Genomic DNA, 103387 nt, shown 5'->3' with positions numbered 1-103387 from the left:
ATTATTATTATTATTATTATTATTATTATTATTATTATTATTATTATTATTTTCCTGTCCTTTCCCCTAAACTGGGACTCAGAGCAGCTTACAAGATTTAAAACAGTACAGTTAAAAACACAGAAAGATATATTAATGCAGATAAGTGGGAGGTGACTATATGGATAATTTTAAATAATGTTTTAAAATTTCATGATTTAAATATTAATAATTTCTTAATTATTAATGTAATGAATTGCTTTTATCAATTTATCTTAACGTTTTTAACATTAACACATTTCTTCTAAAAATTATTTAATGATTGAATGTTAATACACTAGTGGTAACTGACATTTCCAAGCTCTGGTCTCGAAGAACTGTATCCCTGCAATCACTGGGACAAAAGAGCATACGTAGTTTGAATAAATCCTCTCTATAATAGATTAATTTAGCTAATGAACTCTGCATATTCTCTTTCCAGGGTTCTTTGTGCAGATATTTGAGTCTTCATGCTAGTGACTGGGTGAATTCCTGTCGTTTGGCACACTCTATAACTAGAGGCCTAGCGTATCTTCATACAGAATTACCACGAGGAGGTAACGTTAGGAGGCGCAATTTTTCATGAAGATAATTTTGGGTTGCATTTTAGGTTCCAGAGTCATATGATGTTTAGATATTTAAGATGATGCCAATATTTCTGTCAACAGAAGTAAATTGGATCCATTTTTATGTTGCTTGATCTTTGTGTAAATTTATTTAGAGTTATCCTTTAAAATATAACTATTATTATATATCTGATTTTGGTTTGGGTATGCTCTTATACATACAGTGGTCCCTTCTCTTACGCAGGAGATCCGTTCCGGACTCCCCCACGTAAAAGAAATTCCATGTATGCTTGAGCCCCATTAGAAGTAATGGGGCTTGTGCTCATGGCGCGCATGCGCACCACAAGTGTGCACACCATTACTTCTTCCAGTACGATTTTCAGCGTATGTTGAAAGCCACATATAATGCACCTGTGTATGATGCGGGCACACTGTACATGCTGCTAAGAAAACTATGTATGAATGGAAAAGAAGTACATAACATGAAAAACTGATAATAGAAATTAGGGGGGAAATCAAAATTCATATATTCAAAACTCTCTTCAGTAATGTGTTATCACACTGCAGCTCTATGAAATGCTATTAGAAAAAGTTTTAAATAGAAATATAACAGAAATATAAATAAGAAATGCAGCAACAGAACTCCACAGTATTTGTGTGCCAGATATTGAGCATTTTCTGAATAAATGTATGCAGAGTAATGACTTGACTTTCTTGAGTCGGGGTGGGGGGATAGTATGGACCATTCATTTTTATATTTCCCATGTTGTCACATTTTCAAAAACAGTTTTCGTCAGTCTTACAACAACAACAACATAAGAGTAGTAATTGAAGGCTATGCCTGTTGTCAGGAAAACCATTACAACTTAATCATGTATCAGTGAATGAGAATATCCACTATATGAACTTTCTACATTATAGAAAAAAGGAGCACGAGGTAACCTTCTTAAGTTCAACAGAACAGTTGAATCCCCATAGTTATTTGGCTATTAGAGACAGTATTCAGATTAAAACTGCTCCATATGATGAAGACTTTAACTTGCCTTAGTTCTGCTTTCAGTGCATACAGCCCTCCTTGAAACATACATTCTTGCTTCTGTATGTATGAGTATATGTGTTCATGTATGTTTTGTACATTATCCAGATAGAAATAACTAGTGCAGCACTGATTTTAGACCTATAATTAACCAGATGAATTAAATGTTTGAGGATGTTGTGCTGCAGGGGACTTTTTAAACACCTTATTTTAAAAAGTTAGAAGAGGTGTATATTTACATACATGTCCTATAAAGAATGGGTGGATAACCTGTGACCCTCTAGATATTGTTGGACTACAACTCCCATCATCCCTCACCATTAGCTAGGATTGCTATGACTGATGAGAGTTGCAGTTAAACAACATCTTTAGGGCTACAAGCTGCCCACCTGTGCTGTAAATACAAACAAATAACAAAAGATCTCAGTTGGCACGAGGACTGTGCCTTCAGTTTTACGGAGAATAAAAGATCTCTATGGATTTGCTGATGGGGAAATTTGTATTGTTTTCTCCTTTTTAAAAAGTTATCTTGAGCATTCAGGTACTATAGCAAGAAAATATACCCATAGGTCCAAGTGAAGAATGTCTTTGCTGAAATGCCTATGTTTTATTTCATAATATATGGAAAGGAACAATTAGAAATCCTAAAACAATATATTCATGTATTCAAACAGATCACTATAAACCTGCCATCTCCCATCGCGATTTGAACAGCCGCAATGTATTGGTGAAAAATGATGGAACGTGTGTCATCAGTGATTTTGGTCTCTCCATGAAGCTAACAGGAAATAGACTAGTGCGCCCAGGTGAGGAGGACAATGCTGCAATTAGTGAGGTGAGTATAAAATGAGAATCCAAAGAAAGGATGTGGTTAAATAATGCAAAGTGGAAGAAAACATATACAGAAATACCTTCAGAAACCTGAAAAAGAGACAGGGTGAATGTAATAACTGCTTATCTTCTTTGAGAATAAATAATTGGAAATCCATAGCCTGATGGGCTTATTCTCAAGGCAGTAAGTATTCCCTTGCCTAAATAAAAGGAGCAGCACTTAGAAGCACGTCAGACATCCCGGCCCAGGTTCCTGATTCCTTCATTCCTCCCGTGGCCCCATCTTAGTGATGGTCGAGGATCAACAGAGGGATATCAGGGTTTTTAGTTTTTAATTGTTGTTTTTATGCATTGACATTGTGTTTTTAATATGTTATACTGTTTAATATTGTCTTAAGGGGGGGAGGGATAAAGTGTTTTTAATTGTCATATTTTATATTTTACTGTTGTTAACCGCCCGGATTGGTTTGCCAGAGGGCGGTATACAAATAAATATTATTATTATTATTATTGTTGTTGTTGTTGTTGTTGTTGTTGTTGTTAAAATGTTCACAGACATGGTTTTATCATTTCTTGGTTGTTGCTTGAAAATATGAAGGAGGAAGGCCAAGCATGAAATACATTGAGTTCTTCATATCTGGCACAGTGGCCTTGTATAGTCTTAATCAGTTGACATTAGGTCTCTTTGGGTGTGTCTGCCTCCCTTGCCAACCTCATGATGATCTGGCTACTAATAAACTCTGCTGTGAAAGGAAGGAAGCTTTCCTCTCTTTTCCATTATAGCAGAGATTACACTGTTTCTAAATATACTAGATCTTCCTCTATATAATGTGGCATCAAATCCAAGTTTTCATCTGCAGGTATTCTTAAGAGACCTCTATAGATCAATCCTGCATCTGTGTGTGGGCTTGTCTACACCAGCTGGAATAATCCAGGTGCAGTCTGGCGTATTCTGCTTTGGAGCTACCCCAAAGTGATGCAAAGCAAGGGAACTGCTTGGCAGACAAGGCAGCAGCCCCAGGGAGGCTTTCCAGCACTGATCAATGAGTGAGACAGAAAATGCTAACACTTGCTAGCAGCAGTCTGTCCAAGTGGATGTTTGACATGTGGACAACTGGATCACTCCCCATCCAACCTGTTCCAGCTGTCCACACTTCAGAAGCACCATATTAGCACTGGAATTTCCTGGACGCTCCAGTGTAACCTGCGAGTTTTCTTAGTAGAATTAAAGACTAAAAAAAGCAGTTTTGGTGTAGAATTGGTCATACATCATCTGAAGTGATTGCACCAAATTAGAGGTGAATGCAAGTTTTTCCCCTTGTGTAGGCAGCCCTTTGAATGCACCAGTATGATACAGTCTGCTTCCAGATGATTTAATTCCCACACCAGAAGGACATAGTGCATAGATCAGCCTTAGTTTATAGTCCAGTGGACCTTGTATTGAAGAATGGATGGATGGATCTTGTATATAGCACCTTTGAGACTAAGAGAAAGAAATAAATTGGTAGCATAAGCTTTCACAGACTTAAGTCTGCTTCCACAGATGTATAGAGTAGAGTGTATAACTCTACCTATTAAACCTGAGAGGTGGTAAAGCCATGAAGATCTCCTTGGCAGATGGTGCAGTAACTTAAGCTGTAAAGGTAAAATTGAGAGAGGATTAATTTCTGCTTTTTCACTCTGGATAAATTGAAATTCCCTGTTAGCCTCAATGTTTGCCAGATAAATTTGACTTCACTTTCAAGGTGCAGTATAAAATGTGTTCCTTGATGTTAATCTAAAATATGGCAGTTCTCAAAATAGTGATTTTCCAACTAATCTTTTCATAGAGAATGAGGGAATAGTATAAAATGCATTAAAGAGATAGTTTATAATCTTCAAAAAGGTGAGAAAGAGCTCCTGATTTTCTCTCTCTTGTTGAGTAGGAAGAAGAGGATAAATAATCTATTCCCGTCATCTACTCAGTATGAATGAATAAATAAATATATTCTTTTAGGGCTATCTGCCATACATGCAGCTGTCACTCTTCCTGCACCTGTTTGAAACAAGAGAAGCTTTGCTATTGATTCTGAGGCCAAGGAAATACTGAACATTTTAGCCAGGCATTCCTATGTTTATATTTCACTGGTTATTTCATAAAAGTACTGTACTGTTTGAATATTACACTCTGCCACTAAAAACATCTAGTGAGAATGAGGACACTATACTACAGTATTATGTTACTATAAATGTAATGCAGCAGGACCTGGAAAAGGCTATACAGTATATTCTTGGTGATACCATGTTGCAAATGAAAGCAAACCTAATGAAAACATGTTTTCCTACTGAATTAGTTTAATAGGTAGGAGCTATTTGATAAATATTGATCCAGTATAAAGAATGCCACATGTTTTTGCAGGTTGGTACAATCCGCTACATGGCTCCTGAAGTGTTGGAAGGAGCGGTGAATCTGAGAGATTGTGAATCAGCTCTGAAGCAAGTAGATATGTATGCACTAGGTCTAATCTACTGGGAGATTTTTATGAGATGCACAGACCTGTTCCCAGGTAATACACAAACTGTTGAAGTTCTGCTTCAGTTTTATCTGCTGTATTTTTGATAGTTTTGGTGGTGGCTGTTTTTTGCAGTTGAATATAGATCTGTAAGCCTGTCTTAAAGCCCAGTGTTATTGTTTGTTTGTCATAGTGAATCCAGTGCCATCTAGTGCTGCAGACTGGGATTGATTTTTTTATGCTGAAATATGTAGCCTTGGTTACATAATAACTTAATCTTACCCAATAAGCTTTTGGTATTAAGAAAAGCTTACAAGCTTACTGGTAGTGCTGTTGAATGGATACCAAGGATATAGCCACATGAAGGCTTTTTTCTTTTCCTTTCTTTCTTTCTTTTTCTTTTTTTTGGAAGGCTGTGTGTTGTAACAGTTCTTGTATATCCAGACCTCACAAAAATAGCCAGCTTTCCACTACACCCCAGTGATGCTAAACCAGAGACACTGGAAGTCCTATACATGTAGCACAACTCACACTAAGAGAAAATATTATTTTCAAACCATTTGAAATTTGTTTCCAAAAAAGTCATGGAGAATGAGAAGCTTCTGTAGGTATATACTGTATCTCTTAAAATAAAATGTCAGAATTCTGTAGAATATAAGGTAGAATATGTCTTCTTATGAGGGTAAGGCGTTCCAAGTTTGGTTTATAAATCATACTTGTGAATTTAAAATAGAGGTCCAAGTTCATTCATTCCAGTATCATGCTTGGGCAGCCTGGTGCCTACTAGTATGATGCTGAAATTGGACTACCTAATAAGTAGTAGTTCCCACATACAGGAGAACAGGCACCCCAAGCATATGAAAATGCTTAATCAGTCATAAATTAATATGATAATACAGTTTCTAAGTGGGCTACAAGAAACTGTATGTCTTCTGAGACCTTTGGGATTTTGATCATGTTAACTGAGAAAAAAAATGCACTGAGAGGGAAAAGGCCTGGTTGAATCTCTGACAGCTTGTACAGTCGGCCTTCCTTCTCCATGGATTCTGCATTCATGGATTCTACCTTCCAAGGCATGAAAATATGCCTCCCCCTTCCAAAAAGCAAATTGATAGTGCCATTTTTAAAAAAGGGGCCCATTTTACTATGCCATTGTATCTAATAGAACTTGAGCATCTATGGATTTTAGTATCCTTGAGGGGTCCTGGAACCAAACTCCAGCAGATATCAGGGACCCACTGTAGGATCCTGAAGGTAGACATAGAGGGAATGTCACAAGGTCAGGATATTCTGCTCCCTGTTGAAATAGGTATAGTTGCACTCACCCCTGTTTTTCTGTTATGGGACTGAAGGTTTGTTGTCTGTATCCTGACCAGAGTTCCCTGGAGCTTACCTTTCTGGTCACCTAACCTTTCCAGACTGTGAACAGTTTTGTTTGATGGGCAGATTAACATCAATGTACTTCTTAAGAATCTCTCAGGCTTTGGACTTTCAGAATTTTTATAACACAAGACCATAATCATGCAGTTTTATCTCTTTTTTATGTTTATAAACTAAAACAATTACCTTGTGCAGTTTATGCAGTCCTTGTGGAGAAGCACCACCTCACTTAGACATTTCTAGTCTGGGCACATTAGCTTTCTTATCATAGAGGTTACTTGGTCTAGGCACATGTTTTCTATAGACATTTCATCCTTAATAGCATTAAGGATCTAGGTCTGTTATTTTTATCATATAAGGAACACGTTTTAAATTTATGATGAACTAGGTACTTGGTAAAGAAGATTAGCTATGCAATATTGAGATATCATAACTCATCTTTCATCTGTTGAGGTATTCTTATAAAGGCAGTTATAGTGGGCCCTTGATATCTTCTGGGGTTTGGTACCAACACCTCCTGTGGATACCAAAATTCATGGATGCCCAAGTCCCATTGAATACAGAAGACAGTAAAATGGTGTCCCTTATATAAAAATTTTATTTATTTATTTAGGTATTTATATCCCGCCCTTCAGCCCTAATGGCTCTCAGGGCGGCTTACAATATTATTTTTAATCAGACAGTTCCCTGCCCTCAGGCTTACAATCTAAAAGACACGAAACAAAAGGAGAAGGGAATGATGGAGGGAAAGGGGATGAGGTCCAGTGGTTCTTCTCTCCCTCTAAGGCCTGGACCAAGGCAGATGGATTGGAGGGAGGTCTCTTCCTTCTTCCAGGCTAGTCCTGATGGAGCAATGGCAAATCAGTGACCTGTTACAGACTGCCAAAATAAAGCTGCTTCGGGTCTCTTTGGAGGCATGCTATTTAAATGATGCATGGGTCCTAAGAGTCTGGAGGTCGCGCCAAAGCCACACTCTATTCCTAAGCACTGGAGTGCAGCTTTGGTGCAGCTTCCGGATTCTCAGGATGCACGCATCATTTAAATAGCATACCTCCAAAGAGACCCGAAGCAGCTTTATTTTGGCAGTCTGTAACAGGTTTGCTTTTTGGAATTTATATATTAAAAAAATATTTTCAAGCTATGGATGTTTGAATCTGTGGATTAAGAGAGCCAAGTGTATATGCATTGGTGGAATATTTGTTAGCCTTTCAACATTTCCAGTACATCGCAGTACATTTAAAGATATCTAGCAGTTTATACAATAAATTTTAGATTTTTTAAAACTTAATTCATAATTGTATATTTATGGATAACTGTTTATCCAGCATACTTATAATAACCTCTTCAGAGAAGAGTCTTTTTCTCCCTTGTTAAACCAGCATTTCAAAGTATCCTGAACAGTCCACTACATGTGTAGATATACTGACCGTAGGACTGTCACCGCTTGACTGGGTTTTTTTTTTTGTTGTTGTTGTTTTGTTTTGTTACTATGACTGATAGTTGCTTATATGATCTTTGTCCAGTAAGGTTAGTATGTCTCAAAAGTACCACATATGAGAGAGAAGCCCTGGTCTCCTGCTATGATTGAGGCCTCATGATGGAGGTGGTTCAACCTAGATGGGTTGGCTATATTGCCAAATGCTCAAGATGAGTTCTCATTTTTCTTCCTTAAAGACACCATGATGGACTTACCATGTGGCTTCTGCTCTTGCTTACATTGGTACTATCTTAAAATCTTTATTTAGTTGGCTCTCAGCCTGGACAGTTTTAGCAAAACAGTTTCCCCGAAAAGAATGTTTTTTACTTTTTATGTGCACCATACAGATCACAGTGTGCAATCACTTCAGCTTGGATTTAACACATTTTTTTGCTCTGAAGTAGCTACTGCAGGTTGATAGTCAGTGTGGCGCAGTGGAGTGTCAGACTGTGACTCTGGAGACCAGGATTTGATTTCTCTGCTCAGCCATGTAAACCCATTGGGTGACCTTGGGCAAGTCACACACTCTCTCTCAGCCTCAGAGAATGGCAATGACAAACTCCCTCTGAAGAAACCTGCCAAGAAAACCCCATGATAGTTCGCCTTAAGTTCACCATAAGTCAGAAACAACTTAAAGGCACACAGCAACAGCTACTGCAGGGCCTGAAACTGGCACACTGGAATGACTAACCTGGGGCCTGAATATCCTAAAAGCACCAGATCCCATTTGCTCTTGGAAACTATAAACAGCATCAGCCCTGGTTAATGCTTGGATGAGAGACCACCAACAAATATTAGGTGCTGTAGATTATCTTTCCGAGAAAGGAACTGGCAAAACCACTTCTAAGGATCCCTTGCCTAAGAAAACCCTGTGAAATTCATGATGTAGCCATAAGTCAAAAGGAAACTTGAAGCCACATATACACTCAGTGACTAGCTTATTACACTGTGTTAAGAGAGAAAAATTGTGGAAGGAGAAACAAAATCTCCCCAAATTTTGCTATAGAACCCTTAGACTTGGGGTGGCAGCTAGCTTACCATAGTATAGCAGGGAGAAGATTTCAAGATGGTGAGAAACAAACAAAAAACAGACAAAAATATACCTCTCTTTTCTTTGGGTCTCCTGAATTCTCCCTATTCTCTGATCCTCAGACAGTGCTAAAAGGTTTCTGTTCCAGGCTGAATGGGTCCCCAAACAGGAGTCTTCCTGTTAAGGATTGGTGACACACAGTAAGATATTTTTGTGAGACCCACCTGTAACAATCTCATTTCTTTACCTAGTGAAGCCACGTATCCAGGATATGTTTACCTTTTATGCTGGGTGGCTGAAAAGTAATCAACTTTATTTTTGGACTAAATATGAGGGCAGGTGCCATCTGTTAGTACATGATATGAAGCTTTAGTTCATTATTTCTCCATCTGGCTAAGTCAGTCCTCCCTATGTTGATCATTCTGTTCCAATGTTTTATTCTAAGATAGCCATAGTACAGAGGGAGGCTGTATATGTATGCCACTGGGAAACTATTACATCCAGTCAGCCAACAGTGTCGACAAGCCAGTTTTGCTTGGAAAGGGCATATTCTTGCTTTGCTTGCCAATTGATTACACTGTACAATATCACCAGTTGCATTTCCTCCACATCTGCTCTACCTCTTTGGCTATCTAGGATAACAGATAAAATCTTAATACAGATGCAAGAGAATATAATAACACATTCCTGCATTTCAAAGCCTTACTTGTTTTTCTTGCTTCATTGTAATGTACTTTTACATAACTTTCTGTGCAAACAGGAGAATCAGCGCCAGAATTTCAGACAGCTTTCCAAACAGAAGTTGGAAACCACCCTACTTTTGAAGATATGCAAGTCCTTGTTTCAAGGGAAAAGCAACGACCAAAATTCCCAGAGGCCTGGAAAGAGAACAGTTTGGTGAGAGAAGCAATATGGTTGTGTTTTTCCTCTTTTCATTTGACTGTAATTTGTAAACTTTTAGAACATGTAAACAGAGGCACAATGTTTAGTGATCGAAAGGTTGTTGTTATAGAGATTTTCAAATGTTGGAAATACTGGATGAAAAATAGAAAGACTAGTTAATATTTTAGTAATATATGTTATATTAATTTTGGAAATAATTTTAGTAATTATTTGAAAGGTCATCATAGCTTGACCACTATTAAGCAGGAGACAAGAATATGTCTTAACCTATGTTTCTGTTCATAAGTGAATGAGCCCCCTCTGTTGGCTGGAAAAAAAACTCAGCAAATGGGGGATTCATTTTTCATTTTAGCAGCTGTGCAAGTTTTGGTATTTCTGATAACAATAGACCCAAGAGAGTGAGGCAGGTTTTCTATTGAAGCCAGGGAGGGGGGGAATTTGGCAAAATTAATTTTCTAAAGAAGAATATAAGATATACACCCCAACACATGCACACATACTGTATAGCCAGACTGGCAATAGTAGGATTTCAGAAGTTCAGATGATCCATTTTCACACCACTGGTGTCACTAGGGGGGGTGCAGTGGTGTGGACCGTAGCAGGTGACAACCCAGAGGGGGGTGTCACCCAATGGGGTAGTACAACCTGGGTGGTGGGCAGCTGTGTTCCAGGTCCCGCACGGTCATGGCTGCATGGAACCCACAAGTTCCACACCTTCCAAGTCCCATGTGGCTTTGGTTGTGCGAGACCGGAAGGCCAGGGGGCTGTTGTGAGGGTCGAACCCATCCCCATCTCGCTGCTTCAGCGCAATTCTATGTGCCGTGGCAGCAAGGTGGGGGGAGTGGCCTTTTGGCCCCACAGCTAGAGGTTCTGCTCCGGCAGCCCCACTTCCCCGTACCGGGTGAGACCCTGAGCAGAGACACCACTGTTTCATGCCTTCTGTTGTGTCATTTTTTATTGCTTTGCAGTTGTCATTATAGTGTCAGTTCAACACAGTGAAAAACACTGTACATTACTAACACTTGGGCCTTTGATTAAAGTCTTTTTCGTTTGCTCTATTCCTTAATTAGAATTTTAAAAAGAATCAGATGTAAGCATTTTTTTTTCTGAATCATTTGAATGTAACCTTCCAAAGTGTTGTTTTAGTCATTACATATGCAGAATACTTTAACATTTCTTATTACTAAAACAAACCACACACTATTTTTATCAATTATACACACTCTTACCAAATGAACCTTAACAGAGTTGCTTTTGAGGAGAAACTTACTTGTCTCAAATCAAATTTACCAGAATCTTGTTGGTTAGTCCCAACTACAACCATTGAATCAACTGTTGAATGTTGAGTCCACTGGTAGGTAAATCCACTTGATTTAGTAGGTCAGCTATAGTCAAAAAGACAGTAAGCATGTTAATACCACTTGTTTTGTTGTCATCATGTTGACATAGAATCATAGAATAGTAGAGTTGGAAGAGACCACAACCCCCTGCCATGCAGGAAATCCACATCAAAGCATCCCCGACAGATGGCCATCCAGCCTCCATTTGAAGACCTCCAAGGAAGGAGACTCCACTACACTCTGAGGAAGGAGTGTGTTCCACTGTCTAACAGCCCTTACTGTCAGGAAGTTCCTCCTAATGTTGAGGTGGAATCTCTTTTCCTGGCACTTGCATCCATTGTTCTGGGTCTTGTTCTCTGGAGCAGCAGAAAACAAGCTTGCTCCCTCCTCAATATGACATCTCTTCAAATATTTAAACAGGGCTATCATATCACCTCTTAACCTTCTTTTCTCCAGGCTAAACCTCCCCAGCTCCCTAAGTCATTCCTCATAGGACATGGTTTCCAGACCCTTCACCATTTTAGTCGCCCTCCTTTGGACATACCTGTTAAGAGACAAAATTACCAAGTGTTATAGTCAAAATTTCCTAGCACATTTATGTCTGCAGTGCTATATACTTTTACTTGCTGCTAATTCCTGGGTATATGGGATTGTGCTCTTAAAGTATTAGAATCAGGAAAGATATTATGAAGTTGAAAAAGGTCCAGAAAAGGTACTACACAATTTGTCATGTTGCTAGAGCAACACCCCTATGAGGAAAGTTTAGTAGTTATTTAGTTTAGGGAAAAAAGTCTGAGTAATGGGGAGGGAGGGAATAGAACCATATAAAATTATGCATAGTGTAGAGACAGTGGAATGAAAAAAATGCTTCTTCCTCTCTCATAATAGAATCCAGGTTCATCACTGAACATTAATAGTTGGTGATGCAGGATAGACAAAGGCAGATACATGGGCGGCGAGTATAAGGCAAGAAAGTATAAAGACACAGCACATAGATAAAATGGGGAAAAAAATTCCACCAGATATGGTGGTAGCCAGCAGCTTAGATGGCTTTGAAAGAGGGGGTAAACAAATGCATGGATCCCAAGACTATCCATGGCTGCTAGTCACAATGGCTATATATCACTTCAGTGCTGCTTACTGGATCAGAGGCACCATGCTTCTGATTGCTAGTCACAGCAGCAGAAATTAGATGTGCCATTTGTATCCTCTTGTGGCCTTCCGTTGGGAAACTAGTTGATCACTGTGGAAAATAAGATACTGGACTGGGTAGGCTTTTGATCTGATCCAGCACAGTTCTTCTTACTTTAATAATAACAATATCTGAACCTTCAAAACACATGGTGCTTAACTTTAAAAAATCAGTGATCTAATCTCATCTTCTTTGAAGTTATAAATGATGTAATATATTTTTAGTTTTTTAAAAAATTATTATCTTTTGAAATTGTCCTAATTTGATTTTATTGTATTTTACCCTGAAATCTGCAGATACGTGGAGGAATATAAATATTTTAATAAATAGACAAACAAAACAAGTGGTATTAACATGCCTATTGAAGATTAGAGGTTATAAGAAAGGGGAAGAAAACATGGTTTTACTTTACTTTGCAGGCTGTGAGATCACTGAAGGAAACAATTGAAGACTGTTGGGATCAGGATGCTGAAGCTCGGCTGACTGCCCAGTGCGCTGAAGAGAGGATGGCTGAACTTATGATGATTTGGGAGAGGATTAAATCTGTTAGCCCAACAGTTAACCCTATGTCTACAGCTATGCAAAATGAACGGTATGTAGTACTATGTGTGGAGTTCATTCACATCCTCTTCCTAAAACCTGTGTAGTGATATGACCATTTTTAAAGTTTACTGTGTATGCATTAGGCTTCACACTTGTTTTTTGTTTTTGTTTTCTGTCCAAATTCCTTCTCTCAGGGTTATGCTTTGATGATAGGGATATCACATTTTCAGAGCATTGAAGTCACAATAATTTGATACCTGGGAAAAAGTGATGCTTCCCCAGATGATTCAGTTGTCATGAATGCTGTGTGGAATGTGGAATGAAATGTCACGGTCCTTGCTGAATATTTTTGTGATGTACTTAGCCGCAGAACTGCCATAGCACATGCTGCTATATTATAAAAGCCTTTGATGTCCTAACATTGGTGTGATGGAGTTAAAGGCAGTCTATCACTGGGCACTGTACAACTTTGTTTAAATTGTTCTACTGATTTTGAAAATCATGCAAAAATAATGTTTACGTAAGGAGTCTTTAAATTGTACAACAGAAGTTTTTTCAGTTGACTTTAATGTCAGGGAATGTGAGAGAAGACTGCTTAATCCTAATGAAAAATATCTGTTTTCAAAGGGCAATGGCATGAGAAGTGTTTTACTGTCCACATCATACAAGGGGTAAGGATCTAAACATAGGATGATAGTCACAGGTTTACTACATAATAGATGTCACCATCACATGATCATTTCAGGTCTTTCCAGACAAAAAAAACAAAGTAGCACTAGCAATAACCAGCACTAGCTATTTTTAAAGGGTGCAGAAATACAAGTGTTGCTTTTATTTATGAGATAACCATGATCAAAACACTCTAATAAGGCTGCTACAAAAGTGAGCACATTCCTCCTCCTGAAGAAGACAGAAAACAAAATCTAGAGCCCCACACTGAAGCCTGTAACATGGCAATAGAGCCATTCCCACAAAAAAAAAAACCTCACATGATAATTGTGCTTGCTGCTGTAACTACTTATTTTGCATTTCACACTACAGTGGACTCTTGACATTCACTGAGGCTAGGGGCACAGGACCCCCATGAAAATAGAAAAATTGCAAATAAAAAAACGCTACCGGAGAGACAACCATCTCTAGGTCCTCCAGGCCAATTCTCTGGTCAACATTTGCTGGAAGCTGACCATAGAATTGCACTGGAGGACTTACAAATGCATAGAGAAGTGTTCTCTCTTGGAATCTCTAGATCCTCCAGCATCATTTTGGCAAAGGTTGACCATAAAGTTCCACTGGAGGATCTAGAGATTCCTGTAGAGAACATATCAAATCCATGAATAATCAAATCCTCAAAAGTCAAAACCACAGATGTGGAGGTTCAACTGTATGTGATGAAAGAAATTGGTACCTTACATTGTCCTAATAGCTTTCTGTTTTTTTCCTTTTAAGAAACTTGTCACACCATAGGCGTGTGCCAAAGATCAGACCTTATCAAGATTATTCTTCTTCATCTTATATTGAGGATTCAGTTCACCACAACGATAGCATAGTGAAGAATATTTCCTCTGAACTTTCATTATCAAGCACACCACTGACACTTGGGGAGAAGAACAGAAACTCAATTAACTATGAGCGGCAGCAAGCACAAGCCCGTATTCCTAGTCCTGAGACGAGTGTCACAAGCTTGTCAACCAACACAGCCACCACCAACACAACAGGCCTCACTCCAAGCACTGGCATGACCACCATATCCGAGATGCCCTACTCAGGTGAAACAAACATCAGTGCTGCAAATGGTGTCCAGTCACTTGGACCAACTCCTGTTTGTCTACAGCTAACCGAGGAGGACTTGGAGACCAATAAATTGGATCCAAAGGAAGTGGATAAGAATTTAAAAGAAAGCTCTGATGAGAACCTTATGGAGCATTCCCTTAAGCAGTTCAGTGCACCAGATCCACTCAGCAGCACCAGCTCCAGCTTACTATACCCACTGATAAAACTGGCAGTAGAAGCAACAGGGCAACAGGACTTCGCCCAAACTGCAAATGGTCAAGCCTGTCTAATCCCAGATGTACAGCCTGCTCAGGTCTATCCTCTTCCTAAGCAACAGAATCTCCCAAAGAGGCCTACCACCCTACCCTTAAACACCAAAAACTCCACAAAGGAGCCTCGACTGAAATTTGGAGGGAAGCACAAATCAAACTTGAAGCAAGTTGAAACTGGAGTTGCCAAGATGAACACTATCAATGCTGCAGAACCTCATGTGGTAACTGTTACCACAAATGAAGTGGCAGGAAGGAGCCATACAGTTAACTCTCATGCTGTGCCAACCCAGTATGTCAATGGTACAGTGCCATCTGGCCAGTCTACCAGCTCAGGAGCACACAGGGCCCAGGAAATGCTGCAGAACCAATTCAGTGGAGAGGACAGTCGTCTGAATATTAACTCAAGCCCTGATGAGCATGAACCCTTATTAAGAAGGGAGCAGCAAGTGAGCCATGATGAGGGCGTTCTGGAACGTCTGGTTGATAGGAGAGAACGTTCACTGGATAATGGCCGAACAAATGCCAACAACAACAACAACAGCAATCCATGTCCAGAACAAGGTGTCTCTACTCTCAGCCATTTGAGGACGGCACCAAATTCTCAACAAACCCACACTAAAAGAGCACAGAGGCCTAACTCACTGGATCTATCAGCCACAAATATTTTGGACAGCTGTAGTATGCAGTGTGAGTACTGGTGAGATTTAAAAGAATGTGTTGACAAAATGTTCTTAGAAATTAATCATGTTAACTTGGGTGAGAAATAGTCGAATTATCATTTGCCCTAGTTATCCCACTTAAACTACCTCTGTTCTTTCCCACTAAATGCACTCCTTAAACTCCATATTTTTACATATGACCTTCCTGTTACTGTAGTGTCAAAAATAATATATGAAGAGGCATTGAACATTTCTCTGAAGAAGTTCCATTCATACCCGAACAACTCAGAAGTAACTTTTATCGTCTTCTTAGAAATGTACAGCTTTCTTCCTTAAACATGCCAATGACTGGCACTAGTTGACTCTTTTTAAAAAGTGGCATGGTAAATTTCCCTGAGTCAATGTTTTTCTAGTTGAATTTTAAAAAGAGTCTTTTAGTTTTTAACTAAAAGATTTTGTAACTCTATTTAACAGATGATAATAATAATAATAATAATAATAATAATAATAATAAATGTATTTATCTCCCACCTCTCCAAGCAGATCGAAGCAGCTACCAATAATAAAATAACATTAAAATACAGTAAAACATCATAACCCATAAATCCATCCATAATAAAAATACATTTTAATTATAAAAACAAGCAGGAACAATTGAGGGGGCAATTGATGGGAGGCCACTGAGAGGCTGGTTTGGGAAAGCCTGCCAGAAGAGATACGTCTTGACCGCCTTTTTAAAGCAGTCAAGACTGACAATATGTCACATCTCCTCCAGCAGACTATTCCATAAATTAGGAGCGGCAAAAGAGAAGATCCTCTGGGTAACAGCTGCTAGCCTAGTTTTTGCTGGCTGCAGTAGATTTTTACTAGAGGACATCAGTGTGCTGGGCAGATTGTATAGGAGAAGGCGATACCATAAGTAAGTTGGGCCCAAGCCATGAAGAGCTTTAAAGGTTATAACCAACACCTTGTACTCTGCCTCATGACCCTTTTTTTGTCTTCTTCCTTTTTTAGTGAGTGAGTCATCCCTTGATGGCAAACCTGGCTCAGGAGAAAAGATCAAGAAACGTGTGAAAACACCATATTCCCTTAAGCGGTGGCGCCCTTCCACATGGGTCATCTCTACAGAACCACTGGACTGCGAGGTCAACAACAATGGTGGTGATAGGGTGGTTAGTTCTAAATCCAGCACAGCTGTTTACCTTGTCGAAGGAGGTACTGCCACAACTATGGTGTCTAAGGATGCAGGAGTGAACTGTCTGTGAATTGTTTGAAAGCTGACAAAAATGACATTTTTGCATTCTGTTAAGCAAACATGCAGAAGACATTTTTTTAAAATGAAATACATGAAACTGCTTTCTTCTGTCAGCATCCCTTACCAAGGACTTGCTTTAAATAGATTTCAGCTATGCAGACAATTTTTAGCTTATGCTTCCATAATTTTAATTTTGTTCTTATTTTTTTAACATTTTTGCACTTTTTATTTAGTATTGCAAAATTACATCTGTCTGTCCTTGACCACAGAATTATATATGTGTATTAAATGGCTGTGGTCTCAAAATATTTTTTTTAAAAAACAAAAAGAAAAAAATGTATTGCTGATAATCAGTTTGGACCAGTTTTGAAGGTCACTAAACACATAAGCCAGTTGGCAACAGTGGTGTCTGCTGTTCATGTTTTGAGTTCTGTGCACAAGTCCATTTGTATGTTTCTGTATGTCAGAGTGTATTATCTTTTGAACTCCCTATTTTTCACTTGTGTTATGTTGAAATGTGCAATAGTCTGTAGTTCACAGTATGCTTTGTGTTTCCAACCCTACTACACATTCTCCCTTTTAGAATTACTTTTAAAAAATCTTAACAGTTGGGCAACCAATGGTTTCCGACTGTGAATTCTGCACAGCATAATCAGCTTTGAAGCAGCTGCTCGTATCAGTATGTGTGCTTTGAGATCACAGTTGATGCATGCTTTTCCCAGCCTTGAAAAGGCTTAAAACAAAAAGAACAAACCTTTTTCTTTCATCCTTCCAAGTTAATAAATTGTAAAAAAAAAAAAAAAAAAAAAATTCATAGTAAATGTTGCAGGTTTGGAAAACTCTTAAGGAAGAAAATGTTGAACAAAATGTAAGGAGTCAAGTTGTCAATTTATACAACCAGTGGGAGTAATTATCTTCACAGTTAGCTTGATTCTTAATAACCATGCCTCCCATTGAATTGTTATCGGCCAAGAAACCTGTACCTTGGATATATCCTATGGTATATCTTTTACAAAACCAGGATGCCTGAGAGAAGTGAAACTGTTTGTGTGTGGAAACTGACCCGAGCTGCCTATCATTTTCATTTTATCTTTTATACAAATTTGACAATTATAGTTAGTATTTATGTACATGTTTTTCCTTAATGAATGCTTTCAGTGCATATTGAAAAGTACATTTTTACATAATCTTGATATGTTGTGTGAAAAACTTATTGTAGCTAGGTTGCAAAGACAGGTTTTAAATAGAGAAGCAAAAGCATGGACATGATTGTTTGACAGTAATGTGGTAATTTCTATGGCTCTGTTATTTTCACTGCCCAAATGGTTGAGATCAGTCTTGCATCAGATTGCCTATATGTAATTTGCTGTTTTAGAAAATAATGAAATGGATTCAGTTACTTTAGACTCCCCCCATCCCCTTTGCATTATTGCTCCCCTTCAAACACTACTGCTGCTTATCATGACAACATATCAAGTATCCCCCCCCCCCAAGGAAGAGTTCAGAATATATGTAACATTACATATTTGTGCATGGCTATTAAAATGTCTGGCCAATTAAATGCCATTTTAAAAGTCAGTAGGGACATCTGCCTAGACAGAAGATAGTAAATATTTGCTTACTGGCCCTTGTCCCAGCATGAAACTAAGCCCTTTTGTCTCAGTTGTTGTTCAGGCTTTAGTAACATTACCAATATATATCTATATCTATATAAGCTAAATAGCATTTAGTATGATATGGTTCTGAATAAAATATTTAGTTTTGTATTATCATGAACCAGGACTGACCTAACAATTATTTAGTCCACACAATAAAATCGCTGCAGCATATATCCGTCCTACTTTCTGTAAGATTTTCAGCTATGTTTTTCAGATGTCTGCTGGACTGTTTATATTGTTAATTTGTTCTTACCAACATCCTTCTATATTCAGGTCTTGAACCCTGTCCTTGGGGCCATGATAGACATCCAGTTACAGAACACTAAACCAATTTTTTTCTCTTTTATTATGCCTATGTAAGCTGGTTTGTTAGCTAACAAAAGTCATTTAACTTGGTTCAAAAGAGATTAAAATAATCTTCAAGATAAAAAACATAAATTGGGATAACATCTAGAATTCATTATGATATTAATATTTAAGGCTTTCCGTCAAAAAAGATAATCATTTACGTGATATACAGGTTGAGTACCCGTTATCCAAAATGGGTGTTTCGTATTTTGTACTTTTAAGGATTTGTATATACATAATACACAGTACACAACACAATTAGCATAGTATGTAGTGTATGTACAATGCTGGAGAGCGAAACACAGCTGGAGAAAGACGCAGTAGGAGATTGATGCAAAAGATGCAGGCTGAAGAGAGATGTGGCAGGATAGAGACTGAAGATCTGTGAAATGGCAGGAATTTAAGCATAGTGCTCAGCGCAAATCTGTCACTTCACAGATCTTTGCATCTCTCCCCAGCCTCATGCTTGTTCACTACTCGTGTTGTGTATGAGATGTGAGGTTGGAGGGAGACTGAGGCTCTGAGAGATGAACAAGCAGAAATGCCACAGCTACTGCCTCCAAAATGGAAGTGGGTGGCTGGTGGCAAAAGGTTTTGTGTTTTGGAGGTTTTTGCAATTCTAGTTTAGGGTTGCTCGACCAGTATGTGTAAAAAATGCTCCCATCTTCATCACTCTCATAGCCCATTAAAAAAAAATTTTTTTTCCACTTTCCTATTCACATCAGTATCAGTAGCAACATTTAGCTAGTGTCAGTAGTTCACATGACAGATGATCCTCATGTAGTTTTCATCAAACCTTCATCCCACTCTTTTTGGACTGGTTGTTTTTATTTGTCTGTTCACTAGGAGCTAATCCATAATTATTTTACCACAGTGTCTGGTGCATATGGAAACATTGAAATATACACATCAAAAACAATATTATTTCACCGAAAATTTCAAAATGAACAAAAATGTCATATTTTAATTAACACTTTCTTTCTTCATCACAGACATTTTTTTTAAAAAATGAATAAAATCACGTTGAGCCTTCCATATAGTGATAAAAGTTCAGCCTGTCGGTTGCGTAGAACTCCTTGCAACTAATTTCAAATTGTTTCTCACCCTCCTTTTGCTATTCATCAGGACTTTGGTGCAGTTTGAAAGGTAGTGCTGCCTCTGGAAAACCTACATGATTGAACCTCCAGTGCCCACTTCCTTTTTGCTTTGTTTTGATCCCCTCCCCTTTTTTTTTCTTACTTTGATTCAGCGTGAAAGAGAAGTGGGGAAACAAACCTATGGTGAATTTATAAATTTTTGAAATTTTTAGCTGAGTTTGTCACGAAAAATTGATAACCTCTCCCCATTATGGCCTGATAATGAGTATTCAGTGGGCATCAGTTCTCAACGCCCTACAGTTGTTAAGTATCCCTGTGGAGGTGTCTGGCTAAGACTAGGCTGCCAGCTCTTTAAAGACTTTTGGCTTATGTTCTTTCAATGTATGTTTGTTGGGTTTTATGGCCCTTCTACACATTGTTCTGATTTTGTGTTAGGGTAGGTTTGAATGGAATATTTAGCTGTGTAAAACTATTTGGCACCTCCAGTGAACTTTGAACTTCCACAATTGTGCTCTTTTTAATCTGCCAGATATCTTGAGGGAATGGGCTTTACATCAAGGAGACCCAACTTCAGTGACTGGACATTGCCATGGCATAATCTCAAATTGTACTTTGGAGGCCTCCAAGGACCATAGATGAGTCATGGGATGTGCATATATGTTTTAAAGCAGGGATAAGGAAAGTGTGACTTCCAGATATTTTGGACCCTTAACTCCCATTAACCTTAGACAGCCAAGGATTAGAGAAATTGTAGTTCAGCAGTCTCTGACATAGCACAGGGTCCCTACCTGAGATCTAAAGGGACACTTCAGAAAATTCTGCTGAACTACTGCACAGTAAACCAAGCTAGCCCAAAATAACATGACTACCAGCCAGACTTAGCCAGGCCACTTCCCTTTCTATATCCCAAGTATTAAAAAGGATTGGAGAGGTACAGAACATTTACCACTTGAGCTCCATTTTGGGCCAGGAACTTCCTTGAGTTAGATACTTTTATGTTGGCTCAGTCACAGTTCCTGTCAAAAAGCTAGATATCACCTTATTGGGATTTCTACTGGAATTTCTACAACCCCAAAAAAAATTAGCAAAAATGTGGAAAACATTTATTCAAGAAATCAAAAGAATAGGTGTTTGAACAAACAAAACTGTGTGAGAAATTTTGGCTCAGCTGTATTTTAGACTTCTGATATCATTCTGTTCCTCAAGATCTGAAAATAACGGTGTGGTTTAATTGTGATTTCACTAGTGTATTATATCTGCATATTTCAGTGTACAAAGTTTAAATGGTCATGACGACTTAGGTCATCCCTGTATGTGTTGTGGAAACGACACCATATTTCCCTTCAATAATCCTCGCAGAATTGTCAAAAAAAATCTCTGGTGTTTTCCTTAAAAGTACTGATAGTATTGTGTCAATAAAATAGCATTTTTAGAGAGAGGTAACGTTTGGAGTGAGACAGTATTTTGTCAGACCATGTGTCCTTTTACCATTTTGTAAGAACAAAAATCTCTAAAAATGGATGCTAGCTTGGTGTCAGTGTTCCATTACAAAGCAAGTCAAGGAAGATTTATTTTTCTAATAGCAATTTTCCCCTTTAATTCTACACCCATAAACCCCAGAAATAATTTGCTCATACAGAAATTGAGGGGAAGAGAAATAATGCATGCATTAAGCAATTTCACTCCTGTAATTATGCTCAAGTCCTATAAGTAAGCCAAAAAAAAATTTTTTTAAATGACAATATGGTATTCAAGTGTTCATGGAGAACCAGTGTAGAAAATACGGATTTCATGTAAGATTTAACCAAGGCAGCAATTCATATTGTTTTTATCTCATTTGAATATAGAAAAATCTATTCAGCAGTACAACAGTTCAGAATTTCTTTGTGTGAACAACTGGAAAAGTTACTGACCTACATACTTATTCTGATACAGTACCAGCAAGGTTTCTCAAAATGGTGTGTTCATGTCTGTGAATGAAACTGTCCACCACCTATTCTTCACAGCATCATACTAGTTAGTTCTTTCACACTGGCTGTACTGCTATGGGCTGCTCTTTTTATTGTATTTTTCTATATTATTATCCCTGATAAACTACTTTAATATAAATATAACAGCCAAACCTCAACTTTCACAGGTTTAACTTCTGTGGATTTGATCATTTTTGAGTTTGCGTTCAATAATTAAATAGTGTGAGGGGTTTTTTTAAGTTTTGTGGCCTGTTGAGAGAAATTGCAGTCAGTGTGCATAAACTAGAAAATGTAAAGAAAACATTAATATGTTTAGTAAGTCATAAATTCATAAAATGACACTGAGTAACCATTCTTTCCATTCCACCCCGGGAGTCCCACCTAGTGTTGGTTACCCTGCTTCAGGTTCTTTCCTGTTCTCCATCCATATATGGGACTACAAGAACCAGCATGCCCTGTGATGGCGGGATAAAAGCAGCCCTTTTTCATGTTCCTTAGCTATTGAGTTAAGAGTATAGACTGAGTTAAGGTTCAAGAGGCTAGAAATATTCATGCCTTTTCTACTGTTACAGAGGTCCTGTGTCTCTAACCCCCGCGAATGTGGAGGGCCCACTGTATTATAACATTAAAATCCTATTCCATCAGACCATAGAATGAAGAATAGTTTCTTGTGATTAAATTATTTATGTATTTAATGTGTTTTCCCTCAGATAACACATGCCTCTAGACTCTATTGCAATCTTTTGAGACATATTGTATGATAGAATAGTTTCAGTAGGAAATGCAAAGCCTTTACAATTACTGGCTTAGCCATTTTTATTTCTTTCATTAGTGACTTAATGCTTCTGACTTGACCTTCAGGTTAATTCTGAACCATAGCTGACTCAATAATCCATACCAAATAACTTCACTTGCTTTTCTCCTCCCTCCCTTCCTTCCAGGACCCCCCTCCCTTTTTTTCCCTTTTCTTGTTCTGAAAGAAATACTTTAAGGAACCAGTTTTGAGAGAGAAAGTTGCCTTCGCAACAGAGTTATGCATTCCCTGCATATCCTATTATCCTTTGCAACCTTTTTATTGGGGGGAGCACTTTTTTAAAAAGGAAAAGTACCTGGAGTCACTAGACTGGGGAGTCCGTTCCATCTCTAATGCAGCCTGGGCTATTAAAGATCATAGGATGCCATAGGCCTTTTTCCAACAGCTCTTCTCAGCACTCAGTACTGCAGAAAGCTCACTGAATTCCAGTGGCTCTGTGAGCTCGGGGAAAAGAAGTACTTTCTCGTGGAAAATCATCTGGATCTAGCTTTTCCCATTTTTCACAGTGATGCACAAGCATCCTTACTCTTAACCTAAAACAGGCTGAACTTTCTGAGTGTGACTAGCGAAAGCAGCTGCAAATGTAAATCTTTGGCAAGTGTCCAGTTTGCACACTTGCAAAAAGCTTGAGGGCTCATAAGAGTACCTTCTGCATACCCTTTCCTCACCCTGAAGGCCATGAAAAAGATGGTGGAAGCAGTGGACACAGCAGATGCTCCAGAGGGCCAGTCCCATAGCTAGGCTGGGGCAACCAGGGCACCAGCCAAAGGGGGGCCACAAACAGCGGTGCACTAAGATGATGCCCATGGCACGCAGTAGAACTTGGGAGCGTACGAACGCTCCACCCTACTGAGCCCTACTTTCTGCCCCAAGGCTCCTAAAGGCCTAGCTATAGCCCTTCAGAAGGCCCCCAAGAGAAACACCTTTCTCCCCAGTGTCCCCTGGTAATTGCAAACCCACTTCAGGGAAAGCCACTCCACTAGGACTGGCACAGTGCCTACCTCCACCTCCAGTTTTCCCCAGCTTTTAGAGCAAGAAACCGGCTTCCCCAGGGAGGTCAAAGTGACAGCAAGCATTTTCAATGTTAGAACAAACAGGGCTTCTTCTCCAACCTTCTTGCAACATTTGAGCAGAGATGCTCACTTTTCCAAGCAGCCATATTCACCCATGGTTTGGAACATACTTACCTCATATATTTTACTTTAATTGTATACATTTTTGACCAGAAATACTGTACCAAATTAATACAGGTACTAAATAGCCCACATCCCCCTTTTAAAAAAAATCATGCTCACACTGGTTAAAAGTGACTTTTTTAACCAATTTGTCCATACTGATTTGCTCCATAAAATTTGAACTTTGGGGACATAATAGATGGCAGTGATAAATAATATGATATCTATGTAGTCTTGAGTAATACAGTGTACCTTCAAAACATTTGAATATCGAATTTAGACACAGCCTTCAGCACTGTGCTGATCCATATGTTAAAAGAGTGCTTTGACGTTCCATCTACAAAGCTGCTTTATAAATGGTTAAACTGGAGCAAAACAGCAAAGAGTCCTATGATACCTTTAAAGTAACATATATATTTGCATGAAACTCTGGGAGCTTCTGTGCAGTAGAGAAGCTATGAGACTGCAAAAAAGCTAATGAAAAATAAAATAAAATTCATCATATAAAATACTTAATCACATCCAGTAGACTCAAATCTAAGAACAGAGCTGAATACAAGGTCAGAAATGAAGTGTCTAGTTTTCCTTTTTATCTCCCTTTATCTTTGGTGCAACAGTATTTTCTAGATTGTTTAAAAGCACTTGATTCAGATTTGGTAACCTGAAATCTTGGGTCTTTTACAACCACAACGACCTAAGTTTTGTTCCAATGCCCTGTACTATGATACTGTTAATGGTGCATTCTTAACGGTGTTCTTGCAGCTATATTCTTGGTATGCATAGCACTTGGAGTTTGAAAATGGCAGGGAGGATCAAATATAAATTGTAAAAGAAGCTGATAAACAAATTAAGGAAATTAGTATTCCATTCTTCTCTTGGTGTTCTTTTAGTTTGTATTGCTTATACAATATTGGACTGTATTTCATATTTTCTTTTTCAGACCGGAGGGTGTGTGTTGTATTGATGTGCATGTAAGGTTGAAAGCTTTTACTGACAGACATGTAGAGTTGAAACACATCATTTGATGGGGTTGCCTTCATCTCCTCAGAGAGATATAGGGATGGTGGCCAAACACTAGGTAATATTCATAGATATGAAGCTATGTGTATTATTCTCTAACTGGAAAAACACTAAGTTACACTGCAGTCATATCCACAGTAAGATTTGAAAGGGGTTAAAGGAGCCCTCAAATGCTAGTCTTAGCATTATCTTGATAGCTAGTCATTTTGTTATTGTAGCCTCTCTCTCTTTACTGCTGAAATCCTGAATTTATAAGTGATCAGTTTTACTACTTTTGTATAAGCTGCCCAATATCTTGCTATGCTGTTTAAGTTGTGTATTGCAGAACAGAGTGACTATGAATGAAATGTACTGCTTTTTTAAAAATCATCTGTGGATGCCACTATGAAACCTGACATTGTTGAAAGCCACTTCAAGAGTTTTCTATGAATACTTGTAACAAAATGCTTTGTTATAAATGAACATATATAAAAAAGACTGTATTGATACAAAGACGTTGGATCACAACATTGAAAAAATATTCTTTCGGTTTGGGGAGGGGAGGGCAGGGGGGGAAAGGCTTGCTGTAAAATGATGCATTAATCCATTTAATAAAAATCACCTTCATGAAAGTATGCTGTTTGTAAGTAACTGTGTTTTGACCAGTAGATGTCAGTGTCTGGTATTCAATATGTGGAATGAAAATAAGATACAAGTAGATATTTTTGATTATGTGTGTGTATATGTGCCTTCAAGTTGCCTGTCGACTTATGGTGACCCCATGAATTTCATAGGGTTTCCTTGGGCAAGGGATCCTCAGAAATGATTTTGCCAGTTCCTTGCTCTGAAATATAGCCTACGACCCCTGGTATTCCTTAGAGGTTTCCCACCTAAGTACTAACCAGGGTTGACTCTGCTTAGTTTCCAAGATCAAACATGATCTGGCACCTTTGGAGTATTTAGGCCCTATATTATTATTATTATTGCCAGTATAATGTTGGCCAGTACAGGCTGCTATATTGGAAGAGGATGTGGCCACATGCAGGTTTCTATATATCACCCATACTGAACATCTGTCAGTACTTTCAGTTGTGGTTACATGCTATAAATCAGACTTATAAATAGTGCTCACTTGGAGGCTTGTGGTAACTAAGAATTGCCTCTAGACGATCAGGTGAAAAGCTTTTTCTAAATTGAAAGGGAGTGTCTTTCACACAAGCTGTGTCCTATTAGTGACCACCACTACATGTGAGTAGGCAGCTTATTAAATTCTGAGTAGGCTAATAATGGATTTGTTTGCAAGGCTGTTACTGTAAAATTAAATGGTGCAGTACAAAAATTGTTGTTTAGAAGAACAACAGTTTTTACTATTACAGTTGGCATTATTATTATTATTATTATTACTGTATTATTTTGCTGATTGTTCCACCTCTGTTTCATTTTGGGTATCTATGTCAAAAGCGTTCATGTAACTTTAAGGGTGCCACAAAGCTCAGTCTTGGGTCTTCTTCTTTGTTCATTATATACCCTCCCTCTTGGATTTTTTTAAATTTCAGATTTGGGTTTTCAGTATCATATTTATGCAGAAGACACATAGATTTTCCAGAGGCCTTTATGTGGAGGTCTGTGATGCACTGCTTGTTGAGCATTTATTGTTGGGTGAGCACTCACTGTCTTAAGCTGAATATGGAAAAAAAACTGAGATCTTAGTGTTTCAGCCTGACCATCCAGCAGCCCCTCTATGTCATTCACTCCACTGTGTTTACATGTCTACAGCATGGCTCCTTTTCCGGCTTCCAAGTCCTGCTGGATGATGGCTTGTCTCTATACCCCTTATTGAGGCAACAGCAAGGGTGTGTAATTCCCTCTTTTGAACATCCATACAATTCATAGGCTCTTGACCATTCAGACTGCCCCATCTGCTTGTCCAGGCTTTGGTTATATCACACCTGGATTAGTACAGTAGGCTACTAGCAGATTTGCCTTCTTGTTCGCTTATTCCTCTGGCTTTAACTCAAAAAAGAGCCATCTGGGTTGTCTGCAATCTCCCCAAACATTCACATGTTTCTTCACTCCATAGAGTCTTTAATTGGCTGCCAGTTCAGGCCAGGGCCCATTTTAAACTTGTGGGTCTTGTATTTAGGATTCTGTGCTCTAATCTCTCCCAGTACCTGACAGCTCAACGACTATGGGATGCACCGTCTAGGAATTTAAGATCTATTGCAGGAAAAGGGTTATTGTTTGTTCCACTGATGCACAAAGCTCTGTCAAGGCTGCAAGCCTTTCAAGATCTGACTCCACATCTGTAGAACAGTCTTCCTTTGGACATCTGGCTGGAGCAGGATCTCACCCATTTTCTTAAAGGGTTGAAGGCCTTCCTCTTTGATTCGCCAAATTAAGCCCCTGAGTTGTACCTGAGGTTGCTGGGGTGGGTAGTGGCTGGTGGGATGTTGGAGATTCTGTGTATATTTATAGTGTTATGTTTTATTGTCTCTGTCTTTGATTGTATATGTTTGATGTTTTGCCTGTCGGTGGAAAGGGCATTATAAAGAAATGTTTTTGTTGTTGTTATTGTGATCCCTGATATTAAAATGCTTATACTTCTGAAAACATAGTAGATGACTAAAATGATTCTTCGGGAGTAAAAGAAGGTCCAAAACACATTGCAGAAATAATCCAATTTGAGACTTCTTTAACTGCCCTGGCTCAATGCTAGAGAATCCTGAGAACTGTAGTTTATTGTGGCACCAGAGCTCTCCGACAGAGAAGGCTAAATGTCTCACAAAATTACAGTTTCCAGAATTCTCTAGCATTGATGCAAGGCAGTTAATGCAGTCTCAAAGTGGATTATTTCTGCAGTGTGTTTTGGACCTAATTGTTCCTTAGAAATGATGCAGATCTTATTTCAAACTCTCCACTCGTTTTAAATCAGTGATACATTCTAAACTATCCTGGTAATTATACCATTACTTTAGAGTGGGTGCAATGGACAGCTTTTCAGAACCTATGCTGTTTTTTGTTAGAAGAAAGGGAGATCAGGAAATGCTTCCTAGTTTGTGTTTGTTATCAAATAATTCTTTGAACAAGCAAAGTTGGCTTAAACACTGATAACTAAATTAGGAGCTGAAGCTTTCATATTTGAAATAGATGATTATCACAGTTCTGTTGATCCACAGGATACTGAATATTATCTCCAAGGGAAAACCTTCAAAATTTCCCACCGTTGAATATATTTAATGCACTAAGCATGCAAAAAGAGCTTTGTTTAGTTGTCTTTTATCATAAGATGACAAGCCTGTAGCTTCCAGATTTTGTTTGGATATATGAAACGGGAAAGAAAAGGAACAGAAGTGGGATATGGGTGATATATAAACTATGATAAACTAGTATGATTTAATATAGATTTAAATCAAAATTCTTCACACATTTTCTGTTGGATTGTTATCTGTAAATAATGGCAATATTTGTTTGTTTGTTTTTAACATTTGGTACATTAAACAAAGCAGATAGAAAGAAAATCAACTCATTCGAGATGTGGCGCTGGAGAAAAGTGCTGAGGATCCTAAAGACAAACAGATGGATCCTAGAGCAGATCAAGCCAGAGCTCTACATGGAAGCCAAGATGACAAAACTGAGGCTGCCATACTTTGGATACACAGTGCAGAGGAAAGACTCATTAGAAAAATCAATGAAGCTAGGAAAAGTAGAAGGCAACAGAAAGAGAGGAAGACTATGAGTCAGATGGCTATACTCAATCAGGGAGACTACAAGCCTGAGTCTGTAGGACCTGAGCAGACAGGTAGAGGATAAGGGGTCTTGGCAAGGTCTCATCCATGGAGTTGGAAGTCAATTTGAAGATAGCTAACAAGGATAAACATTAAGTAGGATGAGCCCTGGGTAATAGTTGGATGAGAGACCACCAATGACTACCAAGTGCTGTAGGCACTTTGAGAGGAAGGAACTGTCAAAACCACCTCTGAGGAGTCCTTGCGTAAAAAACCTGTATGAAATTCATGGGGTCTCCATAAAATGACAGGTGACTTGGAAGGCACAGATAGACAGACAGTTCAGGTGCTCAGTGTGAGCATACATTTCATCAGATCTCTGAACATGACAACAGAGGCAAATATATAGATTATTGTCATATTTCATATGAGAGACTGAAGAACACAGGGTTAGTTTAAACATCAGATCAAACTAATTAGATGTGCTAATCGTCTTTTATAAAATCAAACCTAGCCTTCTCAATTTGGAGCATTAGAACCATCAGTTAGAAATATTAAAAACATCAGTGTTCAGAACTGAGCTAATGGCTTGCCTGCTTAACCAGCCACTGCACTGTACCAAGTTTCTAAATAGACTTTTGTTTGCCTAAGGATATGGTACATTTGCAAATGCTATCCTGTTTCACATGACTCTTGCGGGCAAGAAAGCTCTTTTTCAAAATGCTAAACAAATGCAGGCACACAATAAAGCACAGATCCTAACCATTCTCATCTGTGTGTGATTAGGACTGAGTATAACTCCAAGGGGAATTCTGGTCTATTTCCTTCTTAGGTTAACAAAGAATATTAAAAGTGTTTAGAAACAAAATTATTCTTGCTCACATTACATCAGTCCACCAGTTTTATATAAGAGATATATAATTTATTTCATTGATGAGCTCATGCCTTAAGATGGAATCAAGAGGAAAACCTTAAATAGGTATTAGTTGCCTGGGCTTGTCATTTTGAAGCACTGTTAGACGTTGTTCTCTTCCCTTGCCCCAGACTGAACTCAAGCTGATAGCAGAATGTAAGCATTCTAACTCAGACATCTGTTTCTAAGGTCTGCCAACCTTTCTCTTTATTACGACTCATGCAGAGAAAGCGAGAATCCAACAGGAATCCAAGACCTAGATCAAAGGTGTTAACTGTGTGGCCCTCCAACATTGGGCTGCTGTTCCCAGCATTTTTCAGCTTGGCTTTGCTAGCTAAGCTTCTGGAAATCATAGTCTGAATTACAAGAAAGAGATAAACCCTGGAGCCCACCTAGAAAACAACAACAAAACCTGTGCTAGGGAGCTCCTAAGTAACTGGTGTAGCAATGTGTGAAACTGGTGTAAATAAATTATTATATTATATAGGTTATTATTATTATTGTTGTTGTTGTTGTTTCCCAATAAAACCTAACCTAAGAACAATCCCTGTACCTATTATATATTTTTGTTCTCACCACTAGAACTTACAAATAATCAACAAGCTTTCATCAGAAAACTCTAGACTGAAAAGGCAATTAATCTGAATTCTTAACTGACAAGCTTGCATGAAAACCCCTAAAATAGGAAACAGCTAATAACTCTATGTATGTAAGCAACTACACTCATTCATCCATATTTGCAGCTTTGATATTTGCAAATTTGATTATTCACGGATGTGATTAATATATTTTCTTTAGGAATATCTAGTGCAACTCTGTGGTCAACTTTAACTAAAAGTCGCCCTGAAAGACCTAGAGAGATTCCTAGAGAGAATACTCTACTAGGCATTTGTAGCTCCTCCAGTGCAGTTCTTTGGTCAGTGTCTGTCGGACATTGACCACAGAGTTGCACTGGAGGACCTAGAGATTCCTAGAGAGGTGTCCTCTCAAGTAAAAACATGATGTTTTTATTTGTGGTTTTTCCATATTCAGGGCGGTCTTGTGCCCCTAACCCATGCAAATATGGAGGGACAAGTGTATGTATAAGAAAGAGGCTGGTGATGTTACTATTCCCATAGTTGGTCTGAATGCACCTGGGAGGCCACACAGTTCCTATAATACTCTGGCCTAAATCAAATTGTTAGTCCCAAGAACAGTGAATCAATGAAATGAATATAAATGATGTATTATCGGCTTCCTATTGGTTCCATCTGCCTGTTCTAGTCAGACTAACAATTGTTATTTCAACCCTACAAGTTACTTTTCTAAGCTCTAGTTCCAATAGGCAATGAGAAACCTCCCTTTTCCTATGAGAAGGGAGTGCTTATGCCCACCTGTTTGCTTTTGGCTCAGTGGCAAAAGAAGCCATTTGCTCCTCTCCAAAGCATTATTGCACCCAAAGTGTAATCTATTTTTCTAGGGCAAAGTGACTGGCCACATGTTGGCTCTTTAGCACATGCTGTTCTTGGATGAAAAAGGGCTGCCAGTGTAAGTAAACAATTGTATCTCTAGTTCTTCCTGTCTGTGACACAACTGGAATCAGGACTGTGCACAGTCAGTTTGTACAGGTCTAGTTGATCTAGTATACAGTGACACAGGAACAGATGGATATCACCTTTCCTTTAATATTCTGAACTGTCCTGGATCAAAGATCAGAAAAATTACTTCGTAGGATAACAGTTCCCAGAATCCCTAGCTGGCATGATTACACAGCCATGCTAGCTGGAGGTTTCTGGAAGCTGTAATCTTAAAAAGGAACGCTTCCAAACTGTGCCCTGGATGCATAAACTATGACACCTAATGCTTTACAGCTGCCCCTTGAAGGAAGGAGTACCTGGAAGAGAGCTTGCAATAGACTTCCAGGTGGGTACCAACCACAATGAATCAAATTCCATAAACCTGTTTCAGTCCAGGGTCAGGGCACATTGTGTGTGTGTGCGCCTTCAAGTTCTGCCAACTCATGAATTTCATAGGGTTTTCTTAGGTAAGGGTAGATGGTTTTGCCAGTTCTTTCCTCTGAAATATAACTTACAGCACCTGGTGTTTCCTTGGTGGTCTCCCATCCAAGTAACCTGACCTGTTTTTAGCTTCATGATTAGATGGGATTTTGTGCCTTTTGAGTATTTAGACCAAGTGACAGGATAGAAACTGCTTTACTTGCTCAGGTGAATGATCTGCCTCGAATACTAGATAAGTGAGAGCTAGTGTGGTATTGTGATTGAAGCCTTTTTCAACCTTTTTACCCCAAAGAACCCTTTAAATAATTATCAGGCTCAATGAAGGCCTGCATAAAAATTATTATATCTACAGATTAAAATAAGTTTGTTTCAATCATAATTTCTCGCTGAACCTCTAATAGCCTCTCACACAACCCTAAGAATGTAAGGAACTCTGATTGAGAAACTCCAGATTGGATTTCCAAGATCTAGTCCCCATGAAGCCATAAAACTTGCCTGTGAGCAGTTACTCTCTTTCAGCCCTACCAACTTGTCAGGATTGATGTCAGGAAAATGTGAAGAGGAAGAAATCCACATGCTCTGCCTGGAGCTCATTAGAGGAAGGACAAGGTATAAAGCAAAGGTGAGGAGGATGTACAGCTTCCTATGATTCTTAAGACTCATGGCTCATGTTTCCCCACCAGTCAGGTCAGTTGTTTGCTTGCCTCCCATCTGTGTGCATCCCAGAGACAGCAAAGAAGCAGGACAGGCTGATTACCTGTAGCTGTGGTTCTTTGAGTGGTTATCAATAGGTTACACAACCTGCCCTATTTCTCTCTTTGTCTAGGGTGACCAGACGTTCTCCTTTTCCAGGACATGACCTACTTTTCAGCCTTTTAGAAGGAATTCCAAAATGGCCTCCATTTTGAACATGACAAAGAAGTATGAGTTTATATTTATATTAGCATTTTTCTCTTTTATTTTGTATTGTCTTCTATTTTACAGTCCCTTGTCTTTCTTTACAGTTAGGACATCTGGTCACCCTATTTTTATCCTGCCTTGCCTCTTCCCTATGTGTCACCCAGCGCATGCAGGGGGGCTGTGATGGCCAAAAGGGCACACTTGCACTTTCTTTTTTGCTGTATTAGCAGAGGCCGCCTCCTGGCTGGCTCTCCCTTAGCATTAGCATTCTGTTAAAGCACATAGATTTATTAAATTTTGGAGTGTGCGTAGAATTCACTTTGACCCCAAGCTGACCTCCTAGGGGCACTGCCATTTCTCCAAAGCAGAGATGTCATGTAGGCAGCTGGCACAGGAGGGGGTAGGAGCCCTAGAGAAAAGGACTGGAAATTCCCCACAGGACGTTTGGGAGCTGCTAGACAAGAAAATCCATCACCTCCAAAACCAACACAATACTGGCTGTTTGTTTTCAGCCATACACTTGATGGCCCAGTGATTAAATCAATGGCCACCCATTCATCTGTTTGCCTTCCTCAATTGTGTTCAAATTCAAGTGCATTGACTAGGCTGTTCTTCATCTTGCTTTACATCCTTTGTCTCAGCTGCAGCTAAGCCATTAAACTCATTGCTAGAGGCTAGAATTTGCCTATACAGTGCGCCCACGTCATACACGGACACATTATACGCTGCTTTCAGCATATGCTGAAAGCAGCGATGGAAGAAATGGTGCCATGCCCAGGAAGAAACAATGGTGTGTGTACCCATGGTGCATGTGCGCCACCGCGCCACGAGCCCCATTACTTCTAATGGGGCTCAAGCATAGGCAGAATTTCTTTTACGCGGGAGGTCCAGAACGGATCCCCCACATAAAAGAAAGGACCACTGTATAACCCTTAGATCAGCTCATTTCAGTGTGCTTTAGTCAGAATACAGCCTGGCTTCACATCAGACTGGACTCTGATTTTAGCTCCCTCAGCCATTTCCCCCCACGTTTCGGCAGCCGTGTCCTTCCATCATCTACATCTACATTTGGTCCCTGGAAAAGCCTTCAGAAGTAAGTATTTTGCATAGATTTGCCTCTCTCAACTCTCTCCCGAATTTCCTCCCTTTGCTTTCATTAAGAATTGTGTGTATGCATGTATCTGTGTGCCCCTTTGCTGTGCACTTGTTTTCCCTTTTTAATAAATATTTAGACTTAACTGGAGCAGTCTGTCTCAGTGTCGTCTCTCAAGGGATTATTGTGGACCTCTGGTATACACCATGAGACATGGTCTCGTGACGGTGTTGTTAGAATCCTCCCTCTCAGCAATTTGACCTAAATTCAGAAATTCCCCTAATTAGATCCTTCCTAACAATTCACATTTCTAAACCACTTCATAGTGAACTCAGTATTCTCTAAGCGGTTTAGAGAGCCAATTGCCCCCAACAAGCTGGGTATTCATTTTACTAACCAACGAAAGGATGGAAGGCTGAGTCAACCTATCCCTGGTATCGAACTCACAACCTTGTGGCTGCAAAACTGGCATTAACCACTGCACCACTAGGGGTCCCTTCCTTTGCTTCTGCCTGGCTTTTGGTGAGGAAGCCTGGTGGAGGCAAAGCCAAGAGGGCCAGGCTTGCTCCTCCTTTGCTACTATATGGTTTTCTTATGAAGAGGGAGCTGGTCAGCAGTGAAGCCAGGAGGGCTGCACCAGGGCCGGCTCTAGGCATTTGGCCACCCTGGGTGAGAAATATTTTGGCACCCCCTGTCGCCCCTCATAATTATTTTCAGCCAGTGATGCCATTGGCCAGTGAAACTGGAATGAGCTTATTTCAGGCTTGGAAGTGTTACAATTCCTGGGAACTTCCTTACAAGCCTAATGGGTGGTTAGAAGAAATAAAAAAAGAGGAGGAAGCAACGTTTCCAAGGCCTGGTCTTAAATGCACTGAGTGTACTGAAAGGTTAATCTGTAGTGTACCCACAAATCCTTCAGAAATATGCAGCAATTTCCTAGCAATTAGATCAACGTGGAAAGGGTTCTCAAGTGATTTAATGTCATGAGAACCACTGGTTTAGAGAACACACTGTCCATGACCATCACCTCTTGACACTTGGTGCTAAGGTATGCAAGCTCTGCCTGTGCTTTATTCTAGGAGCCAGGCTCTGCTAGAGCTGTCGTAGTAGACTGGAAAGACAAGCTTTTACTAACTGTTAATTCATAATCTATTCACACTCCAGGGCACGTCTGGCCTTCACAAGACAGAAAAGCTTCTCTAACAGGCCTTTCTCCAAACAGAGTCAGAAGTCATTTAACACGCACATGCACCAAAGGGTTTAACTAGTTTTCAATGCAGGGCTCAGAACCACTGATCTTGCAGATTAGTGGAATGTGGAACAATTTCCAACAGGAATTAGATGGAATTAATAGGGTGGAGGGTAAGAAACACCCTGATAAAAATGCCAGGTATTTATCCACAAGCTAGCAGCTGAAAAACAAAATGACCCCCTGCCTGGAGAAAGCCACATGAGAGGGCTTTTTTCTTTTAAATTATAGCATAATGTCAAATTATATGTAGTATAACAACCAAGAGGTCTTAAATCTGTATCTATTTAAGCAATGCTTATACTTTGTTAGTGGAATTTAACAGAGAACCATATTTTTCACATTAAATCTAAGCTGGAATTCAAATATTCCCTAACACAGTTTATAAGAAGTCTAGGAGCAGCATTTTTCTTTAAAAACTGGGCATTTAGTAAAAACAAACAAAATTCCATCATTGTTAATTTTATGGGAACGTATGGCTTGCAGGATCAGGGGTTAGACTAATGCAGCCTGCTAGATGTACTGCAATTCCCAGCATTTGTGAACTTTGGCTATGCTTGCTTAAGCCTGCTGGGATCAGTAGCTCAACAGCAGCTGGAGAGCTGCATTGTTCAATCCCTGTTCTGTATGATAGACTACAGCTCCCATCAACTTTACCCAGGACAGTTGATCATGAGAGATGCTGGAATTTGCAATCCAACAATATCTGGAAGGCTACAGATGTCACTCTTGCAACAATTCTGTATATCTAACTCTTTATTTTACTTTCTTTTTAAACACATAAGGTAATGAGAATAGCACTGAGGGCTCTACTCATCTGGCATCAATGAAAAAAACATACTGGCTCCAAACCCCCCCTTTTTTTTGGGGGGGGGGCATCCTCTTTCTCATGTAGATGATCAATTCCCACTAAGGTTATTGAGAAGATGTGGACTCTTCCATACCTTAGACCTGTGTTTTGGTGGATGACCAAAGCCCACTGCCACCATAAAAACTTCCCTACACCAAATTAACAATACCTGGCTTCAAGAACGCCAAATTGTTTCATTTGCACTGCACCTAGCCTCAGCAGGAGAATCTCCACATCCGCTCTCCTTTTTTTAAAAACATTTGAATGCCACATCTCATACTAAAGGGATGGCGACAGTTATCTACAAACATCTCCTGGAACACATGTGTGGGCAAGGCCAATATATGCACTCATTTTGGAAAGCAGAATTGAAAACCGTGATTTCAGACACTGCATGGGCTCATACTTGGCCTTCATCCCCATACAAATCCCATTCAACACCTGCGAGGATGAATACACTGAAAACATCCATAGATGGTATCTCACACCTGTAACACTGTCTAAAATGGTTAAAACGCTTTCTCTGGATTGCTGGCGGGGTTGTACATCTAGAGGCTCTTATATGCATACGTGGATTGAATGTCCTAAAGTGAGAAAATTCTGGGATGCAGTTCTGTATCACATTTCATGTATCACTGATCAAACCGTAAATTTCTCTGCAATTTTGCTTTCGTCTTCTATATTTGTTAAAAGTAACTTGAAACATAGGAAACTGATCACTTTTCTCATTACTGCTGCCAGATTAGAAGTAGCCATATGTTGGAAGTCAAGTGACCTCTCCATTGAAAATTGGTGGGTTAGGGTTTGGGGTATGTGGTAGATGAAGAAACTGTCTGCTATTGATGGATTTTTGCATTGGCCACAAAAGGACGGACACATTTCAGGAAGACTGGATGATCTTTATTGACTATGTTTATCAACACTCCCACCGGATACAACCTCCTGCTTCATAGATGGATCTTTGGATGGACACTATAACTTGACAAGCCAGATTCTCTGGCTCTTGCTGAAAACTAATTCTCTGATTCTGCTGCAGAATAAGTATTTATGATACATACCCTTGGCCCTTGTAGTTAATTGTTTTTGTTGTTTTTGTCATTATCACGCAGACTTTATATGTTTAATTGTAAAAACTCAATTAAAAATGTTAATTAGTGGGGGGAAAGAATAGCACTGAGGATTCTAAAGGAATATGTAACACAGATACATATAATGGCATTATGATAGCTGCCATCTTTGTTTTCAGATGTTAGAGCAGAAGAACCTTATTTTCCCACCAGATCTTCTACAGTGGCTCCAAATAACAATTTCCTAGATGGTTGAGAGCCAGTGTGATGTAATGGTTTGAGCATTAGACTGGCACTCGGGGAGACCAGAGTTTGAATCCTTGATCAGCCATGGAAACCCACTGGGAAACCTTGGGCAAGTCACACTCTTTCAACCTCAGAGCAAGGCAAGGCAACCTTTTGAATAAAGGTTGTTTAGAAAACCTTACAGTGGTTTGAGTGTTGGACTATGACTCTGGAGGCCAGGGTTTGAATCCCTGATGAGCCATGAAACCCATTGGGTGACCTTGGGCAAGTCACACACTCTCAGCCTCACATGATGGCGATGGGAAACCCCCTCTGAATACCCCCCTCCAAAAAAAAAAACAATAGGTTCACCTTAGGGTTGCCATAAGATTAAAATGACTTGAAGGCACACAATGACAACAAGAACAACAACGGGTTGCAGGAAGTCAGAGTCAATGTGAAGGCACATAACAGTGACAAAAATGCCATTGGACCTGAATCTCATCTGCTCTTCTTTTGCCCAGCCAACCCATTTAGACAGACTATTTCTTTCATTACTTGCATACACAAACAATGAGGAAAATATGGTTCTCAAAATACTGTTGGACTGCAACTCTCCTCCTCCTTCACTGCTCTCTATGCTGGTTAAATCTGAATAATATAAAATAATATCTCTCAAAAAGACAATCAAATAGGTCCTAGAGCAGATCAAGCCATGAATCTCCCTGGAAGCCAGATGATAAAACTGAGCCTATCGTACTTCAGATATATCTCATGAGAAGGAAGAACTCATTGGAAAAGACAATAATGCTGGGAAAGGTGGAGGGAAATAGAAAGAGAGGAAGGCCACATGCTAAATGGATGGACTTTGTTAGGAAGGTCTCAGGTATGAGTTTGCAGAAACTAAGCAGAGCCAGTGGAGGACAGAGAGGTTGGAGATGTCTCATCCACAGGGTTGAAATGGGTCAAAATCACCTCAAAGATGGTTAACATCAAAAATCTATCTCTATATATCTTTATCTGTATCTGCATATCTGACTATCTAGTTTTTCATCACTGACTGGGTGATTTATTAATAACAGTGAAGCCCACAATTTATCATCTATCTTTGGCTGCATCCATACTGTAGAAATAATCCAGTTTGACACCACTTTAACTGCCATAGCTCAATGTTCTGGAATTCTGTGAACTGCAGTTTTGTGAGACAGTTAACCTTCTCTGTCAGAGAGCTCTGGTGCCACAAAACTACAGTTCCTAGAATTCCGGAGCACTGAGCTATGGCACTTAAAGTGGTGTCAAACTGGATTATTTTTGCAGTGCGGACGCAGTCTCTGTTACAGAAATCCCTAAAAGTGGCTTCTGTGTGTGCAAGTCTTCTCAGACAGCCGATATGAAGACTGCTTATGCTGCCTGCCCCTCTCTAGGGCAGAAGAAGCAGCACAAAGAATGCTCAGAGCGAGGAATTAAAACCTAAGTGTGCCTGTTGCCACATAGATCTAGAAAAGATATGGGAAAAACTATCAGCCTTTTGACTCTCACACATCCACAGTGACCGGATGTCATAACCCCAAAGGAAGACAAAGCACTGCAAAATGTAGGAATTCAAGAAAAATGTAGGATGTTACAAAATAAAAGCCAAAGCCACTAATATAAATGTAAATTAATGCTTCTTAGTCATGTTCAAAATAGAGGACATTTTGAAATTCCGGTTGGACAGAAAGTTAAAATGTAGGACATGTCTGGGGAAAAGAAGACACCTGGTCATCCAGCACACATCCCATTCCCAGGTTACTTCTTACAACAGCGATGCTTTAATTTCCAACAGTTTTGACCCTCTTACGTTTTAATGGCGGCCAAATGCCATGGGTTTGCAAAATGGGCAACTGCAGCTGCTTCCCATGGGTGAATGAGTCCCGTGACGTACAAACATGGTGCTGTCATGAACTGCATGAAACCTATCCTGGAAGCTAAGCTGTGGTGGGAAATGGCCCTGGAACAACCAAGTGGAATTCACTGCTGACTCAGAAGTGGAACCTGGGACTTCCAGGCCCAGACTGAACATTGTATGTTTTAATTCAGATCCCCACCCGCCCCTCCTCAATTTATCATGCAGTAACAAAACAGTGGAAAACTGGCAGAGCGCCATGAATAATGGTTTGAAGTTCTTCCAATCTTTGTGTCATGAGGAGATTGTTATTGCTCTAGGATACTCACTGAACTGCCCTGGCAGACAGAACTACACTGTAGATAAAATTATCTACAGTAATTGCTTCTCCTACTTTCTTTCCCACGTTCCTTTGTAAATGGAGTCATGCCCAAACTATCTTAGTTGTAAAAATACTGCTTAGGTTAGTTTCACAGCCATTTTCAGTACCCGTTTCCCGTTGAAACAAATCGTCTATCGGTTTAGGCCACAATCGTAAAATCACTTGGTGAGATTTAATACCTTTTGAAGTCTCTGTTTCCTAACACTAAGAGTACTGTACATGGAGTGGGGGGACAAAAACAGTGTTTTTCTGAACTGAACCAGTCAAAATTAACCGCATTAAATATGAACTAAACATTGGTACATAGCAATATTACCTTTAAAAAATTGTTGTTGTTGCATGCCTTCAAGTCTTTCTGACTTATGGTGACCCCTATCATGGGCTTTTCTTGGCAAGATTTGTTCAGAGGAGGTTTGCCATTGCCTTCCCCTGAGGCCGAGAGTATGTGACTTACCCAAGGTCACCCAGTGGATTTCATGGTTGAAAAGCATATCGAACCCTGGTTTCCAGAGTTGCAACAGTCAACCCAACACTCAAACCACTATGCGACACTGGGTCTCTAACTGCATAGATTAAAATTCAAAGATGTGTACAGTCAAATGTGATAACTGACTCAAAAGGAAGTGAAGAAAGTCAACATATTCCATGGTCGTCTGATGAAATAACAGACAAAATATTTTTTTTCTTCCTGTTTGGAAAGGAATTCATGTATTAGAAAACATTCCTAAAGATGGTTTAGGTATTATTTTCCTAGGCAGCTGTCATCCAAGTAAGTTGTCAGTTCAGGGGTTGTGTAAGAAGCTGGCAGAATGTGTATCTGTTAAATCAAACATCTATGCATGTCTGCTTTGTGTGTAAAGAGCACGTGTTGTGATATGTGGAGTGGACACTGGACAGCCATTCTGCAGACACTGGGGAAACGGTGGCACACGTGGTGCTTCCTGCCAATGGAGACATTAGGTGAGGAAAGAGGAGATTTATGGTTGTGATATCGAAAAATGAGTGATTGAAAGGCTGACCCTGAAAACGAGTTTCTAAAGGAGAAGATGTTTGGACTGATGGGGAGGTGGAATATGGTTTGGCCAGGATTAGGTTCAGCCTCTGTTTGGCGACTGCTGTTGTCTCAGTCTTCCCCACCCACACAGGGCTTTGGTGAGGCTCAAGTGTTATTCAGAGCTCCTGGGAGGCAGGGTGGGAAACAGGCTGAAAAGACGGCTGTTACAAGTTGCTGCAGCAGCAGATGGGCAGGTTTTCTCATTTTCATGTTGCGGCAGTGAGGCATCCAGTGGGCCTGAAACGTGGGTGGGAGGCATGGATGGGGTGGCTTCTTGATCAGGTTTCAACCTGCTGCTTTTCTCCCCTCCTCTGTTTCCTAGCTCCACACCCCTTCCTCAGCCTCAGAACTAGTCTGCAGACAAACCTTACGAGTGGGAATGGGTTGTAGATTTTAGCTTTGGATGCCATTAGCGTTTAGCTTAGGGTGCCATAGAGCAGGGCTCAGGAAACAACAGGTTCCTCCAGATGTAGATGAACTAATGCATCCACGGTTCTTCATCAATGGTTAGGCTGACTGGTGCTGATGGGAGCCAGAGTTCAACAATATCTGAAGGAGCATCAATCCTCCAGCCCTGTCAGAAAGCATAAGGGCATCTGTAGTCATAAAAAGAGGAGAACAAGCAGTGAGGTTGCAGGGAACAGAAAGGGAAGTTCTGAAATAACATACACAACAATGGGTAGAAAGTCTTAAACTAAGGTCTTCAAGGCCATGCTTAGCAGGCGAACCTGACTAAGAAACACTGGAATGCACAAACCCTATGCCACAAAATGACTTCCTGGAAATTTCCACTTCTCCTTTGCCTCTGAAGGTGGTTATGGAGTGAGCCAGTAGCAACTCCCAGAAGGCCTGAATTGGTCCACTGGTTGTTGATCTACAGACAACATGCTAAAATCTTTATACAAAATGAACGTGTTTAAAAGGAACTAAGGGTCTGAACAGACAGGCCAAAATAAAGCTGCTTCAGGTCACTTTGGAAGTATACTGTTTAAATGCTGCATGTATTCTAAGAGGCTGGAAGCCACGCCAAAGTCGCGTTCCAGTCCTAAGGACTGGAGCGCAGCTTTGGTGCAGCTTTGGGCCTCTTAAGATGCATGTGTCTTTTAAACAGCATACCTCCAAAGTGACCCGAAGCAGCTTTATCTTGGCCTGTCTATTCGGGCCCTAAGAGTTCAAAGTAGGGTTGCCTGCACCTTTAATAGTTGTGCAGAAGAGGAAATTTCAGCAGGTGTTGCTTGTTACCTGGTTGTGTGCAGTGGTGTCACTAGGAGTATGTGGCCTGCAGTGGGTGACACCCCAGAAGAGGTGAGAAGGGCCAAGCGGTCCCCTTCTGCCTTTGCTTGGCAGTGCTGGTCTCATGAGGAGTCCACCACTGGCACAGCGAAAGAGGGCCAAGCACACCGTCCTCCCATCAGCCCCCATGCCCCCACTCCAGGTGACCCAAGGGGTGGGGTTGCCACTGGTTGTGTGACAAGCAGCACCTGCTGAAATTCTCCCTTCTGCGCTGCCATCAAAGGTGTAGGCACATTCTCCAGATTTCAATCTAGCAACCGCACTTCTAAGACTAAGCTGGTAAATAAATATTTTCCCAGGTCAGCCTGACTTTGATGCCTGACTCCAGGGCAGAGCAGTTGCAAACAAAACAGAACAAAAAACGAAAAGAAAAGAAAAAATTAAGCCATCAAGGACTTATCTTTGCGTGCTCCTCATCATGTAAAGATTGGGATGTGAACAGCTGGTCAAATTTGGAGGAGTGTCTGTAGAAATAGATTTAACAGACGCTTGAGTACAGCATAATCAAGAGTCTACTAGTGACTTGAGCATGAAATCCAGGTTAATTTCCTTGCTCAAGGATTGATTTTGGGATGTCCTTAGATAAGCATTGTCTCACTCTGTTCCATTGGCCATCATTAAAATAACGTTGATCTTGACAAGAGTTTGCAAGGAGAAAGAAATGAGATGTCAGTGAAAAGATTGAGTTAAGGAGGATACATGTTCAAGACTCAATGGATTGCCCCCTTTACACCCTCTTTTCTGTTTGGTGGGAGATTACCTTTTGTGGGAGCCTCCAGAAGTGGCAATCTGCCTTTTAAACAGGTTGCATAATAATCCACTCTGTTTTGTTGGCATTTTGGCAGTTCTAGCAGCCTTCAGATCTAGTGCAATTGCCCATCCCTAAACTGAGCTCACTGTGTAGACATGTACAGACTGAACTGTAAAAGGTCAAAACCAATACAGTCTAGCCCTCTTGTCTTCCACATCAGAGTGCAGGCGAAGGTGGTCTGGACACAGGTGAAAGAGAAAAGGTTGATCTAAACTGTCTTAATTTTATGCATGCAGGGAGGTTGGACATGAAGGGAGTAATCCATCATGGGATTCCTCAGTCTATTCTAAAGTGATACAGGCCTAGAAAGACTGCGGTATGTGATATTTCCAAATCCATGAGTGAGCTCTCTGTGTCTCAGGCCTCCTTTCAAACACTGTCCAGAGACAGTAATCCTGGATTCGTACCTCCTTTGGCCTCAGCCTGCAATCCTATACACTCTTACCTTCCATTCCCCCACCCATATACTGTAATACGAGAGTCCCACCAACAACATGGCAGACAAAAAGCCCTCCCTCCATCTTAACTGCTAGCATCCTGGCCCTGGGAGGAGAGGAGAGGCAGCCACAGCTCCACTATGCCTGGGCTCAGCCTCAGAGGAAGATGAAAGGCCCTCCCTCCATCTTATCTGATACCACCCTGGTCTTGGAGGAAGAAGAGAAGAACTGGGAGTATCTACTGGATTTAGGTCCCAAACACACTGCAGGAATAATCCAGTCTGAGACCGCTTTAACTGCCCTGGTTCAGTGCTAGTGAATCATGGGAATTGTAGTTTATTGTGGCCCCAGAACTCTCTGACAGAAAAGGCTAAATGTCTCATGAAACTACAGTTTCCAGGATCCCCTAGCATTGAGCCAGGGCAGTTAAAGCGGTCTCAAACTGGACCATTTCTGTAATGTGTTTTGGACTTTAGTGTCCTTCCCCACTGCCATTCCTTTCTCCATTTGTGTCATGTCTTTTTAGATTGTAAAACTGAGGGCAGGGAACTGTCTAAGTGACAATCTGTAAATTGCTCTGAGCGCATTTCTGCAGAGGGGTGGTATAAATACAATAAATGATGATGATGATGATGATGATGATGATGATGATGATGGATCTAAAATATGTATGAAATTGAGAGGATGAACTCCACTCCTGTATTAGGCAAAGAGAAGCCACTGGATGAGGACACCAGCCAGCAGATGGAGGGTCAGGAAAGGGTGGCACCTAGGCCTCCATTTCAGCCTTGTGTCCAGGAGGATTGCCAAAACGTCCTCCATTTTGAGCACGAATAAGAAGTATGGATCTCTATTTATATTGGTGTTTTTAGCTTTTGCTTGGTCAGGTCCTCCATTTTGCAGTGCATAGTCCTCCTTTTCTAGTTATATGCCATCTCAGGTCATCTTGTTGGAAGGCACACAACAACAACACCTTAAACCTCCACAGATGGATGGATGGAGAGGGAGAGAGAGAGAGAGAGAGGCCTGCTTTGGGCCTGTTGTTCCCTTTTCTTCCACTGGGGGCGCAATATCCTCTCCTCCCTTCAGGAAGACGTCTCTTACAGTGAGGAAGAGGAGGAGGAGGTGGTGGTGAGAGAGGCCTGCTTTGGACCTGCTGCTCCCTCTTCTCCCGCTGGGGGCGCAATACCCTCTCCTTCTTTCAGAAAGACGTCTTCCGCTGAGAGGAGGAGGAGGAGGAGGAGGGGCGACGCAGCCGCCGTTACTCACTCTCTCTCCTAACGTCCCTTTAACCCTGGCCACGCCCCCTCGCAAGGTAGGCCACGCCCCTCGACCAATCAGGGCGCTGTAGCGGCCGGAGCGGAGTGGAGGCGCCTCCAATGGGAGAGGGCCGGGGAGGGGGGGCAGACACTATTGTTGATGAAGCAGCGGCGGCGGACGGAGGCGCATCGTTCTTTCTCGGTGTGGCGCGAGGAGGAGGATTAAAGGAAGGGGGGCGAGTGTGCCTGAAAAGGGGGCGGGGCCTTGTTTGACCGTTAACGACAATAATCCCTGGTCTCCTCAAGTCAAATAAAATGTCTTCCCACCCGCCGCCGCCGCCGCCGCCGCCTTCGCGCGTGAGGCCGACTGGCTCCCCAACCGCCATCGCAGCAGGAGGAGGAGGAGGGGCGGCACTAGCAGTAGCAGCGGCGGCGGCTACCTCAACGGCGGCGACGGCAGCCACGAGCAGCAGTAGCAGTAGCAGCAGCCGCCTCCAGCCCATGAGGGCGACGGTGCCTTTCCAGCTGAAGCAACACGGAAGCCCTACTAGAAGCGGAGGAGGCATTATTCCTCGGCAACCTCCGCCGCCGCCGCCCTCGCCTCGCTCCGCCAGCCCCACGCGCAACGGCGCCCGAGGAGCACCGCCACCGCCACCGCCCCCGACGAACGGAAGCAGCAGCCCTGCTGTAGCCACCCAGACTCTCATCGCCATCGCCGCCGCAGAGAGCAACAACGCCGGGCCCCTTCCGGCCTCTCCGCCCCCCCCGCAGCAGCCCCCCTCGGCTGCCCTCCTCTCCTTCGGCCCCGTCGCCAGCCTCCCCCCCTCCTCCGGACCCCGAGGGCAGCGCCTGCGCCAACAGCAGCAGCAGCAGCAGCCCCAACGCCGCCGCCGCCGCCAACGGAGGGGGACGGGTCCGGCACCGGCAGCGGAGGCGCTCCCCGGAGCAAAGCAGGGCCTCCCCGGAGAGGAAGAGCCCCGGCTCCCCCGGGAGCAAAGGTGAGAGGGCCATTGCTAGGCCGCTCTTCAGTCCCCTTGAGCTTGACGATGCTACTTGCCCCCATCAGGCTGGCACTCATTATAGGGACCTCAGAAGGATGCCAGGCTGAGTCATATAATCCTAGAGTTGGAAGAGACTGCAAGGGCCCTGATCCAGTCCAAGCCCTTTATTCTGCCATGCAGGAACTCTCCATCAAAGCATCCCCATTGACAGATGGCCATCCAGCCTCTGTTTGAAGATCTCTAAGGAAGGAGACTCCACCACACAGTCCAGCCTGAGCCCTCAGGGTTTGGGAGGGAGGGAGGGGCTGCAGTACAGGCATGTAACCCATGTGCCACCAGGGCACATGACAGAGCTGCTTTTCAGTCACAGGTGGCCCTATGGTGAATCATTGGGGAATGCTTGCCCATAGGAGGGAATCATGGGGGTTTTCTATGGCCTAGTATGGTTTCTCTGTGGGCAAGCGCTGCCATTTGTTTTAGTACATCCCCACAAAGTGGCTTCCCAATCAAAAGCAGCATTACAATCAAAAGCGTACAGAAGTAGGCATTCAAGTGGAGTTACTGTATATTATTGTCCTGTGTGAGTCTAGAAGTTTTGGTCAAAAATGGGCCCTCAGGGGGAAGAGGAAGGCAAATAACAAAGTGGTGTGTGTGTGTGTGTGTGTGTGTGTATATATATATATATATATCTTGCTTTTTAGCCCAAAATTGGGACACAAAGTGGCTTCTGAATGAAAAGTAACAACAATACGATCAAAAATATAGAAAAGTAGGCATTAAAATGGAATTGGTCCTTGGGTGGAGAGAGCTCTTGTAGCACCTTTGGGACTAAGTGAAAGAAAGGAGCTGGGAGCATGGGCTTTCCTAGAGCAAAGTCTGCTTCCTCAGATTCATTTAGATCTAGATGTTAGTCAAAAAATGGACCCCAAAAGCCCCAGGTTGACTTAGCCACAGGTCATTGCAAGAACTGCACAGTAATTCTTATCAAAAAAGGAAACTATGCCCTTCTCTGAGGAGAGTGGCAAAAGGCAAGAATTTAGCCCAGTTGTCCCCAAACTGTGCTCTTTAAGGGATTTTGGACTTCAGCTCCCAGAATCCTAGACTGTTGGGCAACATGGCTGAGGCTTCTGGGAGCTGAAGTCCAAAAAAAAAACACTTAACACAGTTTGAGGACCACTGCCAACCTAAAAGAAGCACCAGTCACCTAGACTCTCCCCACAACAGTGTCGCTTCTGGCCTTTTTGAATGCTTGGGTGGGGAAAGAGTGGCATATTTGGGCAATAGTTTCTTTTGCTTCATCCTTTAGATCCTTTGTTACATGCCCCTAAATTCTATTCTCGCCTTACCGAGAAGTCATATAAAAATCCATAATGTTGGCCCCAAAACCAACCCTCAAGTTATACATTAGTCGAGTTTATACGGGTAACCTAGTCATACAGGATAGAAATGCAACATTAAAAGAATAAAATGCAATGTGAAAGATAAAAGCGCATAGAAACAGTACATGTCCAACAGTTAGGAAGACTAACAGCTATTAAAACAATAAAATATAAAAAGAAGGGGGGGTCCTCCCAGCTGGATGTGGGGAGGCTGAGGGGTGCCTTTTGTAGGTTTGAAGTGCCGGTGGTCCTCCCAACTCTCACTCTCCCCTTGAGCCCTGACCCCATTGTTGGGATGCCAAAGGGGGTCTTTCTGTGTGTGAGGGGGAGAACGCATGTGTTTTCTTCTCCTATCTTCTTATTTCAACCCTGTGATTTGATCTGCTTCTTCCCCCTTGTCTTTTTCCTCTGTAACTGGAGCACTACTTTTTAAAAAAATCTCCCTTCAGGGAGTCTGTGTTTTGAGGGTCTGCAGCTACCTGAGGATGACGTAAAACCTTATGAAGCAGCCCCTGAAAAATTGAAGGGAGGGGAGGAATGAAGGGGGTAAATGAACACGTCTAGACATGTCTGACTCAAATGCAGTTGTACAATGAAGTGGGGTGTAAACGTCACAAATTCTAGCGTTCAATTCAAAGAGAGAAGGCTCTGCTGTAGTACTTCAGGAGGGAGGATAGTAATAACCTTCAATGAGAAGAAAAAACAGATGAAAGGAGGCATAGCACATAAGGAATACCAGAACTCATGTTAGAATTCAGAAACCTGGCCATGTTAGTCTGGAAAATCTGCACCAAGGGATCTTGCAGCACCTTTGAGATCAACTGAAAGAAAGGAGCTGGGAACATGAGCTTTCATAGACTTGAGCCTCCTTCCTCAGAGGCATGAGGTGTAAAGATTATTAGTGCATTCACTCTCAAGAAAGGGAGCTAGAATGCCATTAAACTCTCATTCCTAGGGTCACCAGAGGTCCAAGTCAACTTGACTGCAGTTAACAACAGCAATACTAAGAGATATATTTATGTATTTTAACCAGCAGTTTTTTAGAATAGAACATTCCTAGGTTTATTAATGTTTCTGTATACTGGAAAACCTCCCAACTAATATCTCTTGCCAGATAAATAATTCTTCAGAATTCTTTATATCTAGTACAGTTGGAGCCCTTGGTATCCACTGGGGTTTGGTTCCAGGATCCTCTGTGGATACCAAAGTCTGTGGATGCTCAAGTCCCATTAAATACAGTGGCATAGCAAAATGGTGCCCCTTATATAAAATAGCAAAATCAAGGTTTGCTTCTTGCAATTCAAGATTATTTTTTTTTAAATTTCAAGCCATAGATGTTTGAATCCGTGAATAAAAAATCAATGGATACGAAGGGCTGGCTATATGTTATATGGGACAGGCACATGGATAAAAATACTTAGTGGAGAATGTTGCTTTGAGTTTTTCTGTTCTCATTTCTGTATCTTGTTAGTTCTAGGATGAAAGTTAGTTCTTTTCAAAATAGGAGTGGGCTTTTGCAGGTGCATGGATATGACTTGAATCCGAATTGCAAGGAAGCAATAACATCCCCCCGAAATAAATACTACATAAACTTAACTGAGTAGCCTTTGATGCAGTCAGTCAACAGAAGTGTGAGCAGAATGGTGCTCCAACGTGTTTATTCAATGGAGATACATAATGTAAAGGGGTCAGAGACAACAATAATAGTGCCCCCTGGGAAATGCTGTTGGCCCCTAGATAATGTACAAATGCATATCTAAGCTGTCCACTATTTGAGGAGACCTTTAATGCTAAGAAGAGGCAGCATGTTGTCATAACAGTGATATGGCAAAGTCTTGAATTTTATGTAACTAGTGTTACTGCTTATATCTTACATTATATTATTGTTTTGATTTAACTTCTGGTAAGTATCAAGTACTGCCAGTCAGTTTCTGCAAATTATAGGAGAGTTTGCCGCTTACCCCTGCACTGTGCCATAATTTTTTAAACAGGCAAGCAGGCTGCTGAAATGTTGCAAGACCCTATTACTTTTTGATTTATTTACAAGGCAGTGTAGTCAAACATACCCTACTATGAAAGCACATGAAGGCCCTCCATCCTAACTGCCTTGGCCCTGGAGGGAGAGAGAAGGAGAGGCAGGTACAGCGCCACCATGCCTGAGCCCAGGAGCAGATGAAACCCCCGCAAATGTGGAGGGCCTACTCTGTATACACGCACACACACGTGACTCATATATATAAAAAGGAACCATCCCCTTCTCTTGAGTGAAGTAGTGAAAGGTGAGAGCTTAATCTGACCTCTTCTACTCTCTCTACCATGGGGTGCCATTTCTAGTTTTTTTGAAAAGCCTGGGTGGGAAAATAGCAGTTGCAGTGCTTCCCCTCAAAGGACTTCTGAGAGCATAGAGGGGGTCACTGCTTCCTTTACATTCCTCTGGGGCAGTTTAAGTTCTTGTCTTTGTCTGCTCTACTCAGAGGAGGGGTGGTTCCTTTTTGGATAATACTGTACCTTAACTCTTGCCTTTACAATTTTGACACATGCATGATTTCTTAGCTCCACCCATGCCTGGTTGCCTGCCACCCACGCCACACTGCCACATTTACCATTGTTCCCTCTTCATCCATCCACCCTTTAAGGTGAGCACAAACAGTTATGCCTGTTGGAATGTTGTATGTTCTTTGGCATAATGTTCCTTTGCTGTGTCCCTTACATCATTTGTTACATGCCTGTGAGTTTTACCCTCGTATCAGAATCCATAATTTTGGCCCCCAAACCTGCCCTTGACTTGTCAGTAGCAAAATAATAAAGAGCCTTTTGTCTATAGTTTTTGTGCTATGTGGCCGTGTTCTGGAAGAGCCACATAACCCGAAAAACCCACAAAAAACTGTGGATGCCAGCCGTTAAAGCCTTTGACTTTAACTTTTTGGTCTGTTGTCTGGCTATTTCATTTGAAAGTGGAAACCCAGAAATAGTAACTTTTCTATATCTATACTGACATGTGCAAAGCAGGTTATAGATTTTTATAAAGTTAATTAAAAGGAAGAAAACATCATTTGAAGCAGCAGTTTAAGGTACTACTAGAGGGGAAATAGTTTGAAGATTAAGCAGTTTTTCTGAAGCAATGGGACCTGAATGGGAGAGTAGCTGGAAATATGTGAATTATTCCAAGCTCTTTGAATATAGAGCAGATTACAAATGTAAATAGTTCTTCTATTTAAGTGTGTAATATGAAATATTTTTGCCCTGCTGTGCATTTGTTTGATTAAGTAGTGCTAGCCCATTTCTTCTAGGCTGCTTGTCTGCAGTAGATGTTGCCTGGAAGGTAAAGAAGCAAGACAAACTATTAGTGTAGGCCACTCTGATGGAAAATAATATTTTTACTAATAGCAAGAGGGCATAATAGCAAAAAGGCACAACAGCAAGAACACACTGGTATTTGATGGAAGAAACACAGCCACCATGGTGTAGCGGATTGAGCATTGGAATATGACTCTGGGGAATAGGGATCAAACCTCTGCTCAGCCATTGAAACCCACTACGTGACCTTGTCTCAGAGGAGAGGCACTATCAAAACCTCCTTGAACAAATCTTGCCAAGAATAATAAATAAATTTATAAATAAAAAAATAAGAAAACCCTGTGATAGACTTGCCTTTGAGTCACCATAACAACTACTACTACTGATGGAAGGAACTAGGAAAGGTCTAGTTAGGGAATGCAATACAAAGGATTTCTTCTCTGACCATGAAGTAGGCAAAGAAATTTGGTTTTGTTTGTATGTGGTAACCACCTACTGATTTCAGGGTTCCTCAGTTACTGGTTATTGAATCTGTTAACACCTGTATGTGTGGCTATTGAATTCTGTTTGTGCAGTCTATCAAAGCAAGAGCTTGATTCTGGAAATCTTGCTGTTAATTGGAATGGGGTCATTGGTTACTGAAAAGCAACTCAGGAAGGCTGGAGACCCTTCTGATCTCAGGCAGGTTGTAGAGCTTTTTATTGATGCTCAGTGTTTGGATTCAAGCCAAAAACAGACCATTCATAGTAAAACATGATCTGCCCAAATGAGCTGAAATACAAGACTGCCCATGTTTTCCCACTGTTAAGAAATTAGTCCAGAAGAATATCCCAGTTGGATCTAATTGAAGGCTTACCTAACACAGCATCCTGTTATCCAGTGGCCAAGCAGATTCCTCTGGGAAACCCACAAACAGAATATGGTATAGAGGCAACATCCATCTCGTTGTTTTTCAGCAGCTGCAGTTTGGAAGCATGTTGGGTCTGATCCTGGTAGTAGTACTTTATCATGATTAGTGGTTATACTGCTACTACTACTGTCATTTTATTTATAAAGTACCGTCTTTAAACTGTTAATCAGAATAGGTTTTAAGTCCTTATCTCTAAGGGGCTTACAATCTAAAATATAGAAAAATGTGGTAGAGGGACAGGTAAAAAGTGGAAGAGTATGTGACTATTTCATTTGATTGCACTTTGGTTTAAGACTAGAAAATGTTAGGTTTCTGGAATATCTGAATTTTGAAAAAATTAATGGTGGTTACATGTTGGCATTCTGAGAGGCAGTTCCAAGGACAGCAAAAAAGAAAAGGCAACAGTTGTTTCAGGAAGTAGGAGACCTTTGAACGGCTGACACTGGTAGAGGTGTATAAACAGAAGTGACAGAGAATGATGGGTTGGAACATACATATGAAGGGATTGAATATAGACAAGAAGACTGAAGAATCTGTAGAGAGAGTGCTGTCACATGGACAACATGATGAGAAATATGGATAATGTGTTGGTAGGAGATACCTGGATGGATATGAGTGAACAAAGACCAGATAGAAGATAATGGTAGTTAAAGCAAGAGATGATCAGGACATGGATAATTTTTGGCAAAGGTACAGAGGGGAGGCCAGTATTCATCCATTAATTGTTGAATCCCCCTTAAAACTGTCTAAATTGGTAGCTAATTACACTGTGTGAAGAAGCACTTCCTTATTTTCCAAATCTCCCATCCATCAGCTTTCTAGTTTATCAGTGCCATTCACATTGACTTTTTCTTGTATTTTTCGCTATATGGAACTCCCAGTGCTGTAGACTTTCTTCATTGAAGAATAGCTCCCTCTCCTTTTTTTTTTTTTTTAACTGCCCACTCTTTCCAGCTCTACAATATTCTTTTTGGGATGTCCACATTTTAGAGTCAGAAAAGAACACTGAAAATGTAGTTTGCTGAAGAAATCATTGTTATAATAATCTGTTTTACTGCACTCTGCTATTCCAAAATGTTTTTTGAACCAGGATAATAAACAAAGATTTTTGAAACGAGAAGACAATGTGCTGCCTTAAAGTGAATCATAATGGAAATATAAAATGAGAGAAGAGTTGAACAAATCATTTATGAATGATAGCAAGAACAACATCTACCTAAAATGCAGTTTAGCATTTATTTATTAAAGTATCTTTAGAATATTCAGTCAACTGGTGTTGGCCTAAATATGGGGAATTAGGAAACATGCTTAATTGTTCTTGTTTGTTTTGACTCTGTAGCAGTTTCCTTACTGCATTTTCTGAACTTCCCTCCATATTTGAAAAATATCTTCATAAATGCATATTCATTAAAACAAGATGTTAGGTCATGCAGGCATTTGGCTACACTTATTTCTTGCTAACTAATGGTAAATATTTCATGGTTGTTTTTTTAAAGTGATAATCTTTTGGACAGAAAAGGCAGACATTTAAAGGAAAAGAAACATGACTCATGCTTATCATAGAATTGTAGAGTTCGAAGAGACCACAAGGCCAATCCAGTCCAACCCCATTCTGCCATGCAGGAAATCCCAGTCAAAGCATCCCCGACAGATGGCCATCCAGCCTCTGTTTAAAGACCTCCAGGGAAGGAGACTACACTACACTCCGAGGAAAGAGTGCATTCCACTGTCAAACAGCCCTTACTGTCAGGAAGTTCCTCCTAATGTTGAGGTGGAATCTGTTTTCCTATCACTTGCATCCATTCCTCCGGGTCCTAGTCTCTGGAGAAGCAGAAAACAAGCTTGTTCCCTCCTCAATATGACACCCCTTCAAGTATTTAAACAGCGCTATCATATCACCTCTTAACCTTCTCTTCTCCAAGCTAAACATCCCCAGCTCCCTAAGTTGTTCCTCATAGGGCATGGTTTCCAGACCCTTCACCATTTTAGTCGCCCTCCTTTGGACACGCTTCACTTTGGACACGCTCCAAATGTTAAGAGATTAATGTGTATTGTAGTTCCTCAGTACATATGAATAAGCAGAGAAATGGTTTGTTATCTTACCTGGGCTGACTCTTACACCTTCCTGTGAAAACTTTTTTTGCAATTCTGTCCCATTAGGCATGGGTGTTGCTGAGAGGAAGCATATCAGGGCATGTGTGCTGAAACTTTTGAGCTGTTCCTGGTGGAGTCATTGCAGATAAAAGAACCTATCTATAAACAATGAGGAGTTTGGAGGGAAGTACAGTGGACCATGGGGGTTTGACTCCAGGACCTCCCATGGGTATCACAATCCATGGATACTTAAATCCCATTAAATACAATGGTGTCGTAAAATGGTATGCTTTATATAAAATGGCAAAAGCAAGGTTTGCATTTTGGAATTTATATTCCATGCCATTGTAGTTAATGGGACTTGAGCATCCACAGATTTTGGTATACAGTTGTCCCTCCCTTTTCACAACTTAAGAGTCTGTGGTCTTGCCCTTTGCGGGAGGGACAAAATGGCAGCGTGCACACCATTATTTTCAGTGGGACTCAAATATTTGCAAGTCGCCATGTTTGTGGGGTGGTGGTGTCCAGAATGGATTCCCTGTGAATTGGAAGGGGCTACTGTATATGGGGTGTCCTGGAACCAAATTTCAGTGGATACCAAGGGGCCACAATATCATGCTGGCTCATACCCAGAGGCACTGTTATTTTGACTTAACTTTTATAATTTAAATTCTAGTAATTTTGAATTTACATATATAAATAAGCACATGCAAATGTTAGGCAAACTACTGATCTAGATACATAGTTCCTGATGACTGAAAATATATTGTATGTATTTGCCTAACTAGCTTCTGTTTCCAGACACTAATACATTCTAATTTCTGGTTACCTTCCTATTATGTATTCTAGCGCTAATCTAAATAGATAACTAGTGGGTTTCCTGCCTGTTTCTTCAAGGAATTAAAGTTCTGCCATCCAGATTGCCAGTTGAGGGAAAGGAGGTATTTCTTGCAGATGGAGGACCATAAGTCTGAGACCAGCAAGTTTCTTTTTATTTTTCTTCTTCTAGTGTGTGTTTCTGCATTCAGTGGGGAAAGTTGCCTATTTTTGTTGTTGTTGTTAATTGGAGATATTGGCTATCTGAAAACGTTCTATGGGGTTCTAGAGGTACCTAGAGATTGAGTTGGTAGTGGTAAGAGTGTGTGATAGGATATTGATGGTAAAGTGAGGAAGGAAAGGCATCTTTGGGCCATTCTTTATGCCAGCCATCTCTTTCCTGGCAAGACCATAAATTGCTGTTGATCAACACCAGGCCAGTACAGAGGAGACCAGATGTCTTGGTCTGTTACTAAAACCTGACTACATAAATTGCTGCTTTACGTTAGCCATGAGTCCATCTAGTTCAGCACTGCCTATAGCGGTTGGCTTTCCAGGGTTTCAGACATAAGTCTGCCCTGCTTCTATATGGAAAGCTGAGAGATTAAACATGAGGCCATTTATTTGTTTATTTTTGTCCTTTTCTTCAGCCAAAAAAGGCTCCCATAGTGGCTTTCAAAAGAGGAGTGCTTAGTCGGTCTCTGCCTTTAGGCTTAACAATCTCAGTGGGTAGGAAGAAGAAAAAAAACAGGATGTGGTGATTTCTTTGCCCATATATGTGTACCTATTCTGGAATTGATTATACTCAGGTTTGCATTGTGTTCTCCATGTGGGCTGGGATTTTTTTTCTTGACCTATTCCTATTCTTCAGTTTCAGTTTCTGCTTTCTGCTCATAAATCTTATATCTCCTGCTGCATAATGGCTCAAAGTTCATATAGATATCCAGATCTTTCCTTGCTGCGTATTCTTGGGATTATGCTGCAGCTGCCCAGACTCAATGGGCAGAACAGTGATTTCTGTGATATGTTGGGATTCTTCCTCCCTTACCAAGTACCTATTTACCTATCCTTGCATGTCTGTGTTTATTTGCCACATACCTTCCCTGCCCATTATGTTCTGAGTATTTGTACCTGCCATAAGAAGCCCCAACTCAAGATTACATAGCTTCCATAATAACCTCATAATAGTCCCGTTTGGACCACCACTTTGCAGAAACATGGAGACAGGGACATCAACCCTTCTTCCATAATTTAGCAGGAGAGACCTTGGGTGAGAGTCAGAGTCTTGGAATAACATCAGTCACAGTGAATGTGTGGGTTAAACCTCTTACGAGGCTATTTTGCAATCCCTGGATGAGAGTCATGGGCTACAGAATCATTAGTCTTTGGGAAGTATAGGGAAGCTGGCCTAGCTTACCTTCTCTAATGAGGAGCACTGGTATGTTACCAGTGTTCGTTCATAATTACATGTTTGTGTGAAGAAGGACCTCCCTGAATCCAGAAGTACTGTATATAAGAACTATTGCCTGATTGCAAATATCACATTTTGGGGAAAGGTCTTTGAACATTTGATGGTATTCCTGGAGGAAACAGATTATCTGGGCCTATTTCAGTCTGGTTTCAGGCCACAGTATGACACTGAAATGGTCTTGGTTACTCTGACTGATGACCTATTTTGGGGGAAAGCTAGGGGAGTGCTACCCTGTTGATCTTCCTGGACCTCTCTGCAGCTTTTGATATGGACACCTTGGGGATGCTGTGTGGGCTCAGGCCCTGCCTGCTGGGTTCTCGGTGAAGGACCAGCGCAGGTTAGGTGGGCGGGGGGGGTGTGTGGCCTTGGTACATAGGAACACCGTGTCCCTCACCAGGAACCACATCCAACAGACCTCCTATATCGAGTGTATTTACCTGACCCTAAAGGCTAGGGACAGTCTAGGGATTCTGTTAGTGTATCGGCCACCCCGTGCACTAGCGGACTCCCTTAACGAGCTGACACAGCTGGTCGCTGAGCTGATGTTGGAGACGCCCAGGCTTCTTGTCCTGGGTGACTTCAACATCTCCCTCATGGCCAGCCATGTTCCATCTGGTGCGGCTCGGGAATTCATGAATACCATGACGGCCATGGGCCTGTCCCAGCTGATACAGGGTCCTACGCATTGTGCGGGTAATACTCTCGATTTGGTCTTCTGTTCGGATGCGGAGAATCCGTGGGTGGAAATAGTTAATGTTTCCCCCCTGTCATGGACGGATCATTTCCTGGTAGAGGTGAAAATCAAGGCCTCTACCCAGATCCCCCCTGGGGGGTGGTGGACCTGTTAGGATGGTCCACCCTCGAAGGCTGATGGAACCTGAGAGGTTCCAAGAAGCCTTAGAGGGGCTCACGGTTGGAAATGACGGCGACTCTGTTGATGCCCTCACCGGTATTTGGAATACCGGTCTTTCTAGGGCTATACACAGTATCGCTCCCAAGCGCCCTCTCAGGCCCGCTTCCAAACGTAAGCCCTGGTACACGGAAGATCTCCGGGCGAGGAAGCGGGTTCTGCGACGGCTAGAGTACCATTGGCGGAAACACCTTCGCTTAGACGACAAGGCTCTCCTAGACCAACTGTTAGAGGACTACGGAGAGGCAATACGAGCAACAAAGAATTCGTTCTATGGTGCTCGTATTGCGTCCGCTGAGTCGCGTCCGGCAGAGTTGTTCAGGGTGGTCAGGGAGCTAACTCAGCTCCCTCCCGCCCTGAACCAGATCCTTGAACCTTCTAAGGCCTGCTGTGACTTGTTTAACGACTTTTTTGCGGATAAAACCTCTCGTATAAGCAAAGGTCTGAACGCCGACATTTCAGCAGAACCTAGGGTAGAAGTGTCCAGAGCCTCCGTGGACTATGTTAAACTGGATCAGTTTGAGTTGGTGAGTACCGAGGATGTGGACAAGATCCTCGGAAGTGTTCGGAAAACAACCTGCTCTCTTGATCCCTGTCCCTCGTGGTTAGCGGCCCAGGGGGGGCCGGCAGTAACATCTTTGTTACGCCGGATAATTAACACATCTTTAAGGGATGGGCTATTTCCATCGGATCTTAAATTGGCCATTGTAAGACCGATCCTAAAAAAGCCCTCCCTTGACCCCCTGGTACATAATAATTATCGGCCTGTTTCGCTGCTACCATTTTTGGGAAAGGTGATCGAGAGGGCGGTTGCGGTCCAGCTTCAGGCGGTCTTGGATGAAACGGATTATCTGGACCCATTTCAAACTGGCTTCCGGGCGGGTTACGGGGTTGAGACGGCCATGGTCGCCTTGGTTGATGATCTCCGTCTGGGCATCGACGGGGGAAGCGTGTCCCTGTTGGTGCTCTTGGACATCTCAGCGGCTTTCGATACCATAGACCATGGTATCCTTCTGGGGCGCCTCGCAGAGGTGGGGATCGGGGGCACTGCACTCCAGTGGTTCCGTTCCTACCTCTCGGGGAGGTCCCAGATGGTGCAGCTGGGAGACGTGTGCTCCGATGAGAGGCCCCTTAAAACTGGGGTCCCTCAAGGGGCCATTCTGTCTCCCATGCTATTTAACATTTACATGAAACCGCTGGGAGAGATCATCCGGAGACATGGGGCGCGGGGTTATCAGTACGCTGATGACACCCAAATCATTTTCTCTATGTCTCCGACTGATGCAGTGACTGGGGATGGTGTCTCTCCTCTCGTGGCCTGTCTGGAGTCAGTAATGGGCTGGATGAGGGAAAACTGACTCAAATTGAATCCAGAGAAAACGGAGGTACTAGTGATAGGTTCCCCTGGTCCAGGAATGGCGGTGGTTCCACCTGTCCTGAACGGGGTCACGCTCCCTGTGAAGGACTCCGTGCGCAGTCTGGGGGTTCTTCTTGACTCGTCGCTTCACCTGACCGCTCAGGTGAATGCGACGGTCAAGAGCACTTGCTATCAGCTTCGGCTGATTCGCCAGCTGCGCCCATACCTGGCCCAGAGGGACCTAGAAACTGTTGTACATGCTCTGGTAACTTCGAGACTGGATTTCTGCAATGTACTCTACATGGGGCAACCCTTATACCAAACTCGGAAGCTGCAAATGGTGCAAAATATGGCAGCCTGGCTGGTCACTGGCGCGCCCAGGACCAGCCATATAACACCAGTTTTAAAAGATCTCCATTGGCTGCCCATTCGCTTCCGAGCTCAATATAAGGTGTTGGTAATCACCTATAAAGCCCTAAATGGCTTGGGCCCAGGATACCTAAAGGACCGCCTCTCCCCGTACATTCCGCCTCGCACCCTCAGAACGTCTGGGCAGCAGCTACTGAAGGTGCCTGGGGCTAGATTAGTCTTCACCACTCGGAGGACGTTTTCCATAGCTGCCCCAGCCCTTTGGAATGCGCTGCCCACAGAGCTCCGCTCGTCCACTACCCTGGCCCAATTTAGGAAGGACCTTAAAACCTTCCTATTCCAACAGGCATTCCCCGAGTAAATATCCTGTGGGCCTCCCTCCTCTCCTTCGTGGCCAAGAGGTTGGGCTTTGGGGCTTTACTGTTGGTTTGTTTTTAATGTGTTTTTATTGTAACTGTCTGTATTTTTAATTATGTTGTAAGCCGCCCTGATCGGAGGAAGGGCGGCATATAAATAAAAATTTTATTTATTTTATTTATTATTTAAAATAAAGTGCGTCACAACAAAAAAACAGTCCAACATGTAAAAAACCCCACATATACATACATAGTAACAACCTAACAAAAAAAACCCTGAGACAACTAAACTACCTTGGACATGTTACATTCAACATTGTGATTAAGCCAGTTGATTTTCTTAAAAATCATTTAACATAAAACAGTCCTTCCTATTACTTGGATTCTTCTTGACTCCAGTTGTAAGTGTTTCATCTAATTGTTAATCTAAGCGTTAACTTTGCACTTGTATTGTTTATAATACGATAAGTCATACAAGGATGCAAACTGCACACTATGATATATTTAAGTAAAACTGATCTTAAACAAAGTAAATTGATCATAGCTTTGTTCAAATACATATTCTAGACCTTCTCTTTGCTCAGACTGTGGCCTGTTACAGACTGCCAAAATATAGCTGCTTTGGGTCTCTTTGGAGGTATGCTGTTTAAATGATGCATGCATCCTAAGTATCCGGAAGCTGCACCAAAGCCACACTCCAGTGCTTAGGAATGGAGTGTGGCTTTGGCGTGACCTCCAGACTCTTAGGACCCATGCATCATTTAAATAGCATACCTCCACAGAGACCCAAAGCAGCTTTATTTTGGCAGTCTGTAACAGGCCTGTGTGAGTAAAAAGTACTTGTTTTTTCTCTTTTCCCATATTTTTATACAGTATCTTATGTTATGCTTCTACAAAGTTGTGAAACCTTGCCATCTCATTTTCAACCAATCAAAAACTGGTTTCCACTCTTTTTTGGCACATTCCTCCATTCTTCCTAATTTCCCGCTTGTTATTACATCAAGTTCCGCTGTCTCATAAACTTTATTCAACCACTCGTCCATACTAGGTGTCGTGTTAGTCTTCCACTGTCTGGCATATACAATTCTGGCACAGGAAAGTAAATGAAACACTTAATCTACCATGGTTTCTCCTTGTTTTGTTGTCCAACATTCCTAATATTATTTCTGAGCAGAATGCTAATTGTATCTTTAATTCTTTTGTCATTATGTTATATATTTCTATCCAGAATTTTTTTACTACCTTGCATTCCCACCACATGTGGAAATATGAACCAGGATTATGGGAACATTTCCAGCAGTTTGGTTGAGACTTTTTGTACATAAAGGATAGCTTTTGAGGTGAGAGGTGCCATCTGTAGATCATTTTATAAGTGTTCTCTTTTAGATCTTGGTTAATTGTTTATTTTAGATTTCTTCCCCATATCCCTTCCCATTTTTCATATTCAATATCATGTCCAACATGCTGAGCCCACCTCACCATACTATCCTTTATCGTTTTTTTTTCCATATCCCATTTCAATAGAAGTTTGTAATATTTAGAGATCAGTTTATCTTTTCCTTTTCCTATTATCTTTTCCCATTCCGTCTTTTCTTTGTGGATACCGTCTAACTTTTTATCTATTTGAAATCTTTCCCTTATTTGTCTGTACAGGTACCAGTGACATTCTTCATTTTCTCCTTTGAGTTCTTCCTGTGTTTTGCTCTCTAATTCTCCATGGTTATTTTTAGTAAAAGTTGATGTTGTGTGCTTAGGTTTTAAAGGCGTATTCATTTCAGCAGACAAGTAAAAAGGCTAATCAGTGACTGCTCTGGCTGATACTAAATGTATACTAAAATGCATAATGTATACCGTATTATGTTTTATTTAACAACAACTGTAGTACAGTCAAAGGTCACAGCAAAATTACGCTATACAGTACATAAAATAAGTGTAACAAAATGAAAGCTGAAAATATCATTCCATAGAGTTACTATATTTCTCATCTAAACAAGAATTAATTTCAGCTCTTTGAAAACATACTACTGCAATTGGTTTGCAGCACCAAAAGTGCTGTTTTACTAATTTTTATTTTTACATTCACCATAAACATCTTTTTTGTGTGTCAGATCAGTATACAATAAGATAATTATTACAAAACACTAGCATAAATTTATTTAGAATACCACAAATAAAGTACAGTACTAAATTTATTTAAAGTATGTGATCTGAACTGAGCATGTCCTTTCATGGGAAATTTGACTCTAGGCTGTTCTAAGGTTACTTCATTTCAGATACCTGTTGTCAGTAAGGTTGGAATAGGAATTCTTTGCTGATTTACTGCAAGTGACTCTGATTTATGAGTCAATCCCAAATCACCTGCCAGGCTTTTCTTTGAATGGCTGGAGATTTGTGTCTTGTGGGCTGCCCTAACTCAGGGCCCTCCAGATGTTTGTAATACAAGTTGTATCAGCCACAACTAGCATAGTCATGGTAAGGAACTGTGAGAATTATAACCTGGAACATCTGGAAGGCACCAACTTGGAAAAGTCTGGTCTAGGCTGAAAGGCTGCTTCTGGGGTGTGTGTGTCAGTAATATAGCTTTCTGGCCAGAAGACCTCTGGTGCCATCAATCAAAAGACACTGTGAAACTGTTCTGTCTTTTCCCCTTTGATAAATTTTCTTGTGGAAAGAAAAAAGGGGAAATTAAAGGGGGTTATGAGAGGAAAAGGAAATTCTGTGAATGAAGCAAGCATGATAGAAGATTTACTGGAAGCAAACTGTGTGTTTGAGTAGATAAGCCTGTTTGGGGAGTTCTGATTGAAAAACAACTGGTCCTCACTTCCTAACACACATTTAGAAAGAAATAAGCAAAGATGGCTACCACTGGTGTGACCTGGGAAAGTATTATATGTAAATGCTAATGTGCTGCATTTTTGTCTTGCTTTGTTGCAGTGTGGTGGAAGTGACTCTATCTTTATGGAAGCTATAATCCTTGAAGGTTTTAGTGTAAATAGTATACTTTGGCTACGTGCAACCTCAAGCTTTTATAAAATCAGCCCCTTTCATCAGAGGCATGTGAAAGGTGGTTGTTGGCATCAGTTTTGAAATTAGATTAAATCTAAGTTGGGAAAGTGTACCCAGGAGCTTCTTGTGGCTCAGCTGGGCTTTCCTCAAGTCCTTGTGCCCCAAAATTTGGAGAGGTTGGAGGCTGTCCCTAATCGGCCCAACATGAGCTACAGTTGTCACTGCTGCTGGACATCCATTAGAATCAGGCGTTGGAAACATCCTGCTCCCCGCTCCCATGATGTTGGATTGCAGCTCGCCACAGCCCCTAAGTAATAAAGTCAGTGGTGAGGAATACTGGAAGTTGCAGTCCAGAGGCATCTGAAGGTTCTTGAGCATAAAACCCATTGGGTGACCTTGTTCAAATCACACACTATCAGCATAAGAGGATAGCAATGTCAAACTTCTTTTAAAGAAACTTGCCAAGAAAACCCTATTGCCATAAGTTTAAAAAATGCATTGGAAGCACACAACAACATTAGCAAGCTGCTTTGTCTATTCTGTTTGGACTTCTTGTGTGTTGACACATTAAACCGTCTAACATGTTTTGAGGAAGCTGAAAACTTTTCTAGATTGTTGCCTGCAAAGTGGTGATGGTGGTGGTGGCGCGATGCATGCAAGGAAAGATAACATCTGTTATCTGATTAGGGCTAGCTGAATTCTCTGAATGGCATGGAGAAGCAATCCATGTACTGATTGTGGAGCAGTAGGATTTCAGTTCTGCTTACCAGATGACAAGCATTGTAGCCTAGGCACTATGGAAAAACACCCATTCCTGTTGTGTACATAGTAGTAGAACAAAAGCGTTAGATACTCATGTTAACAGAGACATAGATATGCCAGTGAGTTTGGAATATTTCCACAGAGTAAAACCGATCCTTCATACTCAGTTCTGTAAATTGTGAATTCACAGTTTCAAGTGAGTGCCACAATACTCTTTGCTGTTCTTTAGAATTAGTTAAAAATTGACCAGTCTACTTTCTCTAATGGTTTTTAACTGCCTTGCCTTCCTGATTTTATGTGACTGGCAACTGGAATCATGGCTTTCTCTATGCTGCCATCCTTTCTGCAGAGATTTTCCTTTTGACAAGCTTTTGGAAAAATTGGCTAGTAAGATGCATTAGTGTTTTCAGCCTCTTTGTTTAATTTGTGTTCATTCATAAGTCTTCCTAGTCTGTTTCTGCATTAAACTGTAGGTGTGTTTTTATAGTAACTGTACAAAAATGTGCATGCATCTAATGGAAAAATAATAAATTTTTGTTCATTTTAAGCCAAAAACTGTACCATAGAATTCAGAGAAGGATGGCATTTGAAGGATAACTGTTCTCGTGGCACATTAGTTTAGGACATTTGAATTGTCTTGCCCAAAGGAGACAAAAAGAAATCCTACCCCATTTACACTTGTCAGTATGATCAGTGTTGCTGGTGGGTTTTTATGTGTTTTAGTTTCAGATAGTCTTGAAAACAAGTCCATAGAAATGACCATTCTGTTTGCCTATTGACCCATATATACTTGTCATTTGCAGCTAGAAAGCTCCCTTTTCATGATTCTCACAAACACTGAGCAAAGATCTTTATTAAACCTTATATTTGCTGTGTGTGTGGTTTATGAGCTTTTAAAGAATGTCTTAAGGTGTAGAATGATGGAATATATATATATTTTTAAGTTAAGTCATACTATTTGCTAAGAGTACATATTTCTTCATTCATACAGTAGCTAAATGAAATTTGATGTATTGAACTTTGTGCAGTTTTACTACAAAGAGATTAGTTGAGTTGTAAAATAGCTATTTCAGAATTGAAGATTCTGGAACGCAACATTAGTCACTCTGCTTTATACTGTAATTTTCTAACTAAGTTCTTTTCTACTACACAATACACATACACGCATATTAATCTTTATTGTAGGTGATTACTGTCTCTTGACAATTGCAATTATTAAAATTAAGTACTGTTGTCCTTAATAGAGTACCAACGACTTGATTATTCTATGAGAGGAAGACTTAAAGCTGCAGAATCAACATACTTTTGTAACCACTGCCTTAGTGTAATTGGGTCTAATAAAATACGACATTACTGAAATACCACTATTGTTCATCAGCCCAGCTGTTGTAACTGCTATCTTGAAGCAAGTGCATCTCTTGTTATGTAGGTCACATCATGTGAAGCTAGCAGCTGAGCAGTTGTGGGAAAGGGGGTGGGTGGGCTGACAGGAGGGAAAATGACAATGAAAATACTATGTGATTTGTGTTGTTGGTTTTTTAAATAAAGTATTCACAAATAGCTTAGGAAGCTAGATGAGTAAACATATTGGATGGATTTAGAAATAATAAAATGGTTTAAAATATCATTAAAGTTTATAGTGAGATTAATAGCAGCTGGTGTATGCAGGCTAGTACAGTTAATTGTTTTATGTGCATTTTTTTAGCTTCAACTCAAAAAATGCATGCATTTATCTGCAAATAAGAGAACATAAGTCATATGAAGCATAATTACAATGGCTTATTATTACCTCAGGGTGGTGTATAAAAGATTAATTAAAATGACTTCTACATTTTAAAATAGTGTTAATTGTCAGTTTGATGGCGACATGATACTGCTATGGGACAAGTCTTGTGTCCTTAACAGAGCTGTGTTTTGTGTGTGTGCATGCATGATGTGTGTGATAAATTCAATATTGGCTTCATATAAATAGAGCAATTTGATGAAAGAAAGTAAAGTTAAATCCTGTAGTGTGTATTGACTGAGCTATCTGGACAAAGAGTTTTGTCTGTGGTGGTGTTTTCTTGGTGACCAGCTGACTGCTTCTGTTCATGAATAGATGTGGTGATATTCATGCCATTATAATTGGTACTTTACCAGACAACTGAAATAATACCGATTTTTATTTTAAAATTCTGAAACATTTTCAATAAAAATTCACTGATGTTAAGAAATATAAAAGCAGTATATTAGGAACACTTTCAGTATCTGGATAAATAGCTTCATGGGTTATTAGTGTTCAAGGGCTTAACAGAAATAAGTGGACCTCAGAATTGGGCAGATGGTTTTGTGAGATTGTGAATCAAGGCACTTTAGACCAGTATATAAAGTTTCCAAAAAGACTAATTAAAACAGAAGACCAGTTTGCAGGTTAGTGACGTCTTTTGAAAAGCAGAAATGCATATTTATTATTTGATATAACCATTAAAAATAATGAGTGCAAACAGTCTTTATGCCACATAGCAGGGCATCAGCATAGCATGGTCCCTCTATATTTGCTGGAGTTAGAAGCAAAGGACCTCCGTGAAGGTGGAAATGCCGGAAATAATTTTAAAAAACCACTATTTTTTTACCTAAGAGCACACCTCTCTAGAAATCTCCAGGTCCTTCATTGTAACTCTATGGTCAACCTCTGCTAGAGGTTGATCACAGAATCATGCTAAAGAACGTATAAGAGTCTAGAGAACTGTTTTCTCTAGGAATTTCTAGGTTTTCCAGCACAACTCTGTGGCCAACTTCCCGTGGAATTGCACTGGATAACTTAGATTTCCAGAGAGAACATTAATTGAAAGCACAACTAATCAAATCCGCAAAAGTCAAAACCTCAAATATGGAGGGCCAGCTGTACTTTGCATTGTATTAAAATGCAATAAATTAAAATGGTTGATTGTTTATCATGTATGATAAAAATGAAATAGATTTTTATCACACATCTGTTTAGAAGAAATAAGTTTCAGGACTTGCGGTGAACCAAATGATATGCCACTAAGTGCAAGAAAGCTATTAGGAATGGGTCATTATATGAAAGAGGTTGCATGACTTAATCCTTGGATTTGCATATGACAGAATATATAGAGATGGCATCTGTTGTTCTCATTCTTGTTTAGCAGATGAAACCAAGTTGAACATAATCTCTGTCCCATCTGTGTAATGGCTGATGTTGCCAGTGAGCATATGAAGTATCATTCTCCCTCGAACTGGAAAACTCACCTCTTGATCACAGCACTCCCTGAAAATTGCTGGAAGAGATGTCTTTCCTCTCTTAAACTCAAATCTAGCTCCCCCCCCCACACACAATAGTTCTTAAAATAAATTTTTAAAAAAGCAACAGAAAACAATGTGCAATATATGGAAATGAAATTCTTTATTACAGTCAAAGACCAGCATCTATGCAATATAAGTTGTATGTTATTAATTTAGTATTTGTAATTCAAATACTTGATCTCTAAAAATGTGTTCAATGTTACCTTTCAATACAAGTGTAGAACAATTTTCAATTTTACCTATTACCATTTTTAGATTGTTTTCCACAGTGATGCAGAATTTACAGAAAAAGTAGAACTGCAAAATTTCCCAGAAAATGTAGTAATATGTAAAAGAAAATAATTGTATGAAACTTAAATGATACTGCGCACTGACACTTGAGTGTATTTCCTAAAGAAAATGGAGTGAATTGAGCGTAGGAATTGGGTTTGAGTTGAGAGTGGGCAAAGAGTACTTTGGTGCACCATGGCATGCTTATCTGATCAGGGTGGTGACTCGTGGCAATGGGCTGCAGTCGTAATTTTTTACAGTCCTTCAGTGTGATGCTACATTGGAAGTTTGAGTAGCAACTGAACTTAGCTACCTGATGCTGCTTGAAACACCAAGCTGGGGAAATTGATTAAAGGGTAACACAGTATGGTATCATTTGGATTGTGGTCCTAGAGGCCATGGGTAACAAAAACACAAATAAGTCTTACAACAAATCAAGCCTGAACTCTCACTAGAAGCCAGGATAACTAAACTAAGGCTATCCTACTTTGGACCTGTTATGAGAAGACATGACTCATTGGAAAAGATGATACTGTGGAAAATTGAAGATAGAAGGAAATTTTTAAAAAAATCATTGAAAATGGATTGTATCAATAAAGGAAGCCATAGCCTTAGGTTTGGAAGACATGAGCAGGGTTCTTAATAGTAGGATCTTTGAGATGTCTGTTATTCACAGGATTACCGTAATTTGAAGTTGACTTGATGATACAGGTCCAAAAAGTGCTGAGACCCTGGTAACTGTCAAAGGATAGCAGATCTTGATGTCCGACTAGGATCCAGACTTGTTCTTATGGCCTATCAAAGGAAGTCTTTGTAGTTTTTGGTGCATCTGTTCAAGGCAGATCTCTGCTGTCAAATAATGAATGAACTTTGCTCAAATTAGCATAAGAGACCTACACCTAAAAGTATCTCATATACTGAAATTAGTAACAATGAACAGAATGAAAACCTGAGCATAAAATGTGTTTTAGTCCTACTTACGGAGTGTATTTTTATTTCTTTTTAAGTAGATAAGCCACGACCACCATCATCAAGCCCTTCTAGTATTGCTCGCCGTACCCCTTCCCTAGACCTACTTGCTGCTCCATACCTTGCTGGACAGTGGCCTCGTGAGAATCATGGACAAGCTGCACCTTGCATGAGGGACAAATCCACACAGGTAAGAGAGCTTATTATATACAGCTAAGAAAATATCTGCCAAGTGAAGGCATTGCTCTGACCACTCCTTGCAGCTTCCGTGAGTTCACAGAACTTCAAGCCAAGGGAGTTTTATACAACAAACAGGCATATTTCACATCATGTTCTAACAGTGAAGTAAGGTTCAGATTTTTCATAATTCAGGATTGGGACAATGTGGAGCTTCTTCCTTGGTTCATGGTACTTACTTTATCTTCCCAGTTTTGACTTGTGCCTAAAAGGCCAAGAAAAAGTGAAGCTGAAGGGTGGTAAGTTGTAAGCAAGTGCAGTTTGTGGAAGCACAGTTAGTCTTTGAAGTGTATTATATCTCATCTAGGCTTATTTTTCTGCTAAAGAATCTACTGAGTAAATGGCATAGAAAGAAGTGACAGCTGTAGCCAACATGGCACTAGGGTGCAAAATAAGACTACAAGTCTTTCTTGGAGATGGAAACTGTGATTTCTCCAGCAATTAAGATCAGAATAGCAAAATGATCAGACAGGAGCACAGTCTGCTTTGTACACCAAATTAACAAAACTGGTGAGAAAACTGATAAGTAATGAGAGCATACCTAATGAGATCAGGTTTGCAGAATAAAGTGAGATCCTGGAGCTTTGTACACATTTTTGAATTAGACTCATTTTCCAAGTCTAATTCAAAAATGTGAACAAAGCTCCAGGATCTCACTTTATTCTGGAAACTGAGATCCAAGATCTTGACAATCAGAGCCTAAGAATAAATCTCCACTTCAAAGGCATACCACGAGTGTGTGATGAGAGCAGAGATGTGGTTAACTTACTGGTGTCCTGGCTAGTAGACATCTGATCAGATCTACACCTACTAAAGCACCTCCTTATCACATGAGCAAAATTGGAAGTTTATTCCAGGGTCAATGTGAAGGCAATGTGGGAGCAATCATTGGGGTTTCAAGTTTTTATGCAAAAGAATATCACACGACTCCAAACGCAATGGAGAGGCATCTTAAACCCAACTGGGGGTCATTTGAGGGTTAAGTAAATTTGGGTAAACAGAGGATTTATAAATTCATAGAATCGTAGAGTTGGAAGAGACCACAAGGGCCATCCGGTCCAACCCCCTGCCATGCAGGAAATCCAACAGATGACCATCTCCAACAGATGACCATCCAGCCTCTGCTTAAAGACCTCCAAGGAGAGGGACTCCACCACTCTCTGAGGAAGTGTGTTCCACTGTCAAACAGCCCTTACTGTCAGGAACATACAAAAAGACTGAGAAGGAAAGTCTCTACCAAACAATGGCGTAAAAGTAAAGGCCTGGATAACATCATCTGCTCAACCTCTATTTGAAGAGCAACCTCAGAAAAACATTGTCTTTCAGTACTTCTTCATAGCCTTATTCCACCTGCCAACTGTTCCCCTCCAAATGTGCAGTGAATTCGATTTTGCCTGGTGTGGAATGCACCCTGGGATCTACAGCTGGTGGAGGGGGGTTCTTAGACCCAGTTTTCCAAAATCCTCCAGATGTGATTGTGCTCATTTGCAATAGAAAGCAGACCGGCATGTACTTCTGTGATGAATTCATTCAAATTGACCCTGCTTTCTCCTCTGAATGGATGCTATTTTGTCTTGCATGTGTTGAGATGGTACGTAATTGAGTTTATTTTCAAATTGGTCCCACTTTCCTTTCTTTTGGGATGGCGACATTGTGTGATAAACAGGGACGTAGCCAGGATTTTAGGAAGGGGGGGGTCCAGACTAAGTGCCACCATTATAATGGGGCTTGGGTGTGGCAGGGCAGCAGCACACATCATTCATTTTTCTAATGGAAGGGGGGTCCAGCTATGTCCCTGAACAATGTAATGCTTATGTCAGAGTTATTATTATACAGCGCGCCCGTGCATACGCGGGCGCGCCATACGCAGCCTTGAGTATATGCGCTCAAGCCGCGGGGCATGCGCGGGACGGAAGGGGCGGCGCGTCCCATTCAATTGAATGGGCGTGCACGCCTGTTGCGCCCTGCGCGCTCCCGCACCGCCACGCATGAGCCCCATTGTTTCCAATGGGGCTCGAGCATAGGCGGAATTCGCCTTACGCGGCGGGATCCGGAATGGATCCCCCACGTAAGGCAAGGATGGACTATATATTAAAATGTAAAACTAACTTAGCCTCTCATTGACCAGTTGACAAACCAGTATATTTTATTACACTATAGATTTACAATTTCTTGTAATTGTGAGTACAGTAATAAAAGACTTCAAAAGATTAAAATATAATTCTTCCACTACAAATAATTTCATTTCTATATGCCAATTTGATAACTTTCACTTCTTTTCCTATAATGAAGTTGTGATACATTTAATGTGCTTACCTCTTTTAGTTTGCTGTCAGAACTTATTTTCTTTCTGATCACAAACACATCCGTCTTGAACACTCAATATAAAAACTGTTAAACTATTTTAATATCACATCGCTCAGAAAAACATACGATGTGGTTATGCAACAAACGTGGCAGGTCAGCAATAATGCACTGGATATCATTAAAACATAAACAAGACAGTCCAACAGGCCAAGGGATGAAGAGGGGAAAGATGTATGTCCTCCAGTGGAATTCCTGGCTGCAGTGTGTGTTTGTACCATACAGTTCCCAGAATTCCCTAGCACTGAGCCAGCCAGGGCAGTCTCAAAGTAGATTATTGCTGCAGGTTGGCTTAATAAAGTTACTGCAAATGTATGGGTTTTGGAATTTGTCATGTAAGATCCACAAGGTAAAATTTGTTGTAGTGGTTTGAGTGTTGGACTATGACTCTGAAGTCTGGAGACCAGGGTTTGATTTCCAGCTCAGTCATGAAACCCAGTGTGTGACCTTGGGGAGTAAGTCACACTCTCTCAGCCTCAGCCTCTCAGCACAGCTCTTCTGAGCAAATCTTGCCAAGAAAACCCCAGGATAGGTTCATTTTAGGGTTGCCATAAGTTGGAAAGGGCTTGAAGGCACACAACAACAACAACAACCACCCAGATCACAATGCACTGTAATGGAACTATATTCTGTTTTAACTTTAGCAGTGGCAACACTGTAAGCTACTACATTGTAGAAATAATGCAGTTTGACACCACTTTTAACTTCCAGGGCTCCAAAAAAAAAAAAACCAAACCCCTGGGATTTGTAGTTTTGTGAGGCACCAGTACTCTTTTAGAAAGGAAAAAAATGCTTGTAAAAATACAAATCCCAGGATTCCACAGAATTGAGCAACAACACTTAAAGTGGTGTCAAAGGGTATTATATCAACAGTGTAGATTCCCCCATGCTATAGAATTCTGGGCTTTGCAGTTTGGTGAGGGGCATTTGGAAAGCTCAGCTAGAGATAGAGAGATGGGGGAGGTCACTGAACTACAACACCCATAATCCCACAGCACGTTGCCATGGCAATCACTCTATAACAGCCTAGTATGAGCGTGTCCAAAGGAGGGCGACTAAAATGGTGAAAGGTCTGGAAACCTTGCCCTATGAGGAACGACTCAGGGAGCTGGGGATGTTTAGCCTGGAGAAGAGAAGGTTAAGAGGTGATATGATAGCCCTATTTAAATACTTGAAGGGATGTCATATTGAGGAGGGAGCAAACTTGTTTTCTGCTGCTCCAGAGACTAGGACCCGGAGCAATGGATGCAAGCTACAGGAAAAGAGATTCCACCTCAACATTAGGAGGAATTTCCTGACAGTAAGGGCTGTTCGACAGTGGAACACACTTCCTCGGAGTGTAGTGGAGTCTCCCTCCTTGGAGGTCTTCAAACAGAGGCTGGATGGCCATCTGTCGACGATGCTTTGATCTGGATTTCCTGCATGGCAGGGGGTTGGACTGGATGGCCCTTGCGGTCTCTTCCAACTCTATGATTCTATGATTCTATGATAAAGTACTCAAGTTGCAGTGAGTGGCTATTGCTGAAGGAAAGGGGTGGCCTTTGCCAAGCGCCGCCTTTTCATTGGTGCTTTCTTTCCTCACACTGACTGGTGCTCTGTCCAATCACAGACAGGAGCGCAAGAAACTCCGGCAGGGTAGGCATTTCAATAAGAAACGGACCGCCATCACTCTCTTCACAGATCCAAACAGAGCCCCTGCCAGAGCCATCCTCTTTTAAAGTGCCTCCTTGATTCACACACCCTCCCATTCTTCCTCCCTCCCTCCCTCTCTCTCAGCCTCCCTGCTCCCAGCGAATTTTCCCCTCTAGTCCTCCTCCGTGCTTTTGATGGAGGGGACGGAGGAGTTTTAAAGTGCCTGGATTCACACACCCTCCCACTCTTCCTCCCTCCCTGGAAGAGACTTTTATTTTGGCAAAAGCACAAGGGAGGAGGAGGAGGAGGAGTGGAAGCCAGACTCCTATGGAAACGAAAGGGAAAGAGCTTGCTTTGTCTTTCCCCCTTTCCCTCTCGGAGCTCCCTGGTTTTAATGGAGAGGAGGAGGGGGGAGGAAGGAGCTTGAATGCCCCCAGGCCTGGGGGGGGACCAGACCCCCCAAACCCCCCCTCTAGCTACGTCCTTGTGATAAGAGGGCGGTTGCGATCCAGCTTCAGGCGGTCTTGGATGAAACGGATTATCTGGACCCATTTCAAACTGGCTTCCGGGCGGGCTACGGGGTTGAGACGGCCATGGTCGCCTTGGTCGATGATCTCCGTCTGGGCATTGACAGGGGAAGCGTGTCCCTGTTGGTGCTCTTGGACATCTCAGCGGCTTTCGATACCATAGACCATGGTATCCTTCTGGGGCGCCTGGCAGAGGTGGGAATCGGGGGCACTGCGCTCCAGTGGTTCCGGTCCTACCTCTCTGGGAGGTCCCAGATGGTGCAGCTGGGAGACGTGTGCTCCAACGAGCGGGCCCTTAAAACTGGGGTCCCTCAAGGAGCCATTCTGTCTCCCATGCTATTTAACATTTACATGAAACCGCTGGGAGAGATCATCCGGAGGCATGGGGTGCGGGGTTATCAGTACGCTGATGACACCCAAATCATTTTCTCTATGTCTCCGACTGATGCAGTGGCCGAGGATGGCGTCTCTCCTCTCGTGGCGTGCCTAGAGTCAGTAATGGGCTGGATGAGGGAAAACCGACTCAAATTGAATCCAGAAAAAAAGGAGGTACTTGTGATAGGTTCCCCTGGTCCGGGAATGGCGATAGTTCCACCTGTCCTGAACGGGGTCACGCTCCCAGTGAAGGACTCTGTGCGCAGTCTGGGGGTGCTTCTTGACTCATCGCTTCACCTGACTGCCCAGGTGAATGCGACGGTCAAGAACGCCTGTTATCAGCTTCGGCTTATTCGCCAGCTGCGCCCATACCTGGCCCAGAGGGACCTTGAAACTGTTGTACATGCTCTGGTAACTTCGAGATTGGACTTCTGCAATGCACTCTACATGGGGCAACCCTTATACCAAACCCGGAAGCTACAAATGGTACAAAATATGGCAGCCAGGCTGGTCACTGGTACTTCCAGGGCCAGCCACATAACACCGGTGCTCCAAGATCTGCATTGGCTGCCTATTCGCTTCCGGGCGCAATATAAGGTGTTGGTGATGACCTATAAAGCCCTAAATGGCTTGGGCCCAGGATACCTGAAGGACCGCCTCTCCCCGTACATTCCGTCCCGCACCCTCAGAACATCTGGGCAGCAACTCCTTAGGGTGCCAGGGGCCAGGCTTACCTCTACCACGAGGAAGTCTTTCTCTATCGCTGCCCTGGCCCTTTGGAACACGCTGCCCTCAGAGCTCCGCTCGGCCACCTCCCTGGCCCAATTCAGAAAGGATGTTAAAACCTTTCTGTTTAAGATCGCATTCCCCCAATCACAGTCCTAGCAGGCCTCCTTGTACTCCTTGTACTCTGCAAGAGGATTGGCTAACAGGGGCTTTTGTTTTGTCTTGTTTTTATATTTGATTGTGAAGATGTTACTATTTTTAAATTGTTATTTGCTTGTTTTATGTTGTAAACCGCCCTGATCTCAGGAAGGGCGGTATATAAATAAAAGTTTTATTTATTTATTATTTATTATTTATAAAGTAGCTAGTATGGATGCACAGAGCACTGGAGCCATGCCCTCAGAATCTAAAGAAGCTGATGGATGTAGTTGCTAGGTTTCCCAATAAACCCATTAAGTGCCTGCAAAAAACTTCAAGTAATCAAATATCAAAATTTTAAAATAATGGTATACCAAAACTTATTTTCTGAAACATAAAAGAAGGGAGCTTTATCATTTTTCTGATGCCTTAAAACAGTGATTCCCAAACCTTGGTCCTCCATATCTTTTGGACTTCAGCTCCCAGAATTCCTGACAGTTGGCCAAACTGGCTGGGGCTTCTGGGAATTGAAGTCCAAAACATCTGGAGGACCAAGGTTTGGGAACTACTGCCTTAAAAGATGATGGTATATGCTAATAGTGTTGTTTCCCATTAAGTTAATGGTATTCAAGAGTGTGTAATAGCTGCCTTTTGGTATGACATAACAACACACTATGAAACTCTTGATATACCATTCCCCAAGACAGCAGAGGAACTTGGAAAACGTCTGGCTAATTGCACAAAAACCTGGCCCCAGGGGAATCTGTAATGAGATCCAATAATACATTTAGTTCACTAATTTTTTTTAATTACTCCACTTACTAGGAAATGCCATAGTCCAGATTGCCATTTTGTTGAAGATGTGATGGGAAAATTACTTCTTGAAGTTACCCAAGTGTTTTGGTGATCATCTGTTAGAACAATATACAGTGGTACCCCGGGATACGAATGCGCCGCCTTACGAAATTTCCGGGTTATGAAAAAAATCCATTGAAAAAAACTGTTCCGGGTTACGAAGGTTATTTCGGGTTACGAAAAAATTTTTGGTGCTTTTCGGCGCTTTTTCGCACGAAATTGCGGCTTTCGCTATTAGCGCCTATGGGTTTTTCGGCTTGCGAAGATTTTCGGGTTACGAAAGCGGCGGCGGAACGAATTAAATTCGTAACCCGGGGTACTACTGTAAAAGGACTGTTGTGGTTTAGGCTTGAGATAAATGTGTTGTAGTGAGAATGGGAGGAGTCTTTTTGGCTCCTGCATATCTCCTTTTGGGTTATGGCCATTATCTGCCTGGGTTCTGTGTATAGCAGTAGGCAAGACTTGGGGGTCAGGAGGCTGAGTTGCAGTAGTCTGTCAGGATTCCATCTCTGTCACCAGGTGCCTTGTCCAACTGTCTGCTGGGTCTGAATGTTTTTAAAGACTCCATTTATGTGGCAAGCAGGGTGACTCCAACGGCCACTTTCTTCTTGCCATGTTCAGACTGGTGGAGATCTCTTCCCAGTTTCTTTGAAGCTATTTTATCCTCTTGCCTTATTGTGTGCTATAAAGTCACATTTTTGTATTAGAAGGCACAAATAAACTTGACACTTGACTTTTTGAAATAAAGAATGCTCATTGCAGGGAATACTTTTTAAATGACATTCCAGTCAGCTGTGCCAGAGACTGACTTATGAGGGTCAGCCATGTGTGCTTAGCCTTATAAACATGGTGGTTGACCACCAGAGGACACCCTTTCTTATTTTAGACTCCTGTTTTTTTCCAACAGAATTGTTTTCCAGATTTTGTTTGAGAGTTCTCACATTTAAAATATTGAATAAACGGTATTTTCAGAACTCACTAAGTTCCTAAAAAGGTGGGAAAGGACAAAAAGATTTTTAAAAGCTCCCCATAGAAATGGAAAACAAATACACTCGTCCTCCACATTTGTGGCTTTGGCTTTTTAGGATTTGATTATTCATGGTGTTATTAATATATTCTCCCTAGGAATATCTAGATCCTCCAGCACAACTCTGTGATCAACTTTAACTAAAAGTTGCACTGAAGGACCTAGAGAGAACACTCTACTAGGCATTTGTAGCTCCTCCAGCACAATTCTATGGTCAGCGTCTGACAGATGTTGACCATAGAATTGCACTGGAGGACCTAGAGATTCCTAGAGAGGTGTTCTCTCAGATAAAAATAGTATTTTTGTTATTTGTAGTTTTTCCACATTCATGGGGGGTCCTGTGCCCCTACTCCCCACTGAATGTACCTGATTAGGTAACCTTCTCTAGGCACCTTTGTAGGAGGTGGCTTTTTCTTCCAGCACTCTTCAAGTACTTCTGCAGAGTTATTTCCTGCATCACTCCTCTATGAAAGGATGGCCTGTGTCTTCACAGCATCTCAGGTGGCAGCAAATATTTGCTTGACATATTCAGCTAGTAGGCTAACCACCTCCTGCCCAACTGAAAGTCATTCAGCTTTGACTACATTCCTGAAGGGGATCTCTCTACATCTCCAGAGCTGTCACGTGATCCAGACAGCTCATGTTTGAATCTCAGGTCATAGATGGAAATTGTTCTTCGAGTGGTGATCTGTGAAATCACACAACACCATCCATCCTTTCCTTGTCATGTCCTGCCTTTCCTTAGACCTTTAGCTGCTTCTTTGGCAGCCATGCGACTGAGGGCTTAGGCAGGAAGCAAGCTAGAAGGTTGCTTGGAGAATGGGTGGGCTACTGTCAAAATGTTTATGTAATAGCTAATCTAGAAGGTTCCAAATGATGCAGATACAGATAACCCAGTTCTGTGATTTCACAGATGACCACTTGAAGAACTGCATTTATAGGTAAACAACCTGTCCAGTGATTACAAGATCTTAGGGCATACTAAGAACCATACTGCTAAAAAAAAGACCTCTTAGACTATGCAATACTTGGTCAATCTCATAGACTCAATTTATGTTGCTTTTTAAATATGCAGCCCATATAATTAAAATGTGCTCATTTTGCTATATTTAAATCAATTATAAATACAGCACTACACTAGTGAAATATACTTAAATCAATTGATAGCGTAATTATTTTGAAATCTCATAAAAATATAGCTACAAAAAAAAACCTCATCTGCAGACTAGTTATCAGTAACAAAGCATATTCTTGGCAACACATAACATAACTCAGTGGAACAATAAATAAATAGGAAAAATGAGAAATAAGGTCACTAATAGTGATATGGAAAGGAAGAAAACGATGTTCCACTTTTTGAAGAGGACAGTAGACTAGCTTGTTTTGTTAGCTTCCTTCACCAGACCAGACTCAAAGCCACCCAGTTGAGGAATGTAAGAGATGTGTAAACCTTACCAGGAATGTGGACAGTGTATTTATTCCTTTGAAAAGAAATGTCTGTGCCTTCAGATTCCTGTCTGAACAAAAGCTTTTCCCCTTGTTAGAATCAGAGGAAGGTAAGGGGGAGGAACGATGGTATAAGAACAAAGAATGAGCTGAAGAGGAAATGACAATGGACCAACTTGCAACCTCATACTAAAACAACAAGAAACCACTGCTGTCTCCTTAAACCTTTCCTCTCACACAAGCACCAATGCTTTAAAGAAAATTACAGTTAGGTTAGATTACAGTTAAAGACATTGGTGGGTGATACTGGTGGAAGAGCTTACAGAGGCAGCAGTGTCACCATAGCTAACAGTGTGAAAAGTGGCCACTTGCAAGATCCTCTCACCAATAAAACCCTATAATGGGACAACCCAAAATGAAACAAAAGACAATACTAGAGCACAAACGGAAAGCTAAAAGGGGTCAGAGGACAATCACAAATTGGGATAAGTTGTGATACACATATTACAGGAATATGGAATGTGAGAAGCATGATCCGAATGAAGCTAAACATATTAAAAAACATAATGGAATTACTTTTGATTATTATTATTATTATCCCGCCCTTCTGCCAAAATTGGGACTCAGGGTGGCTTACATATGAACGTTTGAACATAGCAATACTAGGAGTGAGTGAATTAAAATGGATGGAGTCATTGCGAGTTAGACAATTATACAGTGTATTATTTAGGAAATTAAACAACAAGAAGAAATGAGGTGGCAATAATAGTGAGGAGAGATGTAGCAAGATCAGTGAAAGGATATAATGCAAAGTTAGATCAAATCATGTCAGCTCTGTGACCTCCTTCCCAGCTTCCCCGGTTTCTCTGTGACCTTCTTCCATTCCCCGCAGCCAGGGAAAGGAGGTCACAGGAAAGTTGCAGGGAAGCCTGGGGAAGTCCTGCGATTTTCCTGCGATCTCCTGCCGAACATGGGGAACAGAAGAAGGTTGCAGAGAAGCTGGGGAAGCTGGGAAGGATGTCATAGAGCTGAAGGAGGCCGTGAAAGGCCGAGAAGAAGCCAGGTATGGAGGGGCAAGAGAGGCTGGTGACGGGGAGATGGCCGGGGCCATTGCAGCTCCCCACCCCCACTCCAAGGCCTGACCCGGCACAAACATAATGGGAACTACACTCACTACTGTAACCGAATCCAGGATTCAATTCAGCAGCAATTCAAAAAATAAATGGGAATGAGGCCCTTGGATCAATCTTTGGTCAGAAAGAAGACTGCAGTCAAGAAATCAGAAGAATGGAACTGAGAATGGCGGCTATGAAGGAACTAGACAAGATTCTAAAGTGCAAAGACATAAAATTAAATGCTAAAGTGAGTATAGTCTAAGCCATTGTATTCCCCATACAGTGGTACCCCGGGATACGAATTACCCAGGTTACGAATTTTTCGGGTTACGAAAAAATCCCATAGGGATTTATTGTTTCGGCTTACGAAGGTTTCTTCGGGTTACGAAAAAACCTCGGCGCTATTTTCCGCCACCGGAGGGCAGCAGAGAGCTATTTTTCCATTAGCGCCTATGGCAATTCGGCTTACGAAGGTTTTTCGGGTTACGAAATTAGCCGCGGAACGAATTAATTTCGTAACCCGAGGTACCACTGTATATGGATGTGAGAGCTGGACAGTGAAGAAGGATGACAGAAATTTGGGTATGGTGCTGGAGAGTGTGCTGAGATACCATGTGTGATGCCCACAACTAAGTTTCATTGATGATAGCACCTTGGGCTGTTCAATCCCACCACTGCCACCAAATTATGTGATGCACACCCACCACAAACCACTCCTATGATGTCAAGCTGCCACCAAAATATGTAAAGACAACATTCCTTCACCTTATTTCTTTTTCTTAAGATGGCAGTCCTATAGGGTTTTCTGATCCCACCTCTGCCACTAATGTTTTGTAATATGAGTAGCATGATATTAACTCAAGGCTAGGCGTATCCTTGTTACTTTCACTTTGTTATGGTTACCATTGGTTTTATAACTCTCTATCTATATCACTAGATTCTTATAACTAAGATTCACTCAGTCTTTCTTTTAAGTTCCTCTTTCCAATGACAGTGTGCCTAGTCCTAACAACCACCAAAGCTAACAGTATCCCACAGGATATCACAGTCCAGCCACTCCCTTTTCTAGAGTCCTGGAAGTATAACGGTAGGGAGCCCTTTTCCACGCAGACTCTACCCCTCACCGTCTTTCTCTATCCCTGGAACCCTCACTCTCAGGATTCCAAGCCCTAACTATTCCCTTAGGAACTCCTGGAACACAGTCCTCTCTTGGACTTAAGTGATCCCTCAGCTGTCAAATCCCAACCGACTCTTTCCTCTAACAGCTCAGAATTTTCACAATTCCCAGCCCACATTCTATAGGCTGAGCCTCAGCTGCCTTCTGATTGGTTAGTTGGGTGTTCTGTGCACCACACCATGGACTGCCAAAAAGACAAACAAATGAGTCTTAGAACAGATCAAGACTGAACTAGAAGTCAAGGCACCTAGAAGCCAAGATGACCAAATTGAAATTGTCACACGTCAGACCCATCATGAGAAGGCACTACTCATTAGAAAAGTCAATAATACTAGGAAAGGTGGAGGGCAGTAGAAAGAGAGGAAGACCACATATAGTCAGCTCTTTTTATCTGCGGGGGTTTCATTCTGGACTCACCCACAGATAGCAAAATTCACACGAGCTCAAGTTCCCTTCTTTCCAATGGCAGTGTGACATGCATGCGACCATCTTGGAACAGTCACGTGCAAGTGCTGCCTTTGGGGAGAATGGGGAAGGGCTATCCACATATACAAGTCTTGGAGAGGGTGCAGGGATGTGTGCAGAAGTGCATGTCAATAAGAGGTAGTAGTCATCAGGTAGTGACTTAATGCAGCTCTTCTTCCAGCCTATGCTAACTGGTAACATTTCGAAGGAAGCATATTGAGTGTGGCTGTCCAAAAGGTCTTATAAAATCTCCAGGCATTGAGCAGTGTTCTGATCAGATTTTTGCTGCTTGTTCACTCACATTTGTTTATTATTTTTCTTTTTTAGACGGAGAGTGCTTGGGCAGAAGAATACTTGGAAAAGAAGAAAGGATCCCATAAGCGTTCAGCGTCTTGGGGCAGCACAGATCAGCTTAAAGAGGTTGAGAAATATGCACAGCTGTACTTAAATCAATATAATTGTCTAGCAAAATAGTTCTACTTGTCTGCACCTGACTGAAATAGAGGATGCCAAAAATGATATTTACAAGATAAGAATTGGGTACTCTTCTGTCTGTAAAAGATTTTTGATCCATAAAAGTTACTCTGCTTGTGGAAGTGAGACAGTCTTTGCCAGTTCTTTCTGTAGTCTCCAGTGTCAACACATATATTGTTTATGAAGGATCACACTGTCTTTTAAATAGATTTTCAGAACATGCACAAGAAAAGGGAAAAGTGCTAACTGGCAAGAGCACCCCCAAAGTGGAATTTTTTTCAGGGGATGCTCTTGTCGACATGAATGCAGTCTGGCTCCAAGCTAGAATAATAGGCAGCAGAGCATCATCGTGCATTTGGGGACTAACCTGCTAACCGTATGACTTTTACCATATTATGGCACTGGTGTAACAGTGAAAATGGTAATGACATAAGATCCAAAATAGGTTTGGTGGGTTTTGTTTTGTTTTGTTTTTTGGTTAAGTTTTGCTTTTTTCCTCCCATACTACCAGAGTTAGAACCATAATATGACTGTATAAGTAGTTCCTTGTTTTGTCACAGCAAACTTCCAGTATTTGCACCCCAAAGTGTCAGTTGTCACTCTTCTCAGGTTCAAATCTGGGTCATTTCCTGGTGAAAAGAATGCCTTTTCCTGGAGTAAAGTAGCTCAGAATGAGGCAAAAACATAAGTGAAATTTCTGGAGTCATGGGGAGAGGGGGTGATTTGGAGGAAAAAATGCATAGTGGGGGGATCTTTGTGGTAGAGGGATGTAGCCCTCCCCAATTTAACTGGAGATCCTCTTCTTCCTCTACAGTTGCCCACCCTTGCACTAATGTATAAACATTTATATTCTTGTTCTGGCCAGTGTAGAGAATTATTGCCAGCATGCCTCTAATGCCAAGGGAGAATAAACTTGTTAACTTCAGCAAATTTCATGTTCTTGTAGTACATAAGTTTTCATAGGACATAATATAAATCTTGACATTTTTGTTTGCAAATTTCATTATTAGCTTTAAATAACATCTAAGAGGTTTATCCTTTCAGATTGCCAAGCTTCGCCAGCAACTGCAAAGAAGTAAACACAGTAGCAGGCATCATAGAGACAAAGAAAGACAGTCTCCATTCCATGGTAATCATGCAGCCATTAACCAGTGCCAGGTAAGATTATGACACTTATATTGTAAGAGTTACTTCAGAGTCAGGAAAATTCAGTGTATTTCAGCATGTATAGCAAAAAGGGACTACCAATTATATGATAACTGCATATAGAGGAAGAGGAAGACAGGGTTAAGTTTTGAGGGATGACTATGATCTTTCTCAGATAATTATGGATGCTTTGAATCTTCACCACACACTGCATGGACATAGTTATGCAGCTGACTGAGAATTAGAGATATTGGATGAAATACTCAGGTCATAATCTCTAAATTATGATAGTTTGCATCTTGGTATTTTTAAAAGCAGTAAACAAATACTTGAAAACATAGTGCATTTCTGCTCCCCTGGGAGCGGAGGGAGAACAAATGGAAGTGTTAAGGTAGTATTTGGGGCAAAGATGTAACAATATGACTTCTGACTGCAGTACAATCACCGCTGAATTGACAGTGACAATGCTGGTCTCTTCTGACCTTTTCTGAGATGGTAATGATAGTCTTCTACATAGATCCTTTTATTAAAATACAGCCCTGTTTGGATTTTAACATTTGCATTCCCACTGCTAGGCCCTTAATCCCTGGCCAGCCTCCTAGGCAGAATGGCATCTAGCTCAGTCCCACTGTGGGAGAAAGGCAGGATATAAATCCTTGAAATAAATAAATTCAGTGACTGAACTCAGAAAAATGATGCTTGTCTGAATCATGAAGAATTAAGAGGGTGAAGGGCATAAGTAAAAGGTATTGTGACATAAATTTCTCCAGACAGGAAGTCATGTTTATAATAAAAATGAGAACTGAAGCTACAGTATCATTGTTTTTTTCTTTATGGTCCATAGAAATATAATCATCATTTTCCTCTTCCTTTTGGTATGCGGTTACAGGCTCCTGTCCCAAAGGGTGTGCTAGTTCCTGTGATACCAATTGCCAAATCAACAGGATCACGTTTCCGTAACAGCATAGAGGGGCTGAATCAAGAGATTGAAATAATCATAAAGGAGACAGGCGAAAAAGAGGAACAACTTATTGTGAGTAAACGATTGCAATCAAGTATCTCTTGCTACCATTAACTGTAATGGATCAGTCATGCAGATTTGTAGATCCTGGAACACAAACAAATGACTTAGAAACTGACAGGGCAGTTCTTTCTGTGGAGAGAATTAAAGATGTTATGTGAAGGTGTATTTTGGCAATGAATTCATAACTGGGAAGGTTCAAACATTTCGTTATGAGGACTAGCAGGTACTGGTCCTCTTTAGACATAATGACCTTTGTTTCTTAAACCATAATTTAGGAAGCCAGAAATGGGCAATAGGCTGACAGTCTATTTCTTTGAAACTACAGGCCCTTTTTGTGTCTGAAATAAAGAGCAGTGATTTAATATTTTCTAAATATAATCTTAAATTATTATTATTATTATTATTATTATTATTATTATTATGCTTTATTTATATAGTGCTGTAGATTTGCACAGCGCTGTACATACAAACAATAAAATAGACAAGAGTAAACCTGCCCATGGTATACAAGCTAAGAAATAATAGCATAATACATATAACTAATACATAATAATACAGGAAATTGGGACCAGACTGATTTAAGATCTGGGTTAATAAAAGGAAACTAAATCATAGTTCCTCATTTTGGACATAATAGGTAATTGATTTTATTCAACTAAGACTCAAGTAGGGATGCAACAGGAGAAAGTCATGGAGAGGAATGTGCAGTCTAATGTTATGTTTTGACATAATAAACTATTAAGCCACAAGTGTTACTTTGAAGGTAGTTAATTATCTCAGAACATATCCAGCTGGTTGTGCATGAAATTCTTCCAAGACCAAACATATGCATGCAAACACTAATGCCTTTCCAAAGGAAAATAAACAAGACATTAAGAAAGGGGTCATTCATGAGGCACCCTATTTCATGTAATGCATTTCAGTTGGTTTTTGTACTGTATCACCCTTTTAATCCTCTTTAATGTGTGTGTGTGTTTATTCCTCTCCTTCCTTAAAATGCATTACAAGACCCTAAATCTTCTTAAGTTTGGCTTCCCATCTTTTTCTTTTTGTTGGAGTCTGAAAAATAACTAATCTGCTAAAGAGCTTTATTTATACAAAGGGCTAAAATAGTCTATTAACCTGTAATGTAATTCTTAGCTAGACAAGATTAATAGTCTGCTTTACAGCACAAGATGCATAATGTGTTTTTACTTAACAGCCGCAAGATGTTCCAGATGGGCATCGAGCTCCACCTCCTTTGGTGCAGCGTAGCAGCAGTACTCGCAGCATTGATACACAGACTCCGGGTGGAGCAGAGAAGGGCAGTAACAACAGCAGCAGATCTCAGTCTGTGTCTCCTGGCTCATTCCTTGCCATCTCCAATGAGGGCAGTGAGGAGAGCCCATGCTCTGCTGATGACTTGCTTGGGGACCCCAGAGAAAAAGGTACTCTCTGAAGAGTACTTTTTATAGTGCCTCAGTCATAACACAGACTAGGCCTTAACTTGGGCCATGAAAGCTTGTTTTGGTTCATGGGGTTTTGATGTCTGGGCTACAATCCAGAGGACTGTTTAGGCTCATGAAGAATATGATCTGTGAAATTTCACCTTTGTTTCACATCATAAACTCTTAGATATTACCATTTCAAAAAGAAATCCACAAAATCTGCTCATATCACATTTTCAAAACAAAAATAAATCACCCTGTTTAAGGTGTATGTTTTTATATTTGTTCATTTTTGGAAGGAGTAGCATGCCAAGAACTCAGTAAGGAAGGTTTCTTTCCCCTTATTTTGGTTTTGAAAGTATTTTGGCTGTTAGTTCCTCTAGCATTTCAATAGCTTTCTTATAATACTGTGTTCTTTTTTTTTCTGTCTTTCCTTTGCCCACCAGTTTGTTGCCTTACTTTTACAGGCAAGTTTATCTTTGTTTTGTCACTTTTAGTACATTATTTTTGTAGAGGAACATAACAGTTTTCTTAGTTACTGAAACTCTTTGTGTGGTGGAGGATATAATAACCTTCTTTTAAACATGAATTGAGTACTCATCTGTCAGGTATGGAGTTATTCTCTATCAGACCTTGAAAATAACTAGTTACAAATAACTAGCTAGTTGTGATTCCTTTTAACAAAAGCTATGTTGAAACGTTTCATTATTATTGTAAGCTAACAAGACACAACTTAACTCCTTTTGCAGTCTACATGTAAGGTTTGCAGTTATTTTTATAATTATGTGATGTGGTCTAATTAATTTGAGGAGGGTGAATATTTCATAGATAAAGTGTTGGATTATGTTGTGCCTTGCACTGCTGAAAGAACCATTTAGATGACATAAATAGGCATAAATAACTACAGTGCGCCCACAGTATATGTGGGCACACTATATGCGGACTTGAGGATACGTGCTCAAGTTGCGGGGGGCAGTGCGTCCAATTCAAATGAATGGGGGGGCGCCCATGGTGCCCCATGCGCTCCTGCTCTGCCGCGCACATGAGCCCCATTCAAATGAATGGGGCTCAAGCATACACAGAATTAGCCTTACGCGGGGTGGGGGGATCTGGAACAGATCCCCCCATAAGGCAAGGGTCCACTTTATTTTACTAATACAGGGGGGTGGACAACTTGGGAGGCTAAGAAAAAATCATTTTTGGCCCAAATCCCTCCCCTCAAATAACCCTCTAGGGGACATTTGAGCATTCTCGCCACATTTTATGACTTTCCTGGACCTGTAGAAGGCATTCTCAGTCTTTGTGGGCAAAAAGAAAAAAAAAGAAAATGTTTGAAAAAATGTGTTTTGAACTCTAGATGAAGTGTCCAAGGAGGTCTCCAAACAAGAGGGAAATGCATTTTGGGGCAAGAAAAATTGAGGAGGGAAAGAGTTTTGGACCTCCTGGAGGGCCTGGAGGCCACAAAAATGGTCCTGAGGGCTGCATGTAGTCCATGGGCCACTCTTCGCACACACCCTTCACTTTTAAACACCCCTGGGTTGTAAATAACTCTCATCTATTCCATAGTAAACAAAGCAAAGTAAATTATAATATAATTTTGGATCGTTGAGGCCTGTGATGGTGAACCTATGGCATGCGTGCCAGAGCTGGCACATGACACCATTTCTGCATATGATGTGGGAGGAGGAGGAAGAGGTGCACACCTGTTCCTCCTCCTTCCCAACTCTCCTCGGCCTCCGGATGCCTCTCCAGAGGCAGCTGAAGGCAGGGGAGAGCCTGAGGGGAAGAGGAAAAAGAGGCACACACCTGTTCCTCCTCGCCCCCCCACCCCCACCCCTTGGGCCTTCAGCTGTCTCTGGAGAGGCAGCTGAAGGCCTGGGAGGGCAGGGGGAAGAAGTCCCATCCCCAGAGGGTAGTAGTCCCAGTGCAAGAAGACCTTTTAATTTGGGAACCCAGCCCCTAAAAGTTTCGCCATCACTTGTATAGGCAAATCCAGCCAGATGTCATATTGCAGCTGTAACATTGGTATGAGAGGTCTGTACGCATACAGAGTGAAAGTGTGTGTGTGCGTATAACATTATTTATTGCTGTTCCCCCTGTATGGGACCAACAAGGACAGGAAAAACCTACATGATGCAAAAGTTTTTTTTAAAATTAAGTTAACAAATCTATTAGTATCTATTAAATCTATAAAAACCTTTTAAGTATATATAACAGCAAAAGGTGCTTCTATTTGATGGACAAAATTTCATTTAATTTTTAACAGTGTTATTGCAAAACTAGGTGTGGGTAGGGATGGGAGATGCAAAGGAAAGTGATTTTCTATATGTTTTGATATGTTTACTACAGAGAATGGAAACAGTTCTCCCCTGCCCAAATATGCCACCTCACCAAAACCCAACAACAGCTACATGTTCAAACGTGAACCTCCTGAGGGCTGTGAGAAGGTTAAAGTGTTTGAAGATAGCTTGTAAGTAGCCTTGCACATTATAGTCCTCTAAAACCTAAATGTTAAATGCCTGAATTTCTGTTTTATGGTAGGGTTCATACATTCAGGTTTGATATATGTTTTTCAGTTTATGCTGTACATGCAATAATTAAAGTTCTTTGCAGTCCAGTTTGGGGAGTTCAGGATTTACTCGTAAGTAAGTCAGTGAAAGATTGCTCCATTGAATTGAATAGAAGAGGAAAGTATGTGGTTATGTTTTTACGTGCTTTCTCTTCCTCTATCTTTGTATGTGCCAGAAGGCTTCTAGGTTTTTGTACAAGCATCCCTATGCCCCAAAAGAGGCCACGCTGTGGTTGCACCCACAATACTTTTTTAAAAAATTGCAATGTGGCAACAGATAAAAGGTTAGCCACTGCTCATCCATTAATACCAATTCGGGTTTTCAATAGACTTGTAATCGTGGGCTTTTGAGATAGGCTAAAAATCTGGGATAGGGAATAAAAGTATAAGGGGGAAAACAGACAACCCCATGATAATTCAGTGGCATAGAATTTTCTATAACTTGTTTGTGTGTGCGTGCGCATCTGCATGTGCCCCTGCCTTCAAATCACCTGTCGACTTAGGGCAAGGAATACTCAAAGTTGGTTTGCCATTGCCTTCCTCTGAATATAGCTTGCAGCAGTGCTACTCAAAGTGGTGATCTCTGAGCCATAGGCTGCTGGTCCCTGGCAAGTTTTCAGAGAAGAAATAAATAATCATACCCAGGGGGCAGTAATTTAGTGTGGATCCCTGGCACACTTGGGGGAAAATATTAAACGTTTTCAAGAATGAAAAAGAGAGCTGTCCATAGATATGGATGGTGAAAGTCAACAATTAAACCATGCTGGGAATCATCAATCCAGTCATCTCTAGCCTTTTTATCCACACACAACTGTGTAGAAGCAAGGGCAAAGCTGCTTGGTTCTTACATAGTATTAAATCCTTAGTTATAACCAAAATAGATCAGTTGAATGAACGGGTTTTACATACTGTAGGTATTGGAAAGTCTCAATCATTCAGTGGGCTTGCTCTATGTGGAACTAACAGTTGAATTTAATTCATTTTTTTTCTTAAAAAACAACTTATAATTTTGGCAATTCAAACTCCAGAGCTTGCAGTTGAAAGTGCTTATTATTTAGGTTTGTGTGTATGGGAAAAACCTTTAGGGGAGGAGCCTTAATAAAATCCCTAAACAGTCCTGTCAGTGGCACTTAATATTAACTGAGAAGTGTGATAAAATGCACCACTGAGTGGAAAGATTTGGAAAGGGAGAAAAGGCAGTGGCATGTGGATGTATAAAAAATGTAAGCCCAAAGACAGGGAACTGTTCTTTTACTTGTAAAGCACCATGAGAATGATGGCATTATACAGTCAGCCCTCCTTATCCACAGATTTATTATCCACGGATTCAAGCATCCACGGCTTGGAAAAAAATGTTTTTTAAGTATAAATTCCAAATAGCAAACCTTGATTTTCCATTTTATATAAGGGACACCATTTTGCTATGTCATTGTATTTAATGAGATTTGAGCATCCACAGATTTTCTTATCCATGGACGGTGGGGTCCTCGAACCAAACGTCAGCAGATAATAAGGGTCCACTGTATAAACGAATGAATTAATGAATGATGGTGGTGATTATGATAAGGAGATATATATATATATATATGTGTGTGTGTGTGTGTGTGTGTGTGTGTGAATGAATAATCTCTTTGGATAGATACAAGGGAAATCTATTTCATAAAGAGAAGCTATTCTAAAATATTTCCGTAAGCTGTTTATTGACATCAATGGAGAAATAAAAAATGCTCAAAGATTTAAATATAAGTAGAATTAAGTGTAAATGTTATACAGTAGCTGTAACTGGACACAGTTGCCTAATCTTGGATGTACCAATGAAAATAAGAGAAAATTAGAATAAAGTAGTGGTGCCTTTTCAGTTGACTTTAAAATGCCCTCCTGCTACATAAATATGCTCATATAACATTTCTATGTTTATTTAGATTTAATATATTAATTTAAACAGTCCAACATTCCTGTAACTTATGGCACCATTCACATTTCTGTATTTTCTCTCTGTAGGCCAAAGCCATTGCATGAAATTCCAGCCTTTTATTGTCCTGATAAGAATAAAGTCAACTTCATTCCAAAAAGTGGCTCAGCTTTCTGTCTTGTCAGTATCCTCAAGCCACTTCTCCCCACACAAGATCTTACACTCAAAGGTGCTACTCATAACCTGACCGTCACATCTGGTATGACGCCCGCATTGCTGCAGCCTATTTCTATGGCCTCCCTGTCAGCCAACACAGACCAAGACCGACTTTCTCGTGGAACAAGCAAAATATTGCCTCCAATGACTATGCTCCAGCAGCCAGGCCATGTTGAAGAAACTGAAGGATAAATTTAGCTTTGTTTACTTTCAAGAGAACTTTATTGAAGCTAGCTACGATTAAGCCTTCCGAATTGCATCTGTTTGCATCATTCCTGTTGGCAATTTCCATAAAAAGTTCATACTAATAACTTGATCTCCGTGATTAGACCATGGTGAGATCTAGGAAAGAAGAGTGGCTGAGCAACTGCTACACTTGTCTTGAGGTAGCTGAAATTCAGTCCCTCACCTGCACTTTTTTTTTTAAGCTTTGGTACAATAAAAAAGGGAGACTTTCTCCATCATTCCTAACCAGCAGAGGAACCAGTTTTTCTGAGGCTTTGTGTCCCAGTTTCAACTTCAGTTTTGGAAAAGGAAAAATTCAAAATGTACCAGCTGTTCTTAACAGAAGATCGACAAGGGAAAAAAACAAGCAAATGGTACTCCAAAATCAATATTTTTTTCACCAAAAATTATTAAGATATCGTGAGGGGAAGGATTAACACATCCCGGAGAGCAGAGTGGTTGCACTTTCTTGCTGCATCATTTCCACTGTTGGGAACAGAGACCTGAAACTGTTAACTATTGTGCTGTATGATCACTCTGATTTCCTTCCCTCTCCAGATAAGCTTAACATCCTCAAGACTATAAAGAAAAGCAATATTAGTACATCTTTGGTGAGGGCAGGATAGATGAGCACATGCATAGAATTCCTTGTCTGGAAATAGCATTTTAGAGCACTTCTGCCAATAGAGTAATAACTTGTTGCTAATTGAGTGACTCATGTTTCAGAATGATATTCCTTTCCTCTTCTGCAAAAATGCCAACTAACTGTCACATCAGTGCCTCTTGGGACATCTTGGTTTCTTGTGTTGCTGTCAAAATCTTGAATCGCCTTTGGCGTATACCTGATCCTATCCTGTCTTGCCACTGTACTATATTAATCTTGTCGTCATATGATCTTGAAATGGCCATGCATGGTTCTTCTGCTTGTCAAAGTACTGTTTTGTGGGTATGTGGAGGGTAATAGTTTGTCAGGCATGGTAATTGTTAAAACAGTTTATTTCAGTGGACATAGTCGTCTTTTTGACGAGCAATATCATTAGGGTGTTAAGCTATAAGGACCTTGGGATTCTTGATCATTGGTCTGCAGATGTGGCCCATTTCATTTCTTGTGTCACTTTTAAAAAGTAAACTGTAACTGTAACAATCACCAATAGGAAGGAGTTTATATTACCAAATCTGCTTGTGAAAGGTACTGAAATAATTTGGTTATGAAAGTGTGTTTAGTGAGGTCCTTTAAACGACATAGTGTGACTTAGAGCAACTGCTTAAAGGCCAAATTATCAAGTTTCCAAAACATTTCTAGAGTTCCAAATTCTCATGGGAGGTGGACTAAGCAACATTTAAGGACTCTTGATAGCACATTGATCAAAATGAACTGGGGCCAACTTAGGGAGATAAAGAAAAGTTACCATTTGAAAGTTACATTTCTCTGGTATCTTTAGACTAACAAAAATATTGCAGCATTAGGATAAACCACTCCAGACTAACAGACATTAATGAGGAATAACCACAGCAGCACAGTTATGCTGTTCATCTTGGTGCATCTGTTCATCACTGGCCATCAGTAGTTAGGAGCAGGGCTTGGGTGGAAAAAGTATCTGTTAGAACTTCCAACATTGCCTTTTGGATAACAGTTCCCAGAATCCTACTGCCACTTTGGCCATGTAGCCATGCTAGCTGGAAGATTTTGGAAAATGTCATCCAATAATGTATTTTTCCAAGCTCTGATTCAGAGTATGTCTCATGGTTTCGTATTTGTTTATACTTAGTAGCATTTACTTAGTAATGTGACAGTACCATCTCCTGCATTGTTTGGCCTTTGTTTCACTTGGTTTTTAAAAACCTCCTTATACTCAGGGTATCTGTACCTATCTAGTTAGGTAACTACTTTGTCCATGTGACAAAGAGGACTCTGACTCACAAAAGCTGATGCTACAATATATTAGTTAGTCTTTAAGGTGCTGTTGGACTTTGTTGTGTTTGCTGCAACAGACTAACAAAGCTATGCATCTGGAATTCTAAAGTATTACTTAATTATACCCCAAGCCCACTTTGTCTTGGCCTTATTTTTTTGTTTCTGTTGTATTATTGTAATTTCAAATGTTGTATTTGCCAAGCAAGATGATCTCACATCCATTCCATGGACTTAAGTTGCTGGCATATCAAGTCCTAGGACAACTAAATTTAATGACCAGAGTTATTCTTTCTTTATGTCGCTTTTCCTTGTATATTGTTTTCTATATATGAGGCATACCTCTTTCAAACTGAATTGACAGAACTAAGTCAGCATTTAAGCAGTGTGATATATTTGTTGTATGTATTGTCTGTGGACACACATCAGCTTTGTTATGAAACTCTTAATGTTTGGTCTTTGTGAAACATGTGGAGGCAGCCTCCTTTTGTGCAAGAGGGATATTTGCAATTTCTTTAAATACAGTTCATGTTCTGGACTGTTAATAGTTACCAGACTAAATGGTGATTCTTGTGAAAATGTTTCCATTGAATATCTGAGAGCCAGATTTCAATTTGGAATCTGTAGAAAATATAGGTCTTTGAAATTCTTCAAAGGTTTTCATTGTTGTAATGAGCTTCTGTAAGATGTAAAATACAACATAATGCAAAATCCACAAAACAGCAAGATCTTTTTGGGGAGCTAAGTAAAAGCACAAAATATATCGTGTGAACTTTCAAAGCCCCACTGGCTTTCTTCATCAGGCAAAAAATGGACATCTTTTGTATGATTTTTTAACACATTTTACTTGATGAAGAAGCCAGTGGAGCTTCAAAAGTTTACATGATGTATTTTGTCCTTTTTAGTTGGGTGTATAAAGATATTGCTGCATTGTAGGTTGTGGATTTTGTTGTGTTTTGCTGCTTGGCCAACCTGAATGTTCTCTGTAAGGTGTGTTTAAGCTATGGTAAAATGTGTTCGTTTCAGAAGTTGATATGACTTTTCCATGACTTTATGCTAGAGCAAAAGATAGGCAGATGGCACATAGCCTTCAGTGTACTTCAGGCTGGCCTGCAGGTGCATATTAAATAGGTGACACTCCAACCTTCATTAAGAGAGCAATACTGTATTTAGTGGCTGTAATAGTATGAAGAAACAATGATAAAATGCTGAAGAATCTATGTCATAAGCAGCAATTGTTTGGCTAGTAAATGAAATGCCATAATACTGCCCTCCTTTTGCACTGAAAAAATGTTAGCTGAGAGCAAATAATAACTGAAGCAGGCAGATTGCTTACTGTTCTTTGGAATTCCAATTGCAAATTCTTCCAGGTTTTAGTTTACAACTTGGTTTTGGTTGCCATTATCTGATAAAGGAGAGGCAGAATAAGAGTAGTCCATCTTTAACTAGCATATATACCCATGTATAAGTTGAGGAGAAACTTTGGGGCCAAAATTATGGATTTTGCTATGATCCATGGATAAGTCAAGGGTAGAACTTAGGAGGGGCCATAAGAAATTGGTTCCTAGCCTTTTACAAATGTAGAGAAGGATGTCGGAAAAGAGAAAGAGAGGGTCTGTTTATTTCAGGGGTTACAGTGGTGGTGGGAGGGGAGTGAATGGCATTGGTGATCTTAAAATGTCTACATCTATACAAATACAGATAGGGGAAAGGATATAAATGAGGTAAAAGAATGAGAATGTGCTTGAATAAAAATAGGGGAGAAGAGCAAGGAAAGCATCTGGTCTCTATTAGGGACCCAGTGGCAAAGGCCAGAAAGCCCTTCTTGTCATGGAAACAGCACTCCCACCCCATTATTCCTGTCCTGCCCAAACCAGAGAAAGAAAGGCAGGCCTCCAACCTGCCCTCCCTACTTTTTGGCCAAGTGGTGTTCAACAGCAACGTGGAGGAACTCGGGGGGGGGGAAACTGATGGCCATTTTTAGTAGGGACATGGTGTATAAGTCTCTGCAGAGATTGCCAGGCTTCACAAGTCTTATATAGTATGCTCCTGTTAAAAATTGTCACTGCAGTCTCTCTTTGGTTTCTCCCATTGCGTCTGAATGCCACTCAGGCTGAAAAAACAGGTGGAGAAGTAGGGAAGGCTGCCTTTCTTTCCGAAGTTTGGGTAAGGAAAGGGTAATGGGGGAGGGAGTTCTGCTTCCATGCCCTGCCACATAGAGAGGGGATTGCCATCTCTGCCTCTTGTCACGCCTTTGCACTAGGTCCCTATTCCAGCATTGACCTGTGTATCAGTCCACCCAGGGTTTTGCAGGGGTTGAATTTCCGTCCTTTTTTTTTTTTACTTATACATGAATAAATATGCTAGTTGAAAATAATGAAACCAAATTTGTAACCTTTATCTCTTATGATTTCCAGGTCAGTGTTTAAAGGGAATACCTGGGTTTTGTCAAATCATTCACTGACAGACATATAATATTTTAAAAAGACTACTTTCCAGGTACATGTGCTATCATGCTATAGCAAAACAATTCTGGAAACTGAAAATAGAGGGGGAAACATGGAAAGGTATCCATTATTCAGTACCTCTTCCTCTGACCTGCCAGGGGTTGATTTGGACCTGAAAGACTGGAAATGAATCATCCTCCATTCCCCAGTTCTTAAACTTAATGTGTGTATGTTGGAAGCATCTCTCTTTTTTCTTCACAGCTCTAGAATTGTACAGGGAACAGGAAGAAGGCAATGTCTGTGCACTGATAGCTTCCTCTCTCCCAAGTTGAGCCATAGAAATAGGGAGAAAGATGAGAATTTGTTTTCCCCATGCTACAGCCTTTCTAGCCAGGAGGTAAAATGGCGAAGAAGGGAAAGAAGATTGGTTCCTCCTCTATCGCAGGGTGCAGGAGAGGCCTACAGTCCTCAATCTAAGAGTTTAAGGAACGTGTTAAAGAATCTGAGAGGAAGGCAAGAGTGGAGAGGTGGGGAAAGTCTCCATGCGTGAGCCAGTGTGCTTGCTTGACATTGGATTTCTCCTTGATAGTCCCTGTGTCCTTGACTTTCTAGAGGAAAGTCAAAGTCATGAAACTAATATTCCAGTTGGGATTTATTCCAAATTGCAGATGGTTAAATGCCTCAAAGAGCCAATTACAGGAAAAGTAATCAATCTCATGCACACTGCCACATGCGATTTTTCTTTGTTCCGAGGATAGTTGCATGAAAACACACATTCTCTTGATTATTGCTGCTAATTTTAACTTGCGTTTGAAATGTTGCTGCTTATCACAAATTCTTCATCTGAGCGATGAAATCAGTAAAATTCTTTCATTAAATTTAAGGTATTAGTGGCCAGAAACTGAGCCATGCGAGAGAAAAGGTGTATTGTTTTATCTAGATGTTGACGTGGCTGTAACCACTGTTTTTGGCAAGTTTCATGGTATATTCGATCATTTGGATTTTACACTACAAAAACATACAGTCGTCCATAATTAGAACCTTTAAAATTTGAAGCATTTAAGATCACTCTGAGTCATTGCTTAACCGACATATATCTCCAGTACTGGATAACAAAAAAATTAATTAACTTTCTGTGATGGTTTAGTTACTACGTATGAATATTTTCTTCTCATTCCTGATTTCGCCATCTTGTTTGCTGTCAGTGTCTCATTTATAGTATGTTCAATTGATAAAATATTCCTGAAGATGTATCTTTCCTCCTATCATTCTAACTCTGTCTGGATATTGTGTAGCGTGATTTAATCACAGCAGTTCACTGCCAGTGGCATGTGATGTATTTCCCTTCCAGGTTTACCTTTTCTTACTAGCTACCGGCTATCCTGTTTTAGGCCTGTACTAGAGAAAAAGACATTATGGAGAAATCCACATCTACTTTGGTAAACTATGTACTATATTTGCAAAGGCCAATGATGTCTACATATATAAGATTTTTTTTAAAAGTCTTTTCCCTCTCAATGCACACCTGTGTGTTTGGGCATTTCTTGTTTTTCTATTGTTTTTTATTTTAATGATTGATGTAAGACCTATATCTGCAAGAAATTTTATTGAATTTTTTTACGAAAATGTTTTACTCACCTTTATGGGATTCACACACTTTCAATAAATATTTCAAGTGAAGATGAGTGTTCCTTATTTTTTTCCCCTGCAACTGGGTTAATAAAGAATGAGATCAAATGTGTGAGGCCAGATGTGATTATCAACATCATTGTTTAATTTGGAAGTATATGTCAACCACTCTTATGTGCACTGCAACCCTTCACCTTGTTGTTGTTGTTGTTGTTGTTGTTGTGTACCTTGAAATAATTTCCGACTTATGACAACCCTAAGGCGAACCTCATGGGATTTTCTTGGCAAGATTTGTTCAGAGGAGGTTTGCCATAGCTTTCCCAAGGCTTGAGAGCATGTGACTTGCTCAAAGTCATCCAGTGGGTTCCATGGACTCCATTCCTTTAAATCATAAAAGATGGCATCCTTGCTTTTTGTTTGAAAACAGAACCACACAAACATACAGATTTGTGGGAGGCTTTTTCTTTAAAAATACTTAGAGACCCACAACATAATTCAGAGTTGTGAGATGAATTGTTTTATTTTGCTTTATTGTTGTGTCATTTTGTGCCCAGTTGTTTACTACTACTACTACTAATAATAATAATACAAAATAATACAAAATAAATATTTTAAAAAATAGAACCAGGATTTCTAATGGGTGGTATCTTGGAAGAATGAACAGAACTCACATTCTAGATTTGGCAGAAACCTCAAGGTTTCTTGGGCAGATAATTTCTCTAAATTTCAGTTCCCTTTCTATCAAATGGCATAAGACCAAGATGCTTTGGAGAAGAGTTGAGGAGAAGCAGTATTTGTGCATGCTATGGTGTATTTATACTAAAGCATGAATTGAATTTTACAGTGTTGAATAAAAACATATTCTGAAAAATGACTGATCTCTGTTTATCAGCAACTTAAACGAAACATCATGGTAGCACGATACTCCTAACTAAGGTGGGTTTTTTTTAATTGCTCATTTTTTTTTCCAGAGAGAAAAATGGTGGAGAAATAGACTGTCTGTTCGGAAATTGGTAAGATAACCTGAGTCGCAAGTAACAAATTCATGACATTTGGCTATATTGGATTGAATACATATTCACAGAAATGTTAGATGACTTGTCCCTTGAAACAAACAAAATAATTGTTTGTATCCAAAACTGATTTGGTTGTTGTTTTGACAACATGAACCTCAAAACCTCTCTGCCAGGAGATTGCAACACTCCTAGAGTGGATCAATGCATTCCTTGTGCACCTTGGGTTCTATTTTAGTTACTTCTTTGTCTCCAAACGGGATGGAGCCTTGTGGCTAATTTTGAATCTGGAAGTAAATACCTTCATTGCTCACTAGTTTGTTCAGGATGGTCACCCAGTCCCCTATTCTCCACCCTTTCTGCAAAGAAGAGTGGTTCACCTTGATAGACTTACAGGGCACATACTTCTGGTGGCGCAGTGGTTAAATGCCTGTACTGCAGCCATTCACTCGAAACCACAAGGTTGTGAGTTCAAGACCTGCAAAAGGGCCCAAGCTCGACTCAGGCTTGCATCCTTCCGAGGTCGCTAAAATGAGTACCCAGACTGTTGGGGGCAAATTAGCTTACTTGCTAATAAGCTTACTTGCTGTTCACCACTATGATCTTTGGAATAGCGGTATATAAATAAATTATATCAGTTACTTCTTTGCTTCCTTTTAGGCCTGGAACATGATCAGTTTTGTGTCCTTCCTTTTGGCCTGTCAACAGTCCCAACCATCTTTACAAAATGTTTAGCCGTGGTAGTGGCTTAGCTACTTGCCCAAGAAGCCTCTGTTTTCCCATATTTAGATAACTGAGAGATAAACTCTTGTTCTTTCCACAAGGCCCTGCAAGATGTCCACCTTGTGGTGTCCTTTCTTCAGAACCTGGCTTCATGATAAACAGGAAAAGTCCTCTTCTTGATGGTCTTTGTGACTCACACAGATGGGTTATGTGTGCCTGCTCAGTGCACTGTTCAGAATATTCTAGAGCTGTTACATAAGCTTTTTGACAATGACCTCACCCTCTAGGTGCCTAACAGCATGGTTCTTGTCTAAACCTCCAGTTCCTTTTCAGCCTCCACAAGATACATAAATTGTTTTCTGTGTCGGTCCTGCTGTAACCAGTTCTTAGGGGTGGTTTTCAACTCTGGGAGGTCCAGAACTTTCCTACTCAAGGACAGAGCATTCATACCCGAACATAAAAGATTTAATCGAGGACTCTGTCTGTGTGGAGCCTCTTCTTGATCCTCCCCAGTATAATGATGGACCTGTTCAAACCGATAGCATCCTTTGATCTCCAGCTGCTCTCCTGGAAGATAGACCTTTTCATCGCCATCGCCTCTGCTCATAGAGCCAATGAGCTCGCAGCACCCTCTTACTTAGGCTTGCATAAGAACATGGTAGTCCATTTTACAGGCATATCTTTCAAACATATTTTCTGCCTTCAGTCTCAGCCAGCCTCTGGTTCTTTTAGTCTTCATAAAATCCTTTTTCCATACCTAACACATTAGAAGGATACTCCTATGTTGTTTCTGAAAAACAGTTCCAGAAGAGTCCTCATCTGTTTGTCACCTGTGGCATGCATAAGAAGCAAAAGGAAATCTCAGGTCAGTGTCTCTCTCATTGGGTGGTTCTTACTCCCTTGCTGGGAAACCACATCTGTAAGGGATTATATCTCACTCCAAATGGGCAATGGCCACCTTGTCAGCATATCTCAGAGGGATCCTTCTTCTGGACCTCTGCTGTCACAGCCATCTACCTTCCTGTCTCATGGTGGCCTCTGGTAGGATGATTTTGTTATCACTCCTGGCATGACTCACCATCCTCAGCGAGTTTGGTATTCTCCCATTTATATGAGACCATAAGAAGAGGTTGCCTACCTGTAACTGTATTTCTTTAAATGCTCATCTGTGCACTAACCAACTTGCCCTTCTCCTTTCTTCATGCCATCTCATTACTCTAGGCTTCCCACTGGTGGACATTCAACTGGGTCTTGGGAGGAATCCAAGACATATCTATGCAGGTGAGGGGTGGATTTGCTATCAAAACCCAGCTCTAGAAGCCTCTGAATATCTTTGTGCAGATGCAGAAAAACCCATATATGTGAGTACACAGATGACCACTCATAGGACCACTTACAGTGGTCAACCTGTAAGTTGGACAACTATGGGCAACCACTTATTTTGTAGCATGAAATCCAAGTCACTCAGCTGTGTTCTCTGTCTGCTTCAAAACACAGAGAAGGAGAAAGCTGCACTATGAATGGCTTGTTCTCTGCTGTAGGAGGAGGCAGGTAAAAGAAAGAGCTGCTTCAGTTACTATTTTACATGAGAAATTTACATGCCAATCTTTTAGTGAAAATCTCTGTGACATGCTCCTACAGTCAAAACATTCAATCTGTAGCAGTTTGATCATATCAACCCAATTAAAGCAATGCGTAAAGACTTAAAAAGCAAATGGATGTAGGGGACAACCAGTTTCTGTGGGTTTAATAGCTAGTCAGATGTCCAAAGAAGTGTTTTGTCACAAAGCATCACTCACCTTACTTACATTGGAAGATGAATGGGTGGGCTGGTTGGCATGGACCAAAGAGAGGCCTTTGAGAAAGATATTATTGGCTGGGATGACTTGTGTGGAAGACAATTCATAATATAGATTGTTTGCAAGAGTTTAAGGGCTTAAACCATCTCATTGAATTGAGCCCAGAATGGGCTTGAAGGCTGTTTTGTTAGTTTGTTGTGTGCTTTCAAGTTGTTTCTGACTTACGACGACTCTATTATGGGGTTTTCTTGGCAAAGTTTGTTCACAGGAGGTTTGCCATTGCCTTCCCCTGAGGCTGTAAGAGTGCAACTTGCCCATTGTCACCCAGTGGGTTTCATGGCTGAGCTGGGACTGGAATCCTGGTCTCCAGAGTCACAGTCCATTACTCAAACCACTGCGCCATGCTGGCTCTCCTTGGAGATTGTGCAGCTATTTAAATGGCTTCCCTCCTCAAAGTAGCAGGCTCTGTGCCCAAGTATCTAGCTACAATACCTAATGAGTCCAACATGATTACCTTGGAGTATTTAGAAACAGCTAAAGAGGGAACAAAACATGTCTCTAAAAGGGAGAATTGTTCTGTTAAATTGGGGGCATCATTGGAATGGCTTTATTTATTCTTCCTTCCTTTCATAGCTGAGAGTGTCTTCCTTATTGTGAGTTGATCAGCATGTGGCTGCCAATGTTAGGGACATTATGGATATGGTATTTTTGTCCTAAGCAGAGCATGTACAGGATACAGCATCACTGTATTCTCCCCAACCCCCCATAACTGGAGAACAGGAGGGCTTTGCCCAAGAGCTACAAAAAAATGCAGACATGAAAACAACAGAAATGAGACTGATGCCATATTGCTAGCGTGATTACTGTCTGCATGTAAGAGATTTTTTTTTTAATATATAATTCTGGCAAAGATTAAGTGGAGCAAAGGCTTAGCGCAGCACTACAAGTAGTCAGCTAGGACAATGTGCCTAGTCCATAATTCTGTAAATCCCCCTCTAATCTCTTTTTGCTGTATCTGTGCGCAAGGTTGCTGGCAAACACGTTATTGCAGCCAATTTTAATACAAAGTGGCTCATTCTATTTGAAAAAATGGTTTCTGTGTTTTGGAAGAAATCTATTAATTTTTGTCAGCCATTTATTAATTTAATGATTAATAATGGGAATAACTGTTTTTGGTTCAAAGAATATTAAATCATTGCCAAAAGTAGAGACTAATCTACATTCATGTTTGTTGTTGTTGTGTGCCTTCAAGTCATTTCCAATTTACAGAGACCCTAAGGTGATCTTATGGCAAGATTTGTTCAGAGGGGGTTTGCATTTGCCTTCCTTTGAGGCTTGAAAGGGTATGACTTTCCTAAGGTCACATGGCGGTTCTTCATGGACAAGCAGGGATTTGAACCCTGATCTCCAGATATGTAGTCTAGTACTCAAACCACTACACCATACTGGCACTACACCATAAGTCCCTAAAATGTTAGATGCTTTTTAAATTTAGTACTTACTTTTAAAGCATTTTAAACCGGTATTAGAAGGTTTTAAGACTACTTTGTTTTCTCATTTCTAAAAAGCAGAAGGATGCAAACTGTAAAATCTATTTGTATAAATGTATATACTTAGCCACAGAACAAAAGTGGTTGATCTAAACCAGTTTTTGTATATGAATAAAGGTGTAATCCTATATACACGTACCTGGGAGAAAGCATAACTGAAGAAGTCACATGGCTTACAGTAAACATGGTATTTATGGTATTTAACATGAACATATGAAACATGTGGATCTGATTATAGATTAATCAAACCCAGTTCATTGTTTTGTTTCCAGTGGCTCAGCCACCACTCACAAAACTTTCCAACACAGCCATCCTTTTCATTCTTTTCTGTTTAAACTGGCTGTGTCCCTTCAAAAATTGTTTCTTTCAAAGTGAGCAGTTGACTGTCTAATCACTATCTATGTAGGAGCTTTAAAACTATATTGCACAACATCTCCATTCAGTTAGATGTTTGTGTCTTACAGAAAGCAACCTAAACAGCCACTCTTTATTTGCTACTGTAATTAAATTTGCTACCATAATTTAAGGATTTTCATTAAACGGGGTTTTTTTTACAGCAGACTTGATGGACTAAGTACATTGGAGCATGGAGCATGTACATGTCACCAAAGAGCCTCAGAAGTATATATATTTTTTTCAGTGACATTATTGTTAATAAACTAAGTAGCTTCCCCCATCATATTCCATGCTATTTTAAGGGTGAGGAGTGCTGGGTGTTGCAATAGAAAGGTGGTGGGAAAGCCATTGTACAAGCAGAATTCTGTTTATGTAGCTTTATATCCAAGTCACAGTTTGTTGCCAAACAGAGGCTGGATAGTTGGGGGTGCTTTGATTGTGAGTTCCTTTATGACAGAAAGGTGTCAGACTAGATGGACTTGGGATTGGATTTGGGAACTGTAGAGCCCTCTTTTTTTTTTGCCAGTACAGTGTCACCTCCTTGTGTCCAGGGCCCAGATTCTGCAGAGCCTTCCCTTCTCTCAGAGCCCAATCTCACTGGCAGTAATCTTCAGCTCTGGCAACGAACCTATCATGGGTTTTTCTTGGTAAGATTGGTTCAGAGGGGGTTTCTTACCCAGTGGGTTTTTATGTTATGAACAGGGAATCAAACCCTGATCTCCACAGTAGTAGTCCATTTCTCAAGCCACTATGCCATGTAGTCTCATTCTGTCAAAAACTAAACAGGTCCCATAATCCTTCCACAGAAGCTGCTGTGTCATAAGGAACTTTAAAAGGTCTTGGAATTCATCATCATATCTAGGAAAGACAGGATGAAGCAATTTGTTTTTGCTTCAACAAACTACAATTCCATAGCACTGAACCACAGCAGTTAAAGTGGGGTCAAACTGGATTATTTTTGAGCTGCAGATGCAGCTCAGGAGCTGAAGCCTTTTCTCATTATTTTATTCCTATGTTTAAAATAGCTGCAACAGGAGCTTTCCTGCCCCAGGTCTGAAGCCACAGACACAACCTTGTTGATATCATTTGTTATCTGTATCAGATCCACAGAGCTGCCTCCAGGACACAGGCTGCTTGTCTTTCAAGAGCTCCACAATGTGTTCTGTGTGGGACTAGTTTGGAGACTGCAGGTACAGTATGACCCCCATATCCAGGGATTTGGTATCCGTGGTTTCACTTACTCACATCTGAAAAAATATGTTCTCTCTAGGCATTTCTGGGTCCTCCAGTGTGATTCTGTGGTATATTTGGGCCAGAGGTCATTGTCCCACTGAAAATAATAGGGTCCTCCATTATCCATGGTTTCAAGTATCCACAGGGGGGGTCTTAATACAGTATCGGTGGGGGGGGAGGAGGCTGTACTGTAGTGCAAAATGCAAAGTTAGGTTGTTTAACAGTCGTCCTTGTCCAAAATGCTTGGGACCAAAGGTATTTTGGAATACCTCCTGTATCTGCAAATGTGCTAATGAGGTATCTTGGAGATGAGACCAAGGTCTAAACACAAAATTCATTTGTTTCATATAAACCTTATGCAAATAGCCTGAAGGTAATTTTAGACACTATTTTAAATACTGTATATTTAAATATTGTACATTGCATGAAAAAATGTTTACATTGAACCATCATAAAGTAAAGGTGCCACTGTTTCAGCCAACATTTTGGTTTTTGGAATATTTCAAATTTTGGAATTCCCAATAAGGTAGACTCAACATGTACTTTGCATACATTACACAAGTGCTAAAGGAACTACGCTGGCTTAATACCGAGTAGAGTTTAAGGTTTTGTTGTTCATTTATAAGACCCTACACAACTTGGGACTGAGCTATTTGAGATCATTCCAGAGAACTTTCCTAGTCTTGCCATGTCTAGCAGAGATGCATCAACACAGTTTTTCTCTGGAATGACCTTTTGTTTGTCATGTACATCTGGTATAACTGTTCCACCAGTTAATAAAAAGTAAGCTAGGGTACTGAATGCTAGTACTGGCTTCACTTAACTCTGCATAACTGATATCCTTTGCTATTTCTGTTATATTGGTTTATCTTGTAAACTGCCCTGGTTTTTATTTTGATGAAAAGTGGTCTATTATTTTTTTTTAAATGAACAAAAAAACCACCCATCCATCAGTTTAATTAGTGTAGTTACACAACAACATTCCAAATAAGGAAGTACGCTAGAACGACATTTTACAAACTGATAACATTTCTATGAAATTTCTATAATATTCTTTGCTTTGTTTATGGTACATCAGTACAAATGGAAAAATATCCTCACAGTTTGAAAGTAAAAATCACATTCTGTTTGATATATAAATATAAATAATAATGTAATTTTAAAAAAAACTCATTTCCTACATGTAGAGCAGTGTTATTCTATGACTAGGATAATTCAGTTCCAAAGGATCAAAACATATCCTACGGGTGTCTCGATAAGCAATACTAGCAACAACATTCCTATAATTAACAGAGTAGAAAAAAAGAAATCAATTAGCGTTAAGGCAAACGTTATACCTACGTAGGGTTCTAGTTACTCTAAAAGCTTTTCCTCCTATACTCTCTGAGCCAAATAAATATGAGTACCACTACCTGACAGCATTTTTAAAACTAGAAAGGTCACTGGTGGCTTTTGAGGCCACAACAGTGGCAGACAGAGGAGTTACTAACCTTCCCCTAAAAAAAGAAATGCAACCTTTCCCTCAGCTGAGTTCCAGTAAATGTGCCTTTACAACTCCTGGAGGTTGAGCTAGTTGGGGACTGGACAATTGTTGACAGGGAGTAACTCTCATTCTCCTGATTTCATGCACCCTCCAGATGTAAATATTTCAGGGGTAAAGGACTTCTGGGGATCTAGAGGGTTTAAACTGGATTTTACCAGTTGCAAAACACTATAGAGTTTTGATTGCTCTATATGACTACAAAAATAAACAGTTAAAGCAATAGAAAGATAATCTAACATTCACTGGGGATTTTACAAGTCCCAGCAATATGAAGATGACACATACAAATATATGTTTCCTTTAGTTACTGAAGCACAGATGGAGTAGATAAAAAGGGCAACATCTCAGATTCAGAAGTATTAAAAGTATCCAAAATGAATCACAAAGCCCAGTGATATCTACCAGCACGAGAGCAACATGTGAGTGAACAGTTTTCTGTGTTCTCAAACATTTACCTATAAAAGTAGGAGCACAGTAAAGAGATATTTTTAGATTTCAAAAACACATTGGTGTCATTCTCTTTAGAAACAAATTATGTTAGGCATTTCCATAAAAGCAATATAAGCTTTTATAGCAAGGCCAACACTCATGAAATCAAGAGGCACATTTGGTCTTTACCATACTGATGTCCTTTTTCTGCCATCAATGAGTATTCTTTATCTCTGCTGATAACAAGAACACAGTCTTAGGAGTTTTCTTTGAAGGACACAGAAATCTGATGCCAGAGGAACCTGTGTCCTGGTTTCCACTTAATCATGCAGTGAGGAGCTCATCATCTGAACGTCCAACAGCGTCTGGATCTGAAAGGGGATCCAGGTCTGCAAAAGCACCAAACCATGCTGCCATGTCTTGGGAATGTGCCTCTGCAGCTGAAACACAAGAGAGATTAAACTATCATGACAAACCTTTTAAGAAATAAACTTTTTCGTTATTCATGAGTCTTGTTTTTTCATAGACAAAGGAATTTGCTAGGGAATGCTAGTAGATAAAAAAGAACAGATGTTTTTAAAAATATTGAAGGGGAAAACCAACATTCAACAATGTTTTCATTATTATTTAATAAGGCCGAGACTCCTAGCTTTGCAAATGGCACAAAGGTAAATACTGTAAAGTGATTTTGGGGATTGTTCATCTGCACTTCTAAAGAATGACAATTTACGGCAAATACTAACTATACATTTACTTCAAATGAAGAGACAAAAGATACAATTAAAAAGGACAGAACAACCTGTTTTCTTGGTACTTACTACTGCATCTCTCAGCAGTGTGGAAGCCAAAATCAAGGAGTTGTGAAGGCAGAAATGCAGGTGAGTGAGCTTGGAACTGTTCCTCTGTAGCCAATCCCTGAACAGGGAGATGGATGCAAGAACTATCAACCACAGTGTGACACTCCTGTGTGATATTTCCTGCACTTGAAGAACTGGGCCTTGACAAATTCTTCAGGAAAGAAAAATTGCTGTCAAAATCTTCCAAGGAGTCTGTTTGGAGTTCTGAAAGTTATATAAAATACATTAAGGTAAAGAAAATGTATTCTTTTGACTACTTAATTTGTGAGGTGCTTCACAGTACATTATCGGTCTTGTTTTATCAATATGTATTTACTGTTTATTTAATTTTTACAGTCTATTGTTCTAAATACCCTAAAGGCACCAAATCCCATATGATCTTGGAAGCTAAGCCAGGTCAGCAATAGCTAGTATATCTATAATAATAATAATAATAATAATAATATTTATTTGTATACCGCCCTCTGGCAAACCAATCCGGGCGGTTAACAACAGTAAAATATAAAATATGACAATTAAAAACACTTTATCCCTCCCCCCCTTA

At 40.7% G+C, this 103387-nt stretch overlaps 3 protein-coding genes across 4 annotated transcripts in view; 2 read left to right on the top strand and 1 right to left on the bottom strand.

Moving 5' to 3' along the window:
• Nucleotides 1–25460, top strand: part of BMPR2 (bone morphogenetic protein receptor type 2) — a 156888-nt gene extending 131428 nt beyond the window's left edge. The window contains exons 7-13 of the mRNA XM_042452629.1: nt 461–575; nt 2295–2455; nt 4850–4997; nt 9591–9727; nt 12685–12857; nt 14255–15537; nt 16524–25460. Coding sequence (XP_042308563.1) covers nt 461–575; nt 2295–2455; nt 4850–4997; nt 9591–9727; nt 12685–12857; nt 14255–15537; nt 16524–16774 — 2268 coding nt within the window. The 3' untranslated portion in view covers nt 16775–25460. The remainder of the gene's footprint in view (nt 1–460; nt 576–2294; nt 2456–4849; nt 4998–9590; nt 9728–12684; nt 12858–14254; nt 15538–16523) is intronic.
• An 18680-nt stretch (nt 25461–44140) lies between these two features.
• FAM117B (family with sequence similarity 117 member B) lies at nt 44141–93351 on the top strand. The gene is given in 9 exon segments (XM_042437867.1): nt 44141–44724; nt 44726–44963; nt 66274–66425; nt 78647–78739; nt 79838–79951; nt 80829–80972; nt 82165–82390; nt 84740–84860; nt 86961–93351. Coding segments are annotated over 9 exon segments (1851 nt in total). The 5' UTR covers nt 44141–44280; the 3' UTR covers nt 87280–93351.
• Nucleotides 93352–101699: 8348 nt separating this feature from the next.
• The window catches only part of ICA1L (islet cell autoantigen 1 like), a 19907-nt gene continuing 18219 nt past the window's right edge, over nt 101700–103387 (bottom strand). For both annotated transcript variants that reach the window (XM_042446667.1, XM_042446666.1), the window contains exons 11-12: nt 102805–103047; nt 101700–102426 (exon numbers count right to left, since the gene is read on the bottom strand). In XM_042446667.1, coding sequence (XP_042302601.1) covers nt 102311–102426; nt 102805–103047 — 359 coding nt within the window. In that variant the 3' untranslated portion in view covers nt 101700–102310. The remainder of the gene's footprint in view (nt 102427–102804; nt 103048–103387) is intronic.

This window comes from Sceloporus undulatus, chromosome 1, assembly GCF_019175285.1.
Source record: "Sceloporus undulatus isolate JIND9_A2432 ecotype Alabama chromosome 1, SceUnd_v1.1, whole genome shotgun sequence".
NCBI classification, from domain to species: domain Eukaryota; kingdom Metazoa; phylum Chordata; class Lepidosauria; order Squamata; family Phrynosomatidae; genus Sceloporus; species Sceloporus undulatus.
Note: the sequence above shows the minus strand (reverse complement) of the source record. Positions and strands in the feature narration are given on the sequence as shown.